This window comes from Numida meleagris, chromosome 2 (assembly GCF_002078875.1).
Source record: "Numida meleagris isolate 19003 breed g44 Domestic line chromosome 2, NumMel1.0, whole genome shotgun sequence".
NCBI classification, from domain to species: Eukaryota; Metazoa; Chordata; class Aves; order Galliformes; family Numididae; genus Numida; species Numida meleagris.
This window is the reverse complement of record NC_034410.1, coordinates 29,966,749-30,110,927: the sequence shown is the minus strand read 5'-3', so window position 1 is coordinate 30,110,927 and position 144,179 is coordinate 29,966,749. Positions and strand designations below refer to the sequence as shown.

The 144,179-nt window shown below is 39.5% G+C and overlaps 2 protein-coding genes across 12 annotated transcripts in view; both read right to left on the bottom strand.

Annotated features, from left to right (window-relative positions):
* ABCB5 (ATP binding cassette subfamily B member 5) lies at positions 49,045-94,191 on the bottom strand. Of its 6 annotated transcripts, none has more exons than XM_021387604.1 (29): positions 94,046-94,190; positions 89,634-89,701; positions 88,485-88,572; positions 88,325-88,370; positions 87,171-87,324; positions 86,690-86,756; positions 86,280-86,471; positions 84,977-85,148; positions 83,865-83,989; positions 81,408-81,585; positions 80,230-80,343; positions 79,299-79,409; positions 76,803-76,928; positions 75,448-75,651; positions 74,450-74,620; positions 72,062-72,223; positions 71,606-71,845; positions 69,446-69,592; positions 67,302-67,406; positions 66,454-66,531; positions 65,256-65,339; positions 63,147-63,350; positions 62,216-62,316; positions 60,798-60,938; positions 60,233-60,389; positions 58,499-58,696; positions 57,451-57,657; positions 56,401-56,547; positions 49,045-55,947 (listed from the first exon to the last, which is right to left on the bottom strand). In XM_021387604.1, exons 2-29 carry the CDS (start codon positions 89,683-89,685, stop codon positions 55,750-55,752), a joined length of 3,969 nt encoding a protein of 1,322 aa, XP_021243279.1. In that variant the 5' UTR covers positions 89,686-89,701; positions 94,046-94,190; the 3' UTR covers positions 49,045-55,749. The 6 variants fall into 6 exon arrangements, 4 of the variants coding, with proteins under 4 accessions (XP_021243279.1, XP_021243280.1, XP_021243281.1 ...); XM_021387605.1 differs by lacking the exon at positions 94,046-94,190 and adding an exon at positions 90,429-91,026; XM_021387606.1 differs by lacking the exons at positions 89,634-89,701; positions 94,046-94,190 and adding an exon at positions 88,712-88,881.
* The window catches only part of ITGB8 (integrin subunit beta 8), a 53,389-nt gene continuing 38,232 nt past the window's right edge, over positions 129,023-144,179 (bottom strand). For 2 of the 6 annotated variants that reach the window (XM_021386843.1, XM_021386841.1), the window contains exons 11-15: positions 141,092-141,317; positions 139,631-139,734; positions 138,373-138,536; positions 131,422-131,547; positions 129,023-131,137 (exon numbers count right to left, since the gene is read on the bottom strand). In XM_021386843.1, coding sequence (XP_021242518.1) covers positions 131,084-131,137; positions 131,422-131,547; positions 138,373-138,536; positions 139,631-139,734; positions 141,092-141,317 — 674 coding nt within the window. In that variant the 3' untranslated portion in view covers positions 129,023-131,083. Of the gene's footprint in view, positions 131,138-131,182; positions 131,548-132,880; positions 138,280-138,372; positions 138,537-139,630; positions 139,735-141,091; positions 141,318-144,179 lie in introns of those variants that run through there. The other 4 variants (XR_002435121.1, XR_002435122.1, XM_021386842.1 and 1 more) reach the window with 4 other exon arrangements.

The window sequence follows — 144,179 nt, the reverse complement described above, 5'->3', positions numbered from 1 at the left end:
TGTCAGGGTTTGAGTCCCCACATAATGTGCAGGAAAACACTTTTTATGAGTGGAAGGAGAGGACAGCAGCAGTGTACCTCCTTTTCCTATGAGATCACCATGGAAGTGCCTGAGACCCTGCTTGGAGGATATGAGCAGGGTAGAACTGATGGCAGTTGGAGCAGAGGTGCCTGTGCCAAGGAGAGAGAATTTCAGTCACATTGCCCCCAGGCATTATCTGGATGTGTAAATGCACACAGGTAAATCAAACGGTGCTTCATTCCTCCTGGATTCATGCCAACCAACAAAGAGATCTGTATCTCTACAGAGATGTAAACTCTGATGAAAGCTTCTTTGGTATGGGAATGCTTACACAAACTGCTGAGCTGTGCAGACAGTCTAATGTGTAACAAGATGTCATCTGGGTCTTCTCTTTAATTGGAACACAGTAACAGTCCACACTACTGAGCTGCCGAGTTTTTAATTTTTGGAAAGCTGATTGCCTCTCAAAGCAGCCAACAGACACCAGAAATCCCTGTGAGGAGAGGTACATGGGCAGACTGGCAGTTTGATCAGGTGAGAAATGGCTTCAAAACAAAGACAAACTTAACTAGGCATATATGTCACAGGCAAACTCTGGTCTGTACATTTTTGGTTAGTGCAAGAATACATCACAGTATGACTAGAGACTGCCTGCTCTCATGAGGCTGTAAGTGTCATTGACCAAAACTCACTCTTCTGTTACATAAAGCTGGTCTATGTTACTGAGGTAATGGGATGCAGGATTCTAATAAACAATAGTCAGAGAGGACTGTAGCATACTTATCCCAGACTTATACATTAATACATTAATGAAAAACTGTTCAACACAGAACCTGGTACAAAATCACTTCCCATCTGCAGTCACTAAGCAGCACGTTGCTTTTCTTAGAAGTTATTGCCTTACAACCTTGTTGCCACACATGGAATTATTCTGGAGTACTTTTTCTCTGATAAAGTTGTCAGCACATTTTTCCCAGCTGATAGAATGTTAGATGTCACTTCTAACAGGTGGGAGGGAATCTCACGTACCGCAAACCCTGCCCCAGGCCCAGCTGCATTCCTCACTGGGGAAAGCTTGAGTGTAAAATCACGATGGTGGTAGTATTCTGCATGGCAGGACCTAGCGGTGTGGAAAGAATGGAGGGTGAATTTGGGTCTGTTTTAAAGAGAATGTCCCACTGAGTAAGGTGCAGCTCTGCTCATCCTTTCAAGTCATGAAGCCAAAATGCAGCAGCTGTAATAGGTAAGTACTCATTATGCTGGAGGAAGAGTGGAAATGTGCTCAAGTTACACTGCAATTCAAAAAAATACAGTACCTGGAGTACTTCCAAAATTAGCCAGGAAAGTTATGTATACAAACGGATCAATTTTCCTATCTACAGAACATGACTGATACAGGGTGATACGACCATCACAATAAATCAGAACTTATTAAGTAGTCTGGTAATTTCTGTGAAACTACAAATCTTAATTTGTTTTATTTGTAAAACTATTCTGAGAAAGCTTTCACATTTTTACAGTGCTGTCCATTCAAAAGTTTCAAAATGCACTTTCTGAAAGTAAAACTAAAGCAAAGCTGAGGCAGCTAGCTAAAAATCACAGTAAACTCTGCAGTGCACTGAATCTTTCTGTCTCTTTCTTGTGTTTTTCACACAAAAAGGTTCCTTTTAGCAACAACAGACACACTAATTAAGTCTATTAGTAACATGGGGAGACAAGAGACTTTAGGTAATGCTGAACTGGGTGCTCAGGTCAACACTGATCCTGTCCTCTGTAAGATATAAAATTTATAGAAAAGACTACATCTGCCTGGCAAATATCAGGTGAAATTACCACTGTCACAGCAGGTGTCTGCTTGAGGATTTTAAAAAAAACAAAACAAACAAACACCTTTCATACAGGCACATTCATTATTTGTTCCCTGAATTATCTGAGGCAAGTTGGAAGAAGCAAGGAGGACAAGAGCATGGAGGGCCCCGGCGAGCAGCAGTATCTACTTGCAGGGTAAGTGACTGTCCCAGCTGAAGCTTCCCAAATGCTGCATGGTTTGGGTTTTCTTTTCCAAATTTGAAAATGTAAGTCATGTATTTCCAGCTAGACCTCCAATTCCCTCAGCTGTCTCACATAGTAAGAATATTCAACACCATGCAAACAGGCATCCAAACACTTCTGACACCCTCATCTTGCTCCGTGGAGAGAAGGAACACTTACCAGAGCACAGTGTCAGGTGAGGAGACCAAAGGAGATGATCAAGGTAATTGAAATTCAGAACATGACAAATTTTACTGACAAACATAATACACTAAACTGAAATATTAAGAAGACTAGCTGTAAGAAGTACAAGCGAAACAGGAACTTATTTTTGAGTAATGCAGTGTATCTACTAAGATGGAACTCAAGCCATCTTGACTCTCAATAGTCATCCTCCGTTCCACCCTGTCTTCCATTTCCTTCACAAAAGAATGATTGTGTTTGCATCTGTGTGTATCATCATCTAAAGCTTTTAGGGGGCAGACTCCTCCACAGCATTACTGCTGGGCTGCCCTGCTGTCAGCAGTGACTGCTCTCTTGTTCATATCCAGACATAAAGAAGTTTACATTAAAAGAAAGCAACAGGTCTTTGCCATGAAACTCAGAGAACAGTGCATGTTGAATGGGCAGTATAGAAATCTAGCTGCAGAATTAGGCCTTGGGATGCAGGGAAGAAGAAGGGGAGTAGCTAACTTGGAAGATAAGGATGATCCAAACAGTAGAATTGAGTCAGAACAAGTAATTCTGATGATGTCTGTCTCCAGCCTGTAAAGACAGGAAAGTATGTTGCAGACAACTTGTGGTAATTGTAACATCTGTAGTTTTAAAACACTTGCCTTCTCAACAGATACAGATGGCCTCTCTTAGTCTGGGAGCTAGTTAGGGTGTAACTGAAGGAAGATGCAGAAAAAATAAGGAAAATTTTGTGAGTGACTGAACAATTAGATGCAGAAAGGCAAGAAAAAGTGGTTACATATGAAAGATTTTTATGGAAAAGGTATGGTTCCTGCAGTTCTTGAGAACAAGTGTTTGAAAACTTGGCTGAAATGAGCCAAGTTCAGATTCCAAATTAGAAAGCTTTATCTGTGATGGTAATCATTTATTGCAATTAAAGGATCAAATTATTGGAATAATCACCAAAGGCTACATTAAAGCTAACGCTAATAATGATTATTTAATCCCTTTTAAAATTATCATTATTATTTCCTAGAGGAAATAGAATGCAGTCTAAGCATGCGTTAATTTAGGGGACTCCGTTATAAGCATGATAGAGGTAATCACAACAATCCTCCACAAAGAGTTTACTATTTTTGTATCTATGGAGATAAGCCATCAAGTGGTTAGCCTCAAAATTGCAAAATTATTTGATTGCTGGAGAACATAGGACACTTCAATTTGTGTTTACAATTTCACACTCTGTGAGAGTTGGACTAGGCCAGCCCTGAACTCCTGGTTCTGTTCTGGTGAGTTCTGCCATCATACCATGCTGGGATATAATTTGAGTAATTAGGGTTGAGTGGGCTATTCATTTACTCTTCAGTGTTTGCATAATAAAACTGAAATTTGTTTAACTTATACCTTGATCATAAGGTGAAAATCTATAGTTTTAGAAAAAAATATTTTGGCTAGTTTTGGTGGTTAATTAATTTAATTAATGAAAATAAAAGTGCTGACTTCCACAGAACTTTGTTTTACTGTTGGAGAATCACATTTATCTTTCATTTTGAACCTGATTCATGGCCCACTGAAATTTATAGGAGCCATTCATTAAGCATAACAGGCTTTGAAATGGGTCCCTTGTGAAATGAAGTGTTCAGATGAGAACAGATGCAATCATCATTGGGTTTTTAAACCCTATGGCTTGAACTTGAGTTGTTTTCATTCACATGAAAGTGTACTGACTTATCAGAGGTAATTTTAACCATTAAATGTATCTACCTACTAACTTTTATTGATTAATTCCCTGTGAATCCTTTCTGACAGCAGATGCCCAAATGGAATTTTGCAGAAGTTTTCTGTAGTTGTGGTTATATTCAATATTTTCATTAACGACCTAGACGGGGAAATGAGTTTGCTTATTAAATTTCCAAACAATATCATTCAATCTTGAGGAGGACTGGATTATTTCAATTAGAATTGAAAATGATCTTGAGTAGCTGATAAATTCTCTAAAAAATAGGGTGCTATTCAAGTGGGAAGAATTAAACTCAGTGGGGAATTACCAGTTGCACAAGCACAGGCTGAGGGATAACCATGATAACTGACCAGGTGACATTTTTACAGAAAGGAAGTTAGGAGTTCTCAGCTGATCAAGATCTTAACAAGTCAACAATGTCATGATGCTGCAAAAAATACACCTGAGATATGCTAAGCAAGAGTATAGGATACAAGGCATGATAAACAATCACTCTGCTCAGTTCAGCAACCTTTTCAGCTTTTAGGAGAGTGAAGATCAGATTGCTGATGGCTAGGCAATTTCAGCACTGGAAGTCCAAAACTATTTGAATATACATCTTTCATGAATGTCACTGGTATGGCTGATCTCATCCTGGGCCTGAAGATAACCAGTGTGACCCTCTTGGATGTCTTCCAGCTCAGTATATAGCAGGGTGTACTGGACAAAAGTAAATTCCCTGCTCAGAGACTACAGTTTCATGATGGTGAGGGGAAAAAAACCAAGTTCATTACTTTGAGCAACTCTTTTTCAGGTTATTCTTGGTGAGGGAGATGACTGTTAGTCTTGAGAAACACTGTTAGAGGCTGTCTCATATTCTTATATATTTCAGGTTAAATTCAGGGAAATGCTGTTCAGTAACTTTTCTTTGCATCTAAGGTATAAAGAGAGAGACTGAAACCTAAGCACTTACGGAGTGCTTATGTTTTTTAGATAGTTTATCCAGATTGTCAAGAATACTTGTTTTATTAACATTTCATGTTTTCTTGGCACTGTGGGATAAGAGGTATCTCTGAGAGAGATCTGCTATTGGTATCTAACTGTAGGAAACTGGAAGGACTGCTGGAACAAGTGAACTGAGATTTCTTCCAGAAAACGAGCAAAAGGAAAATCTTAAAAACAGCATGAAACTTTAATCTTGTTATATTTTGAAGAATGATTGATAAAGATGACAAAAAAAAAAAAAAAAACCACACACATACCTTTCTCCTTTAAAGAAGCCTGATATAGCCTTGAGGTTGTGCACTTATACTCCCTCCATGCTACCATGTGGTGCCAACCATAATACCAAGTAAATCACTGTTTAAGTACAAATGTGAATTAATCATAAACATAAACTTTCTCTGCAAATTGTAAGCCTTGTGAGAAATATTTCTTATCATATATGTTTCTCATAAGCACTTTTCTATCAGTTGGTCTTAAGGTACTTTATAGATACAGGTAACTAAGAGTAATTCAGATTTACATGAAGATAAACTGAAACATGGGAAGGAAACCTTTAGGTGTCCAAGGATAAATAATTCAGGAGAAGAAAAATTCTCTAAAAGGGATCTGTAGCTGTTTAAGTTGGAACTGGAAGTCGTTAAAAGTCTGAATATTATCTTAAATTTCAGCTAAGCATATTTTATTCTGAAATCAGAACAAAACAAAATTAATCAGTTTAATTTGAGCTTCCAGGCCCCTTCACTGTAGTCAGTAGCATCAAGAGCTCAGTTTAATGATTTAAACTACCTCTTACAAAAATTAACGTAAAACCTAGAACAACAATTTAAGATTATACAGCTAATTAATTACATTTGTCTCTGTAAGCTCCAAGGGAGTCTGCTCAGTTGCATATTTCATGGAGTAGGAAAATATGGGGTAAGCACTGGAGTGAAAAGCTGAAAAATTATCTACAGCCCACATTCATATTCAGCTCAATATAAAAAGTGTGTATTTATTGTCTGAAGGCAAGAACACTGATCAAGTTAAAAGACTCCTAGTCCTACATAGGACTAATGTGCTAGAAAAAAAAACAACACCAGGTACAGGTTAGGAATCACCCTTCTGATACTAAGTATTCTTTATTTTTTCCTCCTGACTGCTCATTTCAGAGGAGACCTCAAACTATTGATCTTCTATGACAGTGTTTGTGCATTTACTAGATTAAAATATGTGCCATGTTTTGTCATCACCAACAGAGTATTTCTATTATTTTTCCATTGGTAGCAACCATAGTATATCTGTACTCTGTGCTGGTGATGGTCCATAAGTGATTGTAATAGAGTTCCTTCCATTCTGGGCCCTAACAAGAGCTTGTCCCACCACCTGAAGAAAAATAAGAGAAGTTATAATGTGCCTACTTCTTTAGCCAAGAAGAGAAATGATTTTAAAATCCTCTAAAATGCAACTCTAGATATGCAAATTGAGGCAAATTAGGCTGATTAGATCTATTTCTGCAAGTCTATGTGTAACACCACTGCCAGTGACTAGGCAAGGAAATAATGTGCTTTTGGAAGTCAGCTTTACTAAACTGGGGATCTTAGAACAATGCCTGTTGCACACAGAAAGTCTTTGGTGGCAACGAAGTCTTTAGAGCTACAAAGATAATCAGAGGGCTGGAGCACCGTTCCAATGAAGAAAGACTGAGGGAGCTGGGCTTGTTTATCCTGAAGAAGTGAAGACTCTGGGAAGTCATCATTGTGGTCTTCCAGTACTGGACGGGAGATTACAAGCAAGAGGGGAGCCAACTTTTTACATGGTCTGATAGTGATAGCACAAAGGGGCATGGCTTAAAACTAGGAAAGGGGAAATTTAGGTTAGATATTAGGAAGAAATCCTTTACTCAGAGGGTGGTGAGGCACTGGCACTGGCTGCCTGGAGAAGTTGTGATGCCCCATCCCTGGAGGTGTTCAAGGCCAGGCTGGATGGGCCTTGGGCAGCTTGATCTGGTGAGTGGCAGCCTTGGTCATGACACGGGGCTGGAACTAGACAGGCTTTAATGTTCCTTCCAACCTAAGCCATTCCATGATTCTATGATTCCATATGACTCTACCAGTGTCTAACTGAAATAAAGCTGAGGTGCACAGAGCATTGAGAGGGCACCAAACTATACCAAAATAAGTGACTATAGGCATATGTATATACTGTATATACTGTAACATAACAAACAGGTGCCCAGCTCTTTCTCCTTAGATTAAGCAGCTGTGTCATCCCTGTGCTGCAACTGCATCAATTATGTGTTTTGAAAATAAAGTTTGAATTTTCCTGTTCCAGACAAAACCAGAAGGATATCTGTGGAAATTTACTGCCAGCACTATAACTGCCTTTGTGGACACACTTACTCGTTCCATCCTCATGGGGAATTAGAGCCGTATAGTTAAGCTGCTAAATTTTCCTATTCAGACAGGCTCAGATATCTCAAGAAACACAGCTAAATTAAATACTTCTCCTAGGGGAGCAGTATACATACATACGTTCATCAGTTTTTGGTCATAACCACACACACAACAGACATAAGTGTTTAAAACACAGCAAACTGCAGTTGTGCTACAAGGATGTTCTTTCCTGCCATATTCTGTCAGATCTCATTCATTCTGTAAACCACAGCCCAGATTTGAGCCTGCTGGCTGTTTGTGACCCTGGGTCCAATTTTGTGAAGTGAAAATCCTGTAGAGGAAAGACTACAAACTTTTTTGCTCCCAGAAGACCGAAGTCTATCTTGGTAATAGTACAACAAAGTTGTCAAAAGCACAGGATAAAATATGGGTAGGTGTCTACTGAGCAATATTTTGCCTATTCTGCAGGATTAAGATTGGTGTTCAGTAGAGATCCTATTCTGCTGTTTATGTAGCTTAGATAGGCATTGGAGAAAAGGATTTTTTTTTTTTTCCTTTCACACTAAATAAGTACTGAAAGTAACTCTAGATAAACAACAGAAGATGCTTTAAAATTACATTCTACACTCCCCTTATTTTAGAACATACTCTTAGGAGTGACATATAATCTCACTGAAATCCACGGGAACCTTTTAATTAGATTCTCTATTAAAATACAATAAGGCATACGAAGTGCATACAGGCCCATGTTTTGTCTGAAACTGGATAAAGCACTACTCAAAGTGAGTTTAGGTCATAAATATCTTGACAAGAGTAGAACTGCCCACACTAGAATAGTCTTTCCAATATCATACGCTAATGCACATCTTGCTCTGATTCACCTGCTTGTGTGAAGATCTTAAATCCTCGAACCAGGTGCTGGCAATTACAGGCTTATCTGGTCATCAAGGTGTTAACTTCTGAAATCATCTGTCAGATCTCTGATGCTAAAGAAAGTCATGATTATCCATTCCTCTGTGTCAGAAATACTGGCTTTTGCTGGACTTTTGGCATGCACCAGTCTAACTACACATTTAATATTTTAATATATATATTAATTCAATCAAATAAAACCAAAATACTGCAAAAACACCCTAGATACCAACACTACATATTCTGAAAAATCCCTGCTACATATTCCTAAACAAACAAGCAAACAAAACCAACAACAACTACAATTTGGTTTTTACACAGCACTTCTTTGAACAATCACAATGGAAGTGCATTGTGGATGTGTCTAGAAATTTCTAAAATATTAAAAAATACTACTGTGAAAGAAAGTACTGAAATAACTACTTGTATTAAAATGGCAATTAGCAGGCTTCAACAAAGTCTGCAGTTGTTTCAAAAAATTCCTGCGCGCTTAGTTTCATCAGATCAAAATAACATGTTGGGCTTTGGTTTGCTTTTATGAGGATGACTGTAATTTCTCTTCATTCAAGGAAATCGGTAGAGGGTTGAAAAGATAGTAAAGAATTATCGGTTTGGGAGACATTCTATAGCTGTATTAGGCAAATCATGTATGCATGTTCCTCTGCCTCCTAATTATTTGCACAAAAAATACAACAGCTACAAAGAGCACAATAACACTTTGATAGAGCAAATTCTCACCTATAAAACACTATTTTTCAGCATAGTCACCACCATTAGCTGTGCATTTTTACCAGCAATGAATAAGAACCTGCATGCTCTGCTCATAAAAATCTGTACCAGTGGAGGTGACCCACTGTCACTGTCACCACTGCTGAAATGCACCACCCACCGCCTCACTGTGTGCTTGCATCCACTGCTTCGTCTCCGGAAACATTCAGCAAGTGTCAACAAATGTCAGTGGCTTTCATTTTTTCTTCATGGAGGAATTCAGTTCCACCCTTTGCTTCATCTGCACTTCCGTGTCAGATGCCATTCTGTCAGACTGCTCCTCTGCTGCCATCTGTCACAAGGCAACAACATGTAATGGGATATTGGTGGGAAGGCTCAACCCCTATTGCCATACCACCAATATCTGCCTCTGATATCATGTCATGGGCAAACATAATAAAATAGGAGGCATTACTTTTGGAGCAACCCCCAAACTTAGCAAAGTTAAGCAAAGAAAATGAAAAATAAAGCAGAAAACAAAGGATTAAAAGGGCACTTAGAATTTTGAAACCTAAGCATTTTAAAGCCAGAAGGAAAGCACAAAGAAACTCAGGAGACTATTTTCAAACTGAAATAAGCACAGAACATGCACCAGGTTCCTGCATTTACCCAGCTATACGAATGTGTTTCTGTGCAAGTAGCCAAAGTAATAGCCCAATCTAGCTGTACATATTGGAGAAACATCAAAGACTTGAGAACCAGTTGCTCCCCACTTCATATTTTCCCTTTGGCATGTGCCAGACACAAGTTTGGGGATCCACTTGGAATAGCCACACTGGATCATATAATTTCCTTTTGTCTTACTTTGCCCCTTTTTCTTGCACTTCACTATGCATTTTTTACAAGATCATAATGGACCTAGGGTGATGACTGATTTTCTTTGCTGGATATCAGAAATAGAAACAGCCAGCACAGTCCTGGTACAGAGGCTGAAGGTTACACATAATTCCCACTTAAATCCACTGGATTTTTTCCTCAGTAAAGTGATTCTGGCATGAACTGATGACAGTTTATCTACCTTGCCAGCTGTAAATTGGTAGAGCTCTGTGGGTGTCGAGGGAGTCATGCTGAAGAAAAGCAACATAGCAGCCTTCCTGCTCTTAGTCTGCAACTTGTTGATGCTCACTTTTAAACTGGTCAAGGAAAACTGCATCCTGTTTTATTACAGATTAGCAACATTCAGCTTCTGTAGGCTAGCAATAAGTAGCACTAAGCAAACACAGCGAATCAGTTGTGAAAATTACGTGTGGTTTTTCAGCGCCATCCTGAGAAATGCTGCTGAGCACTCCATGAATAGTGTTGATAGAGAACTTCTATGCAGTTTATTAACCTCATTTGTCGTTGTCGTGAAGGGGCAGAATGACCATAAATCCCTGAGTACTTCACAGTATTTCACTTTCTGCAGTGGTACCCAGGCAAATCGTAATGAAATCACCAGTGCAGCTCGTTGTAGTCTGAGCATTTGCTCTTCCATGGCGTGACTGTGGTGAAGCATGGTTTCCTCATGCTCAGTTGTTGACAAGTGGTAATTTGCCTGATTTCAATTTTGAGGGACAAGCTTTGTAGGACGAGGACATCTGAGTGAGATGGATGCATAAAAGAAATGTCACAGAGTTGTAAGCTTCCATCAAATGTTCTGTGATCAACAATCTTACATGCTACATATGTTCTAAAAGCTAACAAATCCATTTAGATAGTTCCCTTAACATTCTCCTGTCAGATTAAGAATCTACTGCACACCTGCTTTTACAAAGCTCTGTTATATTCAGATGCCCTGAAGTAATACATTCTCCAAAGATTTCTGCGATGTCCTTGAAATACTGGTGTGGGTGTGATGGTGACTAACTGTTCTGAATAACCCTCATTAGCTGTTCTCCAGTTTTGTTCTACTATAATCTTTAATTCTAGGTCTGATGCTTAACACTTCCAGGAAAAGAATTTGCTCAGTGTTTGCATGGAAAATGATGGCTAAAATAATTTCTTTGCCTCCATGTAGGGGAATGTTTGATGTCCTTCTGGAGCTGAACAATTTAAAACACTTGCATGGAACACAATTATGTAATTACATCAGACTTTGGGCTCCAAAACTCTTGAGATTTAAATACCACATGACTCATTTGTGGTCTGAGTGCCCGTCTCTATGATCCCTTGAAAAATATACCAGGACACAGTGACTCTGTTATCCATTTATAACATTTATTATCTTCTAGCCACCAGTAAAACTGCAGTATGAGAAGGGGTAGTGTTCAGTGTGTAATTAAAACTCCCACTTCAGCTATGTCACGCTTGCTCTGAACTTTGTCTTTTTAGGTTATGAACTTATTGTGAAAAGGTCATGTTTTCTGGTTACCAAAGGTTGCAGTGGGATACAGGTTTTTTATTTTTTATGAGAGGTTGTTCTATAATGAAAATATTTTTCCTTTCCATAACAGTTCATTCTCCTGGAGCTCTAATTCTGCAGTTTATTCTACACAAGTAGTTATCTGCCTGGTAGAGCTACTAGGCTGAGGCTGCTCCTCTGTGAAGAAGAAAACAGATTGGAGCCTAAAGAGAGGATGCAGCGTAGCAGGTGGAAAGGGAACGCAGCACAGGAACAAATCCCTGAAAGTGCAGTACCAGGAGCTATCACATGTGTTTGCTAAGAGGCTATAAAAAACTATTAATAGAATGACTTGAGCAGCCCCTGTTATTAGGTGCCGGCATGCTCTGAGCCCAGTGGTAATGGAAGCAATTACAGCCTTATACTGGGTATTGAATGGCCCCATATTACCCTCTTCCACGCTTCAGTTTTCTTCATTGTCAGGGAATGCTTTGATGAAAGGAGGTAATAGCTAGAAATAAAGGCATGCACATTTTATGTAGAAGTGGAGCTTTACTTGCTGGTTAACTTCTTGCTGCTGTCATCTCCCAGTGTAGTTTCAAACAGGCCAAAGGGATATGTGTGGCAGGTTTGGCTTTGCCACACCCAGGCACATAGGCTGGTATCTCTTCAAGTGCTACAGTGCTGTTGGTAACTGAAATAAAAACTCATCAGGCAACAAAATACCTTAAGTGTAGTAATTTCTAGATAGTCACAATACAAATACCGTTTCTACCGGAGCTCTTTGTGCCTCAAAACTTGATATGCAGCATATGTTTAAGAAGTTAATACATTTAAGAAATCAGTTTAAGGCATATATTTTCTAACATTCATTATAAGAGAACAAGCTCTTCAGGTGTAATAAGGAGTTGAAAGAATTGCATTAGACTTTGGTGAAAATACTTATTCTTTTTCAAGATTATAAATAACACAGCACCTCCAGATGCCCTACGTATATTTTGGTCATTCAGAGCTGATACATACAGTATAGAAGCTCTTTACTTTCCCGACATCTTGTCCCGATTTAGTAGAACTGTATGGCTTCAGCTGGGAGAACAGAACATATAGATTGCAGTCAAGTATTCTTCAACATTTTACATCATGAAAAAAACTAATATTGAAAACTACTATTTATTACAGGCTCTTAATATAATAGTTCATCGCATACCTAAAAAAATGGATTTTCTGTCCTGCCTGACATTAGATCTTGGATTAGTCTTTATTTCCTGTGATTTTCTATGGTTAAGGAACTGATGTGAAAAATTCAAATTTTCAATAATAGGAGGCAAACAGTGTCAGGTGTATCACAGCTCTTTTTGAGAACTACATAAAAAGAGAAGTGAGCTGGATACCTTACAGGCTGCCATAATCAGAGTTCGCTTCCATGAGTTGTGCATATCAAATAATTTTTCTCTCAAACAACTTCTCTGCAAATTCTGCCTCTTGTCAGTGACTGAAGCAGCAGTGAGGGCCTGGTCCTGTGCTAATCTCTTATGAAGCAAGAAGAACTTATCAAGTCCAGCCTTTGAGGCACTGGGCTCTAAAGTGAGCCTGCAGAATAACTGGCTTTTGTGATAGGGAGTGATTTCAGAACAAATCTCATTTTGTTTCATTTGTGTGCAACACAAAATCAGCCCTTTCCACAATACTGAGCAGATATGATGAGGAACAAACTAACCCTTATCAATGAACCAATTTAAAAAGAAAACCCAAAACAAGCCAACAAACCCTATATGCTTATTTTTACTATCTGCCATCTCCAAATCTTGCAAAGCAGGGATCCAATGAGTCTTCTACAACCCAAGTTATTTCTTTATTTTCTTGTTAAGTGTCACTTACTATTTTCAGATTCTGATTAAAAAAATATGGCAACTGATGCTTTTTAACAGAAAAACATATTTTAGCAAAAAAAAAAAAAAGCTACTACAGTTTTAAAAAGGAAACATGAAAGAATTTTGATAAAATATACTTTTGAAGAGAATCCAGAAAACAAAATTTTTTAATTTTTTTTCTTCGTCGTTTACAAATTTGCAGAAAACTAACTTTGCTAACCAGTACGGAAACTGGCAAAGTGTAGGTTTAAACAGACTGAAGGAATTGCAGATATTACATAAGTGGTTGTCCTCCTACAGTAGCTCAATGAGAGCAACATTACTGTGTAGCAGTTCTTCGTATATGCCTTGTGTTAGTAATGAATAATGAATAATGAATGAAGCTCATTCAGGGTATGTACAAAACCAACCTATCATCTTAATGCCACCTTCGCAGAAACCATGGGGTTCTGTGCCATTTGTGAATGCTATAAGTAATGCTATTTGAATGTCTGACTTAGAAAGCAGGTCAGATTTACACTTTAGAACTCCTTGTCTTCATTTTTCCCCCCATTTGCCAGGAACAAAGTTAGTCTGACTGCTGCTCTGGAGAACATTGCCTCAGTCGTGAAAAGAAAAAATCTTTGTCAGAGTTTACAAGATCAAAATAAATAGCACCCCTGAATTCCGTGCTTGAATTTTCATATGACACTGTCCTGGCACATAATGTGATGGTGCTGGGTATATACCACTAATAATCAAGTTGAAACCCACTTCAATTATGCTATGTGAATTTCTCTTGAAATAACCATTCTAGGTTGTTACCTTATAGCATTCATTGCTGGCTACATCTACATCACAAAATAGTGTGGACTAATACAAGCAGGTTTGTAGAGAGAAACAGCTGGTGCTGTGGTCCTGCTGCTAATTCTATAAGAGTTTCAGGAGAGTTACTTCAGTCTGCCTCAAGTTTTGTCCCAAGGAATGGATGCCTATTACTTGCTAGAGGACATCAGGTCAATTCCCTGAGTGAATCTTACAGCTTGGTACTATCTGAAAGAAATGCAGCTTGTGTGCTTTGAGACATCTCCATGGTGCAAATCAAAGCATAGCAAATGGGGACCTCCAGAAGACTTGCTTCAAATTTGCACTATTGACAAAAACACAAATTAGGTCTACTCATTATCAGCCATACAGTCATAGTATTTAAATATCCAAAATAGGAGGTCCAAATGAATTATGTGATTTCTAAGGACAAGATATTTCTAAGAGAGCTTAACATTCAATATATTTTTATTTAAGATGAGACACTAGATCTCTCAACTCTTTCACCTAAATTGACCATATATCATCAATTATTTTGGGAGCCCAGATGCAGCTCAAATGCAGACACCTAAGTAAGGATATCTTATTCTGCAGTTGGATCCCATCACAGCTGTGGGATTCATCAGGCTGAATTTTAGGTATCTTCCGTCACAGCTACCTGTAACTAGACTAGAAACCCAGGGCTTTCCTCACAGCTGATGGAGAAAAATGGACACTTTTATGACAGCATTTATCTGACCGTAAACATCTACAGAACAGAATGAATCATGCTCTACTGACTACTCTGACTCCAAAAAGATGCACCATGCCTCAGGTGTCATACCTGTAGCGCACAAGGATCAAGCTGAGAAAAATGGGTGCCTCATGCTCCTATGTACAGATTGAGAGATTTCTTAAAAAGATTCTAAAATGTGCCTACTTTCTGCAGCTAGTTCCTTCTGGAGTCCTTTTGGTTATACTTCAAACTAATCTCTCTACTTATACATTCTACACATCATCTGGGACTTTGCAAAATCTCTTTGGAAACTCCATCTAGGTGAAAACTCTCCACTATTCTTTTCTCTAGGGTGAAATAAGACATTCATCTCAAGACTGTTTCATCTCTTTGTGAATCTATCCTGAAGAATCATTGTTAGAAGTTTTTTCAAAGAGTTCATTTTTCCTTTTCCTTATAAGTGCTATTTTTCTCAGACCATTACTTCAGCATTTCTTACATTGTTGAACATTTCACAAGGGTAAAAAAGCTCTTTTCCACAGCTGAACAAAATATTTTCAGCTTTGCAGCATTCTTCCTTAACATGGTTTTCTCCTTCACTGTCTCTTCAAACACAATGCTCTGGTGAATTACTTCCCGTTTTGAACACTAATTTGTGGGCCAGCTCCTTTTGTGCTTCTCATCTGCTGAGTATTCTGGCTTTGGGACTAAGGTAACATGCAATTCTCATCACCGTGGTGGCCAACTGCTGTCTTCTGGAAATGCTTCCTATGGCAGTGTCACCGGTGATTCCTTCTGTTACCTTTGTATTAGTAGCGTGTGTTACCAGTGATAGGCTGGTGAATTAGTAATCATTTATACATATTAAAAGAGAACAGCTTTGAACTACATAAAACACAGGCTGAAATTTAATCAAAATTTATTGTTCTTTCCTCTTTCTTCTTTATTATTAATATTATTCTCTATTCTTTATTATGTCCAAGCTCCAGTCTTGACACTCTTTAGTGGAAAAAAGGAGCAAAGTTAATTTTCTGCCAAATTCTTCTTTTATACAACATTGCCAATACCAGTGGACTTGCTCCTTGTGCAGATGGGGAGAAAAAGTGAATTTCATAGGCTTTCACTTTAATAGTCAGCTATTAAAAATGTATCCCTGTTCACCAGTGGCCTCTCTCTTGCCTTGTGCTCACCTGTTTATTGTACTCTGTCAATGGATGTAATTCTCTACTCTGGCTCTGGGTGGACATATTACATACATCTCTGTCTGGAATAACCACATTTAGCACTTAAACATTTTTAATATGGCAACATTCTCAGCCAGACACTCCTCCTCTTGAGGAGCTATTTAAAATATTTGATCATCTGCTCTTCAGATCTGTCTCACATTGCCAATATCTTCCCAGATATTACTAGCATATATGCTGAGGCACAACAAGAGTAAATACAGTTTCTTGCCAGATGTATGACAACAGAATCAGACAGGATCCAAAAATGTGTCACCCACAGAAAGGCTTTGGATCAAAATGCAGAATGTGCCAAGGCGGTTCATTTTCCAGTTAAAAAATCTAGTGGCAAGAGGACAGAAGGGAAGCCTGAAGGAGGGATAAATAAACACTGACAAGCTGAGAAATTTTATTTAGGTGGTTCCAATGTAAGAGTAAAATTCTTAGCAAGGCACATTTCATAATGTCCTGAAAAAAGTTCAAATCCTTTCCTCCAGGCTCTGATTTCCTTCCATACTTGACACACACTGTGCTCTCTAAGAGCTCCTGGGCATACCTCATGTTTCAGTGTGCAGATACACCAAGAGTCTGGTTACAGCGAGTGTGAGTGTGTTAACCAACCTCTACACTGCAGAGCCTTGGCCGTGTGCATGGGGATGTACGTGTCCTTGGGGTCAGTGACAGCTTGGTTAGATTTGAAGCCCATCTTCCCCTTATCCAACCCCTCTCATTCACACTACCAGATTCAGAGAGCAATCAAATACTGGATAAAAAGCCATCTTCCAGGACCTCAGTGCTGGTGGTTGATCCATGCAAAGCCTCCCAGGTCTGGCACAAACAGCCTGCTGGGCCCAATTAAAAGTGAGAGGAAACTCCCCAAGAACAGCTCTGCTTGTTCTCCATTGCAAGCCTAAGCATTTGTCACAAAAGGCTGTTTCTGAAGTGTTTTGAGAATCTGTGTTGTATTAAAGAATACACATGTAAAATAGAATTTATTTCCTACTATTCAGAAGATGATTTATCTTAGTCACAGAGAGACGTTCTCCAGGATATGAAGGGAAGTGTAAATCTGCACACTCCTAATAAACACATTTGTGTTTAATTTGTAAGACTTACACAAAAACATACACTGACAGAAACACAGTCAGTCCCACAAGAACAATCAGATACACCCTGAATGGGAATCTTGCAGTGCAGGGAAACACAGAAAATCCAAATGGAATTCTTAATAGAACTCACCTATCATGGTTATATTCTAAGCGTTCCCACGACATCCACCATTTGTAAACATAAATAAATGGTAAAAACACATCATCCTCTCAGTTTGGAGAGGCAGGATGTTCTGCAAACAGAACAGCTTCTTAGAATCATAGAATCATAGAGTCATAGAATGGCTCAGGTTGGAGGGGACCTCAAGGATTATCAAGCTCCACCCCCTTGCTGCAAGCAGGGCCACCAACGTTCACATCTAATACTAGACCAGGCTGCCCAGGGTTCCATCCAACCTGGCCTTGAACACCTCCAGGGATGGGGCATCCACAACTTCTCTGGGCAGCCTGTTCCAGCACCTCACCACTCTCATAGTAAAGAACGTCCCCCGGATATCCAACCTAAATCTTCCCTCCTTCAACTTAAAACCATTTCCCATTGTCCTGCCATTATCAACCCTTTCAAAGAGCTGACTCCCTTCCTGTTCATAGGCTCCCTTTAGGTACTGGAAGGCTACAATGAGGTCACCCAGCAGCCTTCTCTTCTCCAGGCTGAACAAGCTCAGCTGCCTCAGCCTGTCTTTGTAGGGAGGTGCTCCAGCCCTCTGATAATCTTCGTGGCCCTCCTCTGGACCTTCTCCAACAGCTCCCTGGGAGCCCCAGACCTGGCTGCAGTACTCCAGATGGGTCCTCATGAGGGCAGAGTAGAGAGGGACAATCACCTCCCTCTCCCTGCTGGCCACCCCTCTTCTGATGGAGCCCAGGATACCATTTTCTTTCCGAGCTGCAAGAGCACACTGCTGGCTCATGCTAAGTTTTTCATCCACCAGGACCCCTAGATCCTTCTCTGCAGGGCTACTGTAAAGGATTGCTCCTCCCAGTCTGTGTATATGCCTGAGATTCCTCTGGCCCAAGTGCAAAACCTCGCACTTTGCTGTGTTGAACCTCATTAGGTTCACCTGGGCCCACCTTTCAAGTCTGTTGAGGTCCCTCTGGATGGCATCCCTTCCTTCCCTTGTGTCAACCGCACCACTAAGCTTGGAGTCATCAGCAAACTTGCTGAGGGTGCACTCAATCCCATAATTGATGTTGTTGATAAAGATGTTAAAGAGCACTGGTCTCAAGACAGACCCCTGGGGAATACTGCTTGCTACCAGCCTCCACCTGGACATAGAAACACTGATCACCACCCTTTGACTTCTGCTTCATATAAATTCTCAAAATACATGGAAAGATGGTGGGCATAGTCAGCTGCCCTGTACACAGACTGTGAGTGCAAGTGGAAATGAACATAACAATGCCTAATGCTACATCTTTCTCTTTGTTCCCAGCAGTGAATCTGTATAAATGGGGAGTTATTGTTCAGATGAAGTTACAGGCAAATGACTAGATGAAGAAGACTTTCAAATACATTATTAATTTTGATAATTTATTTTTAATAAAATATATTTTTAATACTTTTTAATTATTTTTAATCACTACAGATAAACCCCTGATCCTGCTCAGACCTTAAAAGACCAAAGATGCTCATTAGAAGAAAAGGGGTAAAAAGCCTTCTGGAAACTGTAAGAGTAGCACTCTCCACACAAGGGAACTGTGCATTGGAGGCCAATACCATACTGCTCAATTACACTCGCTAGAAGCCAGCTTGTCAGTACATTCCTGCCCATTTTATGGGAGGGCTCATTTGTCTTTTCATTTCTGCCATAAATCAACAGGAACTTGGTCTTACTCTGTGTGGGTCACTCAAAGGAAACAATATCTCTCTCTCATACACCAGAGCAGAAGTATTTGCAGGTCAGAAAACTATAAAAATAAATGTTGGTTTCAAATTAAAAAAAAAAAAATCCATTGGACAGAAATTAACCTCTGTTCAGACAAAAGTAACAGCTTTCCTACATAAGAAATACTTAAATATGAGAAATGATGGTCACAGCAAAAAGTGAAAAGGCATAACAAATAACAATGTGTGATGGCATAGTATCTCTGGTTTTTTTTCCTGCATCCTTTATTGTCTCCCTCAAGGTGGTATTGAAGGCTGTTTCCTCCTTAGGAAGATCTGTGTTCCTCTATACTAATACAGCTTTTTGGTAATCTTTCCCTCCTGTGGGCATTAATAATTGATTTAATCTTTAAACTGATCAAAACAAAACAAAAAACAAACTGAAAGGGATGATTGCAAAAGGGATGATACAAACAATGCACTTCAGTACTCCCAGTAATGACTGGGATCACTCAGGTTAATATGACCTGATTGCCTGAATTATTTTTGCACATACAACCTCTGTGGATTTTTCTAATGCATTTTTTTCCAAAGGTATTTTTTGCCACTGAAATGGATGTTCTCCATAACTTCAGCTGCTACCTTTAGTCGAAGAGAGAAAAAAAAACCCAACCAATATGAAAAAATTGCCACTCATACTTTCCAGTGACACCCTGCTTTGGCACTTTCTTAGCACTTTGGTAGCTGCTATATCAGCTAGAGGAAAAGAAATGTCCAGCACTTAGAGGTGATGTGACTGTGATGAATGGGTTTGCGCCTCTCTGTAGAGCACACAATAAATGCAATGCGCTGTGGCTTTGCCCTTACTCCACTCCATAAACCTGTGGCTCTAGCTGCAATACGTGTCAGGAGGAAGTCTGTTGCATAAAGTTCCTGGTTGACTTCCAAGACTTATGCAAGTTACCTCTATGTTTACTGACAGTATTTGGCTTCTCTCCTTCAATTCTCTGCAATAAATCCTTGTGATTTTTCTGAGTTTTCACGTGTTCTTTACAGAATGTTCTCCGTCTTCCTGAATGGGTGGGGATATTACCAAGCTTGCGTGATAGTATATGTAAAGTATGGTAGTTGTTGGGTCATTTGTGTATCTGAACTGATACTGTGTAACTATGTTGGTACCCTGTATGTAACACAGTGGTATCTCCTGCACCCTCAACTACAGGACTCCTATGTGAGAATTCTGGGAAAGGTGGAGGGGACAGGTGCTATATAGAAAACACAACAAGACCACAGCAAAGATCACAGCATCTTTAAATCCTAGAGACACTAAGTGTCACTGACATGCAGTCCCTTTTCATCCTGGTTGGCCATGACAGTGCCATGATCTCCAGCATTCCTCTAGCAGGGAGCGCAGATGCTATGGGAGAGATCAGCAGCCGTCCATGTAGAAAAGAGATGATGCCAAGGAAAACCAAAGATAGAGATGTTTTATTTTATGGCTTTATGTCTTGTGCCAGTAATATATAATCAGATAATTTAAAAAGAAAATGCTGTTTGCCACTGGGTATTAAGTATTAAATTAATTTTAAATCTCATCCCCTAGCTCACTGCAAGCACTATAAGGGAGTGGTGAAATGGAGAGGAGGAAAATAAGGGGCCATGAACGTGTCAGTGAAGTTATTCCACATGGCCTCATCCCTCCTGACAGAAATGTGTGTAGCAATCTGTCAAAAACCCAGTATCCTTTTTTTTTTATGAATGTTCTCCTGGGCTGAGTGCATCATCAGTCTGTGCACAAAATTGCTTTAGTCACATGGAGCTGAAAGGGATACATTTGGAGGGCAGAAACACGCTATCCTTGTTAGGACACTCTGACATTTCATAATTTCTCTTCTCTCATTCTGGTTTGCATTTTAACAGCAATCTCTGAAAATCAGCCCGTCCCAGGATTTTATGTCAGCTGGTTTCAGTTCAGACTGGAATACAGAATTAATGCTATTGAAATAATCACATTTTTTTTGTCAGACAGCTGAACCACAAACTATGCAAACAAAATACAGTTTAAAGTTGGTCCAAACCAGAGAAATTCTCTTTTCCTTTTCTGAGTTATTCAGCCTTCTTTGAGTGCTGTTTGTAAAGTTCAAGTTCATTTTGAACTGAAGATAATGCTTTGAAAGAGAAGATTTCAGCTGGAAAATATCAAAACAAAATGTTCTGATTTTTCTAAATCACTTTCTTCCCTTTTCTCACTCATGCTATTTGCTGAATTTAAGTTGCTTTGATTCTTGAGGAAGGAGACTCTATGGGCAGATTTGCTGTTTGCAATTATTTGTTTAATCACTGTCAACTGTCTGAGGTCTCTATAACAGTTCAGTTAAAATATATAAATTAATGCATCTTGTCTACTTTCTTCTCACTGATTCTTTGCTCTTCCTGGAACTGGACTAATTAAAAATCTAATCTCCCAATGCACTTACACGTTGGGGATCACTGAAGTTTGGCACTTGTCTGTGTAGCTGGCTGACCTTGTTATGCAAGAGCTGAGAATTTTCAATCTTTTGGAAAGCTGCAGGGCAAACTTCAGACTCCACAGCTCAAGCCTTTTGCCTCTTCACTCTTTGTGCTTTAATATAAGTTTTCTGGGTGTTCAAATGCACGTGCTCTGTGTCGAGCTCCTAAAAGCACAGTTTGGGTTTAACTGACTGCTTTCCCACCTGTCTGAAACCTGCCTGTGTTCCCCCAAGCGTGACTTTTTGCTTTGCTGTCCTTTTTTAGAGCAATATGCACTCTGTGGTGAGTTTGATGCTACTGATATCATTTATGACTGACCCATACTTAATGCCAACATTAAACAGCAACAGAGATGCCAGAAACAGACACAGGATTAGATTTTTTCCCCCTTTCTCCAGTTAACTTTGTCATCATACTTACAGTATTATTTTTTTTTTACCAAAGCAGAGGTTCTCCTACAGGAGCATGCAAGGGCAGTGGCAGAAGAAAAGAGGTTATCCAGTGTGTAAGAGGCCTCTTTTCTCCTTCCCACACTATTACTAACAAAATCTTCAGTGTATGCAAGTGCATCTGTTTGCACATGAAAAACCACCACATGCAATAGTTCGATAGTACTCTTGCTAATTAATGTGGACACTTAGACATGCAAATCACATTAACTATCAGTTTGTGCATGCAATTACTTGATTTATACATGCAAATGTCCATCTGAGGCTAGATCTTAACCTATTGTAAGCTGGCATGTCTCCACTGACTCCAGTCAAGCCACGCCGATTTGTATTTGCTACAGAAGTATTCCATGGTATTTTTGGTGACAATTTTACATTCTTGGCAGTATTATAGATGCAGTTACAGGACTGCTTTAAAAAGCTGACCTTTTGCATTTATAGCAAAGGCAGTATCTGACTCTAATTGTAGCCTGGATTTTACATTTTCTTCAAGTGCTATAAGCTGAACCACCTCTTTCTCTATGAGCTCTGCTCGCTCTATAAATCTTATCATGCCCTCCAACCTGAAGCCTGAAAGGGAAGAAGGTCAGCAATTAGCCTTTTCAAAATGATGGCAAGTTAGTTGTAGAGGTTTTGGGTGGTCCTATATGTCAGATTGACTTTTAGTTACTGATCAATCGAAGATTATTTATAGGATAAAATGAGAAACCAGATAGCCTGTTGCTCTGGGTAAGGTTGATTCCAGGGCTGGAGTGGAGGGAAGGTAACTGCAAAATGAAGGTGTGGAGGAAGTTTCATTATTCAACTATTTCTCCAGTCAACAGTGAGCAGGCTGCTTTGATGCAGGTGCTGATTTTAACTGAATGCTTTCTTTGTGTCATGACAGCAATTATACACTTTTTCAGGGAATTACTTAAAAGTGGTCTTAAAAAAGGCTTCAGACAAATCTAAAATGCCTTCTTGTGGCTTAGAGAAAGCATTTTGAAGCATAGTTGAAAATATTTTAGTATATGTATCGCAAAGATCGTGAAATACAGATTTTCTCAACTCTGAAAAGATTGATTTGACCCTAAAGAACACAGAGATGCTCCATTACCTTCATCAGATACAGGAACAGGCCTTTAAACAGAAGTTAGTTGTAAGATAACCAGAAGATGAATTCAGCTCTAATTCCAGATCAGCTGCAGAACCTCATCTGGCTATGGCAAATAGTGCTGGGCAATAGTTACTCAGGAATAATTCTTCTGCAACTTCAATCTTTCATCATTCTGGGTCTACAGCCTATGTTGGTACCTTAGCCATTGCAAGAAGCCATTCCCACCGAGGGAAATGCATGCTGCTGGTGTACTGTGAACACCCTGTAAATAGTTCTCAGTACAGAGTCCCTGAAATAGCCTGCTAGACCTGGTGCAGGGGATGATATAAAACTGAATAATCATGAGTTCTGGGATAGAAGATGAAGAGACATATTGGTGATTCTGGAATAAAATGGTAGCTTTCAGCCAGAATTTCTTCCTTTCTTTTAGCTGATGGACCTGGCAGCAGCAGATGAGAGGATGCAAAGAGCAGCAAGAAAAGCAGGCAGTGGCAGGAGCCCCAGAGGGATGTGGAGGACAAAGCCCAGGACATGGGTGTGGAAACATCACCTTGTTTCTCAAGCAAGTCCCTACTTCAAAGAGACATGTGGCTGTGATACTGAGGAATTCTGAGAAGAAAGTGGAAATCTATGCAAGGTGTAGTGGGATTTTTTTCAGGAGCATCATGCAGACAAGGTCTGGGTAATAATCAGCTTGACCTTCTAAAAGAGCTGATGGGGAAGCAATTTTAGCATCCAGAGGTGACTAAATATATCTTTCTGCTCCCTGGCAAACGAAAGAGCTATTCTGTCCATGAGCTCTGCTTCTTAAAATTACTACTTGATTTACAGCTGTTAAGACATTTTAAGGATCTGATTGATCATTTGCTCTCGGCAGGCTGAGTTATGTCTGCTAAAAATAAGAAACAATGTCTTGTGTCTTAATCAGAGAAATGAGGAAGATGGCCAAACAGGAGGGACCCTTGCAAACTTTCTGTGCACTTATATGTATGATAAGTGTTGGAGATACAAACATTCACCACAATCTGCTTGGTTAGTACAGCTGATTATTGAAAAGAAGCGACATTCCCACTGCATTTTAGTGCCATGATTGGTCAGGGAAATTTGTGAGAACATAATGCTTAATTGTGCTCTCCTCTGATACAGATAGGAGCTCCAAAAGTAGGTAATTAGCAACTGTTTCAAACGTTCATTCTTATCTCACTCCTGTAGAAGTTGATGCAATAAAAGAAGAGGAAAGTGTGAATCAAGCTATTTCCTATAAAATTTCGTATGATGAATGTTTGTGTGCCTAATGCCAACCCTGCTAAGCAAAGTTTTAAATGCCATCTGCCTTAATTTTTTTTTTAATTTCTCGCAATTTTCTGCAAAGAAATTCTTGAAAGATAACATCTGTCCACAGCCCATATTTCCCTTTTACACTATTAGGCACTCCATGCTATTTTTACATTATATATATGGTTTATCTCAGTAGCTTGTAAGAATAAGCTGCTACAACAGATAAGTATAAAAATGACTGAATCAAAACTGCTCCACAGCCAAACAATTCCTCACCTCCTATATCATGATTCCTTGGCTGCAAACACTAAATCCATCATAATTTAAACAAGCAATGGAGACTATTTCTTCAATACATTATTCTGCTGAACATGAGATCTACCTGCAAGATTTAAGTGATTAGCAAAACTTGGTTAATAAAATGGAAAACACATTGGGTTCACTGTTTCATTTCATAAACTTCTTAGTCACAGCCCTGTTAATGGGATGTAGGAGGGTGGAAGACAGGATATGGATGTGTACTTCTAGACTGAGAATGAAGGCTACATGTACAATTTTCTGAAACAGTTGTGTTATGAACTGTAGGAGTCCTTGGGATTTAATGTGTGTTCTGAAAGAACACCATTAGCGCGTCAATATGGATTCTGTTAGTTCTAACTGCAACTGAGGAAATAAATTTGCATTGAAGACACAATCTAACCTTGCTGTAACAAATCATTGCTGCACTAGGATAAATATTCATGATATCAGACTGTTCACTGTAATAAGGTTTGGCTGCTGCATAAGAAAAATGGAGAAACTTGCAATTTGAATTATACATTTACATATAGTGCTTTTACGAAAATTGTTTCCCGCAGATAAACATTAAGATGATATCTTAAATAAGAAGCACAAAATAAATTACAGTGAAAATGAAAAGGATTTTTCCAGACCGTGTACAACACATATTGGGGAAGAATATGAATTTTAAGATTTTTCTAGGATTAACTTTTTTTTAAAATTATTCTAACAGACTAATATAAAATAAATTCACTCTTGCTGATAGGAGTATTAAGGTAGGATGTTATGGTGAAGTTAGAAGAAAGATTTGGAAAATAGATTATGTTGATATAGAATTTTTCCATAGAAAAAAAGAATAACAGAAACAAGCAATTTTAAGCTAACTTGTTTACAACATACAGTCATTCTAAGTTTGCTTAGATCCGACAGACTGAAGTCTAACCTATGCTTATCTACATGGAGTTCATGTATTTAATATACATCTAGATACACACATACACATGTATTTCAGCCACACACTGAAAAAATGTGTATGCACATATGTTTTTGGATTATGCTAGTATGGTTTCTTGAGCATGGTGTTGACTGTCCAGTGCAGGACAGTCTTGCTGCCAGTTTTTGACTTTGTCAATGGTTTACAGGCGTTTGGCCCGGTTCCATGATGAAGGGGTTGGGGGACCCGCGGGCCCACACCCCAGGAAAAGGGAAAAGGGAAAAAAGGGTAAGGAGATGGCCCTGAGAGCAAAGAACAGCGGCAACAATCTGAGGAGAAACAAACTAATTTACTAAATAAGATATCGGAATGCAAGACAACACACTATAATACAATATAATTACAATTTAAGCTGATAAATCCAATACAGAGAGAGAGAATGTCCCAAAATCAAGGTAGGCCTTACTCTACTATTGATGATAAGACTGCACTATTGATGATAAGAGCAAGGTGCTGCCAGGATGAGAGACGGGTGGAAAAAAGGACAAGGTCTCGTGATCTGCAAGATTTTATCTTTTCCCTCTGTCCGGAAAATGGTAACAGAGGAGAAAAGTCCCCTGGGAAATGTAGTAGTCCTTCTCTTCTGAGAACCAGGTACATTCACTACATGATGTTATGATGTGGAATACCAATAACCAAAAAACACAAAACCATGACAGACTTCTGGCTCATCAGTCTTCCTTATTGCATAAGTGCTCTTTCTACATATACTTGAAGATCCAGGTGGACAACATGGTGGACATGAGGAGCAGTCTGCCCATGCAGCAAAGAATGACAACAGCATGGGAGGCTGTTAGCGTAAGAATGGAGGTAAGAGGTGGAGGAAAGTGATTGTTCTCCTCTGTTTGGAAACTGAGATGGTGTCAGGAAGAGTGTGTCTAAATCTCAGTTTTCCCCTATAAAATACTCATGAGCGTACTGACATGAGTCCAACAGAAAGCTACAGAGATAAACATGACTCTGCAGTACACTGTGTGGGAAGATATTGAGTTACTGAGATAAGTGGGTTTGTTCAGTTTGTAGAAAATAAATGTAGCAATTGCTGTCTTTATCTACCTAATGGTAAGACACGGAGAAAATGGAGCCTGATTCTTCTCTGAGGTGCACAGCAAAAGAATGAGGTGCAACAGACATAAGCTGCATAAAGAAAATTCTGACTGAACAATTAGGAACATACTGTTTACAGCGGGGTGGTCAAACATGGACACAGGCTTCCTGGAGAGGCTGTGGGATCTCCATCCCTGCAGACAATCAGGGCTTGTCTAGATGAGACCCTGGCCTAGCTTCAAAGCCCTTCTGGCCCAATAAATGACTATGAATATTTGTTTAATTTCAGAATCTTCAGGAAATACATTTGGGACTGAGATTTCTATAAAACAGAAAGAAGAAATTCAAATAAATATTTTGTTTTAGTATTTGTTGCTCTAGTTTTCTGTTTTGGATTTACTCATAAGATCAAATGATCAAGATTTCTCAAAGCAACTGCTAGGTAAAGCTACAAACATATCCTTTAGTAGGAAAAATTCATCCAGGTATAAAAGAAAAAAAGGGGGCTGGGGTGGGGATGAAGTTGTTTCAAGCCTCAAGAAAACTCTGCAGAAAGACTAATTCTGTGCAATTTTGAAAGATTCCTGCAAGCATCCATTGACTACAATGACAGATGTAATTACTCGGCATCTCCTCAAATAGCAAAGTTTGGAAGTAAACAGCAGGTTACCACATACATAGCAACTTTCAATTCCATTGATGTGAATACTTTGGGAAACTCTTAAGGAAACAGCTTTGGTGGCTGCTGCAATGGGTGGCTACATTTCTGTCAGTATCTGCAGTTTAACAAAGCTTCTAGTAAGGTCATCTAGGGTGAGATTTCAAGACTTTGCTGTCATTTCTTTGTGAGTCCATCTGGTTCTGGCCACCTTCTCCCCACATAAAAAGACAAGGTAGCTAATTCTAGGTAATGTGCCAGAAGGACTCCCTGCCACAGCACACTTCCAGCCATGGTAGAACCACACCTACCCATTGGATCATATGACATTCCCGAATAGGCCAGATAAATATATGTTTTAAAGACATCTTACAGAACATAGATTTCAAATCGTGCTTCAGTAACCACTGGAAATCCAGTCCCACTACTTTTACTAAAAAGTTTAACTTGGTTGTGGTAGACAGGAATGTCTAAGGTTATGCTGTGACAAATGATATGTGAACTGACAGTGCACTTGGTCAACATTTTGTCTCTTCTGTCATGCTGCCAGCACTTCTCTATTTGCCAGAGTTGAAAATATCTCAGCCCTCATTAGATGGCATGTTGGAGAACCTGTTTATACCCAGCCTCCCTCTGTCTTTCCAGTGCTTTCATTTGTACTTTTCATTTTCATTACAAAAAGGTAGATACCAAGCAGATTGGACCATTTTTGTATCCCTAGTGCAAGCAATGCTGGGGATTTTTCTGTCCTCCTAATAATTTGATTTTTATTTGGCTCCAACAACACAGACAGGTCCCACAGTTACAGTCTAAGCTACTGCATTTGTCTTTAGGGCTCACTTTGAACAGTGAAACCTCACCCACACATCTACCTGAGATTATTATAGGCACTGCTGTGTCAGGCAGATGGCAGAGGAGCTGAATTTTAAGAAAAGTGAAGCCTAATTTGGAGATGACAGTCTGGTAGCAATGATAGTGCAGCACAGAAGGGATTTCCCACTGGAGATGAGTCTTGAACTGAGTTGTCTTTTACAGGTCATCTGAGACATTCACAAATAAACAAGGTCACTAAGCAGCAGAAAATAATCCAGCATTATACAATTGCTGAGCAACAGATGTGTCTATGTGTGGTTGTATTTCCACCTCTTGCAACTAAAACTGTGCTCAGTGGTGGCTCAGTGGTCTGTGGTATATCATCCCGCACACTATGATTATACAAATAGTACTAGTAATAATAACAAATGTACCTGTGAGGTTGCGAGTGAATAATCTGGCTCCTTTTTCCGCATCAGCTCTGTGTGTGTTCCCATTTCCACCACTGTGCCATCCACAATGCCCACGATTACACTGCAATCTGAGTGGGGGAAAGCCGATGAGCAGTAATAATAGTAGTTTGACCTCTCCTGGCCTGTAAACAAAATACCCAACTGTAATTCATGTCCCCTGTTGCTTGATGGTTTAGAGTAATTCCTCTAATTTATCGTATTGATACTGCTGTTACATCCCATTGATCTCATTTGCTGAACACTGGTACAATCCATGATTCTTTCACAACTGACTTAAACTACAACCTGTTTCCTTTCCTGACAGGCTGGAGTTGTAACCTGCCTTCTGTTTCAGCTTATTTTGCTGCTTCTGCTTTCACTGGAGTATCTTTTGTTATTTAAAATCCTATGGGACAAAAAGCTGGGAATATTTCCATGCACATTTGCTTGTTGGTAGAGGGCACAACAATGTTTTACTCCCTGGGTCCCACTGATTCCAACAGTGGGACACTTGCTGTTTACCACTGGAAAGTATTGCCCAGCATTTCCTGACTGAAGTATTTGCTCTTAATAGAATCACAGAATTGTAGGGGCTGGAAGGGACCTCTAGAGATCATCCAGTCCAACCCCCCTGCAAAGCAGGCTCCCTAGACCAGGTTGCACAGATAGGTGTCCAGGCAGGTCAATAGGTAGATTTAGGTCTCCTTTATCCCTCAAAACATGGGTTTTATAATCTGGTAATTTATAGAGGAAAGCTAATGACCTCACTCAAGTGCAGAGGCCTTAATTTCCAGGAATAAACTTGCAGGTTGGTACCTGAATCCTGTCTGAGTTAACTGTTCTGAGTTAAATATTCAAACAGGTATACTGTCTGAAGTGTTACAGTGAAGACTAGTGCCCTCAGATGGCTGCTGTGTGGTGCCAGACCCCAGCTAGATAAGCCAAGTGGAAGTCATTGTTTCAGCGGTGGTGAGGTGGAAGATGCGAGAATATTGCCACAGAAGAACAGCAGGTAGTCTTTTTTTTTGCAGTGAATGGGGAAGTAACCCATGCAATTTCTACAGATCTGTCACAGACAATAGTAACTGTCACTTGGGTCCTTTCCCTGAGTTTAAGTTAAATGTATGAACTGAGAAAAGAGAAATGAGGGTTGTATCAATGACAAAGTTTTCTCAGTCCAGCGTGAGCTTGTATCTTGTTTTCTGTGTCTGGAGCAGATGCAGTGTCATCGAATAGGAATATTTTAGGACTGCACACCACAGCTCAATCAATGGCCATTCCTCGTTTCTGACCCCTCTGATTTCTGCTGATTTCCTCTGTTAAAAATAATGGTAACGTTTTTCTAAAAGAAGAATATAAGATCTATTGTTTTTGCACTGTGAACAATTATTTTTAAATAGGATGTGACCTGAGTGCAGGTAAATGGAAAGGTCCCCCTTGACTTCTGTGTTTAGTTCAAGTCCCCCCAAAAATGGGAGCTAAAAGTAATGTTTTCCTTCCACATGACATTTCCTCCTCCTAACAACTGAATATCAGTGCAAACCCACTCTAATTTAGAGCGCTTGCCTACTGACATAATGTATGTGAATGGATCTACCAGCAATAGTAGTGACATCTGCGAGCTCCAAGTGACACTCGTATCTTGCTGAGGCAAGGCAGTGTGCTTACTAAAATAATATTGCAAGAGCTGCAATTTCCATTTTCTACACAAGGGGGCTGCCGAAAATCACTGTTGGCTCATGCTGTCTTCTGTTGTTATTTATTTATTTATTTTTCAGAGGGGCAGATGCACCCTTCTTGGGACCAGCATGTAAAAATTCCTCAGATCAAGGTGTCATAGATGTCATTCTAACTTTTAAAAGGCATTTCAATAGTTCACTCAACCACCTTGTAACTTCAGAATTTGATCTTTGAACCCTTTACTTTATACTCCATCTCTCTGTTCTTAGCTATTTCTGCATCCCTTAGTTTTTATTTCAGAGAGATTAGTTATGTTTTATAGATAGTCCACAAGACTCTACCACATGCATGAAAAAAAAACAAAACCCGTTTCTATTCAATGCCAAACTTTCTGTCAATTCTTTTCCAAGAGAGATATTGGCATGTTGTAACAGTAAAATCTACAGCGTTATAATATACATTTTGTTAGTTTGTTGCAGATGCAATTTCCTACTTATTTTCTTTGTCTTGTCTTACACCAGTTATAATTATCCTGAAGAGAACGGCTGCTTAGCTGACCATGTCAGTGAACTCGGCAAAGCATCTTAATTAACACAGATGTTACTCCAAGTGAAATTATTTTCCAGTTTTTCATTCAGTCTCTCTGAAGGCATCTTTATCTTCTCTTCATTGATTATAAAGGGAGCCTTGGTGATTAGCTTACGCTAAAAATCTAATTTCTAGATGCTGATGAGAAGCTGGAAGGAGTGGCAGACACACCAGAATGCTGCGCTGCCATTCAGCAAGATTTGGGCAGGCTGGGGAGTTGGGCAAAGAGGGATCTTACGAGATTCAACAAGGGCAAGCATAGAGTCCTACAGTTGGCGAGGAATAACTGCATGTATCAGTACAGGTTACAGGTTGACCTGCTGGAAAGGAGCTCTGCAGAGAAGGTTCTGGTTTTCCTGGTGGACAACAGGTTGGCCATGAGATATCAGTGTGCTTGTGTGGTCAAGAATACCAACTCTATCCTGGAGTGTATAAAAAAAGAGTGTGGCCAGCACGTCAGGGGAGGTGATCCTCTCCCTCTACTCTGCCCTGCTGAGGCCTTGTTTAGGATACTGTGTCAAGTTCTGAGCTCCTCAGTTCAAGAAAGATGGAGCTTCTGGAGAGAGTCCAGTGGAAGGCCACCAAGATCATTAGGGGTCTGGAGCATCCCCCTTCTGATGAAAGGTTGAGAGCTCTGGGGCTGTTCAGCCTGGAAAAGAGAAGACTGAGAGGTGGTGGAGTCTTCTCTGGAGATATTCAAAACTCACCTGGATGCTTTCCTGTGCAACCTACTGTAGGGAACCTGCTTTATCAGAGAGTTGGACTGGATGATCTCCAGAGGTCCCTTCCAACCCCTACAATTATATATTTCTGTAAAAAACAGGTAGAAAAAATGTTCATATGAAATGTAAGGATGATTAAGGTTAAATTTAACATGTTTTATAAGCAGAATGTTAGAAACTGAGTATGCTGTTTGCAATATTGCCTGCCTCCTTCAGAGAAACAGAGACTGTCACAAAGAGATAACAACGTCATTCTCAAACATTCATTAGGTTAACATAAATAATTATTACTAGATTAGACTTTACAGAACAGGCACAAACTCCTGTCATTCACACAGAGAGAACCTTTTGACCACATTGTAATCATCAGTATTTCACCTATAATGTTGAGGAGAGAAGCAAATCCAGCTTCAGATACCTCTGGGTATGCAAAATGCTCAGCTCTACCCAGCAGGATACTGTTGAAAGGAAAGGCAACTTGACCTTTTGTTAGTCTTTAGCGATCACAGGATGATTAGATTAGTATTTGGTGAGAAATGCTCTTCTCTTCTGCTAGAGATGTCCATATATAGCTTATGATGTTCTCTATGTAGGTATTTGAGTCACATAATGTGCATTCATGCTCTATAGTTAATAAATACTAAGTTTTATTTTTGGCTTTAACAGGCCTAGAAAATGATTTTTATTATCACCTCTCGCAGTTTGAAGTATTTCAATTCACTTAGCAAAATGTTTACACCAGGCAGGAAAAAACATGTTTTAACATGACTAAGACTGCTTTTCCTTCCTGTCGTGCTTCATTTCTGCTAGGCAGCTAAATGAGATAAGGAGGATAACTTCAGACTATTCGTGAAAAACAAAAAGTGGATGGAAAAACAAAAAATGTTTGACTGCAGCATAAACAATGCATTGATTTAACACAGAAACTTCATACCTGTTACATTATGCTAGAAGAACCACAAGCAAAGTTCTTTCTCATGTATGTGTACCTGTTCTGACAGACTACGAGAGTAAATCTTTATTTTTTCAAGGTAAGATTTTACAGAACGAAATTACTTTTGCAGGAAAATATCAAGTGATTTTTCAGTGTTTGTACAATCCTTAGGTGATTAATTTCTTTTCTGCCCTTACAATTAATAATGCAAAATTAAACCTAACCATGAATCTAGGTTTTAGGTTGATACTTACATGAAAGCATTTCACTTAATGGAAGAACAGTCTCAATAGCATAATCAAAAGCCAGGACAGCTCTCTGTATAACAAAGCCCCTAACATTTGTTTATAAATATACTCCCAGAGCCAAGAGACTCCAAATACTCTCACTACCAATACTGATAATAAGATAGTTTTCAGCTGTTATACCCATGCTGCTAGAACCTTGCTAGATACTCTGATATCCACATGCAGACAAGAGGCAGGAATGACTTCAAAAAAGCAACAAACAACATAGTACACCTTTGTATAGATTTCCTATGTCATCTCTGTTAGTCATAATGGCAGAAACATCTGATTTATGTTCTCCAGTCTCCTGGTCCTTTACTACCAGGCTGCTCTGGTGCATTAAGGTGGTCTGCCTTAAGTGCTTTTACTGAATGCCCTGAGGTTGCTGTCAGCCCCTTTCATCCAGCTTGCTGATACCCCACTGGGTAGCAGCCTTGGTCCCATTCACTTGCCCCAGTTTGGTATCATCTGTGAACTTGATGAGGACACAGTTTTGTTCACAGTCCAGGTCATCAACGAAGACATCAAATAATAGCAACTCTGGAGAAACACCACTTGCAACTGGCCACTGGCTGTGCTTTGAACCAGGGACAACTCTTGGAGCATAGTGCATCTAGGTTTACACCAGTTTTGTAGTCCATCCACCCAGCCCATATTTCCTTATTTTGGATATTCCTGTATCTACTACAAAAGAAATCTAAAATAGAATGTTATTTTCTGCTCACTCAGAACTATTTCAAAATTTATCTCTGCTTTATGGTACAGTATTTATTGTCCAAAATAATGGAAACACAACATATATGGTTGTAGAGTCCCTGTTTCCAGATACACTTAGAGTAAAAGGAAAAATTTCTGAATGGAATGGGAAAATCTACCATATAAAGAGAGATGAAAAAGGATTGGAACTATTTCACCGAGAAGAGAATGGAAAGGACATAATTTGTATATAGGGTACACGGAAAAAAAGACTGGAAAAATCTTTGTTCTCCCTGTGTGAGAGCATCAGCACAATTTTAATATCCAAGAACAATAGAACTGTTCATCTGGAACCCAGCAGGAACGTTACATCCATTTCCAAATTTTTTTTCTAGCCTCATGTCTGATATATTAGCCTAGACTGTACTGGACTTCGTGTCCTTTTTGTATGATTTTGTCTTACAAACCTGGTCACAAGTTCACTACTTAGGGATGTACTTCCATTATTCTTTACTAAGATAAGGTAAATATTATAAATGAGTAATCTGATACAATGTACACTTTCTACAGCACTATTACAAAGACAAATATTTCTTGGACACAAAAGAGCTGCAAACATGCGAAATCATGCTGCCTGCTCATACACAGAACGCAGCTTCAGAGGGCTGCACCAAGGCATTCCGACTTGCCTGAGGGTGAGCAGAAGCTGTATAACAAATAGCAGATACAGGTCATTTCAAGAGAAATATTAGTTCAACTGCAACCAATTTTCTGCCCTTTCCCATGGGAGATTGTTTTTCATGGGCCTATTTTTAACTTGGATTATTATTCCTTACTATGTTGTGATAGCCACAGGAGTATTGTTTTCAGTTTATCAAAGTAAATGTTTATTGGGGAAAAAAAAGAACTTATTCAGATAGTATGTAAAATGCAAAAGAAAAAAAAAAAGAAACAACAACAAAAAACCCTTAATCACTCAACTCATGTTCTTTATGTTAGAAGCAAAAAAATCATAACAAAAGATACATTGAAAGCACTGATCCAAAACATTATGAAATTAAGGTCTCAGGGTTTAGTAAGAAAAACATGGAAAAGGATAATCTTCCAAGGAAGGTGTAGCTTGTTGCATTAGCCACTTCAGGAACCAGCACCTTAAATCAAAACCTGTCAGCCAACCCACTGACTTTGCCATGGTGAACAGAGGGTATGCAGGGGAATTGCTTCCGCAGCCCTGAGCCTTTGCTGCTGGTGGTGCCTGAGTGTGTCCTGTGACATTTTAAGTTCGAGGGTTGAAGGCTTCTCTGAGAGCAGCCTCTTGAGACCTCACATCTGCATTTTTTTTTACCTTTGTTCTTTTACTCTAAAAGAAAATAAGAACATAACGCAGCTGTGCAGCAAGTAGATTTATCCAAACCATGCTGGAAGTTAAAGTCTCCCTATTCTGCCCCAGCTGATACACCTGTATGAATGTCAATGGAAACCACAGGTTTCACAAAGAGCTTCCCAGGTGCTGGTGAGAACAATAAGAGGTATGTGAGAGCAAAAGGGTAGCATTATAAAAAACAGCAAGGCATACCTGTTTGTTTTCAGTTATAATGGAGGGCAATGGGCATAGAATGAAGTCTCAAAGACAATAATTAAAATATGGTTGAAGATACTTTTAAAAATGCATGATCATGGATTTCACTGTCTCTAAATACTGCAGTATCATAACAGTAAATGTTTTAGTTTTGAACATTTTGATTGAATTAATTTCACAAACGTTGACAACGTTTAATTAGCAATACGTGGGATTTTTATTAATTGAAAGACCAGTGGAATCCTTTAACAGTCAACACCCTCCATTCTCTGGTTAACTTCACTACTCATCAGCAGGGTAAGTATGTTCACTGCAGAACTTTAGTGTGAATTTTATTCTGTTGAATTGAGTAACCAGTGAAGTCAATTGGGTTGAAGAGCTCAGAGACTGAATATCATAGAATCACAGAATCATAAAATCATTTGTGTTGGAGGGGACCTTTAAGGGTCATCTAATCCAACCCTCCTGCAATGAACAGGGATACCTACAGTGAGATCAGGTGGTTCAGAGCTCCATCCAGCCTGACCTTGAACATCTCCAGGGATGGGGCACCCACCACCTTCCTGGACAACCTCTTGCAGTGTTTCACTACTCTTATTAAAAAAAACAAAACCAAAAAAAAAACAAAAAAAAAAACAACAAAAAACTTTTTTCTTATATCTACTCTAAATCTCCCCTCTTTTAGTTTAACACCATTTCCCCTCATCCTATCACAACAGATGCTGATAAAGAACCTGTCCCCATCCTTCTCACAGCCCCCTTTTAGATGCTGAAAGGCCACTATCTGGTCTCCCTGGAGCTTTCTCTTCTCCAGGATGAACAGCCACAGCTTTCTCAGCCTGTCCTTGTAGGGGAGGTGTTCCATCCCTTGGATCAAATTTGTGGTCCTCCTCTGTATGCACTCCAACCACATAGAGGACCCCTCTATTATTTAGAAAATCTACCAGGAACTGAACAACCTAAGGACATATACTATTACAATAAAGGATACTACAGGTACACAAAGAATTTTCAGAAGGGGAAAATAGATTTATTATTACATTTAGTTGCACTTTGGGTGTCAGAAAGCATAAGGATATAGTAAGAATACTCAAAGCATGCAGATGCAGATGCTGCAAAATATAAGACTAATACAATTAGTTCTTAAGATACATGGATAGAAGTGAAAGAAGCAGTAAGATCGTACTGTGAAACTGCCTCCATCATAACTGCATAATGTAAGTATGGCCTTAACTGCCAGGTCAATACCTTGCTTCAGTTTTCCAGGAAGCTGGTGATATCACGTATGAAGGCAGAACGACAAAGGAGGCAGGCAGCATGGAGATGGAAATCTCTAGACACAGAGTTTGCAGGTTCTGTTTAGATAATCTCTGCTCCAGAAAGAAAATCTGCAGTTCTGCCTGAGGGCAATCAGTCTGAGATATTCTGGATACAACAGAGGCACATCGTATGCTTCACTAGGTAGAAAGTAGGTGTTATTAGTGTTCTTGGATGTGAAGAAACTGATTAGAAAACATAAATGATTCCATCACCTTCTGTGCTTGTGTAAACAGTTTATGTGATCTCAATTTTTTTTAATCAATAATAAGTATAAGAGGAAGAAGAGAAAAGTGTAATTTGTATTCAAGTTGATCATCCGTAGTCTAATTTAACAAACTCTTCCCACATCAGCAAGAGTTGAATTTTAAATTGTCTTGTTAAATAGTTGGTACCTTTCAGAACTGAGGATTTGTTTGAAGTTTCTGGTTCAAATTTGACCTGTTATTCAAGGGATGAATTTGACCTGCAAATTCAGAAGAGAAATATAATAATTGGTGCAATACAAGGCAACATTGTGACCTCCACCAGCATATTCCTTTTACAAGACATGTCAGAATGAAATCTTCCACTCCTTTAGATTCAGATAGTGCATCATAGTATATAAAATTCTTGTTTAAGATTGGTAATTTGTGCCATGTACTGCATGTAAAGCAGAAGCTCAGACAATAAGTTGTTATTTTACTGTTCGCTATGGTATTAAGCTCAACTGGGACTGCTAATTTATAAAATACACACATAAAAATATGTCATTGTAAATAATACAATACACATGAGGTGTACAGTCCACAGCCTCAGCTGTAAATATTGAGCTATGGTTAGGAACATTTTTCATAAAAGCAGATTTCTATCTGAGAAGTATTTTTCATTTACTTTCCTTTGTACTCACACTCAGTGTATTTGGTAGAATGTATAGGTTTTATAAGTACCTCTCTAAACTGAATAGCTTTTGCAATACTTTCTTTGGGTTCTTCCATTCAAGACTGTTGCTTTCTCCTCTTATTTCAACCAGCAGTGATGCAAGTTGGCATTGTGCTGCTCTCTGTCTTCACAGAGGAAGTATATAGATGTCCCAGCAGCAAACAAAAGTGGGAGGAAATGGCTGTGCAACCCATAAGCTCTGACCCATTCAGAGCAGCAAAAGACAAGAAATGTATTTTTAAATGTCAGCTGTCTCCTCTGCAGAGGATAAAAATTCTGTTGCAAAAAAAAAAAAAAAATCATGTAAAACTTCTTCGCTTCAGATGAAAGACTCCCTAAACAAGCTAACGATACTCTACTCAAAACTGATGCATTCCAATTTTATAGTGACTAGTGTTGCCTCAGGGAGAACTCTGACATTCACAGAAAAAATTGATAATTATTATTATTTTTTGAAATTTGATTAAGGGACCTTTTTACACAATTTAAAATATTTGCTATAAAATTAATAGTATTGCAAATAATGGTAGAATTATATTAATATATATGATATAATTGTATCACATGTAATAAGATCCACACATTAAATGTTTTGTTGCTCACAACATATATTTATATACTGTGCATATATTATAATATTCCTATTTTCTTTCTGCTGGATGTATATATATATGTTGTTCTTCTGAAAGAGTGACTACAGAAATTTGGGTTAGTATATGGTATTTGCTTCCTGGATTAATTAAATGATTGATTTTACAACGCAATTTATTTTTTTAGAAAGAGCTGTCATCGGTTTTACCACGTTGAGTAATTGAATGCTTATAGACACAGACACACTTTAAGCTAATGAACGCTATTGTCTTTTTGTATTTTTCTAGTAGAGTAATAACAAACTTCATTTTCTTTTCTATACAGATTTCAGCCTGACCTTCCCTCTCCCCAGGTGCAATGCTCTTGACTCAGACAGTATTTGAAATTTCTGGTAACTCTCCAAATGATACATTTAAAGGATATTTTTATTAGCATCTGATTTGTGTTTGCTGGTGACGTGTCTGGCCCTCAGCACATAACCAATAGCTTGCCAAAACATAAGTTCTGTGGGCTAGCTTCTCAGTTTTACACAGAGGCTTTTCTTGATTCACACAATTTAATCTTTTCTTTTTGTTACATTTTGAGAATTTCTATGACTCAGACAATTAACACCATAATTCTGATAGAAATAAACATTCTCTACTGTCAAAAGTGAATACAAAACTTACAGCTATAGACCACAAAAATCAGCTTCTTCATTGATCAGAAACTTCTAGACGATGGGAAAATGTGCTTGAAGACAATATGAAGCTTGGATTAGGAAAATGTTTTTCTGAAACAATAAAACCATTTATTTTTAAACGACAAGTCATTTCTCTATACAAGTTGCTGTGTTTGGATTATGGAAAGAGGAGCTGCATTTTGGAATGGGCTTTTTATTTGGAACATTTCCTTTTCAATTTTATTTAGCTTCAGAAAACACATGGATGAGCAGTAACAGAAAGAGGCCTTGTGCTTCAGCCTTATCAAAGCAATTTCTTTGCACGTAACGCACATTTCTAATATGTGGAACATACTGAAAAAGGCTAAGGAATTTTGAAAAAAATGCACATCTACCTCCCTAGGTGATACTGTTGCCCACCTTTAAGCCATTGTCATCCACAGCAGCTCTCCAAATTCATCACAAGTATCAGTGTCCATCAGGACTTCATTTCAGGAACAAAACCACAGATAGGGCTCCTTCCCAAGTCCAAGCTCAAACTAGATTTTGATAGTGCAGGAATAGACACCAGCCTGAATTTGAAGCAAAGTAGAAAAGCTGTTGGTCTACCCTTTCACTACATCTTTTCTTACATTTGCTTTAACAATTCTTTCAGTGGCTGGTCCCCTTAAGCTGCAGGCTGGTGAAGGGAGGTTTTAGCAAGGTGGAGGTTGGCCTCTTCTTCCATATAACAGTGACAGAACAAGAGGTAATGGCCCTGAGTTGCGACAGGGGAAGTTCAGGTTGGATATAAGGAAAAACATCTCTGAAAGAGTGGTGATGCACTGGCACAGGGTGCCCAGGGAGGTGGTGTAGTCACTGACCCTGGAGGTGTTAAAGAAGAAGGTGGATGTGGTACTGAAGAACATGGTCAGTGGGCACGGTGAGGATGGGCTGACGATTGGACTGGATGATCTTAGAGGTCCTTTCCAACCTTAATGATTCTGTGATTCTATGAGTGGATGTTTTGGTTGATGTCTCTCCATGCAATTCTGTGCTGGCCAGCTTCATCATGAAAGGACATGTGCAAGAAAGAGGCATGGAAGGAGATTTAAGCATTTTTCTGAACTGCAGCAAACTGTCTCTGTGGTCAGATACTTGCAGAAACTTTAAAAATTCAAGATGACCTGCAGAACTGATTAATGCAATATTGCAATTTCATAGAATCACGGAATGGCTTAGGTTGGAAGGGACTTTAAAAATCATCGAGTTCCCCCTGCTGTGGGCAGGGCTGCACCCACCAGTTCATGCTGCCCAGGGGACATCCAGCCTGGCCTTGAAGGCCTCCAGGGATGGGGCAACCACAGATTCTCTGGGCAGCCTGTGCCAGGGCCTCACCACCCTCTGAGTAAAGAGTTTCTTCCTAACTTCTAACAAAATCTTCCTTCTTTTAGTTTAAAACCATTCCCCCTTGTTCTAGCACTATCAGGTTGTGCAAAAATTCTCTCTCCTGACTGATTATAAGCTCCTTTTAAGTACTAGAAGGTCTTAGTGAGGTTTCTCTAAAGTCTTCTCTTCTCAATTTGAATGACATTTTAAATGTAGGTCATATGTAATGTACCCTTCTGACACTTGTGCTTCTTCTCGTCCATCTAAACACTATGTATCATTTTAGCTCCTACAACAGCGACTGATTTTATAATCAAGATTAAGAGCCTTCACTGTGAATATATCTTTTAAACTTGTATGTCTGAATTCAAAAATACAACGAGCTGAAGAAAACACACAGACAAAAGTGATGTTTTAAGAATATAAAAGGAAGAAGGAAATGAAGCTCTTTGAAAATATCTGTGAATTTACTTCCCATTATCTTTTGTCCTGGCTTCGGGGACTTCTTATTAAGAATGACACCCAGCAGGATGATTGCACAGGAAAAACTGGACAGCCATGTAATCCAGGAGGCATTATCACAAAGTGAATGCATAAGACAGTTCACCTGGGATAGCTGTGATGCCACAAGTTTCTTGATAGGGAATTTAAATGGTGGATGTCATTAATTGGCTGAATTTGTCTCCTGCATGTGAAAACAAATCACGGTTGAGTGATTTACTTATGTTTTTAATCAAACATTATCTCTCAGGAGGAGACCTGACTGCTCACTGGGAATTTTCTTGCACTGCTATGCAGAAAAGCTATTCTCTTCTCCTAGAGACAGAATTTGTCTCTGCTTGAGCTCTATTAGTCACTAACAGTGAATGCATCAGCTACCACTTCTCACTAGGCAATAACAATGACTGTGACCACAGCGGAAACCCAGGCTCCTTGCAGTCTCTTCCTCCTCTGCTTTTGTTACACAAGATTTCATATTATTCATGATGAGTGATCTTATTTAGTTTAGGTTTCTTTACATATGACTGATTTAGATGCTATAAAGTAAAAACTCTTTAATAAAACTTGATCAGACACCACTCAGTTACAAAAGCATTTGTAAAATAGCAGAAGTCAAAATCCATTTTAAAATGAAGTATGTATATATTTTTTTTCCCCCCAGATCTCTCTGATGTGACCAGGAAAGCAAACCAATATGTTTTGGTCGAAGGAGGTAGACTTTTAAGCTTTTCCCTACATCTCTTTAAAGCCACATGGTGCTATGTAAATTACTTGCAACTAAAATAATCAGGAATAGCTTCACTGAAAGGCAGCTTAAACGGACCCTTTAGGACTAACAAAATTGGAGATTAACTTGACTTAACAATGCCCCTGAAATACTTGAGCACATAGTATTCCAGGGACTCAGTTTATCCTCTTGCATTGAACTGCACAGTTTCAGGTACAATTATGGAAATAGGAAGAGATCACAGGAAGTTAATAATAGCTATTGAACCAAATACTCAGCTAGAATAATTATTTTGGCCCTGCTATAAGCAGGCAGCTTTAGTTAGAAGCAAACCACAAAACACATAGAACATGCCACTCCAAATCAGAAAAGAGGAGAGAGGAACATAAAGGGAAATAAAAGAGGGAGTAAAATCACCTATTTATTGTTTGCATCCAGGCAACAAGAAACAGATAGGGTGTCTAATGCCCACATTAGAGGTAGCTAGATGGCATCTGTCTGCACTTTCACTTGTAAGTGAGCTTTTACTGGGAAAATGTTCACAGCAAAATGCCTACTGTGCCCTTTACAGCAGCTCATCTGCTCATCCCAATGCACACCAACATCGCTGCTCTTCTAGAGAGAAGCCAAGAGCTAAGAAATTCACATTCATCTTGATCACTTGTAAGAAACCAAGAGCCTTCCTGAAGGTGTCTCAACACAGAGTGATCCTCTGCCCTTTCTCAGAGCACAGGTGTTAACTATTTCCTTGAGAGCATCTCACTTCCCCTCCCAAAGCACAGGATTACTGAAAAAGAGATGCAGCAAGGGAGCTAACTAATACCTCTGGGGCTTTGATGCAAATCAGTTGTCAGTCTCAGGAAATTTTATCCTGAGGTGTAAACTCTGTCAAATTGAAAGAGATGGGTCTGGCAAATCAAATGGTCTAAAATCACCATGGAGTGGCCTAACCTAGAGCTCTCCAAACTCACAACTCTGCAACAGCTTTGTGTGCTGGAAAACCTAGCACTTTTATCTAGGTTTTCCTTGCATTTTCTGCCAAGAAAAGATCATGAAAGAAAATGCCTTTGACTACCAAAACATCTGCTTTGGGAGTGGTTCTGCAAAGGAGACAGGAAGATAACAAGGTTTTTTTTTCATACATGAGACATTCATATAATATTATGAATTACTTCAGAAATTCATCAGCAGAAATAAATAAATAAAATAACATGCAATCTAGATGCCTGTGACCTACGTTAAAAAGCTGATCCTGCCATCTTGTGAGACGGAAAGCAGAGAGGGAGGCTTGCACAGCAATGCTGATATCCTGTACGGAGGAAAAGAGTTTAAATAGAAAACTAAAAGCAGATCTGATGCAGTTGCTCTGTATTTTTATGTCTGACATTATTTTGTGGGTTATCTGTATTAAAAAACACAGACAAGGCAAAAATATACAACTGCGTTCAGGGGTAGGTGCTGAAGTTTATGGCAGGCCCATAATACCCCAACCCAGGGCAAGAGCCTGCAGGTGCAGGGTAAGGACTTGCAGGTGAAAGAGAGGAGTAGTGAAAGTGGTTCAGGAGTGTGTGACAGCAGCTGGGGCTCTGTGAGAGGCTTATGTTAGACCTGTCAGGGAGCACGTTGGCTACAGCCTCTGTGCTGTGGGATAGGACAGGTTCTGGAAGGAATGTGTCTGCCCTTCCAGCCATCTGTTTGAGAAGACAGAGAGAAGGACTTCAAGTGGTAAGTATTATACTGGTTGTTGTGGGTTTGCTTGTGATGCTTCTTTGTGTTTGGTTGTGTCCTGTTCTGTTACCTCATCAGAATTCTTGGTTTGGAGGGATATAATGCAATGTGGCCTGTTTTTCAGATTTTTATTTGCAAGGGTTGTCAAGCTGGGAATTGCTATGAATTGTTTCTTTCTTTTTCCACTTGTCATCTCTGTAAAAAAATCAAAGGGCATCCAAGGAAGCCCCATGTACTGCTGATGCTTACAGCATTCATAAGAGCACACATGTGCCTCATCTATGCACTGGTAGCTCCTTTTCAGATTTTTTTTTTTTTGTCTTAGCTTTCTCTGCCCTCACTACTTATCTTCTCTCTTCCTAACATTGTGTGACAAGCTAGGCTTCCTGACAATAAACCTGCCCCAGAAAGTGCCTATAGTTCCCTGGAGCTACACTTAACACTGAACTTCAAGGACTCTGCAGCCCAAAAGGAGAAACAATTTTACTAGCAGTTTTGATTCTAATGGTCTTTCCCTGGGAGAATCACTGGGTTACGAGGGAAGAAATTTTTTGCCGTGGATTCTATTCTCCTCCCAAATTAACATCATGAAACAAGGTGCTACAGCTGCACATTTTTGGACATAGGCACATCTGAGGGAGAAAAAATTAAAAAAAAAAGTTTGTGTGAGTTCACTACAAGTGAAGATCTCACAAACAGCAGTTTTTATAGTGCAAAGAGTTTTTACAGTGCAAATAGTGTGTTCATAGTCAAGCCTAAATTTCTCTGCTCGAGGGCAAGTTATTCAAGAAGAAATTTGCCTTGCAGCCCTGCCAGCTGCTGTGCCTGAGCTCGGCAGTGCTATCACAGCAGCATGGAGCGCGCGCTCATGTCTCTAAAAATACTGTGGAAGAGCACAGAGGCAGAGATGGGCAAGATCTCTGCCGATAGATGTCACTGTTGCATATATTATGCACCTTCACGCTTCTGGCAAGCACTGTTGGATGTAGCTGCTCAGGGAAAGGACTGGATTTGTGTCCTGTGTGCTTTTTAATACACACGCCTGTCCATACGACAGGAAGTAAGTGAACTGGGGTTTCTGCTGGCTAGTGCTTCATCAGTCAGACTGCTAAAAATGTTTCATTTGTCACTTAGTGACAAAAGCAGACCTTCACTGTGGATCTGTTTCAATATGCAGGCCTGGAGATTAGCAATGCCATCTGCAATACGGTGATAAATAGACATCCTACAGATAAGAGAGGTGAAGCAGAGGAGGCACAGAGCAGCACAAACCAGTGCCCAGCCATTCCAGCCCCGAGACAACATCTCTTTGGATGCCATGCTGCCGCAGGCAAACGTGACAGAGCAGGGCTGGCATGGCTCCTGGCATGCCCTGAGGCTGACTCACGCCCAGGAGAGCCACCAGAAGGCCCCATTGCAACATGGGGCAGTGCACCTTGTCTTGCCCGCGTCTCAGCTGAGATGTTGCCAGGAGGCAATTTGCAGGGGATTTGATCTCTTAACAGGAGATTGCTTTCCCTTCCTCACTGGCTCATTCATCCTGGCCTCATTTCATGCCATGGCCCCTTCTCATGCTCCTGCATCTCTGGCTGCATAGCAGGGAAATCACAGAAAATGTTACTATAATTAACATGCCACTCCAGGATCTCATTCCTGGCTCATGAGTCATCCCCTCTTGTTCTTCCCCCTTATGGCAATTCACGTGCATCTGTGCCTTTGCCTCAAATGGCAATGTTTTCACTACTATGCCCCTTGCTCAGTGATGCCAGGTAGAGCAGGCAGTTTTGATCCTACCAACATAACCGGAAAATCTGAAGAGGCTTTTTGGCCTCCTGAGTTTCCTGCATCTCATTAGGCTGCCCGGTGCACATCTGTAACAGCTCACAAGCAGGCCTGTCAGCACATGGCTCATTAAAGAACTGCGTTTGCCAGCTTCTTTTGGCCTAACTCCTTCCCTTCCTGGCCTAGCACAAGTGCTGCTCTGTGCTCTGATACCTTTGTGGGAGCCTGAGGGAGACTGAAGCAGTCTGTGAGTGTCACACTTCTCTGTGGGCGTCAGTGCGTGCTGATGTGCAGTGGCCACCATGCTCCCTGAGCGTGGTGAAGTGGAAAAGTCCCTGATGGACTTGCCTTGCCAGTTACACAGAAGATTTTGGCCTCTTGCAAGGCCTTTTGTAACTCCTATCTTTCCCTGATCATATTGTATCTACATGTACGTTAAAAAAATAAAGAAGAAACAAAATTAAGTCGAGGGAATTTTTTTCCATTATGTCATTACTTTGTCTTAATTAAAAAAAATAGTTAATCATCAGAGGTTATTTCTTGAACCATGTAAACTACTATACTAATATCAAGACCCAAAGTACCTCAAGCTTAGGCTTCCTCAAAACCTTTGTAGCCCCAGCAACAAAACCTGGAGGTACAAAGTGAGCATTGTCACCTTGCCCTGCTAATGCTCTCTTCCTCAGGAATCTCAGACATTTCCTGGATTGGGGATCCAGAGAATTTCTCACAAAAACATTGCTCAAGAACTATTTTGGCTAAAACCATCTTGATTTATGGCACCTTAAAAATATTTTCAGCTGTCTGTTGAGGCACTAAAAAACATGTACATTTGTGTGAGCTTGTACTAAGGAAGAAGGAAGAGGGGCTTTTGATTAAATACTAGCAAGTTTTTTTATTAGTAAAAATATTAAAATCAAGTAATCAAACCAAATGTGAGTGAAAACATGGGTGGCACCTCTCCCTTCTCCAGACCCAATTCGTACCATCAGCAAATACCTCGAAAGGACAAAGTTTGCCTGCTAGGTCCAAGCTGGGCTGCCAGCAGCCCCAGGCCCTAGTTGTCTCCTGTCTGGGAAGAGGGGTGGCAGAGTGTCCCACCTGGGATATCCCTGCTGGAATGTTGTGGAACATCTGTCCTCATTGTGCTCATTGTGCTTTGGGAGACTTTGTAGTTCTCTACAACTTCCTGAGAAAAGGCTGTAACAAGGTGGGATTTGGCTTCTTCTCCAAGGTAACAATGATAAGATGAGAGGTAATGACCTTAAATTGTGCCGGGGAGGTTCAAGTTGGATATTAGGAAAAATTTACTCTCTGAAAGAGTGATGTTGTATTGGAATGGGCTGCCCAGGGAGGTGGTAGAGTCACCATCCCTGAAGGTGTTCAAAGAACATGTAGATGTGGTGCTTAGGGACACAGTTTAGTGGGCAATATTGGCGGTGGGTGGACAGTTGGACTGGATGATCTTAGAGGTCTTTTCCAACCTTAATAGTTCTGTGATGCTACAAAACAAGTGTTTGTGCTGTGAGTGTTCAGAGATGCTTAGTGGGGATGGGTGGCTGCTGTGGCTTCCTGTCATTGTCCTGCATTTCCTCTTCACACATCTGCCTCAACCCAGGCTTCATTCATTTTCTATAACTCTTTCTTTCTGGTCAGCAAGCTGGTGAACACGCGCAGGTTACCTGTGTCCCATTTGAATGAGAAGAGCTTTGCAAGGTGCACAAGTTCTTCCTGCTGCTGCCTTATTCATCTGCTGCTCCTCAGTCCCCTTCCCCAACAGTTTCCCCTTGTCGTAGGAGAAGTGTCACAGCACTGCTGTGGTTGCACCTCCAGCCCAATAGCCCCAGGACCAGCTGATTTGCTCTGGATGTGCATTGTATTCAGTAAAAAGGACAGCAGAGGTTAATTAAAACTATTTGCAGCTAAATGTGGAAAATAGTTTTGGCCACGGAAAATTGCTGAAAAAGTTGAAGTTCTTCATCTCAACACTTCTAAAATAAAAAATAAAGATTTTTACTAGCAGAAATTATTTCTGATGAAGAATTTTATAAGCAGAAACAATATTTTCTATTTTCTGCAGTAAAATGTTTGAAATTGTTGGTTTAGCCAAAATAATTTTTAGCAGATATATTTTCATTCTGGCTTCCCCCAAAACAATTCAAGGGAGAACATCTTTGCAATGGTTTTGCAATTGTAATTTGCTAGGGCAGAACATGCCGTGGCAGAATTAGCAGTCAGGTAAGGCCTCTGTGCTTTGAAACTTGTAATTTGGTGAACAGATTTTTCCATCCAACAACGGCTGAGAAAAGCAAATGCACTGCCTTTGATCTGAGCATAATGAGGCTTCTTAAAAAAAATATGACCTTTTGAAATGCCTCCTGCTAGTTACCCAGAGAGCTACAATACACAACAGAAATCCTCTTTCTTTGTTAGTTTCCTGCAGCATCATTACTCATCACTTCTGGAGTTTGCTTACTCTTTTTGTGGAACTCTTTGTTTGAGATACTTTATTATTGTGTTCCAAAGTATTCAAGCAGGACTGAAGTGGAACCATACTGGTCATTTTATAAAGAACTCTGGGGAAATACCTCCTCCTCTGTTGACAGGTTTGCCATTTAATCTGAAGCAAGATAGGACAAGTGAATGTCATGAGCTGAAAGAGCGAAGGCCACTTGAAAGATGTATGGCTAGTGTTCTTGCAGCACATCATTTACCCCTTGAGTGTCATGAATTATTTCCAGAAAGCACATGCATCTGACTGTGATTTAATTCAGCCTTTAATAGTTGCCAAGATTTTTGGTAGGTTAAAATAGTGCAGAGTCCTAAAGGAAGATTTAGAAATATTTCTGCTTGTGTGTATTCATCTAACTACGAACTAAAAGAAGCCAGGGTTTGGATTTTTTTTTTTTTTCTGAATTGTTCTCATTTGAGAATAGCTTCAGAAATAGCTGGCATGTTTTAGAAGCAATAGTCTAAATAGTAAATATGGTAACAATTATAGCAAAGCCCCTTCTGACTGTGACATATCATCAAACTGGGGCTACATGGAGCATCTGCTTCAGCACTTGAAATTTCCAGATGTCCATTCAATATGGCCATCTTCATTTTTCCTTCAAGTAAGTGAAACACAGGAAACCTATATTCAAAATTTCAGTGTACCTCTGTGTGAAGGGAAGTATTATTCTGAGTGATATGGTCCCACTAAGTGGGCCCTTGCTAGGCTTAGTGAAAGACTGAGCTACCAGTGTAGGTTAGGCTCTTCTTCCAGGGCAGTGGTTGCAGTTGAGACATTGAGTAATATGTGGCGCAATCTGAGAAGATTTGGGGGGGGGGGGGGGGGGGCGTGAAGGAAATTCCAGTAGATTTTGTTGGGGAAAAGAAGTAGAACTGTAGATGTGGGGAAAAAAAAAACAAACCATGTTATTTAGTAGATATGTAATTTTTAACAGTTATTTACAAATCACATATAACCAAATTATACAACCCAGTATATGCAACATGAAAAATTATTTATCAATGCCTTTTTTTTTTTGCTTGCACTATTTTATTTGTTTGTTTAAATCTGAAACTCAGTTTGAATATGACTTGTATTAGTACAAGTTTATTATAACCACATGTGAATGCTTATGTGAAAGTGCCAGCCCTGGTGGCATTATGATTGAGTGTCCTTAGAGGAAATAGGATAAAATATGTTTTTAGATACACTATACTCCCCATGAAGATGAAAACAAGCTGAAGAAGTCGTGGCAAAAATTGAACTTGAATGAAACGCATTTTAAATATCACCCATATAGTACAGCTCTTTTACAGATTCTTGGCAATAACAATGTAATTATGGCTAGGGTGGTATGAGCCATGCTCCTGTTAGCTTGAGATACTTCTTAAGGACACTCAGACTGGGGGTCTGGGCCCATGGCCTGGCACTTCTACGCTGTTTCTGTGCTTATACACTGAAGGTGCTGGTTCAGAGCAGCAGCGGTCACTGCTGGCCCTGTAGTTTTCTGAGAAATGAAAATAAGAAACCTTCACAGGAAAGCTATACCTTTCTGGAAAACAAGCAAGCCTCTGGGAAAGCAGCGAGATGAGAGGAGGTTTAATTTTTCAGTAAGAAGTTTTTTGTCAGACAAGCTGAGTTCTGTAGCTTTTCATAATGCCATCCCTCATGAAAGGCAGGGGACAGCTTCTGGGATCCTAAGAGATTTGCTAGTGCTTTCATAAAGTGAGCAGTCTGGGATTTTCAAGCTCATGGAGTTTAATTGCTTTCCCAGGAGGTACGGCTAAAAGGCCTAGACATAAAAGCTAACAGAGGTTTATCTACTGAAAAATGGAATAAATCTGCATGTGTAACTAACATCGTGCAGGCAAAAACAGTATGTGAGTTGAGTGATGACTTATGTGTCTGACTAAGAGGAATAAAGAAATTGCATCATCCAGACTTGATGACTGCGCCCCCAGAAAGCTACTTTTGATTCTGTAAGGTTGAACTGAAATCATGAAACAAATGGAAATTTCCCATGATTCATTTGACCACTTAATTTTAATTATTCCTAAATTTCTTGCAATGAAGCAATCTCTAATGCATTGCAACATACACAAATGTGTATTTTATAAACATAAAATCATATATCCACCTAAGTGTGCTCATATATTCCAACTGTTACACTTTCCTCTGTTCCATAAGAAGGTAAATTAGACATTTTTTTGCAGAAGAAGCAAACCCATAACTCTATTTATCTGCAAGTAACAATAAGAACTGATAGTTACAAAGATTATTTAACTATGGTGAATGCAGAGAAATTTATCAGGATCAATGTACATTACCACACTGCAACTAAATATATGAGTGTAAAAGAACTATGGCAGAGTATTAAGATCTAACAGAAAAAGGAAAAGAAACAAAAGAGAGAAAGAAAACGTAACTTTGGAGAAGTCCCAGACAGATTAGCATATATTCATGGAAAAAATTGCTCCAAGTCTCAAAGTATGTGTGAAATAAGAATTTGAAGAAACAATTGTGTGAGTACTTGTTGGGAACCCTGTTTATCCCAACAAAAATTACTTTACTGAGTATTAAAAAGTAAATCACATTTCAGATGCCTCTTCATATTGCTCTAGCATAAAAGTGACCCATTAAAATTTCGTCTTCATATTCTGAATTGCTTCTATACACTTCATTTACAGTAAATAAAACACATGTAGCAGGTTTATAACTGAGGCTATTAGTGCTGTATAAAGTGATAGCTGTTTGGTTGTTTCCTCTGAAGCAACACACACACACACACATCACTGCCAGGTGTATGTTCATATGGATAGCAGATGTGAAAATGAGAACTCCACTTATCATTTTTAGTATGGTTTCATAACAAAATGGACAAAGGATTGGATTGTCAGAGAGGCTATTTATTTTGAACCCTGAAAATGTTAACTCTTTGTTTAAAATTCCCCACATGCTGTTCGAGAGAGGAAAAAATCCCAATTCTGCTCATTTGCTCATTATTACAAGCTATTTGTCTGCTGCAATCTGCAAATTTATTTTCTGCTTATATATTCAGGATAATTAACTCCTGTTTTCTTACTATTTGTCCTTCACTTCAGTATTTTTGCACTGCTAATATCCAGATGAAGAAGCTTCACCTTCGTGTGCTCCAGAGGTCCTTTCTCACCCTCAAAACTCACATCTGAAAGAGCAACATTTGTGGTCAGGGCCTCCTAATGTTATTTGCAGGACTGATAAGCTAACCTGACAACTTCTGTAAGAAAGACCATACATTTGGAGTGGTAATCCCTTCACCTAATGTAAATGTATAACCTGAATGGAAACCCAAATTCTCCGTTTACTTTTATGGTAAGAAATAGGCACATTTGTTGTGTAGTTCACTGTATTCTAAGACATCTGGAAACAGATGACTCAAAACCTATGGATGTTTTAAAGGCAATCTAATTTATTTCCTCAGTCGTATGTGAGCAGAGGGGTGAGTGTCCCATTGCAGTGTCTCTTTCTCCCTCATTTCTATCTTTGTAGAGTACGATGTGCCTTCTCCAGGAGTGCTGCCTGCGGCAGATCAAATACTGAGGAGGCAGGACTGAACAATTATTTGCATGAGAATAGTCATATTCAGGTCATTTTTTAGAATCCAGAAGACTGCAACAAAAGGAATTATTCTAGTGGAGATTAATGAAAGGTGATTTTCCTTTGGAATATGTGCGATAAGGCAGTAATCACAGATGATGCTCAGAACAATTAAAAAGAAGTGGGATGGTGGGGTATTACTCCTATGGAAACAGTAAAGCAAGTGAAAATACAACAAAAAAACACCAATGTATCCTTAAGTCCTACTTTTTGAGCTAACATGATTTCAAAATATCTTTCTGTGAAAACATTCAATAAAACAAAGATTGGCTTCTTTGTGAGAATTACAGGAAGGCTTGGTGAATTTTCTTTGGAGCATGAGATGCTGATGTTGTTGGTACAGGCTGGGGATAACCAGAGAGGATGTGTGAGCTTCCCTAAGGGAACAATAGATTATTATTTCCAGACAGAAAGACATGCTTCATAAAATAGTTTCTTGATATAACTGCTGATGAACCAGGTAGGCAATAAAAACACACGATGATAGGTAGGGTCTCAGGTAGATAAGAGCTGCTTGCAGGCTATTTGACAAAGGCAGATGGAAACAATCCACTGTAAATGATTCACTTACTGAGAGCAATGACAGTCTTCTGCTGAGAAATATTCTTGAATTTAGAAGGTAATCCTTTTGAATCTGTATTGCTTTTGGCACTTCCCCTCAGTCTCTGTCTGTCCTTTCTCACTGCATAACAGTACAGCATCTGCTATGTGTGCTAGGGCAGGTGCTTGAGGAGAAAAAGCAGCCCAGGTAGCTGGAAGAGAACAGCCAGGCAGAGCTGTAACCTTGGAAAACATTGAAACGATGGGCAGTCTGTGCTAAGACTTATAGGGCAGCTAGAAGTTGGTAGAGAATAGCAGTGCATCTGGATTCTTCTACCTTTGAATAGAAAACTCAGTCCTTTGTATGTAGCTAAGGATCCAGACTTAAAGAAGTCTCTTAAGTACATTTTAAAAGAAGGGTCTACGTCTGGGCTGATGATGGCCTTACTGCCTTGCTATTTATCTTCGCTCCTAACAGTTTGGAAGAACTTAGGTATGCCTCAATAGCTCAGACCCTATATACAGAGAAACTATGTTTCTACAGAAACTTGTCTTGGGGAAGCATGGATGCACAAAAAGAGGCCAAGCAACGCACTGGCTCTCACTCATCAGTTCATGTACAACACGGCTACAGCTGTAGTGATTACAAACCCATGTTTTTCTCATATAATCAAACAGAAAAGCTTGGAAAAACAGTCACTTTATTTTCTTCTTAGGCAAGGCGCAACCATAGCTCCAAGACCTGAGTGAACTCTTCTGCTTCTGATTGAATCTCTGTATAAAAATGAGTCATCTGGGTAAGGCACGCATGGTAGCAGGCAGCGGGTGAGCTCTGCACTGAGACAGAACTGCAGCGCTGCTGTGACAATGCTGTGAAATACCTCCTCGTGGAAGGGAGGGGGGCACAAACCATCCTGAAAAGCTGTTTAGTCTTGAAACAGAAAGCCAAATTCTTGTGTTAGATGTCTGGAAACAAGTTCATTGAAGGAAATGAAATTAGGTTATCAGCTGTCCTACGCATATCTATATGGTGGGATTTAGCAGATCAAGATCTGGCTTTTTATTACCTGTGTTACAAGGGTAGCTATTTTCCTAGAGTTGACTCAGTCCAGGAAAGCAGTTTCACTCAAAACCCTCCAGCAATGTCAGGTGAACAGACCTTAACGATCCTGCATAGTTTCTTAACGTTTCCCTTATTAATTAGTGAAATCACCTACCATTAACTTCAAAATAGGCCTGCTCCCATGTGTGACAGGAATTTTCCTAGTGATTACTGTGACAAGAGTCCTGTGAGCTCTCCTTTTGCCTGACACTTACAAACTTGTAAGTAAAATGTCATAGGTACAATGTCTACTGATTATAGCCAAGGAAGGACAGGTTAGATATTGCCTGCCACAGTTTAGTGGAATTGTGCAAACTCTCTGAGTTTCAATTAAGCTTATAAAACTAATAGCAGTAGAAAAATAGATAACAGACACACTGGTTTAGTATTTCAGCTGATCCCAAAAGAAAAGAGTTGAGAATTGCAATTTTCATGAAAGCGTTCTTTTTTGTCATACAATCAGGATTATCAAATAATTTCTTTATGAGGCTGTGCACTTCCTTACAGCTTCTAGATGCCTCCAAGTTGCAATCCTACAGGCTGCAGAAGAAAGTAAACATTTGGGGGAAAAAAAGCCCAGCCATGAGCTGGTAAACATGACATTCCTTTACAGTTTTGCAAACAGCATTATTCTTTAATTGCTGACAGATATTTCAAACTGAAATAGCACATCCAGGACTGGGAAATGTCCACATCCACTGGGACTGGTGAACTCCAATGCCTGTACGAGAACAATTGATTCTTTGAAGCCATAAGGGTAAGCAGCTCCTGTACCCCTTAGTTTGCACCTTCCTGTCAACTCCGTATCTCATCTCTGGGGCTTCAGGTTATGTTAGTAATTAATTTTTTAACTATACAGTCAATTTAAGACATCATCAATTCTTTCTCCAAAATTCCTTATGAAAGCCTTCTCTGAAGTCTCAGCTCTCATCTTTGGAACATGGTAAGACATCAGTTCTCTAGCAGGCTTAGCAGTGCTGGCATAAAGCAAGCCCATGGGCTGAACGCTTCTCATCTATTCATGAACAAGGTCTTTGGTGTTCCTTGAGTTTTTGTGCTTCCTTCATCACTATACTCATGGCACAAATCATCTTAGGGGTGTGGTCCCTGGTGGAATCACCAGTACCTCACTTTGGGCATGTAGCCTCTGCTTGTTCAGGGATAAGGGAAGTGTAACTCTAGCACCTGGGGTAGACGTCAACACAGGACAGAGTGATGGGGATCTTAAAATGTATGCTCATAGGCTTTTTTTTTTTTTTTCCCTCCTGTCAGAGTTAATTCTTTTGATCTTTATACCAGCCAGCCAGTGCTGAAAAGATGCTTTTAGCATGTATTTGTCTCTGAATTTACATCTGCTTTTAATTGGCACGCAGCCAGTCTGCCAGCTGCATGGGCATAACCAGCTGGGGAAGGTGACATGAATGGTCTGAAATAAACCATCCGAGTACAAAGTTTGTTAGTAATGCCTACAGGCTGAACGTGCTAATCTATTTATAGATTAATTGAATCAGTAAAGTCACCCAGCTCAGCCTGTATTTTTGCAGGCATTCAGTAATGCGCTATTCTGTCATTCTTACACTCGGCTTGAATTTTGCTCTGCTTCTTGCCCACCACCGTCTCTTTCCTGGTGGGTAGGGCTTGGTTTTGTCTGCTGTTTTTCTCACATCTGCAGATGACCTTTTAAAGAGGGCTACGGACATTAGCAATTTCTAGTATCCTCGTATTGAGATAAATCTGTAAAATACATTCATATGTTAAAAAAACAACTCACTTGTTAACGTAAGCAAATTAATGCTATTTACTTCAGTAATGTTCTCTATTCTCCATCTTTGAAGCGCAGAGGACACTCAAGGAACCTCTGTTAGTCACAGCTCTTTCACCACCCAGCTCCCATGGCCCAGAGCAGCTCCCTCTGTTATGGCAGCAGCACCTCTTCCCTCTGGCCCTAGCCAAAATGCAAGCTCATCTTTCCACATGGTGCTGCCAAGCATCTCACTTCAAGACCTTTCTTTGTTTGTCCCTAAAATACACAGATGGTACTGAGACTGTCCAGCTACTGCAGCATGAGAACGCTCTACATGAGCAGCAGTGAGGAACGTGCTGAAATTGAGGCAAGGGTAATCACTCTTCTTTCCATTGTAGGTAATATTTACCCTTATAGAGGTTGACAAGGGGAAACACAAGCCCCAGGAGTGACAGAACTTATTTTTCTAGGCTGACCATGGTGAAACTGTTTCAGCAACTTCCAGGTCAAATACTGAATATTTCCTTAGTCCATTTGCCCCTGTTTTACTAAATAATTCCAAGCCGGAGGTAGGAAGCACATTTTGGATTTTTCTGTTATCTGTGTGGATGCAAATGCAGTATTTTCCACAAAGATGTTCCATTAACCAGTCACAGGTGTTAGATGATTCAACTTAATAGCTGCTATTTCTATTTATTTACAGAAAATAATTTCCTGTTTTTACTTAATTTTAGTTGTTACTGTAATACTATAATGAATAAGTTTCTGTAGTGTTGCAATTTATTATAATTGTAATAAAAAAAACACATACATGTCCAGCCCAAAGCAACAATCACTCTTTTCTTCCCCCAGAATTTTGGTGGATAAAGCAGTAAGATATTTTTCCCCTAAACTGAGAATCTACTGCTTAACTCCAGTGTAGAAACAAAGAAAAAGGGAATGTAACAGCGAGTCCACTCCAAAGCAGCCATCCTAGCTCTCTCCTATAAGACTTTTGAAGCAACCCCGATGACCGCAATTGGAAAGTACAAAAGACACTGATAAACTATATAAAATATACCAATATATGGAAGGTTTTCCACTATTGCAATTATTATCTGAAATACAATATTGAATCCTCAAAAAATGTGTGGAGTAATATCAGAAGTAGGGCAAGAAGTGGAAAAAACAACCACTTCTCTCTAGTGAGATACAAATGCTTTTATTTTGAATGTGATCTGTGAGAATCAACAGTTCTTCGATCATCTAGAAAACTTCACGGCTGCATCTGGTTGGTGGAAAAAAAGAAGAAACAGAAGCAAGCACAAGCAGCCCTTCACTTAGCATGACAGTTAGCCACTGCCACTCTTGTGGGCCACCCTTGATCTGTGCCAACTCATGCAGGCCGGAGTTTGAGGGGACAGAAAGATTTGGGTGCCCCACCTGAATTGGTGCACTGGATCAGACTGCTCCAGGTCTGGCTCCCTTCAGATCACACTACCCCCACAAAAGCCCAGTCTCTGGCATGCCACGTGTACCTACTAACTATGGGCATGCACTGTTTATTCCACTAGGTACGTAGGCCAAAGACTACACCAGGTGCAGCAACAAAGCCACACCACATGGCCACTGTTCCATCAGCAGAGATACAGCCAACATGACTTCTCTGTCAGCTTTTCACATCTTCCCAGAAAAAAAAAACAAACTAAAAAAAATCAACTAACAGCACTAATTAGAGACATGTGCATTTACAAGGGCATAATAGTGTCCTTCCTTTGCCAGCAGCTGGCTGTGGGTGCCCTGCTCCACCACCCTGCCGTTCTGGATCACTGCGATGATGTCTGCATTCTGTATGGTTGTCAGGCGGTGTGCAATTACAATGCAGGTTCGACCTTGCCGGGCATTATCCAGAGCTTTCTGAACAATCTGCAGACAGATATGAAAATGCTGTTAGCACTTATAGAGCCTCAGCTGTAAGAAACATTTCATTTCTTACTCTTATTATCACCTGAATACACTCTTCTATAAAGGAAGTGCATTGACAGTTGGTTTCTTAGACATCCAGGTTGTGTCAGAACACAAATTCAGTACTTACTATCAAATACAACTAACAGAAAAACCACAGCATATAACCTCTCTGAGGTGTTTTTTGACATTTTTCTTTTTTCAAAAGCTTTTTTAATAGATATGCACAGCTTCCTAACGTATTTAAATTCACAGCTTAAAATGGAAATGCTATGGTGATACACCTGCCTGTTTTTTCCTCCACAGCTGAGCAACTGCAACACTTTATGCTGATTTTCTTAAAATTTTATTCTAAGGAAAAGCAATTAGCCACATATATAGCCATCAGTAATTCACATGATGATCATTACTCACCTTTTCACTTTCTGTGTCAAGTGCAGAAGTAGCTTCATCTAGAAGCAGAACGGCAGGATTACGAACCAGAGCTCGGGCAATCGCTATTCTTTGTTTTTGACCTCCAGAAAGTTGTGTTCCTTTCTCACCCACCCGAGTGTTATATTTCTGGATGTTTGAAGGCGAGGAGGAAAAAAAAAAAAAAAAAAAGGCTTGAGAATGCTCTTAGAGAAAAGTGAAGTTTCACATGCAGCTATAAAAATAATTAGGTTAGATTCATGAAAGAATAGTGCAAATGGTTTTAAGACTAGAGCAGCTCTTGAATGGTACTGCCTGTGATACAGTGTTAAGGTGTCCAGACATCTGTCCATCACTGTATGACCACAAGAGTAATGATATATTTAATGTTTCCTGACACATACGTCAAGGACTCGATCCTGTGTTACTCGTGAATAACTGAAGAATCCCAAACATTATTAGTAGTGACAAAAATAGTGTTTTCCAGCATCGTTACATCATTTTCAGTAATGCAGAACTACAGTGAAAACAAACCATCAAAGCATTCTTCCTTGTTAGAACCAATTTCTTTGCAGGCATGAAGGTTAAACGTCACACCACTCCCTTTTGATTTATTAACACGTAGTATTTTAAGAAACACTCCCTATGCATGCCCATCCAATTAGAAATAAAACATTTAGTTTTATTGAAGTATTACAGGAAAAAATCTTAAAGTGATTTGAGGAGTTTCAGCTACAGAAGGAAAAATAATATTAATAAATAAGGATATGAGGAAATGCTTGTATGGTGTCCTCATTTTTTTCCACTCATTCTGCTTTGTCTACCATTACATTCATTGGAGCATTGACTCATCTGAACAATCTAACAGGGATTTTAAACAACGCACAATTTGATATTTTAAAATATCAGTTATCTTTAAAATATATTCCTCATATAAAGGAAATATAACTATACGTTTTCATTTTGATCTTTGTAAGTGCGCATTACCCAGATCTCTCCATGTCACTCCAAACATCTAAAATGCACTGTGAAGAGAAGACTGCTGTTTCTCACCTCTGGCAATTTGTCAATGAAGGCATGAATATTTGCTGCTTTAGCTGCCTCTTCAATTTCCTCCTGACTAACAAGCCTACTGTTGTCTCCATATTGAATATTTTCAGCGATGCTGCAGTCAAACAAAATGGGCTCCTGTGACACTAGACCCAGCCTGGACCTCAGCCATTGTAAATGCAAAGACTTGGTATCAAATCCATCTGCTAACTAGAAAGAGAAACAGAAAAAATGATGCCAAATTGACTACAGAGCTCATCCACAGATACGTAACATAAACAGGAAACAAACTGTACCAGGAAACCTGTTACATGTTAAAATTATTTGAAATGGAACAAAAACCAGAAGTATGGATAAACATTTATTTTCATTATTTTTTAATTTCATGTGTTTTTATTTTCCAGCAGATAGAAGCATGGAGCACATATCACAGGCTGTTCCTGCAATCCTTCTAGGCCTGCTAAAACCAGGCCATCCCTAAGAAGCCAAATCAACAACACAGTCTCAGCTGTGGTCCTTTAACTCAATCTTAAAATTTCTAGTAAGGTTTCATCAGACTTTGATACACATTAATAGTCAATACATCAAAAAGCCTCTTGCACCCTTCTGGCAGTGACACATTGTCATGCTGTGGGATTACGTTTGTACAGTGTGAAGAACGCATCTTTGTCTCTAATGTGTGAATTCATATTCTCAGATGACCTGCACACAGTCAAGCAAGTGACACAAGCTCTCTACTCCAGTGTGACCAGGCAGTGAGCAGCTTTGAGGAGGCAACGTAGCATAAAACCATCATTCCTGGTGGTGTACAAGCACCCTGTGCCAGCATACTGTGCCAATCCCACACATTAGCCACACGTGCTAGTGATGGGGCAGGCAGCAACAGTGATCTGGAGGCTGTATACAGCTGCAGCCTCAGTAACCCGCACTTCATTTATGAGGCATCTCTCCAGAGGTATTGTCAGGACCATTTAAGACCCCTGAGACCCTAGAAGATAAAAAGAGTTCTGTAGATTCAACAATTATGAATAGCCACACAAGTCTATTTTACCACTTGTCCTTCCACAGGATCATAAAATCTCTCCAAGAGCTGAATGGATGTGCTTTTGCCACAGCCACTGCTTCCTACTAATGCCAGAGTCTGTCCTTTGTTAACCTTCACATTAAGTCCTTGCAAAACTTGAACTTCTGGTCTTGTTGGATATACAAAATGGATGTTTCTGAATTCAATGTTGCCTTCAAAATTACTCTGAAAAGTAACAGAAAGTTCATATGATTATATTAGCATTTATTAGCTTTAACTAAAATAAGTAGACAAGGCTTACAAGTGTTGAATGAGAGAACCGACAGAGAAGTTTGGGATGGTGATTTTGAAACAGCTTTAGTTGTTCTTTGCAATTACATATTGGATCAAGTTTAGTATTGTTATTTATAGGATTATCTCTAGTTGCAAATCACTAGATCCTTCTGGAGTAACAGTCCTGTGCATTTCTCTATTTATATTTACTTCAGCATTCAAAAGGACAATCTTTACACAAATAATGTTTTCCATTTGTTACACACCTAACTGAGGCACTTTTCCTGGTATGATCTATCACATTTGCTTTCCTGATCTCACACTGCAGGTAGCACGATTTGCATGAATACATCAAAAGGTCAAGATCAGACATCAAGGTAAGAAAGGTATATTCTTTAGTAGGTAATTTACAGGCATGTAGGACAAGCTGGTGTTTTGAAAAGCAACAGCAGTTATTAATCAGCCATTCTAGACAGGCAGATCTCTAAGCACAAGTTAAAGAAGGGGGCAGGCATTCAGACCTTGCCTAATAGTCTGCTTCCCCTTGGTAGGAGCCAGTCCCACATAAAAACTAGCAGCCCTTCTAGGAACACTAGCACAACAGCTAAATTAAGGGGCTCAAGTCTTTGCCTTGAGCAAGTGACAAGCACTAGTTTTTGAGTCCAGTCTAGACTACACATATTTCTACTCAAGTTTTATTTTGCCATGGACTTTCTGCCAAATTTTTCCAAGTCTGTGCCTGAGAGCTCTGTTTCAAAAAAGATACATAAAGATCATAACTAAAAGGGTTGAAAATCCTGTGTAAGATCTTAAAGTTATGGAAAGTGGATTACAGTTTCCTGAGCAGGGGCTACTGTCTAACACCTGCAAATGAGATAATTTTAATCTGTATGCGTAAATGTAATCCTTCCACATCACATCAAATTTCAGCAGAAAATGCTTCCAGTTTATTTGCCAAGATCAGCTTCCTTAATGACAACGTTGGTTTAAAGGTGAGACATTTTAAACCTCTGGAGTAAAACATATTATTCATTAGGTTAGTTTTGAGTTCCCTAGAACACATTGACTCTTGTAAGAGTTTCCACAGTTGTGAGAGGATGGATTTTGGCAAAACTGTTCTTCTGACAGAACTACTCTCCCGCTTATCTGCAAAAACAGTAGTAAACTGCACTTGTATTTCATTTCTCCTGTAAACCCTTACACAAAGGCAATGAATTGTGAACTGACATTGTTAATGTTTTCCTGAAACCATTTAAAATGTAGGGCAGTTGAATGAAAAATCATTTTTAGACTCATTCAGAGCAAAACCACATTTAAGGCTACACACAGAATGTCCATTAAGAAAAAAAATTAGCAAGGCAGTAACACTATTCTATACAGTGTCTGTCTTCAGTAACGCTCTACAAAACACGAGGCAGTGTGAATACAGTTGTAGATCGTAAACCATTACTAATAATGTCATTCAAGGTTTTTCTGAAAAAATCTCACCAATTTTTCACCTTCTTCACTGTAACTGTCAATTTGAGGTCTTCTATCCAAAAGATGAAAGATTCTTTGAGCTGAAATCTTAGCTTTGCCATAATCTGGTGCCAGGGAAGCAGACTGACCAACGTTCATGGCTGCAAATATGACAGAAGAGAAGACTCTAAAAACAAAAGATGAAGAATCACTTGTTTCTGGTGGAACATGCTGTTTTCTTCACATATAAAACAAACCTTCAAAAATAAAGTCCTTAGCCTCTTTAGATTATGTAATTAATTACTATTTTATAGATTAGTAGTAGTGTCACATCATTCTCTATACAAAACCCTCTGGCTGGAAGGAACATCAAACAGCGAAGACTTGTCCAGAGATGATGCACTGAATGTAGCCACAGGTGTGTATTTGGGCAGTGGAGCCTTTCTCCAAAACAGCCCTTCTACCCAAACTGCTCCCAGCCAGACTGCAAGTTCTGGAGTCTCCACATCCCATTACCTCTGTAATTAGATTAAATAAGCATGCATTGAAATCATTATCCCATATACCCATCTTTACCTTCACGAACGATACTCACATAAATACATTTTCAAAGTTGGTCAAACAACGAGCAATGAGCCACGCCCCAAATCTGAAGACTGCTGCGTTAACAAAGTAGTTTGCAGACTGAGCTATTCCATAGGTAAGTCCATATAAAGGGGCTTTTTTAAGAGAATCTCTGTGACAGGAAGAGATTTTCCATGAATAACTTGTAAAATAGAAAAAACAGACAGTGGCCAGGGGATGGCCAGATTTCTGGGTTAAAGTTTTCAAACAACACACTCTGACTCTAAAAGCATCCTATGCTGTGACATGGAATTGCCCTTAGAACATAAAATTAGAGCAATGAGATCCTCAGTTACGCTATCTTGAATCGCTCCCTTTACTTTCCTACAGCATGGCAGTTCACTGGAGCAGATTAAAAAAAAAAAAAAGAAACACATTTTAATAAGCTGGGTCATACGTAGTGGTTAATTGAGAAATAGGCAGGCTTCAGCCCAGCCTAAGGGCTGCCTACAGACTTCAGCCAGGCCTTCCCATGCATGCAGAGACCTCTCATTCCAATTTGGAACAGGGACATATTGCTGAGTTTTCCCGCAAGGATTTATACTAAGCCTCTCTCAGTTTGTCCTTCTGGAGAGGTTTCATTTGGCGTAGCTAATTCAGTGCACACTGTATCAGTCAGGAAGACTCTGCCCTCGTGGTCTAGGATGATCATTAAGGAAACGGAGATCTTCTTTCCAGTCTGAGCAGTAAATCAGAAACTTCTGACAGTCCAGGCAAGCACACTGCTTACATCTTGGGCAATACTAGTTCACCAGATATTGAATTTTAACACTACTTTGGATGATGACAGTTTATACAGTGCATAATTTTCAATTCCATCTTTTATATTTTTACCTCAAAGGAGGAAAAAACCAAATCAGATCTTATTTTAAGTAAAATGGAGTTAGAAAAATCTGACAGCCCTGGTGATTTGAATGTCTTTCAGCAAACAGAAGTCAGTGGCATACAGGAGCTCAAACAAGGGAAATAACATGAAGTTCATCTGAGGTTTCAAAGTCACATAAATAGAATAAAACTGGTTTGTTTTGTAAGGGGCATGGTATGCAAATTGACTGCCCATTCCTTACTTTATACTAATTAATCCAACATACTGAAATTGAGTGAATAGATGTCTTATGTTCTATGCACACACAAGCAAACAATATTATGTAAAGCATCAGGAAAATGCATTTTATGAAGTATTTGAATAATGAAAAGGCAAGTCTTGCAAACGTTTTTTCTCCACATTGCATCTAAGAAAGCATATTAAATTATAGCACGAGAAAAAATTTCAAACGTATGGAAAATCCCAATCTTGTGGGGATTGGATAGCTTGCAAGAAGTGTATTTAAAACAAATTGAAAGGTTTAAAATGTTCAATGAACAGAATTTAAAAAAAAAAGATCCCACCTGTACGGACCATTCAAACTGGTTATGTACTTCTCATAGAATGCTTCTTCCCTGGTCAGTGAAGCTACAGTTCTTATATTTTCAACTGATTCTGTTGAAACCTAAATTGGGAGATTAAAAAAAATAAGTAAATGCATAAAATAAAAAAGGTAATTTATTATAACCTCAACCTATGGCATATCTCCTAAATATCTGATCTTCTCTAACATTCATTAGTTTAGATCAGAAAGTATTTACTTAAAGAAAAGAGACTGAGGTCTGTTATGAACTGAAGCCTACAGCAATGAAGTTACTCACCCCAAGGTGAGTACAAGACAAGGGGAGGCTGAAGACGACAAGGTACTTCAGTTTTGAGCCTTTGGGTCAGGATACATGAAGTGCCAGCAGCCCTTGCCCTATCCCATAAGTTGTAATCCCAGCAGATTAAACCCTATGTAATAAAATAAGAATAAACCCCAATCATCTAGACAATGTGCATTTTTACATGGAGTAATTCTGTCTCCCGGAAAAGCACTATCAGGTAAACAAAGGCAGTACTCTAGGCCTCATATGTACATAAATAGTTTGCATTTTATGATGGAATTTAAAAAAAAAAAATGTTGCGCTGGAGCTTGGTAGTGAGCCCTGCAACACTTCTAGCTACAGCACAGGCCCGAAACATACCAGTTCTGGGGCTGCTGCTGTTATAGCTGCCCCTGCCCAGAAATCTGCTATGGAGGCATTCAAATGCATTTTTATTTACAGATGTTTTATGTTATCTATGTTTTGCTTTCCTTAGGGATATATAAACATTCCCTTGATCCCCCATCCTGCCCTCTGCTCTCTCCACTTCATTTATCTTGGATAATTGAGTCAGCTGTAATATAGCAACAATGTTGTCCTTAAAAGTGATCTCACACCATAACCCTGTAGTTAAAATTGGAGAACTTACTCTTCCAGCCTCTTCCAAAGCTTTTTGATCTTTTGCTGCATGACCAGACACAGAGCTAACATTTGCAGCATTTGCAGCAATAACGAAAGGAATGCAGGCCAGAATAAGCAAAGTCAGCTGCCAGCCGTACACAAAAGCAATAATGATGGCAGTCAGAAGGGTAAAGACAGTCATAGTCATCAGTCCAAGCCGGCTTCCAGTTGCCTAAGAAAACCCCAGAAACCCCAAAATATCCATCGTTAGATTTTGTTAGATATATCACCACTTGAAGTTACTATTTACTCAAGGCCAGCACTTCAGCTGGAAAACGAAATCCTGAGTGGTAACATGCGCTGACATTGTTAATGTACTTATGTAACAGTTCCTCGACATTCCTCTTACCTGCCAGCGTTCAAGCCTTCAAGTGAGGTTAAAGATGTCTGAAGAGTTGCTCATGCCAATTGTCTAAAGAAATACACGTACTGTCATACACACACACGAGACCTCCTTCACTAACCCAGGCTCAGGAGGCTGCAGCGACCGTTGGAGGAGAGCAGGCTGGAGGCCCAGCTTTTGGCTAGAGTTTTGTTCCACTGACAGCCATCCATTAATCCATCCCACCAGCAGCAGTGGAAATCACTCATCTTCAGGTCCTCGAGCTGCTGCATCTACTCTTTTTCTGGGAACCCAAACCCACTTGGTCACACTGCAGAAATGCTTTATCTCAGCAGGGCTAATAGGTGGAAAAAATATTAACTCATACTGAAGAACTCCTATGTTCTCCCAGCCTGTATAACCTTCTCATCTAGAGACTTCAAAAAGAGAGATGATTTGCATCCAGCATCAGGATGGGTTCTGACAGGCAGAAAAAAAAAAGGTTTGAAAACAGCCCTGTGGAAACAGCTCATCTTCCACAATTTGCCTTGATGGAAAAAACAAAAATCTTTGGGCAGGAAACAACATTCTTTTCCTTTGCCAAAGACTTTCCTGCCCTAAAAAGACTTTTCTTGTTCAATACAATTTAAAATAGTAATAATTAAACCAGTGCCAAGGTGAATTGCTGCCATATGTTCCAAGGGCTGCACATAAAGATGGATTTGCAAACTTCAGCCAGCACAGCACGAAGCACGCACTTACTGACACACTGAGTGCTCCAGAGAACACACTAGCCTTGGAGAAAAATTCATGCCCTTGGTTGGCTTTTATAGTTAGATGACCCTGCGTACCTATTTTTCTACTTCTGCCCTGCATGGTGATGTAGTTCAACCCCACTGAAGTAACTGGAACTTTAAACAATGCAAATGACTAAGTTTTGTCAAAGACTGTTAATAATATTAGCCCATAAGGATAGAGGACAGAAAACAAACAAAAATCTACTGGCAATGAAAAATGCAAGGATTACAGAGTTTTTGATTTATAGGTTTGAAGGAAACAAAATCATCTTAAAAATAGCAAACGTTTCTCTTGCAAGTCCTGCAAGATGAGGAACGCTGGTGAAATGAGCAATAGGTGCTGGACCTGTGTAGGATTTGCTATGTTCTCCTGCACATGTCCAGAGTTCAAAATTATTATGTCCTCCTGTTCAAAATTAGTATCTTGAGTCATCTCCTCTCTTGGGTATTTCCTTCTCTAGTGTTCTTTATTAATGCTATGTCATTTCTCCCCATTTGGCTTCCTTGTGTGTGAAACACGTTTGGTAAGGGACAAGAAGAACTGTCTTCATTAAGGTCAGTAAGAGTCTGCATCATCTGCAGCTGTAGCCTTCAAGGCACCCCAGTGATACACATTATCTGGTACAAAAACCTGGGGTCCACCAATTCTGGTCCTCAGCACATACACAGATTTCACTTTGCATGGTGAAATGTTTTACAACTCTATGTTTAGTTTTAAGACTTGCAAGGGGGAAATGAAAAGTCGTGAATATCTGCTGGATTTTCAATAGTTTCCAAATTATCAGCTGGAAACCATTCCTACTGTGTCAGCAACATGATATTTGAATGTATCCATCAGTCTATGGGGGTAGATTTACTCCGCTGTATTGTGAAATAATTTCAGTGTCCCTTGCCAATGGCAATTAGTATCTGTAAGGAAAAACTACTAGAAAAAGTGAGTGTGAAAGAATCAACATACCCCTTTGACTTGGGAAGCATCAGTAGCAAGTCGAGTTAACAGAACTCCAACAGCATTTTTCTGATCATCATACCATCCAATCTCCTACAAAATAGTTATTAATTTTTGTTTTACAAAGCTGCATGTTCTTTTCATGTTTCAGATAATCAGGTTTAGTGGTAAAATGACTAAATGTTTCCAGATCAGGTAGCATAAAAGGAAATGGAAGTACAAATCAGTGATGGCTAACGATAATATTCTTCCAAGTAAAGGAAAAAGCTTCGAGTGTGAAAAATTAGATATTCCCAGCATAATAACAATAAAAGTGTTATTAATGTAAAAGTAATGTAAAGTTCTTCTGAATGTTAGTCAAGTTTTATTATAATCCCCTTTTACCCAGTCATCCTTTGACTGAAGACCCTTTGCACAGGACTGAATTCTCCTTGTAAAGATTGCTTATTGCTTTAACTATAGATAATCAATTGCTTGTCTACATTTGTAGATAAACGGGTTTCACTTCTTCTCCGTTCTTCCAATGGCTATGGGTGTTACTTTTAATCACTTGAATTTTCCCTCACCTACTCCCTTTCAGATGATTCTGTGAACAACAAGGCTCTTGTCAGCTGTCCCCAGTGGGTGCACGGTGCACTATGTTGCACATTCTCAAAACTCCTATGCAAGCAACATAAGTTGCATGAACTGGTTAACAGGAAGGGTTTAATACAAGTAACTTCACTTTCCTTAATTAATTCTTGATGCAATACAGAAAATTGAGTTCTTGCATTAAAAATCTACCAGACTGCCTATGTGCTATGGATTGCAATACTTGCATTTAAATCTAAATAGATAAATAGATTAGAGTTAAATCCACACGGTATGTACTTGCACCATAACCGCTCAAGCAAGCGGAGATTAAATTTTGGTCATCCTTGCAGGAATCTGGCTAAACACAGACAGCTGCAAACCATGTGTACATTAGCAAGTCAGAAATGTGCATGTTTGCAATGACACTCCTTCAAAATCAGACTATTTGTTGCAGCAGAGCTGGAGTTGCACATGGAATAGAAGACTCAGAAAAGTTATATTTTTTCTAAGCTAGTGGCAGAAGAGACTTTTTTTTTTCCCCTCTCCAGCCCGTGCAATTGTAAGCAAACAAGTACCTTGCAAGGCCTGCAAAAGCCATCTGGCTCTCATGACACCCGTGCTGCATAATTCATACCTGCTGAAGTAATGCTTTGAAGGACAAAGAACGCAGTCTCATTGTTAGTATTTCTCCAGACTTTCCAAACATGAATCCCTGCAGGGAAAAACAGTCACATTTTCTCATTTGATGCTTCATCTCTGTTTATAAAGCCACACAATAAAAGCAATTACTCCAAAAAGTCTCCTACAACCCCCAGTGCATGTGTAAGTCTTGGGAAGAGTGCCATTCGCATTCCTGGAACCTGAAACTCTGTTTTCCCACAGAAAGGGAGTAACGTGACAAAGAAGGCAGGATCTTTGTTGTAATGCCTTATTCATATGCCTCAGCATTACAGGACAAATCAGCTTATCTAGTTGTTGGCCTCCGTTTCAACTACTGCCAGAGACATCCACTTGCAGCAGCCATACTAATGCGCTTTATGGTATGGACATCAATATGCAGTATTTCCTGCAAGCTATGGAAGAGTAGAAACAGGACAGCAAATTATGTATTTCTTTGATGGTATGAAAAAACGCCTTCTGCAAGGTTAAGAGTCTATTTTATATTTACTTTGCAAGAGTCTGCAAACTCCCAATTAGAAATGTCAGACTAACTTTTGTGGCCTGACCCGCAACATTTTCAGTCATTTTGAATCCACATCGTCTTCAGTGGAGCTGTGTTTATTTAAATCAACAGAAAATATAGCCACATATTTAAGTAAGTACATCAAGACAAATCATGCACTCAGGAACAGCCCTGGCACTTGTGCATGTTTTCATAAGCTCTGCTTGATATTTTGCTTCTCGAAGTGCACTGATATGAGTTATACCTGCAGTCTACTGGAGAGTTAAGAACCTCCAACATTTCAGTACAGTGACACTTACTTGGATTATGTATGTTGCTAAGGTAATCACTCCAAGTAAAAGAAACATTAGAGAAAGCACCAAAGTGTTTTTATTCCTCTTTTCTCCATCTGTTTCTTGAAAAGCCTGTGCAAGAAAAAAAACAAACAAACTCAAAATGAGTACATATGCAGTGACTGCCAGCTACATAAACCAACCCTCATCTCAAGAAACTTGTCTGCTTTAATTTCTCATAGCATATATTCTGGATCCCGAAATCAGACTGCACTCAATTTTCTGTTGAAGGCCAGAAGACATTCCAGCTTTCCATTCAGCTTACATCTCACTAACTCATTCCACCAGCTCCAGATATTCCTCCTTTCCTCTGCCAGGCAGGTGCAGTCACACTGCATTCTTCCTCTAGAATATCACTTCCAATGAAAAATGACTAAAAGTTGATTTGTCTGTTGGAGCAACAGAATCCATCAGCCATTCAGCTGCCTAGAAATCCTATCATTTTCCCTCAGGCTCTCATTCCAGTTTTCTCCAAGATGGTCATTCTACCTGTGCTGGTAACTTTCAAGGTCTGAGGTAGAAAATGCACAAGAGACTCCCTTTCCCTCATAATGAGAAGCAGCAATTTGTTTACAAAGTCCGTTTTCAGTGCCTTCCAGAATTATTAGAGCTATCTTGGAAGAATTTCAGTAAAAACCAAAAAGAATATCAAAAGTTCTAGGGGCAAACTTAAGCAAGAGGCGTGTACACCACTGAAGCAAACTTAATGAATTTACAAGATCAGCTTGAGGCCTAGAAGACAGACATGTGCTCTATACAAAAAGTAAGGGGACTGGAAAATAGATAAAACATGTCAGAGAGAAGTTCTGATTCAAACATGCAAGAACTGGCAAAGACAGACAAAACCCATGAGGAATATATCAGTAACCAATTTCCGCAAACAGGAAGGAATGTATGTAGGTTATACTGGAAGTAGCGCCTCCTATTTATTTCCATCGAAACTACAACAGATGCAAAGAGCACAATAACATCATTTGATAGAGCAATTCTTAACTACAAAACACTGTTTTTCAACAGTCACCACCGCTAGCTATGCATTTTTACCAGTAATGACCACAAGCCTTGTGAAGGACCAGCAAAAAACACCTTCTGACTTTCTGGGGTGTGCTTGATATGTCTCAAACACTTGCAGTGCAAGGCCACCACCACAATAACCAGTTGAAGGCTGGTATCAGTAAGTATGAGATCCTGTTCTCTCACATGATAGTCCTGCTTTGCTGAAAAACCAGACTACCTTTCCTGCAAGAAAGTTATTTTGATCCAAACTTATTTTTGACAATCTTGGTATTCTGAACTCGCTTGTTTACAGTGTTGGAATGGTTGTAAGCCCCCCTCGAATATGGGGTTCTTTCTGTTGCTGTGTGAACATTCCTGGGATCCTCCTGGAGCAAACTGTGCAATATCCCAACATTGCCACCATTGCTTCCAACTCACTGAAGTTGGTACTCAGCTCCATACACAATTCCCTGGTGATAATCCACTGATCAAGATGCTCTTCATTTTGTGGCGTGATAGCTGTGTATGGACATCCAGAACGTGGCTCGTCTTTCATGCTGCTGTTGCCACTGCTAAAATGTATCACCCATCACCTCACTCTGATGATCACCTCACAGTGACATCCACTGTTTGATCTCCATAAACGTTCATCAAGCGTTGATGAATGTCAATGGGTGCCATTTTTTTTCCTGCACGGAGGAATTCAATTCCACACCTTTGCAGCATACTCACTTTGATGTCAGACACCAGTCTGTCAGACTGCCCCTCTGCTGCCATCTGTCACACATCAACAAAACATCATGGAATATCGGCCTGAAGGTTCAACGCCTACTGCCATACTACCAGCATTCTTCTCTGACATCATGGGCCAAAACAATAAAATAGGAGGCATTACTTTTGTAGCAGCATTTGTAACTCTCACACTACAAGGATGTAATTCCACTGTCTAAACAGATATCCAACACCTTTCTACATGCTACTGGCCATCTGAGACACCTTTAGGAAAGACAAGGGACCTATATTTACACAACTGAGTCCCATCCAACCTTGCATAGAGGGAATTGCTTGAGCATGAATGAAGTTCAAGACTGCAGCACCCATGTGCAAAAACTTACCCCAATGATTTTTCCAAATATAACAGCAAAAGCAGGATGGACTCCACCTGAGACAGCAGCAGCAATCACTCCCATTAGGACATACAGCCACTCAGGCTTATTCAGAGCCAGGATTCTTGAGTAAGACACAACAGGGAGATTTTCTTCCTACAAGAAAGAAAAGACTGCAAGTTTTCCTTGGAAAGTTGCAGAACATGAAAATCCCCAGGCAGCAGGAGTTCATTAGGCTTTGAGTAGTGAACTGTCTTCCTAAGTACTGAAAGCCCTCTCTGTGCACTCCAAGTGAGTGAACATGCTGGAGATCTGTAGCTTAGCTGCTCTGTATTCCAGAAATTCAACAGCACTGTAAAACTTCGAAGGCAAAAATGTAACAAACAGCTAAGTTATGAGGGGAGAATGATGACTAGTACAGTTCACTAGAAGTCAGATAGGATTGGTCACCATAAATGGCAACTTTAACACTTATATCATTATGAAGAACTAAAATTCTTGCTGTTTAGAGCCAAGAAAAAACCCTTGCAGTTCAGCTAAATGCTAGTGGGCTGGCAATAATACAACTGAGTATAGATGTCATTTACGTATCATGACCAAGAGCATTAAAAGAGGCATATATAATAGTGAGTTAGCCTGTATCTCCTTTGAAAGTATAAAAAAATACCCTGTTCTACTCTACTGATTTATTCAAGTGTCTGTGCCATCACAGGAGGAGTTTTGGAAAAGAAAAAACTGAAAATATTGGAAACGAGACAAAATATTAGGCAGAATTATGGTAAATTGCTCTTGGTTTCCTAGTTATCTTATTCAGTGCTTCAGATGCCAAATTAGGGTGACTAAAGTCTCAGCCATGACAGTGGATTGAATTTTTTTAAGTAATAAATTCCAAAAGCTGGACATTTGATGTTTTATATTTGTGGATGTGATGGAATACTTAATTCATAAGCATGAACATCCACAACCTCCTGAAACAAGGTCTTAAGCCATACTAATAAGTGAAGAGTTTCTTTTGAAGTTATGTATGTTCTTGTGATACTAGGTAGCAATCAGTTCCTTCATACTATTTGAAGTATATGTTAGCCAAAATCCATACTCGAAGGAGAAGGAATACAGATACAAAATACACTGAAGTTTCTAAAAGTACATTAAATAATCAGATGCGGCACTACAGATGAAATTTAAACTTTCATGGATTTCAAAGAATTCATGATTTTTACTTCAGAATTTAGACTTCTTCAATATGAGGGTTCTGAAGTTAAAAAAAGGAAACAAAAACTCTAAGTAATAATAAAAAAAAACAAACAACCCATCACACAACTCCTCTCAACTTTTCCAATACATTGCACACAAAAAAATACTGCAATCCAAGCAGTACAAAACAGAAAAGTTAAGCTTCTTTTGACATGCCTACCCATAGTCTAACCCAGAGATCACTATAACACTTCTCCTATGAACTGCAGCGAGCAAGTTTTACTCATCTTTGACAAATCAAGGCTCTCTTTTCAAAACCTCAATTTCATGACTTTTATTCTTGTTTGATATTGGTCAATTAAAGTCTACTATTTGAACGAAAATCTCCAGAACTGAATTTTGAAAGCATATACTGAGCCAAAGAGAGGCTGCAGGGAAGGTAGAACTGGGGGAGATTGAGATGATTCTTTTATTAACGTTCCAAAACTTTAGAGTCTTAACATATTTTTTTTCTTTTTGACACACATGCACCATGACATACCAAAGTGCCTTAAAGCTTAGTATGCACATCCCATGGATTATATTACCCACTACTATTTGCTATGGTGAGTACTAAGAGGTAAAGAAAAATCCCTCAAATTAAATCTCACAACTCATTTTAATTAGATAGAATTAAAATTTCAGTAACACTAAATAATGTTCCTAGTTTTATGAAGAATGACAAAACAACAACAAAACTCTCCCCAACTTCACATTTATTTCACTATATCAACAGAGCTGAAGTGAAGTTTGGTAAGATGTACATGATTGCTTCATAGTCCTAGGGAAAATACTCAACCTGGCAAGTACTGCCTTCAGTAGGATCAGAGAAAGGGTTGCATGACTGTCAGCTAGCTAAAAGTAATTAAAATTACATGTTTTATGATTATGCTTACATATTATCACTAACATCTAAGTGAAAGTTTTAATACCAACCTCCAGCTCTTTTTTCTTCTTCTTCTTAGAGGACTTTTTCTTAGAAGAGGACCTCTTGCTCTTGTATCTGCTGGATCTTCTACGAATGCTGCTTCTCCCAGTTATCACTGGTTCTTCAAAGTGATCTTTAAGGTTCAGTTTCTCCACAGAACTATTTCTGTCATCTTCCTCATATTCCTCAACTTCAGTTTCTTCATCTTCTTCTGATGTACCATCATCTTGAACATTATTGCTACCGCTCTAGTGAGAATTCAGGATATATGGTCACAAGACATTTTGAGCAGGAAGAAAGAAGAGTGAAAATTGTTTCTCATGACTACAGCTGCTTCAAACAATGGCCAATGATATTTATGGGCCAAACATTTTGGTGCGTAATGGCAGAGCAGTAAGCTAGCATCCGTAAGGCATGATACAGCTTGATGAAATGGATTAAGATGGTAAATGCTTTGCCCTTACTTGCTGCATTACAAGAGAATAGTAGACTCCCTTCTGCAACATGAGTTCGCTGTGTGTTCCTTGTTCAACCACAATGCCTTTCTCAAATGCAGCAATAGTGTCAGCAGTTCTGATGGTAGATAGTCTATGAGCAATCACAATAGTGGTACGTCCAGTCCGAGCCTTGCAGAAAAACAACAGTTTACATTAAAATGTGCACAACTATGTCTGAAACAAATAAAAATTATTTTAGCCATTTATCATACAAAAAAATCCAAACTTAAAAAAAAGTACATACAAGTATATTCTTAGGAAGCGTACTATCTGCATGACTCCTGATGAGACTTTACAGAAAACTACAGAGGAGTGGAACGCTTTTGGAGTCAGAAAGGTGTTTCAGTCACTCCCTAAAACCCTGACACAGTCCTCTGAAATAAGCTACTTCTCAAATATTCAACTAATGCATTCTCAATTTTGCAGCTAGAGCCTCCACTGCATCAGTCTCCAGGTTACATGGTCCAACCCCCTGGAGCTCCCACATGCAGCTGAGTTGTGGGCACAGCCTTCATGCAGTGACTGTGCACATGCCAGCCTGCAGCTGCTGGAGAAATGACTTCCCTCCTTGCTGATGGCTGGAGCAGACAGAGACTTGGAGGAAGGAGAAATCAAAGGTATTTGTGCAACAAATATGTTCCATGGCCATGGAGACTGCTGAAAGTTACTCGCCACTCAAGTACAGTGCACAAGCACAGGAAGAAAGGTGTGGAGAAGATAAGGACAGCTTCAGTAGATGAACTACTCCAAGCAGATTTGGATTCTTGTCATACAGGGGCTCAATGATCTGACATGAGTTAATATGAGCCTTCACATGAGGTCAGTCTGTGTGTGGTTTCCATGCTGTGCCCTAATATATAGAAGTGCAAAGTCTTCAATCACACCAACTGGGACTTGTGATCAGAACAAGCAAAATACCTCAAAAAAATGAAAGGTTATCCAAAAAGCACCGTGCAATATGCATCTGCATACAACTGCTCAGAAGTGGTATGCATTTGTGAGGTTAATAGTTCCTCAGTTGTGGAAATAACGACTAATGTTAGCACCACTTTTTCCATTGAAGGAAAGTGAGAATAAAGTCATAAATCCTCTTCGGAGACTACACTGATGGACATCAAACAGCTGTATAAAGATGAGTAAGTTATGATTCAGAGTTCATTTTGGTGTGTTCTGGGAAGACAGAGCATATAGAACAATTGCCTTAGTTTGGCAGTCTCTCTCTGTGTTATCCACTAAATCAAACAATAAGCTTCTGGAAAAAGTTAGTATGGAATCATGGAATTAAAGAATAAGCAAAAGACGACTAGATTTTAGCTGAAATAGGGACCTTCTAGTGCTTGAATTCACAGCAATAGTATCACATATACAAGTTAGATTAGATGACTGTTAATTTGGCATCTTCATACTACCTCAGATCCAATAACATCAGTACAGTCCTGCGAACATAACAGCTACACATTACCTCAGATTTAAGCTGATTGGTGACAAAGGCAGTAAGTTCTGTATTTCCCTCGAGTCATGCTTGTAACTCGTATCTCTGTTCGTAACTACTGAAATGGAAGGCAGGATTTTTCACTTAGCTTTTTAAAACACATTAATTATTAGGTATATGAAACAACACTCCAGTCCAGCCACGCAGGACTGTTTTTTATTGATTTAAAAAAAGTCTCCATGTTCCGTGGTGCCCTGATGGAAACTGTTGATGTAATAGGGCTGTGAGGAAAGGACTGTGAGCTGGAGGGTCTAGAGGTACAGGTATGACCTGACAGCTCTGCTCTGCAGTACTGTCTGCCCTAGAGCAGTAGGCTGATTAAAAATAAGGGAGGGACAAAGATTTAGTATTCGTAACTGGCTCTGCTTTTTGCTCTGTGTGGGGTCTGATGTGCATTCAGTTTCTGTAAAGAAAGAAAATGGCTGAATTCCAAGAACATTCTGAAAATTAGGAAGCAACTGTGCAATGAAGAACCAGGATGGAGAACACTATACTATACATTTCTATTGTTCTACCTGAAAATGGCCATTCATTCCTCATGCCCTGCCTTCATAACATGCTACCCATATTTCACCAACAAATGAACATCTGACTTGAAAAGCAAGCAAAGGAAAACTAAGCTATAGTTACATGAATGTAAATGTCTTTAGTAATTAGCAATAACATTAAAAAAGATCTGAAATGATTCCTAATTAGAATTGTTTTAAATTCTATTTGAACACCGAGATTGCAGCATCCATCTAAATTTTGTTTTCCAGTGTTCGTGATTCCAATGGAAAGCTGCTCTGAAAACCATATGTTAATTTTTAATTGCTATTGCACATTTTTATGGTAATTGACAGCTTCGATAACACGATCCTTACCTTATCAAGAGCTGCCTGAACTACAGATTCACTCTGAGTATCCAGAGCGGATGTAGCTTCATCCAGAAGAAGAATCTTTGGATTTCTTGCCAGGGCACGAGCAATAGCTATTCGCTGTTTCTGTCCTCCACTCAGTTGAGCCCCTCTCTCCCCTACCATGGTGTTGAATTTCTGAGAAAAGATTAAAAACAAGGTGGGACATCTCTCAAAAGAAATCCTCACTTCTCTGCGCTACTGTAAGCACCCAGTTTCTAGACAAGAGATATCTTTACGTGGCTAACTAAAACATAATCAGAGCAAACACACAGCTATATCCACATGTCTAGGCCTTAGGCAAGCCCTCCTACTCCCATTACATACTTGACATGTCTAACAGTTGAACTTATGGTTTTTTGAAGTCCTGATCTTCACTGTTTGCTTAAGAATGGCCCAAATCCTGGGCTTTTTCATGACAAGCCCATAAAAGGCAGCTCTGCATTTGCAGAGGACTATAGATACACACACACGCACATATTTATGCACACACACCTAATAGATGTAAACCATCTACTACTAAGGGAGCTTAAAGCTGTGAATATCAACTTAGGGAAAGCTGAAGCTCTCAGCTGCTAAAACCAGCCTTGGTTCAGGGCATACTTGCTCACTTTCCTCTCCTGTTTTCTACTGAATACACAGGCTGCTCCTGACAAAGTTTTGGATTTCTACATCTCTTTTGAAGCCCATCTCCTCCCAGGCTATGTGAGATCAGCATGGGTGGTAATATAGCTTCCTTTTTCCTCAGTTAATATATTGATATTTTTTCCAGACTTAGGCACAAATCCTTCGAGGGCAACCAAACAAAAGCAGAGAGTCCCTGAGCTGACAGTTGCTGGATGCTGTAAGAGTATTTTGGGAAGTTATACCACAACTAGAATTCCCATGCTCTCTCTGCCAGAAACAAGACACCGGTCTAAATGGACCTTTTGTTCTTCTACTCCAAAAAAAGTTCATGAACTTACATCAGGCAGTCTAGATATAAAGTCAAAAGCATTGGCTTCCTTGGCTGCTTGTTCAATTTCAGCATCAGAAATGTCTTCTCTGCCGTAGCGAATGTTCTCAGCTATTGTTGTTGCAAACAAAACAGGCTCCTGGCTCACAATACCAATATTTTCTCTCAGCCACTTTACATTAAGTGTTCGAATATCCCGACCATCTAAGGTGACCTGAGATGAAAAATGTATGTCAGAAGCTGAGGAAATACATTCTGTTTATAAAAAGTCAATTAATTATTATTACTCAAGTATCAGACAGAATAACAAAAATGGTGGAGAAGCTACAACAGAAGTTCTTCCCTCCACTGCACAACATATAAAATGGTGAGGAGCAGCATAACCAGAAAGGACATTAGGTTTTTGTTCAGTAACTATGTTGTCTGAGAAGAAAGCTGGCTTAAGAGTTTCTCTGCTTTCCTATACACTTTTTACCCTGTTTCCATGCCTCCATGCCACAGTTTATTTTATTATGGTCTTCTCAGTTGTGGCTATACAATTGCTTCTGTGACTGCGCTTTACCCCACAAAGAAATAATTCAAGTCAACTAAAAATAAATGGGAGGTCATTTTTTTTCCCCCTAGATTATTTGCAATGTGATCCTACAAATATTTGTATCAGCACAGGAGAGGAACAGTAAATTGAGACATGGGTAGGAATGAACAGCCACAGAAATATCAAATTTAAGAACCTACTACGATGATAATTGATAACTATCTTGAACACAGTGATAGTTCAGTATTTAACAGCACTCAACTATTAGTATTATCATTTTTCTCCATTTTGTCCCCCCTTTGTAAGTTTATGAGAAGCATTTACCACTCTCTGATTGCAGTAGAGCAATGATTGAATGATGTAATGATAAAGTTTTGCTATGGTTTAGCAGATAGAGGAAAAATAAGAAAAAAAAAGACTACTTAAATAAGAAAACTTTCTCCAATTTATGACCAATGAAAAAAAAAGAAGCAAAACACAATAAAGCTGTGTTGGATAATACTTTGCTTTAAAAAAAATTACAGTTTCATAAAAGTGTGTTAATGGAAATAAATTTGAACATATACAAGTTTAGAGACTTGCGGTATTTACTACTTTTGGCATCACAAAGAAGGGGGAAAACAATGAAGCCAGGCCACCAGAAAAAGATAGTCCTCTTGAAGTTAAATCATGGAAATACATATATACGAAGAGAAAAGCTCAGATTTGATCAACAATCAAAGATTCAGTCAATGTGGAAAACTCATGCTTATTTTAATTGTGCGTTTCATTGCTCCCCAAGCCCTCCCCCTCCAAATCTCTTAAATTACAGTGCACTTAAGAGCACTCACTTCTCCTTGGTCAGGATCATAGAATCTTTGCAGCAACTGAACAGTGGTGCTTTTCCCACAGCCACTAGCACCAACCAAGGCAATGGTCTTCCCAGTTTGAACTTTCAAGTTCAGACCTTTGAGGATCTAGAAAAAGAAATTTTATTTCAGTTTGACAAATTTGGTTGGAGAACAGCCTATTAAGGTAATTGCAGCAATAACCAAAGCAGTGGTAGGGGGCACAGTTTAAGTGCTGAGCATTATCAGTAAATTAACCATATCTGGGAATATTCTGAGGGACTGATATGAAAGAGTCTGCATTTGTGCTTGTTAAGTGTTTTAGTTTTTGAAACAGGATGGCTACGTACAACCTGTCTTTTGGGAATGGTTCCTGGATTCTTCTAGCTACCAAACCAAGCCTGGGAATTATTTGAGAAGATTGATAACTGGAACAGAGCAAGTTCATGCCAAGAAACATTTTAAGAGTTCCCTCCTGCACAGACAATTGCATTTCAGTGCCTGGGAAAATTCCCGAGAACACTCATACCAACTAATATAGACATAGTCCTGGTATTCTACACTTGACAGCTGTTTCTCTGTTTGGTGTGACCTGGCAGCAGGTTCAGGGACTTACGTTCTCCTGATGCCCCATTCTCCAGTGCTGAGACAATGATATAACATTTAGTTGTGAATCTCAAAGTAAAACGTTTAGCATCTAAGAAATATTCTGAGAAACAAGTTTGTTTTCCTCTATTTTTAGAATGTAAATGGTTGTTTTGACAAGGTAATAGCTGGAAAGTCCTTAATAAACCCCAATCCTTATTGCTAACAGCCTCAGAAAACTAGGGAGAAATTACAAATTAATGGTACCTTTGTTGCCATTTTCACATTTAGGAATGCTTTACCTCAAAAGATGTCAATTTTATATGAGTAATGCTGAGTTGTTGCCAAAATATTTGGCTGCTATGGGAACTTGTCTTGTTTATACCAGGGTGATTTATAGTTTTGCCTACACATGTTTTTGTAATGAGGGATCAAAACAGTTGCAATATTGCTCTCCTTTCCCTATGTCACAACCAGTGAGGTCTGTATCTTCCAGAAGCTCATATCACGATACCTACACTATCAAGCTTGAGCTATATTCTGGATGCCAGGTGCAAATAGTTACAGCCACCCAATAATCTATTTCTAACTCTCTTATCAGGTGAGGTGTTGTCAAGATTAACTGGCAATTGCTGGACTCCTTAGAACTCTGATCTAGTTTAGTCTACAAAGGGGAGATTATACTGTGTTGCACCAATTGCCTGGGAGACGGTGGATGACTTCTAGATATCTTTGCTGTTTCTTTTTGACTCTATTAAATGACTAATACTATTAGCAGGAAAAGTTGTTGACTCGGTAGACTTGGGAAGGATGACAAAACATTCCTTATTTTCCTCCCCTTTGGCTTGCAGGCTCACCACACAGCTCATCTGCCTAAAGAGTATTTCTAGAAAGAACGATTAATGGTCTGATGAAGTCTGCCCCGTCACCTCTGGCTTCTGAGCCAAGAGTAAAATAAAATGCAATACACTGCCTTCAGTTAGGCAGAGAGCCCAGCTCTGGGTCCATCCTTTGCTGCGCTTTGTTCTGGAAAGGGATTTGATGTGTGATGGGACAGACTCCAGTTAACTGAAGTGAAAAGACACATCTGAACAAACAGCCACAGTGATACGAACTTCCCTATTCTCATCTCTCAGTTGGCATACCCAGCCTTCAACTGTTGACACTCAAAATCTTTATTTCTACCAGTTTCTTAAAGAAGTGTGGCAAATCAGTCTTTCACCATTATAAATGTCTTCAAAGGATTACAAACTGTTGAGTGTGGTAGAGATAAACCAACAATACACGACTGTATCACCACAGGATCAGGTCACCATGACAACATAATAACACTGCACAATACAGTTACTGAGGAAGTTCAGCTAGCAGAGGATATGAACATTTCCTTATTGAAGAGCAATTTTAACATTTGTCCAGAATAACATTTGATTTCCTAATGTATGTTTAGAATGGCAAGATTGGATTCATCTGAAGGCATACTGCTGTAAAGCCCAACTATCTCACAGGTCACTTCATCAGGCAGTGAATGACAGCAACTCAGAACAACCAGGAGATGGCAAAGAGCAACTTCACGGCTTAACTGTAAGGTGTAGGAGTTTTAGTGACAAGCGTTGGGGGAAAAAAAACAAAAACAAATAACCTTATCTTGTTTTTAACCAACATTGTTCACAGATATTAAGAGTAGGAGCAACACAAAAACTTTTCTTAGCTTTGTCCTGCAGAGAAGAATAGTGCGCAGGGAGCCAGTGGTAGTAGATATACATTTGACATTATGGATTTTTTTCCCCATTAGCTCACAATTTCCCAAGATAAGAATTCATTCAGCAAACAAGAAAAACAACAAAAAGATTAGAGAATCTCGGACACAAGCTGCAAGATTTCAGTACAGCAGGTACATCTGAAATGAACACTTACTGTAATATCAGGCCTGGATGGGTAACTGAAATGGATGTTTCTGAATTCGATTTCTCCTTTGAGCTTGTCTGGTTTGTAGCCTTCCTTAGAACTGCTATCTATAAGCCGTTTCTGGAAAGAAGTTTTGAAAATATATCACTCATTATTTAACTTCGGAACTTTCTGCTGGATACGTTGTTCTTTACTTAGCTGATGGCTTACACTGCATCACACCACTGCAGAGCTGCTACAGATGCTGAGTGCAGAAGAACCAAATTTTAATTCTGAAGTTATGGTGCATTTTCAAATGCAAAAACAAACAAACAAATAATTAAAGATTGTAATTGAATAACTGAACTTATCATCTTGCAGCCAAAACACATTGCTCAGTAGGAGAGTTTTACACCCATATGGAGAGGAATGATGTAGCTACTTCTGCATGAATTTTGGAGTTCTACTTGTTTTAAATATTTTATATACACAGATACCCAATTGCTGCACAACAGCAGGACTGAGATAGTAACAGTGTGGACATCTCACAGTAATATCAGCACGGTATCTTCATATTCATACGGCTTTTATTAACATTATTTAATCCCAAACAAACCCATAACCAAAACACCACCACCTCAGCCAAATCTGCATATATATATTTAAGAAAAAGGCATGTAGTGCCTTAACTACTTTCCCTCTGAAGGAATAGATCTAACATTAGAGAAGACTTCATCTATAAATAATGATGCACATACCAGATTTCCCAGCATTCACTGAAACAAATAATGAGGTAGTTTTCTTCATACGAATAGCAATATTAATTTAAGTGCTGGGCATCTATAGAGTTCATGGTTTGTTTTTTTTTGTTTTTGGGGGGGTGGCATTTTTGTTACACATCAGGGAAAAAAGATGAAATATTTCAAGTCTGGTTGAAATGCTTTTCTGATTAGATTCTTACCTTATTAATAATTTGATATACTTCGTAAGCAGCTCCACGCGCATTAGCCACGCTCTCCAAGTTGGGAGCTGCTTGTCCTAGGGAAAAGGCTCCAATAAGCACAGAGAAGAACACCTGCAAGAGAGAGAGAGAGAGAGAGAGAGAGAGAAGCAATGACGTTAATAACAATTACAGACCCACCACAGCCAAGCTGTTACAAACCCAGAACTTCTCTGTGCACCCTTTCTAGGGAAATTAAATGCACAAGGAAAGGCGTATTTCAGTCACTCCTATCCACTCCCATTTTTTCTGCAATGATTGGTAACTTCTTTGGCATGCGCTTTTTTTGGCATGAAGAATTTTTTTTTCTGGCTTCTATGCCTTTTTAAAAATCATCATCTACAAACAGAATTGTCAGTGGTTTATGGGCACGTTTGGCCCAGTTCTGTGACTAATGGGGCAGGGGGGATCCATGGACCCACGCCCCAAGAAAGGGAAAAGGGAAAAAGGGTAGGGAGATGGGCCTAAAAACAAAACAGCGGCAACAATCTGAGGAGAAACAAACTTATTCACTAAATAAGATATCAGAATGCAAAATAAGACAATATAATACTACATGATTAAAATTGAAGCTAATAAATCAAATAAAATGAGAGAGAGTGTCCAAAAACCAAAAGGCCTTACTCTAATGTTGGCGGCAAGACGGCTCGGGAGAGAGACGCTGCCAGGACGAGCAGGAGTGGGGCAAAGAGAGCAAAAAGGGCACGTCTCGTGATTTGTGAACAGTTTTTATCTTTCCCTCTGAATGGAAAACAGTAACAGAACAGCGAACAGCCCTCTGGGAAATGTAGTTCTCTTCTGAGAACCAGGAACCCAGAACTATCCACAGAACTGGAGCATTAACTCTTTAACTCCCAGTGCACTACATTATGTTATGATGTGGAATACCGATAACCAAAAATCATAAAACCATACAAGAACTCACCCTTCTCTTTTACTCTCCAGATGTCACCACAGTTAAGAGACCCTCAAAATTTTAAAATTTAGTTGAGAGTTTTCTACTTGAAGTCTACAGGTGGTGTTAACTTTACTAACTTTGGATAATAGGGATCATAGACTCTTCTTACGAAACAGAATTTTCTTCAATCTGCAGAACATTTTTTTTTTTTTTTTTTTTAAAGTTGCACTGTTGTACTTACAATTAACACGCGACCAATGTTATAAATTTTTGGCTCCTCAACGGTGAGCTTGGTTCCGTACCAAAATGCAAGTGCATATGATCCAAAAATAAGAAATTGTGAAACACCGAGAGATGTGTTGGTAGTAATGGATTTTTTTACTCCAACACGTCTAGCTGCCTCTAGATTAGTATCATATCTGAAAATAGATAAGGAAACCATTAATTTGACATGCTGTTCAGACTGGTGTTTCCCATGCTCTTTTTTGGTTAAAAGGTTTTTCCATGATAAAAGCAATTAAATTCTCACATAGTGTACAGAGTATTTTTGACAAAAGACTAGCAGATACAGTCTGCTCTGACATGCTGACATCATCTAATCTTGTTGACAGCACTATAGAAGGCATACTTTGAAAACAATTGAGTAGCATGACTTCGTCATCATGACAAAAAACAACACATCACTAGAGCAATTTGTTTGTGTTAGCCTTGAAAGGAAGCCTTGAAAAATGCTTACCATGATTACCTATCACAGGCAAATCCAAATTCACAAATAAATAAGAAATAAATAAACATAAATGCGAAAAAAAAGGTACTATGGATGAAGGCAGGTAAATGAATAGAAGCCACGACTCCCTCTGATGCCAGAGCAGAAGACAACTGAAAGCACCTTGCAAATACATGGGGGCGCCTCTGAAAGTAATGCCTCTTATTTCATTCTGATGGCCCAGGACGTCAGAAGTGGATGCTGGTGATACAGCAGTAGAGGTTGAACCTTCCCACCAACATCCCATTACATGCTGTTGCCGCGTGACAGATGGCAGCAGAGGGGCAGCCTGACAGAACGCTGCCTGACATGGAAGTGTGTATGAAGCAAAGAGGTGGAACTGAATTCCTTTATGAAGAAAAAAAAGCACCCACTGACATTCATCAACTCCTGTTGAACAAACATCCAACCAGTGGATGTGAGCACAGTGAGGCAGCGGATGGTATGTTCCAGCGTGGCAACAGCAACGCGAAAAACAAGCCACATTCCAGACAGACATGTACAGCTGTTACATCACAAAATGTTCGGTGTTTTGATCTGCTCATCCACACACATCAGCTAACGGTGGTGACTATGCTGAAAAACAGTTTTTTGTAGCTGAGAATTTGCTCTATCAAATAGCGTTATTCTGTTCTTAGTATCTGTTGTGGCTTCCATGGAAATAAACAGCAGGCATTACTTTCAGAGCAACATACACAAATATTGTGAAAGTACTACGCCCTGAAGGGTCACTTTTCCTAACTCCGAGGTCAGTATTTAAGAGTTATGTAGGAGTCACAACCCATGGTTTGAAAGTCAGTAGTGGGTGTCTAGTTAACCCTAAGGGAAGACACTAATTCCCAGGAAAGCCACTAGTTACAAAGCTTCTCTTCTATTTCATGTGAAGAAGTGTGGGAGAAAGAGAGGAAAGTCCTTAGTGGTATTGAGTTACCAGGACATTGGGAAGAAAAAAACAACCCCAAAAAACAAAAAACAATGGAAAAAAAGGATAAAGTAGTTTGAAGCAGTTCTTATAATTAGACTTTCAGATATTGGTAAGGAACAAGAAGCTCTGATCTATGCCATTTCTTGTTCTTTTTAAACATAAAAAGTCGCAAAATTGTTTCAAATTCATGGCAAATCCAGTTAAACAGAATATAATATAAAATATCCAGAGCTCAGTCCTTAGGAGGAGACATGCAGAAGCAGACAGTAGGACCCTGAGCTAGGACTACTGTCTAAGAAAAATTACACAAGAGCAGGACAAACTGCTGTCCAAGAAGAAACATGAGTCATCCAGCCCAGGTCTTCTGCTTTGCCATTCCCAGCTGGATGGTACTGGTGACATCCTGTGTCTACATAGTGAATGTTATCATTTATTTTGCAGATGTATCTGACAACAAGCGTTACATTTGTGATTAGCCACATTTGACTTGTTAAAGGTAAGTCACTTGATTCTCGTGACTAGGACCAACACTGCATTAGGCCAAAAGGTGTTATTTGCAAACCATTACAGTTATAAAAGGCAATGATGCGATTCTACTTAAGACCAGTAACCAGTGAGGCTTAAATGTAAGCCATGAATCAAAGATCAGAACAGTAGTGCCTGCTCTAGAAAGTCATCTATTAACCACATGCTTTGCTGTATTTGACTACTAGGTAAGGACAACCTTCCCACCACTTTCATTTCTAAATGAGACTCTGGATTGCATTTAGAGGAGAAATTCGGGTCTATGCTACTTAGGTCTATGATAACACTGAACAGCCTCTATTCACTGGGACGAGGTATGTTTATCCTCAGGTGAGCAATGCACTTACACAAGCAAAAATAGTCACCAAGGAAAATCCCACTGCCTTGCCTCCCTGAAAACAAAACTCAACCAAAATAAAATGAAACCCACAGTCTCACACATCCTCTGTATTTTAAATACAATATTAGTTCAAAAAGCTTACTTTGCTAATGCCTTCTGCTGTCCATTGAAAGCCACAACAGTCCCGATTGCAGTCAAGACCTCTTCCGCCACAGCTCCTGCCTTGGCATAAGCAGATAGCTCTTTAGCTGTAAGGGACGCCAGAAGCTGGAAAGTTGAAAATTGTTATGTTACTGCAGCATACTGACGGGTTATGCACACTGTATTGGTGAATAAGAGCAATCAATGGTCAAGGGACAGGACAGCATTTTAGGAAAGCAAGGGTCATCTCCTCTGGGCCCTGAATTTTTCTCAACTCCAGCTTTTCTCACTGTGTCCTCATTGCAGTTAAAGACTACATCACATCAGCTGATGACTTAACACTTTCCTCCCAAGCTAAGGACAGTTGACAGACTACACTGTTATGTGTGGGGGATCAGGGAGGTGAGTTGTAGCTGGTTGGGCCCCCATGAAGAAGTCTGGGAACTCTACTAAGGAAGAATTTGGACTGTAGCAATAACTCTGTTCTCTAGTTAATGGGAATAAACAGCATTTTTGGTGCTCAGAACACATTAGAAAAATCACAAACTGTGGTGTTCAGAATCTAGAACAGCAGTGAACATTAAATTATGCATGCCACTCACATTATAGCTCCTAATACTCTGAAACACTTTAAGAGGGGGGAAAATTATTTAAGTAACCACTCAGAAGTGCAAGCAGTAACCATCAGTGTGGCCATCAGCACACCACAAGGGACAAAGTTTTCCTTGCCTGAAAGGGAGACCTGTATGTACCTCCCCTAGCTGCAACTCTTAGCAGCACGAAGCCTGGTAAATAATCTGCAACAAACATGTTGTCTCCAGGCAGTGCTCTGCACAAGGAAGATACTGTGTGAGGAAGCTGCTGATGCAGATCACCCTCCTGCCACAAGACATGGAGACAGACTAGATGGATGGGGGGAATGGAATGCAAGTAAGTGCTTAGGAACCCGCAGAAAAGCTACAGAAGAAGCAGAAATTATAAAGGAAATGTGGAACAAAGTTCCCAACTTAGAAACAACTCTAGGTTTATCCCATTCTGTCCCTCCTCCCTGGATATGAAAAGAACTGTAATGTTTTTTTCTGGTGTTCTGTTTGTTAACCCCAAAACACTTACAGTTGACCAGACTGCGGCTGACGCAGCAAGCAGTGGACTGACTGACAAAATCACCAGGGTTAGCTTCCACCCATGGACGAATCCTATAATAATCCCTGTCAGAAACGTAGAAAAAAACTGTACAAATATACAGATCTTGTCTCCGATGCCTTCATGAATGGTGTTGATATCACTGTAAATAACAGTAATAGTAAAAAAAGATTCGTTAGCTTTGAATGATTTTCATTCTACCTCCCCCCTATTTCACCCTGTGTGGCCTAACATCAGAAGTACTGCCATTTCCTAACTGGCATACTAAAACCTCTAACCACAGCTACTGAGCAGTACCACTAGTCTTTTTGTGGCCAAAGCACAGCAGGTACCTATTTTTTAGGACTAGTTCTCCATACTTTCCATCATTCCCTGCTGTTTCTGTGCCCAGTTACTAGGTCACAAGTGACCTAGTTTCCTTACCCAGTATCCAAATGGAGTAACACAAGCAAGCAGCCAAACTGCTTCCTCATCTCCTGTGATCCTCTCCAAATCACTCTTTCCTCTGTGCTCTCCAATGTATTTTATGTTCCTAATTTGAGTTACAGACGCAGAGCAAGTGTTATCTTCATTCTATCAGAAAACCATTACTTGGAAGAACCTCTGTTTTTCCACACTTACTTCCTTTCCCATTTTCTCTTCAGCAAGTACAGACACTAGAGCTGATTAGAATTTCATTCTGGGCTCTCTTGCACCTTTCAGGACATAGCTCTGTCCAAAGCTGTCTTAAGACCCAGGAAAGTCTGAACTCATACATGCATTCCCATTGCATCCTGGATCATAGTCCTATTCTCTAAAACCACTGAGGGATATGGAAAAGTACCAAAGGCTAAGAGACACTGGACTGAATCCAGCCTGAGGTCTGGCTTGATATAAGCGTGAGTTCATTTCCATTCAGTAAAGTCTCAGAGCTTTTCAGTATTTGTAAATAGCTGGAAACAGCAGAGTTGTTTATTTAGTACTGTCTGCCACATACTTCATACATGCTACAAAGCCCACGTCAGACAAGTAGAATACTGCATTTCACAGCATAACCCTTTCAAGTGCATACATCACAGAAAGAAAACAAATGAAGCGGACACATCATAATGAATTTCTCCCTCAGAAATGCCTTCATTTCATTGTGACTGAAAACACTTCAGTGGTTTAGTTCATTTGTTTTTTAAAAATAAAATCTCTGCAGACTACCTCATAAGCGTTTAAACAAAAACTGCCATTTATCTGCAAGCTCAGGAGGTCAAAAACAAGCAAACAAAAAATATAGAGCTCTCACTCTGTCAGTCGAGTGTTCAGAGTTCCTATCTGGGTACTATCAAACCAAGCCATCTCCTGATGGAGCACTGCAAAAAAGAACTTCCGCCGAATCCTTGATGTTTGCCTTGTAGCAGCGATCAAAAATGTCCATACTTGGACGGTGCTCAGGATCAACACAGCAAAGCCAATTCCCACATAGTAGTAAGCAAACCTGTGATAAGGGAACAAAAGAACACATAACCTCACCGCTTCTTGTGGGAGAGACTACACAGAAAGCAACAAAAACTATTTACCCCACCAAAGTAAATACGGAAATCTGCAGTGCATTACTGTGAAGCCTTTCTGAGTAGGTTAAAATCTGGATTCTGCTCAAAGGGATCACACACACACAAATTCCCCAAATACTCTGTTAACTATGAAGACTCTTACTTTGTCATTTCAGCTTCTATATCTACACCTGGAGTTGGTTGACAACTGGAATTATTTACTGAAGTACCTGTGGGGAAAAGCATTTATGAGTGTATCATACATAAAAGATAAATCACAACAATATAGGGCTACCACTTCCAAAGTATTTTGTATTTTCCAATTAGCGGGAGACTTGTGGCAGACACACATTTATTTTTTCTCCCAACTTCTAATAACAGCAAGTAGCTGACAAATGATGACATAAAAGGTGGTTTGTCCTCCTTACCATCCCACCCAAGCTGAAATTCATTCATAAGGAGCATACTTGACACACTGCTTTTTATTCTGTTCAAGCCATGACAATACGATCACGTAATTTGCAGAAAGATGAATTTTACTCATCATGCACTCGTTCTGACATGTACCAGTGCACAGTCTGGACAGCCTTAGCTCCAGTAGCAAAACGTAACTGCTATGTGGGGAAGTGTAATTCTAAATTTACCTTCTGACACACTCGAATTCACACCACTTAGAACAAAGACGTTTGTCATATCTCCAAAAATAATGATCATAAGGGGTAATCCAGTACCATTAGCAGCGGCTGCGATCAAACCAACTACCATCAAAAGTATATCCACCCCATCAGCATAGCGGAACTACAAAGAAAGAGAGTGAAGTTATGCCTGGCAGTTCACATACTCGATACAGTACAGCAGACACACAGAACGCATTTCTATCTATGTATTCTAAAAAGCAACAAGACTACAACTAAAAGCAAAATCAGAACACAAGAAGAATTTCACAGTAGGTCCTATATATATATAATAAGGTTCCTGAGGGACTGCTGGCAGGAAACATGGAAACTCAGCAGGAAAAAAAAGAAGTATACGTCCTACATGTTTCTAAGTTTTTATCTTCTTTGCACAATTAATTATTGCATTTTGCGTTCACGCAAGTTACATATTTACCAAGATAATGCCTTTGAGATTTAAACAAAGGTGAGTTACTGACCAGCACCTGGCTTGGATCTACCAGCAGACAAGGTTTCTAACTGCAACTGTACCTGAAGGCTTGCCTATCCTTAAATGTTTCTTTGCTTCAGGGAAAAAAAAGAAAAAGTGAATATGAACTTCAATAGCTGTTCCTGGACGTGATTCATCTGAAATGAGAACATTTTATTCTTGACTGTGCTAAACACACTTCCAAAGTGTAAACAGACATGGAATAAACCACAGAACAATAGAAGTTCTCTTATTTTAGAAAAAGCAAGTCTGTGTGTAGAGTTACTTGGGAATAGCTGTTGGGTAGAAAAAATGGGCACAAAAACATATCCCTGGGTCTCTCAAACAGCAAGTCCTTCAGATATCAAACACAGCACTAATCCTTTTCAAACAGAGCCAAGGCAAAGGCCTGCACAGTGCGTATAGCCTAGATCAGCCTCAGCACAGGTAAGCCTCATTCTCCAAAACCAATTCCTTGTTAGTGCTACAAGTGCTACCAATACACTAAGTTGAGAACCTGATGTAACAGCAGCAACAATAACATTTCATAGGTCTCAGGGTTTAGGAGTGCTTTTTTAATTTATGAGTCACAATTAATAGGCAAACAATCCACAATGATAAATAAAAGAAGGAAGCCACCAATCTGGACACTAACCAGTTCAAAGATGCCAACCACCTTTTTCTCTGACTTATTTTTTTTCCTAGAAGACACAAAATACAGTTAACATAAGCTTTTTCTAGCAAAATCATATTAAACATACACCCCCATACCCAATACGCCCATGGCCAATCTGCTGAATTCAAGGAACGCCTACTTGTTTTTCTTGGTCTTCAACTGGTCACTTTGTTCAAGATTTTCCTCATGCTGGAAAGAAGGGCTGTCAAATTCCATGCTTGCAGGTTCTGCAGAATAAAAAGCAAATTTTCTTATTTTCTTAACATAATATTCTACCTTTTCTAATAGTCTCTTGCAGCTTTCCCTGATAATTCTCTTGCATTTCAAGCTTAAAGACTAGTATTTTCTCATATTCTTGAAACACACCAGTCTTTTCTTTTTGAAGCTTCCTTTCTCTTCAGCTGATTTGCTCCTCTCCTGAAGAAGCTTCCAGCTAGACTTCTGAGATGAAAACAATTAAAAACATACTTGCACAGACAAGCTATCAAAGACTAAATCAACTGGGCAACGATTCTGCAACACCTACACAACTGGCTGCAAAAAAAGAGAAGTCCTAAAGAAGTAAGTGGGATTGCTTATAATGAAGGCTGTAATTGGTGTAGGTAACATTGAATACAGGTGAGTTCACTCAGGAATCACGCATGTGCCAGTAATAATCATCACTATTATTTGACCTGCAGTAGTTGTCACACACTCACCTTGTTTTTGCTAAGGACTTCAGAGATCTACACAAGAGGAACCCTACCCCAGAAAGCTTAAAACTGTAAAAGCATAGGATGAAATATAATAAATAAAGAAACTGATGAGAAAAGGGCTCAATTCACCATTTCCCATCTAGACTAATCTTGACTGCTGAGTGAATACAGTTTCCTGTATATTGTTTTTCATGTACTCTCGTCAGTCAGTTGAAAAAGACTGAATTAGACAACTGTGCAAAGTCTTCTACCTCAATAAGCCTGTCTACGAAGCATTTTTTTGGCCCAGACTAGGACCCACCTAAACAGTTTTACGCAGGTGAATGAATTCTGTAGAAGTCAGTGGAATGACTCAAGTGTCTTCTAGGTGGTGGCTTTAAGTTACTGAAAGCTCAACAGAAGCTAAGTGGGCTGAAATTACTAAGGAAAAAAGATCAGATATGTCCAGCAAATTGCCAGCAAATGCACAGATTCAGATACTGCTCATATGCTGTCTCTATAGCAGTGAGGGAAGATTTACGATGCACCTTCAGATATGCAGTTATGGAATATACTCTGTAAATGCACATGCCATTTTTGTGCCTGTGGCTTACCAGTTTCAGAGAGGTCCTTTTCTGGGAAATTTAAATGTTGATTCACTGTCATTCTTTATTATAAGATTCTGAAATAAAGATAAAAGTCACATTAAACAAAATATATGCAGAAAAAAAAGCGAAAAAGAAATACAAAACTCCCCAAGAAAAAAAAAAACAAAAAACCAAACAACTCTCCTACCCCAACCTCCCACAAAGCCAACCACCAAAAATTCCACATCAAAAACTTTGGAAATAGTAGATATTTGGAGTGTTCACATTATATCTACGTTTCTCCAGGAGTCTAAGTAGAACAACTATGTGACTGAAATCTAACGACAAAGAAACACGTAATACAGTGATTAAAGACTGCTCTTCAGGAGATCTTACAGACAGAGCAAATTAGAGCAACAGCTTCTGCCTCAGTAGCCTATTTTAATAGTCTCTAGATCATTCACATTCACATTCAGATTAGTGTGGATGATCTATTACAGGATAAAGGGGTTTCCTTCATTAGCATAAACTAAACTTACTGGACAGTTGTAATACAACCATAATTACTGTGCTAAAGACTAAAGATGCGCTCATGTATTTTGCCATGCACCTGCTAAGGAAAGTTTAGAGGCAGTAAGCAACTGAGGTGCCAGCTATGCCCAGGCTTTACTAACACACGCAAGCAGAAACACATGTGAATTAGATGCAGGCTAAAACAATAACAAAACACATAATCAACCTGACATTAAAAATACATATCTAGCTTAAGCATCCTCAATTAAGGCTCCTAGCTGTGCCTTTCCTCATATTATTTCAGCTTACCTTTACGCCGCGTGCTGTGCCCTATCTTTTTGGTGACCACGAGAACCAGCCCCACTGCAACCCCTACCTGCTGCTGCCTGAACCCCACGCTACTGAGACTGCCAGTCTGGCTGTGCCCTGCGGCTGCCTCCCGGACGGACCCGCCCGCACCCCACCATGTACGGGCCCGCCCTTCCACCCGCCCGCACCCCACCATGTACGGGCCCGCCCTTCCGCCCGCCCGCCGCTCGGCTGGCAGGTGGAGGTCGGATCGCGTCCCGGGGGGTTAGTTAGGGCCCTCACAGCGAGCTACTTGGCCCTGCTGTCTGAACAGCGCTTTCTGACTCGGCTCCCACCGTTACTAACTAAAAGAACTTTAGCTTGGAAAAGTTAACACAGGGACAAGTTCTGCAGGGGAGCTCCCTCCTCGCATATTTTCAGGCATGCAGAGGTGATAGGGTGTTGAAGAAAAACACCTAGGGGAAAAAAAGTGAAATCAGGCTTGTGAGAGCTATCTGTAAGAGCACATGAGATTTGGGGAACTGGTTGATTGCATTCAGTGAATTTCAACTAGGAATAAAGATATTAATGACCTTTAACTAAACCAATAGAAAATGTTTTCACTTTCAACTTCTCCGCAACATCAAGATCAAAGCTGGCTAAATTTGTTAGTGTTCTCAGAGGAACTAATACACAAAAGCATTGTGTTTTGCTCATGTAATTCTCTTCTGAGAATTTGCATGGGGTTTCATTTTAGCAAAATTAGGGCTGTTTCTTGCTTTGGGTTAACTCAGAGGCTTTGTATTTTTTTCCCCCTCTTACAGGAAAACAGGTACACAAAACAGATTTTCTGCACAACCCTGAAATAGGGGTTCTTCAGCTCCCTTTCCCACCTATACTGAAATCTGCATCATCTACCTCCAATAAGGACTTTAATAATAGTTTTCCCATCCATTCAAATACAAGTGTCTCAAAGCTGAGTCTCAGTTAAGCTAGTCAGTCAGATAACTGAAGTAGTTCTTGAGTAATGTGTTTGGGGCTAAACCTAATTTAGCTTCCCTCTTCAGCCTTCCCCATGGGATTCAGGTTACATTTTGCATATTGTTTATGGTGCCCTGAAAGAGCCACAGAAACAAAGGTCTTCATAGCTTCCCACCCCTGGGACCTGCTGTATTCGCTTAGATTCCAGATTTCTGTTTGTCAGGCTTGTTGCTTTTTAGTACTTTCTTATTTCATCAGCATTACCCAGGGCTTATGTTGCAGAGTTAAGACTAAATAACACACATCAGCAGCTGCTTACGGAAAGCTTCTGCAGCCATGAAGAATCTCCATTTACAGAATTCAACTGAAATGAAAGAGTGGCAAACTGAAATATTGTGCTGTCCCAGCCCCAAGGTTTCTGGCTGCATGCACTATTTTCTTCAAAGGTGACAGGTTTGTTTCTTTATTTGTCTCAGAGGAAGCAAGGACAACTTACCATATCTGGGCTTTTGTTAAAATAGGTGATTAGCTGTTAGTTTCAGAAGCGACCTACCACCAAATTGAAAATAATTGATGAGTTTTAGGGACATCCCAGATAGAAATCAAATGCCTGATACAGATTTTATGATAGGCGTGGGGCTGACAGAGCACACAGGTATCACAATAGAAATAGAAACTCTCTTGAGCCAGTTTTCAGAGCTGCCACACATCTTACTTAGAAGTAGTGGCAGCTGGTAAAGGTTTGGTGCCTTTGAAACACAAGTACTTTCATGGAAGTGTAGAATATCCTGAGATGGAAAGGAACCACAAGAATCATTGAATCCTCTTGGCTCCACACAGGACCGTTCAAAATTGAAACCGTATTTCTGAAAGTATTGTCCAAATGCTTCTTCATCTGTGGCTTGCTGCCGTGACCACTGCCCTGGGCAGCCTGTTCCATGCCCGCCACCCTCTGGTGAAGAGCCTTTTCCTAAACCCCCAACCTGCTCCTCCCCTGACACAGCTCCAGGCGGTTCCCTCAGGCCCTGTCGCAGTCACCAGAGAGCAGAGCTCAGCGCTGCTCCTCTGCTCCCTGTGAAAGCTGCAGGCCGCCATGAGGCCTCCCCTCAGCTGCTCTGCTCTGGGCTGAACAAACCAAGGGACCTCAGCCGCTCCTCATACATCTTGCTCTCCAGACCCTTTGCCATTTTCATGGCCCTCCTTTGGACACTCTGTCATAAGTTTTATGTCCTTCTTATACTGTGGTGCCCCAGACTGCACACCGTACTTCAGAAGAGGTCAGAAGCCATACTAGTGCGGAGGGTTCACTTTTCAAAACCTTGTTAGCACTCATTAATACGCACAGCAACACCGAAGTGACAATTGCCATTCATATCCACTCCTCTGTGCATTGCACACTGGGTAAGAGAAAGCCTAAGACCTGCCCAGCTTAGAAAATTGAGTCCAAAAAAGGTGTGGAAAATTATGAGAGCAAAGATCTCATAGTGCAGTGAAGAGAACCACAAGGAGTTGAAAGTTGTTTCCTCCTTTATCCCTGGCTCCCTCCCCCTCCTTATATTTCTTCGTTTGGGAGTGCTGTTAAACTCTACAGGTTAATAAATGTCTTCTCCCCAGCCCCTTCTCCCCCCCCCCCCCAAAAAAAAAAAAAAGGAAAGGATAAAAAAACCCAACAAAATGAAAAAAGACCCAGCAACAACAAAACAAGCAAAAACCACAATAATAAATAAATAAATAGACCAACTTCCAAACAAAGAAGAAGTAGCCTCTGAGAAAAAAGATTCCTGATGCAGCTTACTGAGAATCATGGACTCTCTCCTTACTGAAGTGGTTGATCCCCCATCAACCACTTCATTGACGTTCAAGGCGAGGCTCGATCAGACCCTGCGCAACCTGATCTATCTGTGGTGTCCCTGTTCAGTGCAGGGGAGTTGGACTAGATGTCCCTTAGAGGTCCCTTCCAATTCTAAGGATTCTATGATTCTGAGTGTAACTACAATTAACTGCTCCATACTTCAGTAAAAAATAAGTTAACATAATCTGCTGTTTTTGCAGAAGCAGAAGTTCTGGACTAAAGCATATAAGTGTGAAGGAGAAGAGACTCCCATCCACAGGGAGTGGAACAAAAATAACACAAGTAGTGAATGAATTGTAGTTTGAAATAATGCCCTGGTAACATCTTGGGGTCCAGTATAATAAAATATGATTTGGAAGGGAAATGTTATTTTGTGTTTTATCCAAAATGTTTTTTAACTTTAGAAAATACTGCATCTGAAAAGTATCCTTGTAATCAAAACAGAGAGTATGATTTCATGCATTTTTTTAATCTGTCCAGAAGCAGTTAGCAATAGGAAAGAAGAAATTAAATACAGTCATGTAACATTATTTAACACCAGCCATAACTGACTGAACTAGAAGGGATACCTACTCTGAAGGACTCTTATCATAAGCGCAGCATAATTAAAAACAAACAATCATCAAAAAATCCTCAAAAGCACAAACTAGAAATAAGAACTCATTTCTCTAGTAAAGCAATAGTACTGCAGAGAACACAATGCATGGTATGTAGTAGACATCTGACTTTACTGGAATATCTCGTCAAAATAGTGATCAAATGCAAAGAGGGAGTATTATATCATACAAACTTTCTTGCTACTTACTGATATGCAGAAGCAGCAGCACTTCTGTGTGTGCTTTATTGATCCTGAAGAAAATACATAGAAGTGAGTTAATATTCATCGATTTAATAGAGAGGTGCTCATATTACTGGAGGTGGCTGGCCAGTAGAGTGTTTGTGCTACCTCTTAGTGCCATGACATATATATAACAACAGGAGACAATAAAGCACTGCGTGCCAAAATGAGCAAGGTCATTCAAATAAACCAAAGATATTTTTTTACAGCTTCGTAGTAGTTTTTCATAAACATGTTTCTTCTGGGTACGTGCAGAAGTTCAGACTGAGGCACTCTGTTTTTGTTCCCAAGTTACACAAGCCCTTTCCCAAGTGCTAGTCAACTGTTCAAGCCATGATCTGTATTTTTCCACACAATGCACCTCTTTACGAATTGAAATGAAGCGTAGCTTTTTTGAAAATAGCTGATGTGCATTGCATCCAAATCCCATGTAAACAATAGATTGTGCAGTGACTTATAAGGCAAATAAGACAAAATCCATTAATACTGTACAACCATTCCTCCATCATGAATGAAAGGAGGCTAACCAGGTAGAGATAGGATCATTTTTTAGTTGTTCGGTTTGAGTTATTTGGATCTTTATCTATGTCATCATATGAGTTACATTTTTGGAAACATCAGAAATACATACACTACAATCAGTGTTAATAATTGCACAGGTACCCCTGTGGATAGCAGTCAATATGTCTAATGTGATTCTCTAGTACAGCTTTTCATGTTTGTTCTGATTCCTGGTTGATCAGTCCAATAGCTTGTTGGGTTACATTTAGTGCTGCTGCAGTATGATTAGCTAATGCAGGTACTTGCCATTCTGTAGAGATAACTTCAGCTTGTGGTGAGAAGATGGCCATGGCATAGAACTTCCAAGCAGTCCATTTATATCAATGTCTGGTGAGAAAGGTTTGGTAATTGTGGTGTTTGTGGTTACTCAGAGTATATTGTACTGGGTATGCAGAGCCATCCCCAAGTACATCGTCCAGTCCAGTTAAATGATAGGTACGACCAGCCATATTGACCACAAACACACAAAAAACTTCATGGTATCCGATGCATAAAAGACTAATGAGGACTGTTATTCAAGGGTTTATGTTGGATAATATTCTTACACCAGCTTTTGGGTAAAGCTCCCATCCACACATCAGTTCAATTGGAAGAGTTTCATTCAACACAACATAGCACCCGGAGTCATACCCTCAGCATTAAAGGTGAGAGCCAGCCTACATCATCCTGTATACTGTGATGATCCAAGTGGGCAATGAGGTTGTGTGTGATTCTACATTCAAACTTCATCCATTATTTTGGAAGTTGCTTCAGTGAAGGTCACCCGTCCATTTCTGCTTACAGTTCTATTCCGTTGAAGAGCTTGGTTCCATCTATGTACCAAGATAACCCTTAGCTCACATCCATGAGTAAAATGGTACACACCCAACAATCAGTCTGGTGAACAGCACAGGTTATATGGGTTGCCCAGTCAGTAAGTACTTTAGCCATGGACCTTAAATGGGATAAGTGTTTAGTCAGCACTAGTAGCGGAAAATCCACCTTCCTAGGTAATATGCAGTCAACATTACAATCTCGTGTCAATACTTCTGCCTGAATAGGGGTATGACCAGGTTGGTTATACCAGAGTCTTTGTCCTGATACTGGAGGCTGCGCAGATGTAACCGGTAACATAGGAGGGACCCGGGTCTATCGTAATGATATAATCAGTGTTCCTTGTACAATAAAAATTGGGAGGTTGACAAGCATTTTAGTGTGCCAGGTACAGAGCACCTGAGAGGTTACAGAACTTCCCTTTTCCAATAACGCAGCAGCAAGGAGGCTGCATGATTTTGGCCTTCCTTGAACCTCCCATGGCCATTCTACCATGTGGTTAACAAGTTCAAGGTCAACAGGGACAAGGAGCAGTAGGTTGTTCATGATGCCAGTTTGTGGCTTTATATGTTTTTCGATCCCCCTTATCTGTATCCTAAGCGTAGAAGCCCAAGTAGTTTGTAGCATGTGGAAAGCCCTGGGTCAACTATCTTGAGGTCTTTCATTTAAATCTCTTATTACCTCATGCAGCCATGTTGTTCACCCCTTCATAGATTGAGTGTCAGCGCAAATGGCTGTTTTCAAAATGCCATTATAATTTTCTATAAGACCTGCTCTGGTAGGATTGTATGATAAGTGGAAATGCCATTAAATATTTTTATCTTCAGAATATGTATATATGGGCTATTATCATTCATATACTGATAATTTTTTTCTCAGTCAGGCAGGCCCAGTGCCTTCTGCGCACCTCTCTTTGTTCTCCAGACCTTGCAGCTTCTCCCTCGGGGGGGGGGAGGAATAGAGGGGGGTGGGAGGGGTTTCCTTTCCTTGCTGGATCTGACACTGAAGGAGCTGATATACTCCCTTTTCCTTCACTGTTATTTTCGTTTTTGTCCTGACACCCCACAAACAATAGCCTTGCCATTATCAGATCTAGATCTATGTTCTTTTGCCAAGCCCTTTATCCAAGCAGCAGTAACTCTGGGGGATTGCCAGTTATCCTCAGCAAGAATCTGCCCTTTCTGTGTCAGGCATACTTCACAGCTCTTCAACAACTTTAACAAGGGGAGCAGTCTAGATCATGCTGAACTCAGGTAGCCATCATCACCTACCAGTGAATTTGGATGTGGTCCTATTCAGTGTCCTCCTTTCTCAATTCAGTTTATATTCTCTCTGAATAATTCTCTCTAAATAATTCTCTCTAAAATTGCAGCCAATTACTTTAGCAATTTCAGGGCATTCTCATAGTCTCACAGTGGTCCTCATTTCTCCTGGGCAACCACATACCACAAGGAGTTCCATTTCCACCCTGGGATTTCCCCCAGCAAATCCAATCCCCCCCTCTTGCCAAGGGTACTTTCTTTAGCTGGGATCCTGCTGACTATGCCAATGATTATGCAGAAGTAGCGGCACTTCTACGTAGGATTTAGTGATCCTGAAGAAAGTACATGGAGGCAAGATAATATTCATCAATTTAATGGAGAGGTACTCACGTTACCAAAGGCGGATGGCTGGTAGAATGTCTGCGCTACCCTGTTAGTGCTGTGACATATATATAACAATATATATAACAGTAGGAGACAATAAAGTGTCGCGTGCCAAGATGAGCAAGATTATTCAAATAAAACAAGTGTACTTGATTACAGATGCAGAGCAGTTTTTCATGAACAAGTTTTTTCTGGATACGTGCAGAAGTGCAGACTGAAGCAGTCTGTCTGGGTTCCCAAGCTACACAAGCCTTCTCCTAAGAGCTAGTCACCTGTTCAGGCCCTGATCTGTATTGTAGCACACACTGTCTTTCAACTCTGCAGCAGCCCAGACACCAGCACAACAACCAGCCTGCACCCATGAGCTGCACATGTGTAGTCATGGGTGGTAACTGACGGTTACCTTGACTGCAGATGATCTCTTACCTTTCCTACGTGGCTGGGATATATTTAGCAGGATGGAGCTTTAAAAGACATTATTTTTCCTCATCATGCTTTGATATTAGTTGCTTTGTGACTTTTTCATCTTTGTTATATATATGATTCAGACAGCAAAGATTGCAAGAATCAATTTAAAAAAAAAGGGGGGAGGGGGGGCAAAAAGTGTTTTTGTGTTTATTTTTCAGAAATCTGACCAAAGTGGAACTTTAGTACTGCAGATATCTTAGGCTTTGTGGGTTAGTCACACTCAACTCCCACAGTCTCTACAGCAGTACAAGGGCACGCTAATTGTATGAAAGCTCAACAGTAATAATATTAATAACCAGGGGAGTAGCTGTAGTGATGTCACACTACTTGAAGCCTCACTCTGAAATAGGATAATATTTTGGTGTACATCTAAGAAATGGCTCATCATCCTAAGTTCTTCATTGAATTCACTGGATAATAGGTTATGTTGGCTGTTTGGGTCATAAATATGGAACTTATGAGTATATTGTGCACGGTTAACTTTTGTCAATATGTATGTGAAAATTAATATAAAGATTCAGTGTCTTTTAGAGGAGAAAGACAAAACTACGGTTTTGGTCCATCAGACCAAGAGAATTAGGAGAATGATGTCTCGCTAAATGAAAGGAATTAAGAGACCACTAAATGCCTAGTCATCTGTTGGGCAACATGTACAAAAGGAAAAAAAAAAAAAAAGCTTCTTAAATTCTTGGGATATGAGGGGAAAAAGAATTTTCTAGAGGTCAGAAAATTAACAGAAGTTGGGCTTCTCCGCATTTCACCCTGGGAAGCAGAATGTGATCAAGAAAGAAAATTTAAATGAAAGTGATGGTGAAATTAAGTTGGCAGTTAATAAAAAATTGTTATGAACTTGAAATGCAAGTAAGAGGCCATTCTTTCATGAGGAAGCAAAGAATGCTATATTTGCTTAAGAATAGTCTGTCAATAAGTAGAGATTGGGAATGACTGGGCAGTTTTTCTGTGGAATAGCATTTAAGAGATATAGTGATGGAAAACAAAACAAAACAAAACAAAAGCCAACAATATCAAATTGTTGTGAAAAAAAAAGAAAAAACAAACACAAAAGAGTCATATGTGAAACACATGGTGTGGTGTTTGCTCTGGTTAGCACTGTTGAATCCTCAGATGGAGTGCTGTGTCTAATTTTGATTATTTCAAGAAAATGTGGGTGAAAGGACTTATGGAAGAAAGCAAAATTAAAGGGCTGTAGAAGATGTGAGCTGTGAGAAAAGACAGATGGAATTGGGTTTGGTGTAGTGGAAAGCATGCAATTACTTAAAAAAGTATGAGTCTTGCAAAAACAAAGTAATATGGTGTTTTCCATATCTACCATGGAACTGAATTACAGTAAGAAGGGCACAAGTTAGATACTATGAAAATGTCATTAACTCTCTGGGTAGTTAAGCACTGGACAGAGTACTGAGAAAGCTGGTAGAATCTGGAATATAGATTTTTTTTTTTTTCAGGTTAAGTCACAAAATTATCTACAAGGAAGTACTTGGTATAAGAGATTTGCCTTAAGGCTGGGGGAAAGATTAGATTGTCTTCTGAGATCCCCATCAACTCTATTTTATCTGATGTGCTGATAAGCATAATGAAGGGCAAAATGGAACAAAGCTGGTACATCTTGTATTTTGGTAAAGGAAACGAGGTCAAGTATAAATTGAGTCTGTGGAACAGCTGGCAACAGTCTTGGTAAAGGTTTCTTCTGATGAGAGATGGGAAACTGGACAACTGGACAAGTGTCAGAGCACTTCAGAGAAGTGATGAAGAAGTGAACTCCTACCCTCAGAAGACATGCGTGCCTCTGGTGGCTTTCAAGAACAAATTCATAACATTTTTATTCTGCAGCTTCTTCTAGGCTGCATCCTGCAGGTGCCATCTCAACCACTGTTATGGACTTCCTAGTCTATAAACTGGGGTGGATCATTGACATGACATACTAATTTGCTTCCAGGCTTCTTTTTGGTGTGATTCCATTAGTTTTCAGATGAAGGTGGGATTTGGTTTTGAGAATAGTTTCCTGAGTGTACTCCTGAAAACTAATTTATATAGGACAATTTTGGTTCTTTCCATCTTCTGCAGTCCTCGGACATGGTCTTTGTGCCCTCATTTCTGCACAGTCGTGCCATATTGTGGAGTATGTAATACATAGCTTTGATTTTGGACTCTCCTGCTACAGTACCCCCTAACCCATGCTCCACACCATGGCTGTTCCCTTTTCTGAGAGCTGCAGCACGTGCCTGTGCAGCTGATAGCACCACTTTCCTCACTCTAAAACCATATTTTTCTTTTGTTTAGAAATTCCTGATCCTTTTTCCTTGCCTTGGATGTCCTAGGGACCTGTCCTCTGACAGTATCCCATATGGTCACCTCCAATTTTTATGGTCACTGAAGGCACGAACAAGGAAGAGTAGCCTACAATTAATGAGGAATTATCTTTAAATCAGAGATCGATGGAATTTCTAAAGGTAATGTCTTGTGCTAATGTGCTCAAAGTACTATTGGTGAGCAGAAATAATGACCCTAGTTGTAAACCTGGTTTAAATCTCCTAGGTTAGAGAAGACATTGCTTCTGCTCAGAAAATTGCATTATCTGATCACAATATTGTTTTCCCTTGAGGTACCTGGATTTTTCCGTGTCAGTCTGTTCATGTGTACTTGGCCTTATTCTCTTATGAGGAAAAATGTTTTGGCAGATCAGATAGCAGCAGTAGGGTTTCTGCCAATCTGCTGTTTGTGCATTTCAGATTGCCATGTTTGTGGTGGTTAATGCTGCATTCTGAGGAACAAAGCTGATTGGCAGGACTGAGAGGAGGATCAAGGAATAATAGTTGCCTGACATACAGATAGTTTTTTGTGAGAGGAAGATCCGTGAAAGTTGCATCCCAAAGTAGAGTTATTCAAGCCCCAGTGCTCAAAAGGACAACATAGGCATCTCCTAAATATCCACCTCTTATGAATACCATGTGTTACGCTCTCAGTTATCACTACAGTTTCTTATTTCTATTTCTTCCTCCTTTCATTTGAGTAATAAGAGTATTTGCTGACCTTCGTTGTAGATGTTTTTTGCATACTGTGTAGACTGGGTGCAATGCTACGTCTTTTTCCCATAAATTCATGATCTAGTCCTTTAGCTGGGAGGCGAGCAGAATTCAGGAAGAAGTTTTGTCCAGTGAAGTCTTACATGTATCAGTAATAGCTTGCCATCACAAGAGGGAAAGAAACCCTTCACATGGACTGGGGATTGCTCAGGCAACTCAGGGGGCTAGTGAGATACAGATCCTATTTTTTGTCCTGTTGATGTAAGCTCTATATCAGGTCTGTCTGTACAGTTTTCATGCAGTGTTGAACTTTTAGCTCTGTGTTTGCAATATTAAGCAAGTTATGTAACTTTGCTTTTTTGTATGCATCACTGCACAGTCATGCTTAGCCTTTTATGAAAGTTTCCTTCTGTTGTACTGTTTCCAAAACAGATAACAAGAACTCTAATGAACTTCTGGTTGGACCTAAATTAATATGGACATCAAGAAGGTGCAATGGATATTTCATTGCATTGACAGTATTTTCAAGGTATGCACAAGAATATACCTGAATAACTGTTAAGAATTTGGGGAGCAACTGGACTTTTCTACTGAACAACAGCCTCCTTAGAAAAGATTAGATGATAAGGTACTAGCCTTCAAAATACATTGATCTTCCCTTACATGCCTGTGATTATGAGAGAAAGGGTGGGAACACTGAAAAATAGGTATAATTGATGACATATATTATTTTAATTCTTTTATCGTTACAAAAGGATGCTATGTTATTTAGACTACATGACCAAAATCTATTTGAAGATCCTGAATGATCTCCTAATTGTTTTGGGGGATGTTTAGCTGCCTTACAGAATGCTGGTAAAATAGGCCTTCTAAAAATAACTTTTTGGCATCAGTTGCAACAAAAATAAGTTGAAAGAAAAGCAGTTCAATTTTAATAGTATTTTTACTCAGATTTTATTTTTATTTATTAATTTATACAAATTTATTTAGGTCAATGAAAAAGGAAATAAAAAAATATATTTTTCTTCCTTATTGTCCTTATAACAGTTTATGTTATTCACTAGGACCTAGTTGTATTCTTCTGATGAACTGATACTTATGGAAATAATTAGAAGATCCCAGCTGCACTACTCACTGCTAGATATTCTTGAAGTCATTGTACACTGTTTCCCTTTTTGATGTCATTCAAAAAAGCTTGTAATGAATTACAAGTAAATTCTTACCATATGCCCCCAAAAATAATCAGAAGAAGAATTTTCAGTACAAGTGTATTGGGATTTTTTAAAATCTTTGTTTATATTAGATGCTACCCTTTATTCAATTGGAAGATACAATCTGAACATTTATCATTCACTTTACACCTCAAACTCCTTTGTATTGTAATGCTGTAGAACAACAACATTCTGCAATGTTTCCCTACCTATAAAATTGGTAAAAATAAATCTAAACTCAGAATCCAGTTATTTCCCTTGAGAGCTGGGAGATTTATTTACTTTTTAATCAAAAAAGCTATTAATATCTCTCTTGCAGCCCCAGATACCAGTGTGAGCTTATGATAGCTTTCACCGGAATCCACGAGGGAAAAATTCTTCCCTCCCCAAAAGTATGAGTTCTGCTGTGGAGTAGGACAAGGCCAAGATTCACTCAAGTGCTAAAAAAGATGGAGAGGGACAGAGAGAAGCCCTCCTCTGCTGTTAGCTCTGAGCACCCTGACACCATTGAACACACAACATTTAAATTCATACTCTCTTGGAGGTAGGTCTGGATCTGAGGTCCCTTGCAGCAGGAGAGAGGAGATTAAGTCTTGCTGGTGAAATGCCCATTAATTGGCAGGGTCTGAGTCCTGCTTTTGGTTCAGTCAATGCTGAGTTATGTACACAGCATGAAGTGGTTTTACAGACGAGATTAGACAACTTGTGGTTAGCAAATTCTCCTTGTTAGTGGAGGAGGATTAAAATTCTCTTTGGAAAATTATTGGACTTCACGTGGCTCTTCTACGGCCTCCACTGGGAATGGGAGTCAGCTGGCAGACTAAGAACTAACTTACATGAGACTGTGTGTCAGTACTTGCATAACATCTCTGTGCTGAAATTCCCTTTACAGAAAACAGAAATCCAGCCAATATTGTAGATATCTGCTTGGGGTGATCTGTCTAGATTTCTGCAATCTGAATATCTCATGTACCACATAGCAGTCCTCACTGTCAGCAGTATGAGCTAGACGTCTTCTTTACTTGTAGATATCCAAAATGCATTTAAATGTGGGAACCGTATCCAACCTTGAATGTAAGGGGAACATGATGGCATTTTTGTAAGTGTCAATCCATTTTTTTTTTCCGAAGTGAAAGTCTCTGAATATGGTTCAGGACAATCAAAACTTTCAGTAAGCCTGTAATATGTTTAAATAAACCAAATCCAGAAATCCATTCAGCTCTAGCATCCTCTTGAAATGATGCAGTGGAGAAATCTTAACTTATGTCCTTGCAGAGACAAAAAGTTAGGTTAACTTCAGGATAGCTGTGCTTCTTGCTGTCTGGAGCTCAGTACCTAAGGCTCAATGATTAAAAAAAAAAGCATCTGACATGGTAAAACCTTGCATTTTATAAACCTGTGCACGCACTTTTTTCTTCTGATGATTTTCATTTCACTTGCCAACAAGTGTTTTGAAAATATGAGAAGAGTTTACAGTAAACTATAATGCTGAAGAAGAGTGATGACTGTTTGGTAAATTATGTGTGCTTGTATTTAGCTAATTGAGTATTTACAAGCAGAAAAAATGTCCTTTGTTGATCACACATATGAGAGTTGTTTAACTGAAACACACAGTTCTTAAACTCTATGTATTATTTTCTTGTGCTTTGCTGGTCTACTTTATGTTTAAAGCCAGGAATGTTAATGTGGTGAATAACATTCTCTTTCTGAAGTCCTCATTCAAATGTCTTCATTGAAAAAGAAAGACATAGTATCATGGGCAAGACTCAACCTACTCATTAAGATCTATTTAATACAAGAAAAGAAAAAGAATAATGTAATTTATTTACTCCAGTGTAGCATAATACTACCACATCATCTAGCAAGAAAGAGGTTAAAGTTGAGTATCACAGAATCATAGAACCATAGAATCACCAGGGTTGGAAAAAACCTCCAAGATCATCTAGTCTGACTGTCCACCTACCACCAATATTTCCCCACAACACCGTGTCCCTTAGTACAACATCTAAACATTTCTTGAGCACTTCCAGGGGTGGTGACTCCACCACCTCCCTGGGCAGCCCATTCTAGCACCTGACCACTCTTTTAGAGAAGAAATTTTTCCTAATATCCAACCTGAACCTCCACTGGTGCAACTTGAGGCCATTCCCTCCCACCCCCTTGCTAGTGACCCAGGAGAAGAGGCTGACCCCTACTTCACCACAGCCTCCTTTCAGGTATTTGTAGAGAGCTGCAAGGTCTCCTCAGAGTAGAAAGTCAGGCAGAGAGATCTGCTTTCCTTTGTTTTCTTTCTCATATGTGTCACAGTTGTGGTGGAAAGGATATGTTATATGTTTAGAGTTCCATATAAATGAATAATAAGAGATAGATATCATGCAGTATTTCTAAAATACTGGTTTTATGGTAGCTTTTCTGTGGTGATTAATAGAGCTGAACTTATTTACTGGTGATTGTTACTTCTGTGAAGAAGAAATCTATTCCCATTTATTTCAGTAGGAAGTGCACCTGATGTTAAATGTTGCAGTCACAGCAGTTTTCAAAACATATCTAAAATTGTTTTGTGATCAAATTAATTTTTAAATAGCTACAAAATGAAAATGACTTTTCAATATAGTTTTATTAAATAATATTCTCAAAAGAGCTAGATTGTTTTTATATTCTTCAAACTATTATACTCCAAGAGCTTTCCTTAAAATATTACAAAATGAAGGCTCAAAGCATCTTCCTTTACATAATATTTGAAGTTTTAAGTACAGTGGAGGCATAACAAGAATATATAGGCATAACCTGTACTAAACCAAACTGAAGTTCTTTCACCAGAAGCCTGAGGTCTTAGGAGAAGCAAATAAGACAACATAGTGGTTGGTTGTTTCAAACTTCATTCAGAGAAATGAATGTAGGTAACTAAAGTGATATTCCACACAAAACTTTCCTTACATTATGCCCATTATTATGTCACTGTAATTATGTCACTCCCGTGGGCTTATAACAATAGACTTTGCTAAGAATCTTTAGATTTCTATTCTGTCTCTCAGAAAACAAATGTTAGAGATGAGATTATCTACAAAGTTAGAATTTGTTTGCTTTTTCAACTGTCATCACCAATGTGAATAATCTTGAACAGATCATTTTTCCCCCATTTATTTAAGAAGGAAAAAAATGTTTAATTTGAATTATTAAACAGTTATCTATTTCTGCAAAAATAATTATGAAATACACCTTTCCTGATCTACATGAATGCTGTGAGAATATAAAGGAATTGTGAAATGCTTATGTTCCTCATAGAGGAAAGTCAGATGTGTACCTGATACTAAAGAAATCATCAGGATTCTAAGTACAATCGCTTTTAAGACTACAAAGCCCTATTCAAGGGAAAAAAAAAAACAACTAGTAAAAATCCAATGAAGTTCTCTTCTCAGAGTGCAAATGTGAGGGTTAAAGGTTTGAAAGAAATTTTTTAAAATTGGGAATGGCTGCTGACCACAAGAGATAATCCAGCATTTCTGCAACGTTAGACGTGTTAAAGCCAAAGTCCCTTCCCACTGAGCAGAAGAGCTTATTGACATGAGTTGCATTTGTCCAGATCTTGCTGATGTTAGTTAAAGTGTATGAAATAAGCTGCTGAGCTCTCGCAAGACAGCACGAAACCATAAAGGGGTAAGCCAGGAAAACCCTGGGAAATCTAGAAGACTGCAACAGGACATACTTTCAGTCAAAGTCTCAGGCATTTTGTAACTCCTTTGTATATTGTAGGCTGTGGAAGAGTGTCTATTGCATTTTTTGGAAAAGCCACTTTCCATCCTTCATATGCTCTCATGTATATTGAATTATTTATTTTAAAGAAAAATCTGAAACCAAATGCATTTCTACCTTAGTAATAACAATGCCAAAATGGTGAATCAGTAAGGATACACTCATGAAAACACTGTATGTAAAAAATGAGCAAGTTGGTGATTTATCAGTATGCAAGGACACAGGCAAATAAGAGCTTGCTCATCCTGACTTTATAGCAGCCAGAATTTGCAGCCAAGGCTGTAGCTGAAACATGATACCAATGTCAAAGGTAATCTAATTAAAAAAAAAACAACAACTTGAAGCGATGTTTCAAGGTCTTTCCGGTTTACATCCCACTGTAAAAGACCTGCCCATCTGTTGGATGCTGCAGAGCAAGGAATGAGACTATTGAAAGGCACTGGCGCAACCAGGAGACCTCGTAGCTCTAATTCCTGGGACTATTCTCTCTCCTTTCCATCCTTCTCAGCCTCAGGTAACTCTAGGTATAAAACCAGGCATTAAAGTCTGGAAAGTTATGGTAAAACTATTATTTGAGATAGACAAAATTTTGGGATGTTGTGCTCACCGCAAGGCTCTTGAAGCTAATGGGTTAGTGTGGGATGTGCAGGTGGGACACAGTTGGTGAGCTGTGTGACCAAGGTTCTATCTGAACTTTGCTACTAAATCACATGGATGAATGTGTTAGATATTATAAAAATCAAATTATTTACATTACTTAAAACTTCTGATAATAAGCTACTAGCAAATAGGCTGAAAGTTTATACACTACCTGACAGGCAACTGGATAGAACCAGTAAAAGGAGACTCAAACAAAGCACAGTTCCCGCCCCTTGTTATCACAATTATGGCACAAGAAGGGTAGTACCTCAGACCTACATTCAGCTCCTCTTATTATCTCTCATGTAGACCAGTTTTGTACACAAAGAGCAGGAACTTCCCATGTGTCAGAATAGTTTAAGTTGGGTTTCTTAAATGTCTTATCTGTTCTAAAACTCCCTTGTAAAATGCACTGTCTCTGCTTATCAAAGGGTGGTTTTTGTTAAATATTTTCAAGAGATGAAAAGTTTATGAACCAGGAACTTGCCCCTGATATTCATATGAGGTGACAGAAACAAGAAGGAGTGGAGGAGTTAATTTCAGCGTATTTTCCTTATAGAAAAGGTACCTTTTGCTGTGGACGTTGTGTCACAATGAACAGTCATAATGAGGTATTGTAATGAGTAAGACTGTTCCCTTTTGCGTATTAGCTCATTAATCCAAATAGACGTAATTGGCAGAGAAGCTAGGCAGGCTTCTGGGCAGAAGGTGAAAGAGTCATGATGGTGCTCTAAAACAATCTAGAAGTGGCAATTACTAGTTAAAAATCATCAGCTCTTATTGTGTGCAAGGTTGATGCACGCTAAAAGGCAGAAAACTCAAAGAACAGTCTTCCCATTGCATTGAATTGTGCTGTATTGTACATCAGCCGTGTATTTTGTATGCTATGGTGAAGTATGCTTACAGATATGTAAAAAGAACAGTCTATGAAATCGTGTAAAGATATATTAACAGAATTTGCTATGACAAAAGGATGTTGTAAATTGAGATGTGTATGTTTGTCTGTCCCAGTTATTTTCTTTCTAAAAGCACTTTTCTAAATTTGTGCTTGTCCTGTACTACAGTTTTAACTGTGGGCACACTCTTATCCAGGAACAAGCACAGAGAGGTGCTTTTGGAGGTGGGGAAATTTCAGTTTAAAATTTTTCAAAGTTGTCTAATTTCTCAAATGTTTAAACAAACAGACAAAATAAACCACCTCTCTCTCCAAAGGTAACTCTCAAAACTGATGATTTTCTTCTTATCAAAATTACACTGCTTTCAGAAAGGTCATATATAACATCAGTAAGTTGCCATACGTTTTGTAACAAAAAGGGTTTTTTTTCATAGAATATGGATCGTTTTCAGCCTTAGTGACAGTGTGTGAATGTTTCTTGGGTAGAAATGTAACGAAAAATATACTCTATAATTAATTGTCCTGTCACAAATCTTAACTCTGTCAGATAATTTAGTATCTATAAGATTATGGATTATTATTTACTTCTTCATTGACAAATCTTCTATATACTTATGTGTTTGTGCTCAAGAAATGGGAGTCTCGAATGCAGAATACAGTGTTTTCTATCATTTCCTCCAGCACCTGGGAAACCAAGGCCAAAAAAGCTGGAATTATTCCACATTAGCCTAGAAGATATCCATAAAATTGTGTTTTCCACTCCTTAAAAATGTATCAGTTCCCATTTCTTCTGACCTATCTTCACTGAAGCTGATTCCTGCCAATTTTGACATCTGCTTTACCGTACTTGAAACATTTTTCCTATCAGTGTGGCATTTCTATTGGAGTTTTCCAAAAGACATTAACATTCCTTTCTCAAATTATCCCAGCGGCTGATCTCCTTGTAATTCCCAATGTCTGTGTTGGCAGGTTCTTACCTGTACAACAGTGATGTTGACCTTACTGTCAAAACAACTCTAAAATGAAACAGTTGATATACAGAGAGTTTCTGAAATGTGTGCTGCTTCTTGAAAAATCAGATATCAAGAATGGTATGCTTATTATTTTCACCTCATAGAACACAGTAAGATCTTTCTAAAGTTCATAGCTTTTCTTGATTGGACTGCTGATTTCTAATGTGAAGAAGATGTGTTTGCTCCTGAGTATCTCTCATTTGTTACTGCTTTAGCTAAGGGACTATGTGGAGAAATACAAGTCAAACTTAAACAGGTGCAGATTTGCACAAATATTGTGAAGCAATAACTGGGAAAGCAATGGGGATCAATATGAAGTTTTCATGTGAGGAAAATGTTGCTGGACTAATGAAGGTAGCCTTGATATGTAAATGAAGTTAGAATGGTCAACCTTTTAAATCATGGATGTCCAAACTTTTGGCTTGCCTGAGCTGCATTGAGTGAAGAGGAATTATCTTGGGCTGCATATAAAATATGTAATATAATTACTGTATATAAGTAATAAAACTTCTTTTGTTTATTTATATATTTATTGAAACATAAAAAGTGTGCCACAAAAACTTATAACTAATGTGCCGGACACAGATGTTTCAAAATAAGCTGGAAACTCAGGTATTTGACTTTAAGCAGAAAAAGACTGTATGCCCTTGTCTCTCTCCCCATGCACAGTTTGCCTGATTTTTGTCCATTAGCTTCATATGCCATTATGTTCACAACAGGTACTAGTGTATTCCTGATTTTCAGTGTATCAACCAAAAATAATAAAATATTCATTTACCCTTGGGAAAACAGTGCAGAACTTTTCATATAAAGCATTAAAACATGCTCTGCTCCATTTACCATGTGCAGTTCCTGTCTCGTGGAACATTTATTTCTTAGCATTTCATGCCCTACCTAGCAGGTTAGTCACATGAGATCTCATTGGTACTGCAAAAATCATAGACTTTTCTGACTTTGTGTTTATTATATGTTTAATATAAAAAAAAAGATTAAAACCATAGAAAACATACTCCATTTTGTATGTCATGTGAAGGGGAGTTGGCCAGTTCAGAGAACTTGCAAACACACTGCACACTTTCAGGAAACTAATAAAAAAAACATAATTTCAGGAAGAAAAAAAAAGGTCAAAACTAATGGTCCAGAAATACTGCAGCAGATGATAGCGCTTTTCCTCAAGGTTAACTATTTACTGCCATTCACTGAGATGCTCATTCTCTTTCTGAAGCACTTTTCAAATGTCAGCTAGTGAGACTAGCTGACATAACAAATGTATTTGGGTTTGTCCCAACCTCAGTATTCAATGTTTTTGGAGGTTTGCTCAAATTGGGTCTCTTAGCAAAGTTTATTTTTCTTTTTTGCTTATCTCAGAATTGAAGGACCCAGATAGAACTGTAACTAGAAAAACCAAAATGCTGTCAAAAAAATTATGCTCATAGTATTTCAAAACCAAGAAGTGGAGTTAAATCTCTAAAAGAAGATTATTTTGGAAAAGCATAGCCCCCATTTGGAACCTGAAGATACACAATCAGAATTGCTTTCCAACTTGCACCACAGTTCACAGTACCATTTCACAACTACATTATTTAGGAAGGATTTTTCTTTATGCTGACAACCGAAGGGGAACAGAACAGAAGCATAGACCAATCTCAAAACAAATAAATAAATGAACAAACTCAAAAAGGGTCTTCTTCCTTATTTAAATGATCCAGGCCATTCAAGTTTCTAGAGTGTACGTTGTTAAAAGGGCTTCGGTAGCTTAGTCTAGAAATTCTTCCACAGAAATTGCATTTGAAGGGACAACTGCATGCAAATCACTTCATAATTTTTTTTTTCTAATTACATCAAATTAAAAATTAAATGGCACATTATGTTTCAGCCAGATACCAATGTCTCCTATGTTGCTGCTGAAAAATGTTGAACACATACCTGCACAGTGGTCTGGCTGACAACAATAGAGGTATTAAAAGATATTGTGCTCTATGTGATTAAGGGAAGATGCTGAGGTTATTAATACTGTGAGAAATATTTTGTTATATAATGTGGATTTCCGAAAACTTTGTATGTACTTTGTCATATCTGGGCTTGTGCTTCTGTAAAGTTTTGTTTGTATGTTTGTTAGTTACAGGAAATGGCATAATACAATAAGCAGTTGGGGAGTTAGTTCTATAACTAGTAGTCGTTGCAGCTGAAGAGGAGAGGAGATGAGCTCTGCCAAGGATCATGGTAGAAGGACAGTGCGGCATCTGTGCTTGGGCTGCCTTTTGACATGAGTAGTCTTGTCAGTTTAGGCATTTTGCTTTGCAGACAGAGGATGCATGGGGTTCTTATTTACCTTGGTTTGTGTAGCTTAAGCCTTTCCAAATACACACTTCATAAATTTTTCACTACATTTTTTAAACCTCATTAGTTTGGCTGAAAAAAAAAAAAAGAAAAAGAAAACACTGTGATCTGATGGCTTCCATATCTTACTCAGCTTGTGATAATAATTAATCCGTGCTACCTGGTCTGATACAGAATTTAATAAGGAAACAAACATACAGGCTGCTTTTAATTAATCATTAAAGTATGGGCAAATAGAAAAAAGCTATCCTTTGATCAAATCAGTTTGTCTAGTATCTACCGGAAAGCTTCTGAGGAGTGCCCAGAAATAAAGAGGAGAAAAGGTGGGTTGCCATAAAAGGAAGTACTATCTTTTCTTCTTAAGAATTCAAAAAATAAAAAAATATTTATTATGTAAGAAAAATCCTAGAATCAACTAGTTTATCACATTGGCTGGTCCTTGAACTGTGAAAATTTATCAGGTGAATCACTGAAAAAGAACAGAGTATCTACAGAAATAGCCCAGCTTCCTAATGTAGCATGTGGTAGGTCAAGAAAATGGAAGAAACGTGGAAGCTCTAGGGAGAAGTTGTCCAGCACACAGACTGCAGGATGTTCAGAAAAGAAACTTATTTTCAGTCAGGATTTTCAGAGCTTTATGAATAAATTCACTGCAATAACTAGACACAGTGACTTGAAAATGTGAAATGGACTACATTTGAAAAGAATCAATTCAAAATTATAGAATCATAGAATCACAGAATCATAGACCTCCAAGATCATCTAGTTCAACTGCCCACATACCACCCATATTTCCTCACTAAACTATGTCCTTTAGTACAACATGTAATTGTTTCTTGAACACCTCTAGGGGTGTTCTAGGGTGAATCCCCTCCTCCCTGGGCAGCCCATTCCAGTGCATGACCACACTTTTGGAGAATAAATTTTTCCTAATATCCAACCTGAACCTCCCCTGGTGCAACTTCAGGCAATTCCCTCTTGTCCTATCTCTAATTACCCAGGAGAAGAAGCTGACTCCCACCTTGGTACAACCTCCTTCCTGCCCTAACTGTGTAGTGTTGCCTGGGGTTGTTGTGGCCAAAGTACAGAACCCGGCACTTGGTCTTGTAGCACTTCATCCCACTGGCCTCAGCCCAGTGAACCAACCTGTCCAGATCCCTCCTTCAGCCAGACTGACACTTCCTCTCAGCTTGGTGTCATTAGATTCAGCATTCTGCACCTTGTGGTAATTTGTGCTTTGTATTGAATGAGTATTCATGGCATGAAGCCTAGAGTTTTCCCAAAGCCTTCAGTTTCCTCCAGTCCATGTCAGGACTTGTTCTCTGATTAATTTGGCTCAAAAGCAAATGACACAGCTGAGAAGTGAGAGGAATATGCTTCTCCATGGTTAGGAGTGGCTGCCAGGAGGCACTGAAGGCCTGGAGCCCTGTCGCTGCTCCAGTCTTCCTATCTTTCGTCTGTTGACTGAACTGAAAGTACAAATGAAGAGCTGAAAGTAGAGGATAACCTCTATGACTCTGTCTTACTATATATCCTGGTGATATAGCTGGCGATACTAGCAAGTTGTAGTTTATATGTTCCTCTTACCAGCAGGGCTGTCCTAGCAGCTCCCCCATCCATGAGTTGATTCAGATTGAAAACAACTTTCCAACCTGCCAAATTTTGTGCAACTTACTCATGCACATACATTTTGTTCGTGCTTGCAGCTCCAAGAGGTGACATGCAAACTGAGGCCATAATGCTGCTTTGCCCCAAAGCTTTGCTTTCCCATCCCAATGCTGACCAGATGATCTGATCTAGCCCTTTGTGTGCGACTGATGTTAATTTACAAGGTCAGGGTGAAATCTCTCCCAGTGACTTGAGAGGGAACTGCAGACAGCTGGCACAGCCACCACCTGGCTCCAGGACTGGCAGCATGTGCCAGGACACATCTGTCCCACAGCTGGGCTCTGCTCCAGCATTGTCCATGCCACTTGCCTGTGGTCTTGCCAGTCCTTGGTACTTTCTCACTCTTACTTTGTTGAACTGCCATTGCAGTGCTCCTTGCCCTTTGCTCATTCTTTATTTTATTTCCCAAAACTTCAAGGGAAAGGATTGCAATATACGTGCTCATTGTATGTTGTCACATCTGTTTTAATGGGGTGCATGTGTCATCTGAGAATTACTACTTCACGGGAAGAAACTGACAGCAACTCCTCTCTGTCAGTGGACAAGAACCAGAGGAAAACATCCCCTCCTCACCTCAGTTTTGAGCAGCCAGTTTCTTTGCTGCTGACACCTTTGCTACCCATTCCCCAGGCACTCATTTCACTGAGCACATAGTTCTGCTCCTGGGTGTCCTCAGAAGCCTTGCTGAGCACGGGGACCTTTTGTAGTGTCATCCTCAAGTGGCGCAACATATTTCCATAGAGCCCATCCATAAGGGTCATATGAAATTGTAGAAACTCCCTAAGAACAAAAGGCAAGCCAAATCCACCCAAATCAGTTCATTAAATCAACCAAAATCAGGCTGAAATGAAGCATGGAAGCTTTCAACTAGAGAAATTCTTTTAGACGACATGAAAGCAACAGCAGTGAGGGATCTACTTTGATCTGTACATAACATGACGTGTAGTTATTATTAAAACTGACTGAGGATGATCATTTCCTATTAGACTTTGCACCTCTTGGAACCATTCATAGTTGCCTCATTAGTACCTCCACCTGTAGCCAAACAATGTGTATTTATGACTCATCATGGCTGGATACGTATAAAAGACACACCCTGAGTCAACACTTACACAGTGTATGTTATCAGGGACAGAGGAACAAGTTTGTGAAAAGACAATGTATGGCTTTTTATGGAAAGGGAAAGATATTTATGGCATTTTGTCTTCATGCTTGAAAATGGCCAACGTCAGATGTGATGGGCCAAAAACTGTACTTTTCAACACTATTAATATTCTAATGATTTACAGATTGTCTGCTTAATAACTCTGCTTCCTCCCTGGAATGTTGGTGATGTTACAGATGTGACCAAAGACAAAGAGCAAGTGCATATTAAGCTACAGAAGCAGCTTCATGAAAGATTACAACCAGGTAGACTCTTAAAATTAGAGCTGTCCTGCAGGTAGTCTGTTTCTCTTCACAGCTACATTGCGTCATAAATTAGCGATCGCAGTGAGAGAAATTCTGCCACAGTAACAGGGACATTAGAAAGAATGTGGGGAGCTGTTGCATCTGTGAGAGTCCAGACCAGCACTGAAATGCTGTAAATGCTGACTAGCAGTAAATCCCAAGTGGCCCCTGAGCTTTTGGTGCAACATATCGGTGAAGACATTTAAAATAAAACCATAACTTTTTAAAAAATGAATGTGAACTCCTACGAAAAGGGAGTTGGACATGAAAAGCCCACTGGAAAATACAGTGGGAAAATGAAACATGGATCACAGTGCTACAAAGGAGGAAAAAATCTGATTACCATAACCTGAAGTGGTGTGAAAAGATGAGTTAATGATGATTACCAAGTAGCTGTAGATCTGGATGCAGACATGAAACAGCACAGCCAAAAGTAAACTTGTTGCTGAGTGAGTTCTGGTAGTTTATCCCCAATGCTGCTGCAGTGTCTGAAGTATTAAAAACTGGGGTTGCAGTTTGTACACATGGCCATTGCTTGAAGCTGTTGAGAGAGCAGAAAAGGAGGTTGGGCACCCTCTCCTGGGTGGTAACCACTCAAGCTGCAAGAGAAATTTATCAAGATCATTTTGCAAGGGTAGCTCACAAATGTTTCTGCTGTGGAAGAATTTGTAGTCAAGAGTACAGAGAATCATATCTGACAATTGCTTTTCACAGGGTTTTCCTTACAAACTTGATTTTGTGGAGATTGCTTCTTATAATAAATGAGGAAGGTCAGTTAACACTGCACAAATAAAAGTGTCCTAAGAAAAGGTCGAGCTTAGCTGTTATCTTTTGCTGCAGATAAGCTATTCCTGGGCAAATATACGGTCCTACAAAGCACTGAGTATGACATCATTGTGTTATTAATTTTATAGAGCAAATCCTGTAAGATAGCCAGGACACGTAAAACTAGAATAGTTCGGATTGATTTTCAATGGGAATTCATGCCTGCATGGCTCAGAGCGCCCTGGGGACTGCAGAGAGTCTTGCCATGGAAAGCTCTGTGTTTCTGAGGGTATGGGTAGTTTGTTCTTGCGAACTGGAGCAAAAGACTTACTGCAGCTGCTTTGAAATCACCAGGACTTTACCAGTGTTAAGAATTTAGATGAATGTGTTGCTCTGGAGCAGTAAGGTTTTGAAAACCACCAACTATCACTGTGGGACCAACTTTGAGTTTCTTCTGGGGAAGTTTCCAAAACTCCAAAACCCTTCATGAGCCTTTGAAAAAATCTTCCCCAAAAGATCTGCTGCTCCAGAGTTCATGCAAATTGGACACCTACTGTAGCAACCTGTGGTAGGGAGACTTGCCATATCAAATAATCATGGACTAATCTCCTTCCTGCTCAGATTTTTCTCAAAAAGCTTTGATAACTTTCCCAGCAATACAGTGAGAATGGAAAATCCCTGCTAACGCTACTCTTCATTTGGCTCATTGGTAAATACATGGCCAGGATAAAACTCTAATACTGCTTTCTTCTCTTAGTGCTAAATACCAGGACTGCACTTTACCATATACCCAGAAAATATTTACTACAGCTGTAAGAGTTAAGCTTTCCCAGACCGCACTAGGTCGTCCATTCAGTAAAAATTCTTCAGTAAAAATTCAATAATGTTTTTCCAACCAATCACTTTTCTCCTTCAGTCAGAACCGTGGCCATCTCAGCAATGCTGATCTCAGCCACAAATCTGGCTGCCCCCCCCTTCAGCTAGATTCGATCAATGCGACCTATGCAGGAGTGGCAGTAGAGACCTGCCCAGCGGATATATGCTGAGGAGGAGCCATATAGTGATGATGGTCAGCTCTTTCCTTTTTCAGAGGACCTCAAGACAGTGAATTCTTCATCTGCTTTGGGAGTCTAGGTCCTGCTCTTAGGGAACAATTTTTTGTCGCATATCTTCTAAACTGTCATTTGGGCCCCTCAGGACAGAGTTTTGCCACTGAGGAGGTGAGAGAAATGTGCCTTAGGAAGTTCTTGCTTCTCCATCACTCTTGATCTCTTGACACCAGGTTTTGTATGCTTGCTTCTTTTAGAATGCATTAGTTGTTTTTTTTTTTTTAACATAATTTAGAAAAGAAAGAAATCAGCTAGCAGAGACATTCTGCATTTAGCTGTAATTCATCTCTATTCTGAGTATAGAGTGATTTGCTGCCTTGTTGTTAAGAAGTGCAGAAAATGATGAAACCCTCTTGGGGTGCTCCGTATGAACTGAGACACTTTCCTAATCCCTAGGTGTCTTCTGAACTTCAACCCAAGATGAAATTTACTTTAGATTGAAGAATTTTCTTATGGGAGAGCATTCCCATAATTCCTGCAGAATTGCACAGAGGTTTCCCTGGAAGTCCTACTTGGCACAGGGGAAGTTGCTGCTTATGTTCAAGAAAATATGTATTCAATTGCTTGGGAAATACTTAATCCTCATGGAATAAAAGTCAGTCACACCTATGCTGGGAATGTAGGGGAGGTGGAAATGAGGAGGACAGCTCAGAATGGGAATGGTGCTGGCAGCCCTCCCTGTTGTCGGGTGCTCTGTGTGGGGTCATCACGCATGGCTGTACTGCTCCGGGAAGGATGCTGTGGCTGGGCTGTGGGCAGAGCCCAAGAAGATGATAAGATGTAATTAAATCCAAGTGAAAATAAACAGACAGAGCTTCTGTTAAGAGTGAGGTGGTTGGGCATTCCCCTCTCACTTACTGCCAGGGTCATGAGAGTGCAGAGCTTCATCTGATTTACAGAATTGTAATCTGTGCAATGAGGCTTTCCCCCAAAACATGCTTATAATTCACCAATAAAATCTTGCAATCTGGAAAGTGCTTCTTCCTCAGAAGTGATCACAGTGGATTTAGATTTGGAGATGAGGAGATGTTTTCAAGTCCATATTTCCCATTCTGCTCAGTACAGGCTCAGGTGATGAAGATCAGGTCTAACCTTGTGTTCCAGAGCATTACTTTAGGAATTATGGTGGTGAAACGAGTGTGACAGATTATATAAGAAAGTAATCACATATATTTAATCATTCTCCCGTCATTTCAGTTCACCCCCTCTGACCATTTTTTTCTAACATTCACAGAGATGTTTCACAGATCAATTTATAACATTATTTCTACTTGTTATTACACGGTGTTATACTGGGGATACTACATCAAATGCTCTGCCAATGGCTCAAGTTGGCAAGCTGAGCTTGAGGGCTTTGTTTTTTTTGTGTGCTATTGTCAATGGTCACATGGAAACAGAAATCTGCTAAGTGGTAAAGTTAAATCTGGAAGCAGAAATCAGTCCAGCATCTATAGTAATAATTGCCCATGATTGTTGCTTCAAATGTGTGGACAGCTCAATGGTATGACATTTGCTGATATGATGTGTTGTAACCTGTCACTTATCTGTAATTGATCCATGAAGATCTATCAAACATCCTTCACTTTTGAGCCTCCAGTTTGAATAGAATGTTAGAAAAAAGTTGTGAGCAATATTAACATTTTAATTACAGATATTAATGGGATACAATTATGCAATAAACACTTTGCATTACCATAATTTCATTCTCTACAACGAGAATAAAAAAAATACCCAAATGATCATTTAGTAGAAAAGATGAATTAGCTTAACTAACCACTGGATGGCGGAATTGCTCTATTTAACTATTGCAAAACTGGATTGTTTTTCTTCAAATGCAAGTGAATAAATAAATCAATCTGGATGCAAAGTATTTATCTTATATACAACATAATAAACACAAGTTAGTAAAGTCTTACAGCAAATAGGAAGTATAATTTGTTATTGTGAAATTTATGCCATCACTCAAACACTGCTACTTTAATAGATCAAACAGCCAACGCAGCTGTTTGAGCAATTGTCACAATACTGAACTTTGATTTCATTCCTGTTTATGCAGCTCCACTGTCTTCAAATTCATCAAAACAAAAAGAAAAAGAAAAACAGCTGAGAAAATAGGAATATGAAGGTCTAGCAAAATGAAATCAAGCTTCTTCATCAAATGTTTGCAGTTTTTAAAATCAGAAATAGTCAAAACACTGGAATTTCAGAAGTCTCCGTGATCTCTTAGTCAAGTTCTTCAGAGCCTGATTGCCTAGTTTACTTTATGGTCTCTAGTTCATGGTACATGATTTCAAGTATACTTTAATTATTTTATTTATTTATGTTTTCAAATGTCCTTTGGATCCTCCCTTTTTCTCTCTCCTTGCGGTCAATTGAGAAAGATTTATATGTCATAGTCCAGAAGACTCTGACATATATGATGCTTGCTCCAATGAGATACAAGTTATGAAAGCAATATTTCAAGGAAACAGCAGTCATAAAAGGCTGATATACAACCTTGTTAATACCATAATAGTACACAGCAACGGCAGCAGCATCCTTTTGACAGGCCTTACTGGCAGAGTGTTGCACATAAGTGACCTCTGCTCAGTACTCTGTGTTTGGCTGTGATTTTGACTGGTTTTTCATGGGCAGATATATATACCCAGTGACAGCTGCAATGTGGGTGGCCACCATTGTTTTACCAAAGCAACCAAGAAAGAAAGCTTACAAATTGCTGATTTAACTTTTATTAAAGTTTCAAAAAAAAAAAAAAAAAGCAATAATAAAAACACGAACAAACAAACAGTAAAAGCAGAGGGAGAGAGATTTGCACAATCACATTGTTTTTCAGCTGGCCACTTGCCTTTGGTAACTTCTGAAAGAGCGCAACAGCCTACAGTTCTTAAACGTAGACATTTCTCCCAGTTTTGGGTGGAACAAGATGGTACTTTGGTAGACAAGACATGGAAACAGCAGTGTCCCCTTGCCCCTTCAAAAGCTGGCTGATGCTGGTTAAGGCACCAGCCTGCTAATCTGCACATGCATTGCATCAAACAGCCAATCTGTCAATCAGTCAAACAGGAGCATGAGAGAGGGTAATGGAATTGATGGGGAAAGGTGGGGAAGGCTTGAGGCGGGTGGGGAAACAGTTTGCAAGCAGCCAGGTTTCCTCAGATCCAAAAATCTGTCTTTAAAAAAAAAATGCTTTAAAGACTGAGAGGTGTAATATGTTGCCTAGTTTCAGATATGAAAAAAAAAAGGAAAAAAAAACAGGAAGAACAACCTAGAATCATTTGAGTAGAAGAGGAGCCTTAAAGGTCATTTAGTTCAACTGCCTTGCAATGGACAGAGACACCTACAGCTAGATCAGGTTGCCCAGAGACCCATTCAGCCTGACCTTGAATGTCTCCAAGGATAGAGCATCCACCACTTCCCTGGGCAACCTCTTCCAGTGCCTCACCACCTTTATCATAAAAAACCTTTTCCTTATATCCATTATAAATCTCCTCTCTTTTAGTTTGAAACCATTTCCCCTTGTTCTGTCACAACAGGCACTGCTACAGAGTCTGTCCCCTTCTTTCTTACAGCTCCCAGTATCTTTAGATACTGACAGGCCACTATCAGGTGTCCTTGGCACCTTCTCTTCCCCAGGCTGAACTGCCCCAGCTCTCTCAGTCTGTCCTCTTAGAGAAGGTGTTCCATCCCTGGGATCATTTTCGTGGTCCTCCTCTGGGTGCACTCCAACAGGTCCATTTCTCTCCTGTACTGAGGACTCCACATCTGGACACAGTACAGGTGAGATCTCACCAGTGCAGAGTAGAGGGGGGCTCTGAAAGTAATGTTTCCTTTTTATTCCCATGGAAACTACAACAGATGCAAAGAGCACAATAATACTTTTTGATAGAGCAAATTCTCAGGTACAAAACACTATTTTTCAACATAGTCACCACCATTAGATGGTTTGCATGGATGAATTGATTGAGACACTCTTCATTCCATGGTGTGGCAGCTGTGCACGGCCGTCCAAAACATGGCTTATCTTTCACACTGCTGTTGTCACTGCTGAAATGCATTACTCACCACTGTGGTAACATCCACTGTTTGGTCTCCGGAAACATTCGGCAAGTGTCAATGAATGTCAACAGGTGCTATTTTTTCTGCATGGAGCAGTTCCATTCCACACCTTTGCTTCATACGCACTCCCACATCAGATGCCATTCTGTCAGACTGCTCTTCTGCTGCCATCTGTCACAGGGCAATAACATATAACAGAATACCAGCAGAAAGGTTCAATCTCTACTGCCATACCACCACCATCTGCCTCTGATGACGTGGGTCAGCATAATGAAATAGGAGGCATTACTTTTGGAGCAGCTCTCATAAGTAAGTAACAATACCCATGAAGGCTGTAGAAGTCCAAAGCCACGATGGAAATGCTGAGAGTAGTTCCAAGCATGTACATGTGGAAACAGTGGCACAGGGCCAGCACTGAATCCAAGAGACGCCGCTCTCACAGCAAAGCAAATTCTTTAATAGGCACAATTCAAAACCAGAGGAATAAACAGTTTTAGTACAAATAGCTGACCAGTTCATGCATGGAGGAGGGATCCCCTTGATGAGGAAAAGTAGTAGTACCCTTGAGACCTAAAACCACTGGATAAAACTGAAAAAAATGCTTGTACTGAGTATTACCAAAGACTCCTACACACACCCGAGGCATGAGCACAAAGGAAGAGCTTGTTTTTCTGTAAGGAGATGAGAAGACCTGGCACACTGCTGGTAACTGCAGTGTGCAAGTTGGATCTCCTGTGGAAAGTAAGTCAGGGATTCTAAATTTTTCTCCTCTTAAGTGTTGAAAAAGAGGGGAAGAAGAGCAGAGAGAACAGCATCTGAGCCATGTAGCCCCATTGCCATGAGCAGAGGGGCCATGATGCTGGAGCACTGAGTGCAGTGCCCAAATCTTGAGGTGTGGCTGAGCTTCTTCTGAGCTGGCCCTACTGGTCATAGCCCCAGGGCCTATGGCCCTGCATGAGGTGAGATTCCCAGACCCACGGGCTTACAGAACAGCCGTTTTACAGAAGGTGGGGAGGAAAGCATAGTAGACTTGGTGTTTATCTGGATGGCTCTTATTCATCCTCTATCTTTCTGCCCCTCTCTGCCCTATCTCATCACTCTAGGGTATCCCAAAATGCCCCCAAACTGACAACTCCTCTCATCCACTGCATCTCAGATGGATCACCCTGGCTTCAACAGATGACACGCTGGAGAGGCACTGGTGTTTTTTGTGTGGCTTGCCTTGCCTGCAGCAGCAACTGTGAGCTGCTTCTGAAGGTTAACAAATAACCTAATTTTGAACCTAGTTACAGATACATGTGGAATTACTAGTATCTATTGAATCCACGGATAAAATCAGAAGATTTTTGGATGCTCTGAAATTAAAGCTTTGAGGATAAAAGCACTCCATTCTGCACATTTATTGCTTATTTCTCATAGAGAATGCAAAGCAATTGTCAAGAGAATAGAACACATAGAATAAATATACTGTAGACTTTAATTTATTCTCAGAGTTTACTGATGCCACAAAACCACAAACAGCAACAGACCCTTTGTGTGAATTAAAGCTTATATTATGTTACAACCATCAGTTCACAATGCATAGTTTTGAGGCCTGATTCATTATGGCGTAATGCCAATGTTATAAATGGCATAATGCCAATGTTATAAATGGCATTTACATTAGAGTAACATTAGAAGGATGCTTGGATGAATCTGACTTTTTAATGTCTTAATAGTTTGTTTTTAACTATCAGCCTTATTACCTGTTGGACAAGTAACAGCTGAATGTAGCTTTCAGTGTCATGACTCTACTAGAACAAATGTACTGCGGGTCTTCTACAGCTATCTAAGGAATGGACAGTGACTGTGGGCTAAGAATTGGAATATGTTATAAAATAGAAGTGTTGAATAATATATTTGGAAGGAGTTAATCTTTTTATTTGTGCACTGATCTGTCACATGAAAACTCAACTGTGTGATAGTTCTGTGGGATGTAAATATGGCATACCTAGGAAATCGATGTGTATGTCTCTACTGGCAAGCTGGTGTCCTTCATGTTGTACTCTGAAGTCATATTTTTTGATGGTTACCCAAAAGGCATATGCCCACCTAAATCAAGTCAAGGGGCATCCCAGCAGGGAAGGCAGAGCCTTTTTGGAGGTACACTGTTTTTGCATTTCCTGCAGTACCAAAATATTATGTCTGAAATACCCATGCAAATCCATATGTCTTGGACTGAAGAGCAAAAGGCTCTCCTGACACGGACAGCAAAGAAGTGCAGAGGAAACCAGTGTGAGCTGTCCTTAAGGTAGCTGCCTTTTGGTTTGCAACACTGATCAAGTTTCTTGTAACTGACTAAAGTACAGTGTTACTGACATAAGCAATCTGCTATTGACTGAAGTCCTTTCAGATTTTATTGTCTTTTTTCTTATTCTGATGCAAAGTATACAATGCAAATAGAAGAATCTCGACCTTGCTAATGCGAGGAATGCAGGAGTGGTTTCCATTCATTGTTCCCAGGTTAGTACATAACTTACTGCAGGATTAACTTGTAAGAAAAGTAAAAAGTATTATTTTTTATTTAAGAAATAACATCCCAAGTACATTCTGCAATCTTAGATTTCTTTATATTTCCATATTAATTAAAGCAAACAAATATAAAGTGCCAGCACATCGCTTGCCAACATCATGATCTGCTGGTGAAGATGTAGGTCACTGATCACCTCTCTAAATCTCGTACTTGAGGACTTTGCCCATGGAAATGCACACTGACCTATTAGCCGGGAGCAAAAGTGACTGAGTTCTCTTTACAAAGAGACAGAGTTCTTTCAGACGTAACTGTTGCAGTCATGATTGAAAATGTGGGAAAATATAAGACCATAAGTTAATAACATGTTTCTATATATGTATAACCCATAAAGGAACTGAAAGCAGTCTGTTTAAACATTGCGAAGTTAATTGGAACTCTGTTGTTTTGCTAGAACCAATTCCTGCAGGTATGTAGTGTAGTATACCTTGAATTTCAAGGAAGATTCAAGGAAGATTAAGTGATTCTGCTTTGTTTTAGAATTTCTTTTAAATAATATTTTATAAGAACCATAGAAATACAACCATTACCAATCAAACTAATATGTATTTTTGGAACATATTCAACTTGTGTCTTAATCTTGGATTTCAACCTTTTTCCTGGTTTATTAAACAAATTAAAAAACAGTCTCTAACCATCAGAGAAGGCACAAATGAAAAATACTTCTTTAGACTCTTCTTTATATTTTTAGTACATAAAATGAGAAATTGTCATCAGACTGAGAAATCTTCATCCATTCATTTAGGCTGTCAATCAGTCCATTTTTTGGTTAGGAAAAGAAAACCATTAACAAAATACATACATATCTAATGTGTTTTTTTGTTGTTTGTTTGTTTTCCTGGCATTTTATGTGTGTGTATGTGTTCTTATTTTTGTTCTTTCTTTTTTCCTATGGAATCAGTCCACCTTCACTACTGTGGTATCAGAGTGCCTTCCTGAAGTTAGTGTGAGTAGTATTACATTTAACCTTGTTTATAGAATCACTTTGTTATATTCCTTTTTAAAAATATTTTAAATAGCTTGGAGCCTACAATTTGATTCTGAAATGTAATAAAATATTTGACAGTGGATTTAGCTTTCTCATACTTTTCCCTGCCAAACTCTGTTTTTTTTTAAATAAACTTTCAGTCAGAAGTTAAGGGCTTAGTTCTCTCCCTTGGTTATATCTATCCATGCAGTTGTTTTCACCTCAAAAATTTATGAGAAAGATTTTACCCTTAGGATTCCAGTTTAATAAGAAAAATGTTACTGCTACATAACAATAGTTTGGGTGATATTATAGAAGCCAAGAAAGCCGAAAAAAAGTGAGAGATTTCTGCATGACCTTGAGCAGCACACATACCCAGTTTATGGTTTCTATTGTGTTGGTTCAAAGTTTGTGCACAAAAAACGAAGCTGTTTTTTCCCAGTCTGTTCAGTACGTCTAACACGTGACTGCTTGTAGCCATACAACCTTGGGCTATGTTCTCGTGGCATCTTAATGGTGTCACACCTGCTCAATGCCTCAGTGTGAAACTTCCACAGAAAGTGACAGTTTGGGAGGAAGTAACCCTGGGGTTGCTGGCAGACTCTTCCCATCCCCAGCAGAGCAGTAGGAGCAATGCAGACGGGACAAGGACCAAGGACTTGCTGGTGCCTTGCCTTCTGCTCAGTTGTTATGCTGTTGTGTGGCCATTATTTCAGCCTACGTTGTCATATGCTCGCCAGTTAAATCCTCACAGCCACTCACCCAGGGAAGCCCTTATTCACAGCATCCTCTCCTGATGTGCAGCAGGGTATCAATGGTCGCACTGGGCAGCTGTGGTGTTTTGGAATGAATGTGGCAGTGCTCAGCAAGCAGGGACAGTGACATTTTGGGACAGGCCTGACGTCTGCCTTGCAGTCCTTGTGCTGAAGACTTATCAGCAAGTTCCTGTACCTGGCCTTGAGCACTGGAATCAGAATGGATCTTGGGTATGTTCAAGGCTGTCTTTGGGAAAGTCACAGGAGTGATCTTGTCTGTGAAGCTGGCCCAGCTACGCAAGGCCCAAGCATATTCTGTCCTCTTCTGTTATTTTCTTATGCCTTGTGGTAGTCCCTGCTTCTGGCCAGTGATGACACGACATATAATATTTTCCTGTCTGGTACTGACATATGGTGGACATCAGCCTGTTGTGATGTTTCTCATGCATGTTCAGTAAATCCCCCTTAAACTCCCTATGAAATAAAAGTAGCCTACGCAGTATTTCTGAATTATAGTGAATCAAGTTCTGTTCTGCAGTTTTGTGGATGTAAGTGATTACCCTGGTGTGATGGACAAACTTTAGCTTAATAGGGGAAGACTGTGAGAAGGGACATTTTCCGTAGGAAACATGAATATAAATTATATGAGGAAAATTTGGAACTTCTCTGATATGTCATATAAGAAGTTCCATAAGCTTTTTGAACCCAATTCATGAGAGGGAAGAGAGCATGAATTTCAGAAAAATTGCATAATATTTGGTACAATATTACCACATGACACTTTTGGCCTGAAGTGATCTTGTGATTTTGTACTTCAGATTACCCATGGTCTTTCTCAAGAAATCTAATTAGACTTCAAAGATCTTCCCACTAATGTAGATGAACTCTATAAGTGCAACAACAGGAATTACCTCAGAACCTTGAGAGAGGAGAAATATAAATACTTCAAGGAAAAAAAATACAAGAAAAAAGCTTTTAGGATAATATTGACCATGAGCCAAAACATGCCCTCATCTATGTGTATGCTACTCCCACTGAAGCTAAGGGGATTTGTAGATGCCTCAGAGAAGGTATGTGGTCACTCTCTTTAGATGGCAAAACACTTCCGTGGACAGATGGGAAATATGTATTCATAAATCAATGTATGCTATAAATTTCACTGTATTGAATTTCCTAATACAGCTGTTTCTTCAGTGAAGAAGATCTGTCTGCTTTGTAAAGGAGTTTGAAAAAGGCAGCTTTTCATTCCCAGCAGATTCTTAGTAAATGATTGCTACCAGTGTCATTTATCACTTGCACACAGTAGGCCTCTTGAGGTAAATGCAAGTAATAAGGAAAGAAGGACAATGTATTTCTGAGGAATGGCCAGGCTCCACATTTACCGCAGACTCACAGATCTATTCAGGTTGGAAGGGACCTTGCAAAGTATCAAGTCCAAACTGTTGCTCAAAGGAGGATCAACACTCTATTGCATTGGATCGCTCAGGACATTGTCCATCCGGATTTTGAACACACTGAAGGAGATGGGCACTACAGCCTTTCTGAGCAACCTCTTCCAATACTTAATTACCTGTGGGAAGTATTTGATGGACAGTGGGCATATTTATTAGAACATGCTCGAGTAATCCCTGGAGTGTCCTTGGAGGCCTGAGGCGAGGGTTGCAAGGTCAAACATCTACGCCTCCAGGTTGTGCTTTACAGGACTGCTAACCACTATCTAATTGCAAGAATGCGTATGTGATGATATCCGCTGTCCAATTAGCAGTGTTGTAGCATGAGATGCCTACCTGATGCTCTATAAATGTAGTCAAATTGCAATAAGTTAGCACTACGCAATAACCATATTGGTACAGCGGGTGACTTCGACGTGCGCGTTGAGACAATTACCCTCAGAATGAACATTTTTCCTTATATCCAGCCTCAACTTCTTATTTCAAATTATGTCTATGGTCTCACCCTGCACCACGGAGAAAAGCCTGAGTGCCTTCTTGATAACCTCCCCATAGGCTCTGGTAGACTGCTTTTCAGCCCCCCAAAGCCTCTCCTTCTCTGAGGGAGTCCAGCTCCCTCAGCCTCTCCTTGCTAGGCAAGTGATAAGCCCCAATCATCTCGGTGGCCCTTTGCTGAACTTGCTCCATGTTATCAGTCTTTATTGTATTGAGGCCCCCAAATTGGATGCACTATCTAGATGTGGTCTGATGAGTGCCAATAGAGACAATGGCCTCCATCTTTTTACTAACTACACTTGTGTTAGTGCAGCCCAGGATGCCCTGGCTCACAGCTGACTCAATTCCAGCTTGAATCCACCAGGAATCCCAGTCCCTTTCCAGCAGAGCTGCTCTCCAACCAGGCAGACCCCAGCCTGGATCAGAGCAAGGGGTCAGCCGGCCCCAGGTGCAGGACTTGGCTGCATCCTTGCTGAAATTCACGAGGTTCCTGTTGGCCCATTCCTCCATCCTGTCAAGATGTCCACCTTAATCCAAATATTCACTCAATGTGGAAAAACCTTAGAGATTCATCCTGTGGAAAATATCTTAATAGATTTCTGTCTTACTTTCAGAGCTATCCTAATAGTCTTGTCATGTTTTTAAATTTTCCACTTGGTGAGATTCAGCAAATGTAAGAATACATTTAGATCTCTGCTGTGCCAAAAGGAATCTCTGCCAAAATTTTTAAGTTCAGAACTTTAGACTTTGAACAAAGCCTAGGGGTAAAATCATGATTTCCCACCCCAGAAGACCATCTTTAAGGTAATAGTCACTATAGCAGAAGACATCATAATCTTTGTCATAACTGTTTTCAGAGGCACCCTTGTTTCTGTCTCATTTTAGTTTTGTTTTAGTTATAATCCTTTACTTTGTTATAGTGATGCCTAATTAAAAATTCAGCTTGTAATTCTGGGCACCTACCAAATGACCTGGTTATCAGATGGTATCATTGACAGCAGGACAGACTAGGGACTACATATAAAAGCTTCATCGTCTGTGTGACTTGGGCATACTGCCACAACTCTGACCCACAATCTTTGAAACCTCCTCAGATTTCTAGGCCCTAAGTTACCCAACCACCAAATTAGGTGGTTTTTTTTCGTCCTAAAAAATATTTTTTTCCGAAGTTCTAATGATAAGAAGGTATAAAGACCAAAGGAGGCAGAAATAATTCATAGGAAACAAGGCTCAGACAATGCAAGAACTGTGTTGAGAAGCTCAGGGAATAGATAGGTAGCAGATTTGCTGAGTAACTGTTGGGGTGCTGCAGTGCTTCAGGTACCTTCCCTACTATGGGAGCTGTAGACTAGACGGAAAATTGAAAATGAAGTAGTCGGCAGCACTAGGAGCTGAAGATACAGATCTGTTATAGAAAAAATATAAATTTTATGGTCTGTTCAGTTATAAATTTTATTGTCTCATTAAATAAATATTTGTTTCCACGTCCTTCACATAACTCTGTAGATTACAGGACTAATTCAATATCCCCTTTACAAAATCTTCCCTTTTCTAGGGCCCTCTATATACAGCCAAGACACTAACTAGCTAATCAAGTAGCCAGGCAAGAGCATTCAAGGATAACAACCCACCAGGGAAGAATTTGGGGTGGGATGAGTGGGAGGAGGCCACCCAGCCACAGGTATAAAGCCAGAGGCCAGGGGCAAGATGCCTTATTCCTTTAGGGCTGGTTCTAGCATGGAGTAAGGAGGAGCCTGGAAGTAAATAGCTAGATGCACTTTTTTGTTCCTTTGTTCTAGTAGAGAGATAGGAATGGAAAAGATTGGTAACTGTGTTTTTATGCCTTTTATTTTGTGCATGCAGTCAGAGATGCTAATAGAAGAAAACTGGCAAAAGGGTCTCCTTCAGGAGTTCCTCTCATGGCTATTCAGAAAGATGAAAGGAAGAAAGAACTCTGTAAGTTTTTTCTCTTGTGAGGAGAGAGAGAATTATCAGTGTTTCCCCTGGGGGGAAACTACCACTGGTGTGTATGGCTGTCATGGTAGGATAGCTGACCTAAAGGAAAAGTAGGCCAATGGAGATGCTTGTCGAGGACACCTTGCATTGCTGAACAGTTTAGTCTTTGTAAAAGTAACCTGCTTGTGTGGAGAGCTAGGCTGACAGAAAAGATAACCAGGAGTATAATACTAATAAGTGAAAGGAGACATTACTACAGTAACAGGCGTCTCCCAGCAAAATTATGTGCTCTCTCCTAATGAGGGTGTTGTTCAGTGAGTGGGATGCCCTTCAAGAGCAGATGAGAGGGAAGGTACTCTTATCCTGCATGACAAACATACAGTCTGCTGACTTGGTGCAAAGCTGATAACTTCAGAAGCAATGGATAGCATGTAGCTATTCAGGTAAGCATCAACCATATAGAAAAGAGTGGAGTTCTGGAATCTAGAGGGAATTTTCTCTGAACCATGTGCTGCATCCTCTACAGGACTGGAGAGCAAAGTAGGAAGGTAGAGTTGTAATGGTAGGAGGGTGTTACTTGGAGGCTTGATTCACTTGAACGGAGCTACTAACAAACTAAGCAGAAGCTACAAAGAAAAGCAATTGCTGCAAGGGACACCTCAAAAGGATTCAAATCTCAAGAAAAACTCTTTTTATGAGCCCTAATTAAAAACTTTTCAGGTTTGCTGAACTTCAGGAGTAGCTACGCTACTATAGCTTCACTATAAATTTTAAATCCAGTAAAACTGCAATAATACAGGTGTTGCAAGCTTACAAAAATTATAATATCTTTGCCAGAGCTTGCTCAAGAAAAGCAGCTTCCTTATCTCAGTAGTTCAAAAGGATGTTGCAGACTTCACTTTGTTGGCAAGCACCTGTGTTGGCCTAGAAAAGCCGCAGTAACAGGGCCATAATCAAGGAAGGAGTAAAATCTGGCAAGATAAAAGCACATGAATTCCATGTGAACTAGATCACCATATGCATCAAATACTGTAAATGATAGCAATTACGCACAGTAACACACTTTCCTTCAAGATACTGAGTTACATTGACAGCCATTTGATAAACTTTCATTTTTTTCACAGAATAGCAATGTTTGAGTACATTTTCTATTAACGCACATGAAGAAATGCCGGCTAACTAGGTGAGCAGAATTCCTGGATAGTACAGTGACTTCTACATTGCATTATTTTCAGGTAGATAGATAATTTTTCAGTGAGTGAAAAGAGTATAAACAGAAAATGTAATAATATGACAGTTGCATAAACACTTTGTGATCCAGGAGGAAACATCATCTCAAATAAGCTTCGTATGTTCTGTCTCACGAAACAGGTTCTGTAAGATACCAGGTTTTTAGTTTTTTTTTTTTTTTAATAAGAGAGACAACGCATTAAGAAAGCAATGTTTGTAATGTGTAATACCTGATATCAAACAGGAGCTTAAGGAGCTGATATTCAAGGATGCTCAACGTGTTCACTTCTAACACGTTCTTCAACTGAACTGCAAGGATCCAGCAATTTCATGGTACTGAACTTCAGATAAAAGACTTGAAACAACATCTGACATGTTATATTTTCTTTCTTTTGACCTAACGATTCCTTTCTTGTTTGAAACCAAGACCTCACTCTCACAGTAATGACATTTTTTTTCTTATTTATAATATCATGACTATGACCCAAGAATCCACTGTGCAGGGTGGTGTGTTTGTCTTCCATGATTTAAGTGTATTGTGAGGGACAGTAGCCAAAAAAGATAAACAGGAAAGTGCAAAGACTCAAGGAGATGAATATTGGGGAACACTTCAAGTCATGATTTCAACATGATAGCAGCATAGCCACCAAGAGAATCTTGGATAAGCATAGGAAATCTTAAAGGAAGATCCTGCTCTACATGAGAAAGTATGGGAGCAATCCCATTTAAAAAGTATGTCTGTGAGACTGTATCTGGATCTATATTGTCTGATCTAGCAGGTTACTCAGAGATGAGTTTCTTGATACTGAAGAAAAGCTATTTGGATGGAATATGCAGACATAAAGATACACATGAAAAAAATACAAGTAATACCGGAATGGTGGCACTTAAAATGAACTGTCTTTACTGTCTTTAGGTTTTATGTGTTGCTTATACCTCACAGAAGATGTGAGGGTGTCAGATTTAAAGGTTATACCTAGAGAGAGGGTCCCTGCAAGTATTCAAGGACTGGCAAGCTCACCAAGGAATAGATCTGACTCCCTAACACTGGAAAGAAGAGGAATATGACCACATCTGACCAAGCTGGGAGGTGCTCTGTTTACCTTTGCTGTGCAGACTTGGACTTGCTCCTGTCTGCCCAAAGACAAAAAAAAGTTCTTCTGAAGATAAATCAGCTGTTCACTGATGAAGCCTTCTGATTCAGTGCCTCTGATTTTCAAGGAAAGCATAATTTCAGATGGCACAATTTTGAGGGAAATATGGGAAGTACTTATTTTTGCTGTTTTTTTTTTTTTTTTTTTTTTGGCACAGGAGCCCAGCCACAAATGCAGAATGACTGAAGGAAAGAAGACAACCAAAAGCTGTAGAGAGTAACTTGTAGAAGTCATTAAAAGTCCTGTTTTGTCTAAAGCAGGGTAAAGCAAGTGTTTGTCTAAAAATGCCACATAAAAGTTATCCCTTGACTTGTTCCCTTTCCATTGCAGTTAAATCACATACCTTAAGGGTGTGGTGAAAGACTAAAAAACATCAGAAGAGGATGTGAGGGAAAGGCTTCCTGTGAGCAGTTTTGGGAGCACAGGAATCCCAGTCGGGAACAGGTCCTGTGCTCTCCAGATTGCTGAGGCATAAACAGAGGCTTAGGATGAAACGTTGGTTAGGGGCTCAAAAAGGGAACTTGGCAAGCTGCAAAGCTGGAAAAAGTACATCATGTGCCCTGATTTCAATAAGCACAATGTGATGTAACTTGGCAATGTTATGTTTTTTGGTTAATCGTTTAGTTTTATCAGCTTGCACGCACATCGTCTTATTAAACAGTAACTTTTCTTCATTAATCATCAAGTTCAAGGCCAAGAAAACAGCTAGAGGTCATATTATGCTTGGGCTTAGCAGATGATGAATGATTTGTGAGAAGGAACGTTGCTTTCTGTCACCCGCCACTGTTTCCTTGAGTAAAGGGTCAGGAGATGATAGTTGGGCCACTAGAACTAATAAATCAGACTTGCAGCCTATGCCTACCCAAGCAGAATATAAGCATCAAGCCCATGAACTGCACTGAAGACACCTGTGCCCCAAACACAGCTCCAGGCCGTCTGGGTTTCTGTAAAGCTAGATTTTCTGTTTAATTCATATGATACATTTAAACTATGTGGTTTCAAGCCCAAGGTAGCAGGAGTGTGTTTCCAAAGTTCTTCTCTTTGTTGTAGACCTGGAAGGAGAACAAACCAACCATTTTTCAGATTAACTTCTCGCTAATTGAAATCAGCCCGTTAACAAAGCTTTTATTTGTTATTCTGACAATTGCCTTCTGGCTGTCATCATGCATATTCAGATCTTCCCTCAAACCACTGTGCTGAGCAGGTAACTTACATGCAGCAGCCCCTAACGCTGAACTTTTGTCCCCTCCATCCTCTCTGTATATCAGGTCAAATTCTGCACCCACCACAATGGGAATCATGCAGGGAGAGAAATTCTGTAATAGTGTGCACCTACATGACTGGTGTCAAAAAAGTGGCTGAAAGAAGGATCTCTTTCCTCCTCCGGTTTTAGAGGCTGTAACTTAGGTTTCTTTCCTCTTTGGAGAGCTTGAGCGGCAAGCCTTTTTCTGGTCAATGGTATCTGCAATAAAATAGCAGTTGCATTACATTACAGTCAAATTAGAGAACCACAGTGCCCTCACGGACAACTTCATGGGCACAAATGGAAACTGGCTAAATATGATTCTGTTAGTGTCAAAACCCTACAGCTACCTGGACATTTTAAGGGATACAGGCATGTTTTCAGGATTTCAGGACACAGGAAGGATGGAAGGCTTCATATAGATCACTTACCATCATTCCACAACACAGAGGGTAGGCATAGACTTGGTGCCAGTCTGTCAGAGTCTTAAGGTTAGTGTTACCACTGACTTTGAGATTGTATATCAAGCGGCAAAAAGCAGCCTTGTGTCTGTAGCTCAAGCTGCTTGAACTGTGTGCCTGATCCAGGATGTTTACTCAGAAGTGCTGACAACATTAACGTTCCCTCTATAAAGAGCTGTTGTGGAAAATGTGTTTTTCTCTGTGGGAGTGGTTGCACGTGCTTGCACTGTGTGTTAGTGAATGCTTACATATCTTCTGCCTCTGCAAAAGGAAATTCCTTTGCCTCTGTCTCATCAGGCTTATACTGTGTTTACCTTCCTTGCTTTGTCAGAAAAAGCAACAAAGATGCACACACTGCCATTGTGATTATTTCTTTCTTTCTAGGTTTGCTGTACATCTTTTCCCAGTTTTTTTCTGTTGTATTTTTCTAGTCTACTGTTAAGGCCTGGACACTATGTGGCTTAATGACTGGGTCTACATCAGTCATCATTTGATTCTACCTCTTTCCTACCCCCAGAGAAAAACCTGGATCTTCCTAGGAGCATGAACTTCCCTTCATGTGATAGAAGTCCATCAGTTTACCAGTGATTTCTATGAGAAATGTGATGGTGTTGTGCAGAGTATACACGATTACCAATTCTGCAAGAGAACAGAGGTGTCCCAATTTACTGATGCATTTTCACCAGGTCTCATAAAGCAACATGGGCTTGCAGCGAGTGGCATAGACAACGCATCTGCAAGACACTGACCCATTTGAAGGACGGGAGCTCCTCTGCTACCAAAGCAGAGCAAAGCAGGACACTGTAACTACTTATTAATAGAGAGATTACATTTCTGTAGGAAGTATTTTCTTGTCCCCATCCTGAATGCGCATTTATCTGTTTGCCTACATCTGAAAAACAAGGTATTCTTTTTATTTAGCTTGAATTCTCCTGACATGGTATTATACCATTTAAAGTACAATATAATCACGTCTTCTTTGTGGACATATTTGCACACCTTGCTGAAAACACGTTACTTTTTAAAATAAGGGAGTCTCTCTTCCTTAACTTACCACAGATATCCTAGGCATTAAAAATATGAAAATTCCATACAGATTAAATATCGATTTTATTTTTTTAGAGAGCAAGTACAATGATGTTGCATTAAAATAATGCTATGTCATAGTTGTTACAGCTCTGATAGAAAAATAAACATCTCAATATACTACAGTGTCAACTCATTAATAAATATCAAAATAGAAGTTAGTAGTCAACTGAAATTAATAAACAGTTATAAAAGTATACTATTTTAAATAATAAAATATTCAGTATATTTCCATACAAACAAAAGTAGTGATTTAAAAGTGTCATTTAAAATAGAAGATGGACAGTAAAGAAGTTACAGATATAATTAAACTGTCTTCCCTTACTAGCATTCTCTATGCATAAAATCTAGAGAAACGTTATTCATCTGTATATGATTTTTTACACAAGGTAGTATATGTTAAATAGAAAGCTAAAAACTGTAGTATTATTAAAAGTTGTCACATAATTGCTAAATAAGACACTTTGAAGCAGTAGTAGGTAAAAGTGAAGATGTTAGCACAGTGAATTCTTCTAAAACAAATGCCTTCCTAAATGAATCTTTCATCTCTCAGCCTCACCCTTCAAAATACAAACAACTCAAACACAACATAGGTATTGTGATGAAAAGTTAGGATTTGAGTAGAAGCTGTTGTTTTAACAAAAGTCACAATTGAAAATATTTTAATAAGTAGAAAAGTAATCAAAGAGAAAATGCAATCCAGAGCAGCATTTCTAAAACTTAAGAATCAACTAATTTTGGGTTTTTTTTCATAACTTTTTAAAAATTGTTCTTTCCCAGATCAACATTCTGAGCTGGCTTGCACTCAGTGAAATCCCACATTCACAGTAGCTACTTCTAAACCCTTTTTTCCTCTCCATGAATTTCAGTTGTCTGTAATATCCATGAGATGTCTGTGCATCGAGCAGCGTCAAGATTACCATGGCAAAGTAGTGTCGTTCTTAATGCTGCTCCATTCCTGTTTACCAAATAGATCTTGCACCTCTATTTTGAAGGGACAGCAAGAACACAGGCAACACATTTCATCCACAGAGCAGAGTAGGTGCCACACAGCACTCTTTCAGCATTAATGTATTTATGAGAAGTGCCCTAGCTACATCACTGAAGGCTGGCAGTGCAGATCCTGGGGCTGGGGAGAACAGATGCCCAAGGACTTCCCAGAAATCTCAAGGAGGGCTGCAGCACCTGCATTTACAGTACCTTGCTAGGTTGTATGCAAGCAGTTTTTGATGAGTAAAGATGCAAACAGGCTGCAGTGTTGATGATTGTGGACTGCACGTCATGCATCTTCAAATTGTGGCCATTAGGACAACCTCCTTTGAAAAGGCCTCCTGCCCTGACATATGGAGCAATATGGTTCCGGAGCACTGTCGCTGTTGAGATGCCATGAGGAACAGCAGGGCGCAATGGGTCTGCTTGGGATGCCTACTGCAAAAGCAGTAGGGCCCCTGCATCCCTCTGTCCTGGGCATCACTGTGCCTTATGGCCAACCCCAGGAGTAAGGGATGCTTGAAGCTGCTTCACGCCCCACAGTTTGTGCCGCACGTGCATTTAAGTATGCACACTAAGCAGAAAACAAATGTGTGATCAGACTGGGAAAATATTCTTTTCCGCTGTGGTCTGAAGAATACTTTACATAGCAGGTTTTTATGACATCATAGAAAGGAAAAAATAAATCCAGTTGGTTTTAATGGCTAAAATGTAAACTATGCCCACGCAGATGTCCTTCCTTTTTAAGGTCCATTCGCAACATTGCTTGTGAACATAAGGGAATTTCAGCTAGTCACAATGAAAATTTCTCACATACCATGTGCACATTTTCTGGATGAAACAGCTATTTTCCCACACACATCTATAGTGGTGTTATTAACACGCTCATGATGCTTGGAAAGTAATCAGTGCACAGCATTTTTTCATCTCTCTCAGAGCCTCAGAAAACAAATCTGAAGATGCGCGTTTTAATTGCATGAATGTGCCATTTCTGAAATGTTACATAGTTAATAAACCAAAGGTAAAAATAATGTGGAATTAGAATTGACCTTTTTTATCATTTACAGTTCTGCTGTGAAGAGCCATGAAGATGCTCTGTTTCTAGGAGAAGATCTAGAATCAACCCTGCAAACCAGCAGTGAGGTGCCACAGTATGTGTAAGCATACTATTAGGTATAGGCATGTGGTCAAAACAGTTGGCCTTTTTGTTTTTCCAAGCAGGCTGGTATAAAAAGTTTATTTCAAAAGTTTAAAATGTGCTGTGCTGAGGATAGATATTTTCCCCATATTATTACAAGCATCTTTGATGCACAGTACTTTGAAAATTAATCTGAACTAATTTCTCTGTGATATCTCCCATACTAAGCACTATAAGAAGCACAGTCCTTCTGTGACTGCTGAGGAAATTCCTTGTGAATTACAGGCTGCTTTCTCATTTAAGGTCATGTGCTGAGGGAACACAGCTCCCTAAATAGTGAGGCTTTTGTTGGTCTATTCATCTCCTGCAGCAGCTCTTCTGAAAAACATGGTCAAAGGCAGAGGGAAACAAGCACTGAGTAAAGCCAGAGTTTCTCATGGATAGATTCCATCCTCAGAAACAAAGCCTCCTCCCAAGGATCCTGCTCTGTGTAGGCTCCCCATGGGCCTTCTAAAAGCCTTGACCTGTCACATTAGCAACAGCTTATTCTTTTTACCAGCTCCCTCTACAATACAGCAAAGCAATGAGCGAGATGCAAGAAAAGCCTTTTTAAAAAAAATTTTTTTTTCTTTTTCTTTCTTTTTTTTTTTTTAAACTTAAGACAGCAAGTAGCCAACACTGCAGTTTGTCCTGCAAGCCTGCTCTGTTTGAGCAGAGCATATCACACACTCAGGCAGATGCCTGATAAAGACATACTGGCTGCACCCCTGCACAGGCAGCACTGCAGTGCCATCCAAGGGCTACAGGAGAAAAGTGGCAGCAATGGGATGTGTCTGGATGATGGATGTTACATATCTTTCTTCCACAAAGACACCAGCTTCATTGTTCCCTATCCAAATTTAGCTTCCCCTAACAGTGAAAAAATAAATTCTGGAGAAAAAAACAACAGCTTCACTTCAGGAAGTGGCTTAAGGGCTGTTAGGAGAAACACATTTTGATGAATCTTTTCTGTTCAGAAAATTGTATCATATTGTTAAGGAACATAATCATAGCTTTTGTTATACACACAGGTATTCTCCAGTTAGGTTTTATTTCTTTATTTTGTTTCACTAAGTGAAATGGATGACCAGGGGCTTTTTTCCTACTCACAAATACTGTGACAAGGACAATAGTAAGTAAACCTTAATAGGTTTTTTATCTTAATCCCACTGAAACCAAGGTTTGAGTCTGGTAATTTACATGGAAAGAAAATGCACTTTAAAATGGAAAGTTCAAGGTATTCCTGATATGCTACAGAATAATTCTTGAGTCAGAATGAGCCTGTAGATAAGATATTACGATGAAGCTACGTAAAATCAAGGTCAGTGTAAGGCAACCGCCTTTCCTTTAAATGAGACACTTTTACCTGAATGGTGGGAAGCTAAGGGACTACTCTGAGGGTTGCTTTAGAAACAATTAAGAGGCCAGTTTACAACCTTTTTTTTTTTGTTTGCATGATCCAAAATATTCCTTGTGAACACTCCCATAACAATTATTTGTTCTGCATCCTGCCCTCCTTTCACCTGTGGGAATTTACAGAAGAAATATTGAATAGGAAATACTACTATATACTAAGTGCTACCAAATTTCATGTAAAGCGGTCCTGCTTTGTTTCTGTAACTCTTAGCTAAGGCAATTACAGATCAATATTTAGTACCAGTAATTAAAACTATTAAAATGACACACTGCATAATGTCCTATGAGATTATTCTTTTCTTTTTTTCACCACCAAGATTTTAGTGCATATTTCACAGACACGGATCACAATTTCTTAGGATCTTGGCAACATAACGTAAGTAAACCAGCATGCTGGTTGACTCTGCCCATTACTGTATAGCAGTAACACGCTCTCTACCACTACAACCAGTTTCAAGGGTGAGAAAATGCTTCTGCTTGAACTTCTAGCTCAAATTCTGCTTCCAGGTGAGCTTACATTGGTCCCACTGTGTTTAGAAGAGTTTTGCCCATTTCTGAAGGCAGAATTTGGTCCTACATCTATGAAATCAGTTAATATGTTCTCTTGAGAAAATGAATTCTATGTTCCTCCCCTTCTTTCAAACTGCAGATTCTTTGTCACATCAAGCCGGACACATTTCTCAATGCACAGCAACAAAAATTGAAGTGGTAAAGCATGGAATGAGAAAAACAAATCCTGTCAACTAATTACAAAGAAAAAAGAGCACGTGTGTAAAATCAGACTCATGTCTGACATACAAAAGGAACAAGCCCTTACTTGGCAAAACACTGACACGCAGCTAGCAGACCAAACACATCTCTGGTGCAGTTTATCTGATTGGAGCTGATGCTGCTGACTCCAAAGGCGCAGCCAGCGGGCAGTGGTTACAGGGCAGGTGGTGCTGGTGGACAGAGGAACTCATCTTCTGCAGCCGCCCAGTTTTTCGAATATCTTAATATTCACATAAAAGCTTTACATTGAAAAAAGCAAAAAAGCTAAAAAGTACTCCTTGTCAGGTATAAATTATCTTTAAGTGACATATCACATAACAAACTATATATATATTTGTCTGTGTGTGTGCGTATGTGTGTGTGTCTACACACACCCTGGTAACTAAGCACTCATTTAATCCAGTCATTTTTATTAAGTAACAAGGAAAAGCTGAGAGGCTAAAGCAGACAAATCAGTAGAATTTAGTCAGCTGAGAGAACTATAAAAGTACCATTTACTCTATTTAAGAGCATTTGAATATTTTCACCTATTGCTATAATATACAGCAATGTTAATATTTCAGTCACAGTTTTTGTCCATTCCCACAGAGCACATCAGTACTAGCTACAAGTAGAGCGAGATCAGTGCTTTGTCAGACCTGTTCATATCTACATTCTATGCCAGAACTAAATAAATTAGAATACATTAAAGTGCTACATCAACACTAATGTTCCTGAACAGTAGTCACGCACATTTTCTTTAAAAATAAACAAAATAAAAAAAAAAATACAGCAGCTATAGTTTCAGACATAGTCACATTATGTGAATATGCTTACATGTCACGTTGTTACAGTATCCAACAAAACGCATGACACAAACAGCAACAGTGGTAACTTTTAAAAAGTAGAGAATGATGGAAATAGACATTTGCAGAAAACACACTGTCTTCAGAATTCACACTTGAAAGTTTCATTTAATCGTAACTTGCTGATGTCGATATTTATTTCCTCTGGTTTGTCACGTCTGTATGTTACTGTTCTTGTACAAACAGTAGGCAAAAACATCTTTTCCTTGAAGGAGAAGATACAATTTTTATCAACAATTAGCTAACTTTTATGTGCAAGAAATAAATTACTGAATACGATGGCTCTGAAATCAATTACCTTCTTTGTTGCAGAAACTCTGTAATCAGCTGAAGATTTAACTTTATTGCTATTTCCCTGCAGAATTATCTGCCTGATGATAAGTACAACAAGCAACCCAATCAGAAATGTAACTATAAAGATTATGGAAAACACTCTAAAGTAGCTTCGTCCAGAGAAACATTCTGCAATGAAAGGAAAACACAAGTGTAAAGCCTAACGTACAGAAAAAGCACATCCCTAAAGCACATTTGCATTTACCACTGCATCTTAATGGAGCATTAATGTAACACAAGCCTGATAAACATTAAGGGAAAATAGCTCATGTTGCCATACGCAAACATTTAAAGCAAAGAACATCAAGAACTCTGATTAAGACCAAGCATAGAAAAATGCTCAAATATAATCCCTTTAATCCACAGAAGTAAGACTAAGGCTTCACTGCATTAGCCACCATAAATTCCCTGCAAACCAAGGAGTTTATTGCTGAAAGAGAAGATGAATTGTTAGAGATGTTCAGGGCCAAGACAGTTTCATTTTTATGAGATTACAGCACAGATCGCTGGCGAAATATGAAAGAAAACAGAGTTTCTTGATTCCTTGTGCACTATTCCCTTCACTGGCCAACGCTCTCATACAGTAGGCTTTCTTCTAATTAAAAAGGTCATGAGAAAAGCATTCTCAATTAGTTTTCCCATTCATAAAAGCCTTTAGGAGAAAAAGACATACAAAAATGTGACGTGACAAAAGGTAACCATCGACGTCCATTTTTGATGCAGTGTGGACTAATTAAGCTTAATGATATTTTATTAAAAAAAAAACTATTCTTCCAAGGTCCTCAAGACTACAGCGTTTTTGTACTTGCAAGGAGTTTTTAAACATTACTGACAGTGAAGTAAGCACTCTATTTCATCCTTCTTCATTTCTGGTAATGTCAAACAATGTAAACATATCCGATGTAATAAAACATACAAATGTCACAACGGACTTTTATAAATATTTCTTTAAGCGTGGCTCAGGCAGGATTCATTATTATTAGATGTGACTTCTCAAGGAAATGGGAAATCTATTTAGCAATGCTTGCCAATTACATTTCATGTTACTATTTATCTTTTACTTTCCCTGAAGCTAGGAGTAATTTCTTTTTTCCTGCTTTCCTTCTTTCTTACTGTAATAACATTGACACACTTTTGAAAGGCATTGTAACAGTGATGATTTCAAACATTAATCTGGACAGATTTTCAACTCTCATCAAAATTATCTGGAAAATATCACATACCTGAAGTTTGGTCAATGTAATGCAATAGGTAAGCACATGAGGTTTTACACTGGTCAAGTTTAGCTTGAGATGCATTGTTAGAATGATGGCACTGAACACAATTCCTGTAAGAGAAATGTAATTAAAACCCTATGTCTTTCTCTGCACTCTCCTCACAGAGATCCTATTAACAAGCTGACGTATCATGTTTTCCTGTTGTTAGTAAAAACATTGCGACATTTATTTTTTTCTGAAATGCGATGCCTTCCTCAGCATTTTATCCCTGTGACACTTCTTAAGGCTGACCACTCAGAATTAGTAAGTAAAACATCTGTTTGGTTTCAAGCCCCCTTCATCTGGCGCCTGCTCTGCATTTTCTGGTGTGTTCCACAGGGGTCGTGCACCATCTCTTCCACTGTCAGCCTTGTGTTCATTCTTAGTCTTCCTTATCAGTCATTCTCATTGGGAAACATGCTGTGATTGTTAAGAACTATTCTGATGCTTTGTTAGGAAAAAAACCATAAGTTTTCAGTGCTGGGCAGCTTATATGGGTCATCAGCATGGTGGGAGGCAGCATGGCAGTCTCACTATTTTCACTTGATAGGTTTGCAGAGGATGGACATCACAAGTGATACTGGAAAAGTCCTGACTCTTTTTTAAATGAAGGTATGCCATCTTCTGAATGTATTAAAGGTGCACACGTTTCACAGTGACTTTGAACAAGCCTAAGCCAGCAAGGCTAACTGCATTTTATCTACCGAATCTCTTAGCATTCACCTTTCCAGATACAGCCCAACTTGTCTCCCCAGTGCATTCACCACCTGATCTATATTACAAATGAGTACAAATAATCAACAATTCTGTTTCTACTGCATTTCCCTTCCCACCTAAAGGCTGTTCTGTCACCTTTTTGTCCACAGTAGGATGTGAGATGATATTTGTGTCATGTTACAGGAGGGCAAGAAGAACCATGCTCGCGGACAGGGTTTCATTTACTCTGCCTTAAAAACCACGGTGACAGTGCATGGGTACTGCTCTTGTTCACTCCTCCTCCCTTCAGACTGGAGAAACAAGGAGTGTGCGGAGACAAGTCCGGGAAATATTACTGGACTTAGTGACATTCAAGAGAAGGACTGACTGTCCACTTTTAAAACTCCAAAATTATGGGCTTTGTTCTCTACTTAGAAGATTTTACATGAAGAACTGTCCCTTAATATATACAAAAAAACTATGCTCATAGGACATATCACCTATGACTTCCCAAAGCAGAAAGATTGGTGAACACAGATACGGACATTCAGCTGTTTTGTTAGTGTGAACCCCCCAACTACACAGGAAGAAGACTTGAGTAGGAATTGTTTCAAGTTTCTGTAATCTAAATATCGAAGGAAAATACCACATGACACACATAGCCAAGAAGAAGTATTTCTCCTTGCTTCAACACTGTAGAGTTAAACATAAAGTGTAGCACAAGAAACATACCAGTTTTCTTCACAAGCTTTGTTACAAGCAGGGCAGTATTCACACAAACGGCCAAAACTTCTTGGGTCGGTGCACTCACATTTTCCACATACACAATTTCCTCTTCCACTGCAAATCTGGCCCTTTGAATTCAGGCACTGCTTTGCTGATTGTAATGAACACTGGCAACGGTCACCTTCCCAGTCAGCAAAGCATTTACATTTACCAGCTTCACATTCACCATTACCTAAAACATCAGATAACCTTGAGTCAAATATTTTTATGAAAACACAGAAAGTTGATTTTTATATGCATACATTTGTATTGCAGGTGCCTTCCATTAAACACCTAATGTAGTCCTTGGACTGCTGATAAGCTTCTAAAGTTAACAATTAGGCTGAAATTATCACCATGATAGGTATTTATTGCTGCTGTTTGTTGCTAATTTGAGCAAAAGCTGCTACCTTGGTCTTGTCCAAAAATATTTTACCACAGTTTTCCTTGTTGCCTTGGATCAAAGCAGCAGAGATTAAAAATTACACAACTTCCAGGAAAACAGTCTTCAAGCAAACTAAACAAACTCCTCTGTAGCAATAAAGCATTCAGCTCAAATAAATTGCAAAATTTTGAGAGGAAGGAGTATCAAGTTCATATGTTCAAGCCAGTTCTTTTCATTTTCTTTTGAGAAGCATACATTACAACAACGTTTTTCTGCCTTTGGAAGGGACAGACAACTGAGCAGTTGAGGTGGATATGCTGCATTTATGAACAGTGGGTTGTGTAATATGAACTTAAAATGCACACCCTCAAGGACTCAGGGGCTACAGAGAACCTCTGGTGGTTTTATAATCTTCCAGGAAAAGCACTGGGAGCTTTAGGGCAAAATCCAGACATTTTTCTCATTGTGGTACATTTCGGCAGGTGTACAATTGATGTGCTGGTAATGTTTAGCCACAGTTTTACAGCATGGGAAAACACCTTTAGGAAATATAGAAACAGAAACCACATAAAGCACTTGCAGCTCTAGTAAATCTTATGAGACTTCCTCAGCCACGCCTCAGCAGTACCTAGACTTCACATGCACTGTGATGGGCTTTCTTGTGCTCCAAGGACCCACAGAGCAGCTGCAGGGAGACAGTCTCATCTAACCACAGGGGATCCCCTAAGGGTTGGGGGGATATTGGCAGTGGGACCAAAGTATAGGCTGCCCCTTTTTCTGCCTGGACTCTGTGCTGTAAAATATCCCACTAAGGGGCACACACACAGCCATGGTCCCATGTTGCATGCTGTCCTTGAGCCAGAGACTCCATCAACTTGAGAATCTCCAACACCTCTTAGACAAAGATCTCCCTGTTTCCTCTTCCACTGCATCTCAGGCTTTGGGACCTTGCAAATTGGAAAGGTCTGCTTAGGTTAAGAAAAACTATATTCCTAGACTTTGCCGGGGTTAGAGAAGAAGATGGAGAACATGAACCATAATTCTCTATGGTGGAATGAATCATAACATCAAAGAATTGTTTGAGTTGGAAGTGACTCTTAAAGGTCACCTAGTCCAGTTGCCTGCAATGAACAAGGACATCTACAACTCGATCCGGTTGCTCAGAGATCCCTCCAGCCTGACCTTGAATATCTCCAGGGTTGGGTCTTCCACCACCTCTCTGGGCAACCTGTTTCAGTGTCTCACCACTCTTATCATAAAAAAAACTTTTTTTCATATGTCCAGTTTAAATCTCCCCTCTTTCAGTAGAAACCATCTCTCCTTGTCTTGTCGCAAGAGACTCTGATAGAAGTCTGTCCCCTTCTTTCTTATATCCCTCCTTTAGATACAGAAAGGCCACTATCAGGTCTCCCCACAGCCTTCTCTTCCCCAGGCTGATCTGCCCCAGCTCTCTCAGCCTGTCCTCACAGTGGAGGTGTTCTACCCCTTGGATCATTTTTGTGGCCCTCCTCTGAATGCACTCCTACAGATCCGTGTCTCTCCTGTATTGAGGACTCCACATCTGGATGCAGAACTCCAGGTGAGGTCTCACCAGCACAGAGCAGAGGAGCAGGATTACCTCCCCTGACCTGCTGACCATGCTCCCTTTGATGCATTCCAGGATATGGTTGGCTTTCTGGGCTGTGAGGGCACATTGCTGGCTCATGGACGCTGCCATCCACCAGTGTTCCTAAGTCCTTTTTGGCAGGGATGTCCTGTATCCTTATATCCTCCAGCTTGTATCAGTTGCTGCAATCCAGGTGTAAGACCTTAAACGTGGCTTTCTTGAACCTCACGAGGTTCACCTGGGCCCACTGCTCAAGCCTGTCTAGGTCTCTCTAGATAGTTTCTCATCCCTCAGGCGTGTCAACCACATCACACAGCTTGGTGTCATCTGCAAACTTGTTGAGGGTGCACTTGATCCCACTGTCAATGTCACTGATGAAGATATTAAAGAGCACCGGTCCCAGTACTGACCCCTGAGAGACACAACTCATCTCTGATCTCCATTTGGACATTGAGCCATTGGCCACTACTCTCTGGGGAGTATCTGGGAATTCTTTGTCCATTGAACAGCCCACTTGTACAATCCAGATTTTCAATTTGGAGAGAAGGATGTTATGGGGGACTGCGTCAAAAGCCTTACTGAAGTTCAGATAGATGACATCAGTGGCCTTTCCCTTGTCCATTGATGCAGTTACACCATCATAGAAGGCTACTAGGTTGGTCAAGCAGGACTTGGTGAAGCAATGCTAGTTGTTCCGTATCAACTCCCTGCCTTCCATGTGCCGTAGCATAGCTTCCAGGAGGATCTGCTCCATGATCTTCCTCAGCACAGAGGTGAGGCTGACAGGTTGATAGTTCCCCGCGATGCCTTTCTAACCTTCTTAAAAATGGGTGTGACATCACCTTTCTCCAGTCACCAGGTACTTCACCTGACTGCCATGACTTTTCAAATATAATTGACGGTGGCTTGGCAACACATCAGCCAATGCCTCACTCAGTACAGAGTGAAATGAAAGGATGCAGAACAGCAGCACAGGTTTTAAAATACATTAAATACTACTTCTGAGGGGAAAAAAATATAGTCCAGTAGAGATAATGATACTGATTAAAACCTATTTTCCTTTA

What these genes read in the sequence shown, in the direction of transcription:
- ABCB5 (XM_021387604.1), bottom strand. Translation starts at nt 89,685, where the DNA reads ATGACAGTGAATCAACATTTAAATTTCCCAGAAAAGGACCTCTCTGAA. An exon ending in ATGATCCTGACCAAGGAGAA is followed by an intron (nt 75,652 to 76,802) that starts GTGAGTGCTCTT and finishes TTTTCATCTCAG; the next exon opens with GTCACCTTAGATGGTCGGGA. An exon ending in AACTTTGAAAATGTATTTAT is followed by an intron (nt 60,390 to 60,797) that starts GTGAGTATCGTT and finishes TTTTGTTTTTAG; the next exon opens with AGTCTTCTCTTCTGTCATAT.